Here is a 142,818-nt window from a genome sequence, read left to right on the forward strand (position 1 = left end):
CAGACTTGCGGATGCACTACCACAGTTCCTCTCTTGGTACTCTGTCATAGGCTTTCTCTAGGTCTACAAAGATACAGTGTAGCTCCTTCTGACCTTCTCTGTACTTTTCCACGAGCATCCTCAAGGCAAATACCTTTCTCCTAATCACGTCAATCCGGACAATGGACCAACCAGTTGATTTAGGGAGAAATTACTTTTGCACACAGGGCCGGGAAGCTTTGTATAGTATTTCTCCATCCATCCATTATCTGAGCCGCTCATCCTCACAAAGGTCGCGGAAGTGCTGGAACCTATCCCAGCTACCATCAGTCAGTAGACGGGGTAAACCTTGAAGTGGTTCCCAGCCGATCGCAGAAGTATTTTTCCATTTAATAAAGGGCATCATAACTTAGATTATTTTTCTCTGTTTTTATGCATTTGTTTGATGATTTTGAATATCAAAGTGGAGAAATTATACACACACAAAAAACAAACAACAACAAACGGGCAAATAGACTTTGATGGCACTGTACACTGCATAGTGTGTGTATGTGTGTGTGTGTGTGTGTGTGTGTGTGTGTGTGTGTGTGTGTGTGTGTGGTGTGTGTGTGTGTGTTTATATCCAGTGTACTTGTGTTCCTGTGTTGGTTCCAGCGAAGGGAAGGTCACGTAGACCTAATTTCTGACACAAGCTGCTTCTTCTTCTTGGCTCGTTCAACATACATAACAGTGACAGCTCGCCCCCCCCCCCCCCCCACTTCCCTACCCCCACCAACATGCACTTACACTGGGGAAAAGTTAAGGCAGTTTGCCAGCAAGCTGACGGAAATCAAGGATAAGTCAAAGGGAGGAAGAGGAAGACAACAAGCGTGACCATCATCATCATCATCATCCCTGATCTTGAACCTTTGTTGCTCCTTGTCCATGTTTTTGTCCTAATCTGTCTTGGTTTAGGACACTGTTTTGTTCTTATTCTTGCTCACTGTGGTCTTGTTCCTGTTTCAAGTTCTTGTCCTTTTCTTTGGCCTTGGACCTGCCCTGGTCCTGTTAACTATCCCGCTCCTTGTCTTTGTCAAAGACCTAGTAATTGTCCTAGTTTTTGATCTGGTCCTAGTCCTACTCCTTGTCCTGGTCCATGACACAGTTGAGGTCTGGTGTGGTCCCTTTTACAGTTCTTTGTCCTGTTTTGCGATCCTTGCCAAAATTAATATGCTGTTTCTGGTGCTCATCCTTGCATTGGTTCTAGTGCTTGACAATGTTCCTGGTCATATTCCATTTCCTTGTTCTTGGACTACACACCGTTTTGTTCCTTGTCCATGCTCCTTGTACCTTTATCCAGTATCCGTCTGATACCGCTAGGATACCAGTCATCAACTTTGTCCTTATTGTGTTCCCTCCTCCTTGTCCTGGTCCAGAGCACAGTTCTGCACTTTTTCCTCTTCACTGATTCAGATTTCGGTCTGTCTGACTGTTCCTGGTGCCTTTTCCGAGTCCTTTCCACAGTTCTGACTCTGTTCCTGGTACTCATCATTGCCTTGCTTCTCTTCCTTGTCATTGTTTCTGGTTATATTCTAATCTGCGGTTCTTGGCCCACTCTGGGTTCTATTCTTGGTCTTTGTCCTGCACCTTTTCCCGGTCTTGGTTGTGGTACTGCTCACCGTCCCTGGTGATAGTATTTTTTTCATCTTGTACCTACCCTAACTATTGCTTAACAGTTCTGGAAAACTGGGGGGAAAGTGTGCACATGCTAGTCGTGTGTATGTTTGTGTGTGTGTCACATTCAGAACTAACGTTCTGTTGAGTCCAATTACACAAGAAGGTCATAGATTGTCTTTGTTACAGATGCTCCACTCGCTCACAAAAGACTGTCCATTGTTTTGCTGCTTCTGTGTGAGTGCATGTGTGCTGTCAGTTTGATGTGGGGCGCTAAGGTCACATGTGCAGGAGTGTTTTTGGCGGTCACCGGTCCAGAGGGGCGGCGGCCTGAGACCATCTGCTCAACAGAGGCAACGTTTACCTGCCGCGCTCTTGGCCACTGGCCATACCTAAGCACGCACACATGCACACACACACGCACGCACACCGTCACGCCACCTCAAATGACAGGCTGAGAAAAGCAGATGTCCGTCAACACTCCTCGTCCGCTTAATTAAGCAGAATCAGTCCACACACAACCACACAGATGTGCACATTCGCATGCACTCGCAGACACATTAACAAAGATACTTGTGCACACATATACATTTAGTAATGCACAAACCCAACCACACACACAAACTAAAAAAAAAAATGTCTGTAAGAACCGGACCTCAAATAAGGTTTTAGTTCCACTTCTAAGGTCTAGTCTTCAAAAGTGGACCTCATAACAAGACATCAGATGCCAACTTCAAAATTGTTCCTCGGAGTTGGACCTGATGAAAGAACCTTTGAAGTGGTCCTCAGAACTGGATTTCCGAACAGCTCCTGGCACTTTCATCTCAGATTGTGAATCTAGAGCTGGATCCGGTCCAATCATAACTGGTTCTAAGAACAAATCCTCAGAAGGTAACTTAAGAGGTTGATTTCAGAAATGGACTTTAGATGTGCAAGTCAGTATTGGATGAAAAAAAAAGTTTCTCGGAAATGGACGTCAAAAGTGGATCTAATAACTTGATTTCATACTGTAAATGGACTCTTGAACAGAACTTGAATGGATGTTACAACTTGCTTAAAACCAAACTTCAGACCTCAGAAACATTTCTAAAATATTAGACATGCAATACTGGCACATTTCCTACTTGGCACGTATTGATGCAATTATCCATCCATCCATTTTACTTGCCACTTATCCTCACGAGGGTCGTGGGAGTGCTGGAGACTATCCCAGGTGTCAACGGGCAGGAGGCAGGGTACACACTGGACTGCTTGGCAGCCAATTGCAGGGCGTATCGAGACAAACAGCCGCACTCACAGTCACACTTAGGGGCGATTTAGAGTGTCCAATTAATGTTGCATGTTTTTTTTTGGGTGGGGGCGGAAACCGGAGTGCCCAAAGAAAACCCACGCAGGCACGGGGAGAACACCCAAACTCCATACAGGCGGGTCTGGGATTGAACCCGGAACCTCAGAACTGTGAGGCCAATGCTTTACCAGCTGATGTAATTAATAACTGAATAATGATCAAACATTGTACAAATTATAAAATAACACTGGTCTCCTCAGAGTGTAAAGTATTTCTGTATTTTACGCTGTTTTCTTGCTGGTTTAAATTACATTTTATCCTCGCTGTCTCAGAGTAGCTCAAAAATGGAGAAGTGAGGTCCTCTGCTGGTGATGAGACAGAAAACAGTTTCTCTGCTTGATTCCCCTCAATCACCCAACCAACCCCAAAGAATCATTCATCTATTTTGTTAAAAGATAAAACCAGTAAAACTCAGATGTTCAGATGAGTGTTTATCTCTTTGTTGCCTTGGTGGATGGCGTTAGAGTAATGACAAAAAGGAGAGTGCCTCTGCTAAACTTTATTGACAACAGTAGTGAACAAAATCATCCACTCATTGGCGCTAACTCCCTCTGAACTCATCAGATATGTTTGTCAGTTAGTCAGTCCAGACGGTGGCGTTCCAGCCTTCAGTGGTCACAGCCGAAGAGGTCAATGGACACTCGGTGCTGCTCCGGGATGGACCGGGCTCCCACAAACAGCTTGAGGGTATCGAAGTGGTAGAAGTGGTTTCCTACGATCACACGCACTCCATGAGGGTCGCACATGGCTGCGTCCACCTTTTTGATCAAAGACAATGGACGCTCGTTGGCGGCCACATGAGGGGAGGCCTTCAGATCCACGTCGTAGATGTGATCACCTGAAAAGACAAAACAACAAGCTTCAGGATGAAGGAGTGCCTGGATGGAGAACAGCACAGGGTCTGGGGCAAGAGACCAGAAGTAACTTAATGGGAAGAGAAGAAGAATCAAGTCTGCACGAGAAGAGAACCATGTAAGACCAGCAGTGGCCCTTCTCGATATCAGCAACTGAAGTAAAATCATCAGTGGGCCTTTCCAAGGCCACAATACCTCATCATTAAGCCTGTTCGAGACCAACAGTCCATAAGAATGAAACCAGAATCAGATTTAGACCTGTACAAGATGAGCAACTTAAGTAAAACAATAAGAGTGGATGAGACCCTCAACGGAAATAAAACCATCATTCGGCCTTTCAAAGACCAGAAAACATTGCCATTAGAACTTTCTGGGACCAGCAGCAGCTTTATCAGAGATGAGAATAATTGGGCCAGCGATTGAAGTAAAAACAGCAGTGGGCCTTTCAAAGACCAAAGTACAGTGTCAATAGGCCAGTAAAAAAGACCAGTCAGACCTAGGCCTCTACAAGACCAGTTGCAGCAAAACAAAACATGAGCTGTTCCAAGGTTCGGATCTTTGAGCCCATCATTGTTGCCCCATAGATCGGACAGCTATCGTTTCACCCAAATGGACACTCACTGAATGGCAGAATTTATGTGATCGCAGCCATTTCCTCAATTGGACTTTTGTTGTTAGACAGAACTCATTGGATCTCTATTGGTTCGCCCCATTGGACATTTACGTGATCATTAGTTTTTGCCCCATATGCCCCTTGTTGCTAGGCTTGCAACTGTAACATTGTAACGTTAACTGAAGTAGAACCGAAAGATCATAAGAGACCATATGAAGGGCTTTCCAAGACCAGAATACCTCGGAAGACTACCAGTTAGAAACTATCTTTGGGGCTGTATGGAGACCAGAATCAGGTCTTTATATCATGTAGTCAGGCTTCTACAAGGTAAGTTCAGTAGCTCAACTTAATAAAACATTTGCGCATTTCCAAGACCAGTGCTTACGCAGGAGTCTAGAAAAATAGGGTCTGTCCCACAGGGCGCTGTGACGGATCACCTTTGATGATGTGAGCAATGTGCTCATCTTGACAAACAAAGGCGGCGTCGATGGGACCCTCCAGACCCAGGACCTCCTTCACGGTTTTGGGGTAACCATCCAAAAGTGTGTGTGGCTCGCTGATCTTGTACAGATACAGGTCATTGTCCTGCACAATGAAGACCACCGCACCTTGGTTAACATCGTCAGTAAGACTAAAGACCAGAAACCGGACTGCCGATGGAAAAGGAGTCGGTCAGACCTTCAACATGTAGAGGTGGTCCTCGTAGGAGAAGACGGCATCCACCTCGCTGTGAAGTTCCTTGAAGGAGGCCTCAATGGCGTCGGCCTTCACCGTGTCGTTGTTGCCGTCTCTCTGCAGGAAATGATGACCTGAAGAAAGCAAAGAAGGAGAATTAGCCTGAGGGACAACGCTAAAGCTAAACAAGTGGACCACCGTGAACGGCGTGGTCTCACCCATCTCACCGGAATCATTTAGATTGCCAACTTTTGATGCATTGATAACACTTGCTCTCAGGCAGAATTTACAGGGACACGCACGTTTCCCTCATTGTCACAATTGTTCCTGTTCCGATAAGTGTTGTAATTACAATGGTGATGAAGCATTCACGGTAGTAACGTCAGTGAGTATACTAGTGAAGGGTTTTACGCTGACATTGTTATTGTTATGCATTTTCCCAGCAGCAGGAAGTAGAGCATGGCATCTCATCCCAAAGGTGGAAGTCTTGTGTGGATAGAATCCATTCAAAGAATCCGTATTGTTCCATGCATTACAAAAATCTTCAGTCTCACTGATTTTTGCTTCATAGAGTAAATGTTGCTCGACAGCATTCCTACGAGAGCTATCAATTTGCTTGATGCTAAGAAGTATTTCTTGAACCTCTCCCTCTTTGCCAATTCTTGCTAGGGAAAATTTAGTGTTCACCTCTGAAAGCATACAAGTTCCCGTCGTCGTCCGAGGTGATGGCATCCAGGTGAACGTGGCTGCATCTCTCACGCTCCACGATGTCAGTTTCCGCGCCTGCAACATAGCGTAGCCTCATGCTCATTGCTACATCGACGCTTGCGCCAAGAGTTCCGAGTTCAGACTCGTGACTGGTTTACAGCAATCTTCTCCAGGGAAGAGATGGACTTACTGTAGTTAGAGCACCTCATGAAGAAGTCACGGGCCTCCTTAGGGTATCTGCCGTGGACCTCACCGGTCTTGGGGTCAAACTTAGAGAACTGGTGGCCATGGAAGCAGTAGTAGTGCTCCATGTAGCGGAAGGCGGCCGTGCAGTTGGGCATGGTCTCGAAGTCCTTGTCTACCACGGTTCTGTTGTCCACATTGAAGTGGTAGATTTTGTGTTCTGATGGAAGCAGGAGTTCATTTGCATTTGTAGAGGAAGTAAAATGCGAAGCATGACGCATCTTTATGAGTGAGTCACAACCAACCCTTGAAGAAGATGACGTCGTTCGCGTCACAGTCTGGCTTGGGACACCCAATGGCGGCATCCAGGTGGTCTGGGATGCCCGGGAAAACTTCGGAAATGTTCTTTGGGAAACCTATTTCCAACCTGTGCTTGTAGAAGGAATACACCAGGTGGCCCTGGATGGAAAGACAACATTTGGATATTTATATTTTTCCCCAACGGACACGTGATGCTAGCTAGTTTTCTGAAGAGTTGCTCAGTTTTCTTTAGGATCCCATACTTGTTGGATGACAAATTCCATAAGGCTCACTAATTTGTGCCCAATGTAGTCCACATTTGCGAGACAGAATTAACAGTGCCTCTATTGTTCCAGGCCTGTGGCTACAAAATCAAGAGGAAGCGCGTACCACGAAGATAAAGATGTGGTCGTGGTCTGAGCTATTTTCGAAGTGCATCCGGAAAGCAGCATCGATGTGGTGCGGCTCATCGTGGTGGAACAACTCGGGGAAAGAACCGTTGAGCAGCTCCGCTTTGCCGTGGAAACCCTTGAACAGGTAGTGACCCTTGATGAAGAGAGGCACGTCCTCCTCGCTGACCGTCACGGCGTCCAGCTCCAGACCCAGACAGCGGTCTGGGATCGCTGCACAAAATGGTTGTCATGAGAAAAGGAGTGCCCACACAAGAGCCTTTTTTGGGGGGAAATCCCTATCGAGTATACAGTGAAATGACCATTTTGGAAAGAAAATCGTAAATTTACACCCACCCAAATAGTTTGCTATTGCCTTTTGATGCTACAAGATGGCGGCAAAAACTGTTTTCTATTACACAAGACTATTTGATGGCTGAATGAAACTTTGATTCCCGATTCTTAAACCTGTAATCCTCATCTTTTGGGTTTTAAAAACACAAATGTTTTTCAGAACTACTATATCCCCCATAGAAATCTCAGCGTATAAGGAGTAGAGAATGCATAAATCCCCAAGTCGGCCAAAATATTGAAGATGATGATGAGGGTTCAGTGTTGCTCACCTGGAAGGATGCCATGGCTGTCGGAGAAAAGAAAGATATGTTAGGCATGTTTTTTTTGTTTTTTTTTTAAAGACATACTAGAATGGAGGTGTCAAATTCAAAGCCAATCGTTAAAAATTAAAATTGCAATAATATTTCCTTGAGCTCTAGTGGAAGCAAGCCATAAAATATATAATACTCAAATCATTCTAAGCCACTGCTGTTGGTAGATGCGTACAAGTGGATTATTTGTCGTGAATAATTATTCTCAGATCAATTTCGTGAAATTGGATCATTTCAGTGGCACGGTGATCGGTAATGACTGGTCGACTGTAGTGAAAGTTAACCAAAGTACAAATCAAACGGCAATTTTAGGGATCCCATTACAGAGTCACACACTTTCACCATTGTAGTCAAACACCTGATTGAAATCTTACCCACCACGATGCCAATCGTGAAAACAGTATAAATCTGACACTGTCTTTTCTAGAAAGTGTTATCGAAAGACTCACTGGTCAGCCCACACTGAGGCCAGGCACAGGCACAGGACGGTAGCGAGCAGGATCTTCATGGTGGCCTGACGAGAGCGAGCAAGACCGGAGGTGGCGACTCAACAAGCCCTGATGCTTTTTATAAGGTCCACGGCAAGAGGGTGGGCGAGCCAGACCTGTTTGATCAAGAACTCCATGTCCCCAAGATTCACCTACATGGACCTGTGGGGAATCACGCAACCAGAACAAATCAATACACACAAGCGCACACATTCCCTGGCATCCTTGTAGAGATTGGCGCTTAGCCATCTAAATTTATCATATTGAGTATCCTGCACTTTAGTCGAAGGACCAATGTGGGCATGTGTTCAACCAAGTCCAGAAGGTTCCAGAAGGTCCACAGTGAGAGGTAACTAACCCAGAGTGCTAGCGGGTCACGCACTCAGCAGCCTGTTGTGCAACACATGTCTGGAGAGTGAACATTAACAGAATGTGTTTCATGGCACCGGGAAGGGGGGGGGGGTCAACATCCACCGCGGAGTAAAGCAAACCGAACCCAATTCTATCAGGCGGATGTACCAAGAGAAATTAATACAACTGCACAAATTCTTCTGCCTGTGGCTCGATACATTTGATTCAATTGAGTCATTTTTGAACTGTTGGAGTTGCCGGGCAGAATTCAGTGGGCCAAATTATTTTTGCCCCAAGGGCCACTTGTTGCTGCTTCGAGATCATTTGATTGTGCCCGGTGAGCTATTTGTTGCTTGGCAGCATTGATAGGGCTTGCACATTTTTGCACCAGTTTTACACTTGATTGCGGTTTCACGGAGATCACTGGTTGCCGCTTTAATGGCCAATGATGGCCGGGTAGAATTAAGTTTTCAACCTGTTAGTTGCTTCTTGCAATGAAGAATTCGTATAGCCTAGCCATAGCATTTTTTTTTTTTTTTTTTTTTTTGCCCCAGTCACCACTTTTTTTTTTCTTTTCTTTTTTCAAGGGGTTAACTTGTTTTTACCCCTGGGCCACTTTTAGATATGTGGAATTCTCAGGACCAACTCATTGTGCATCAGTGGCCACTCATTACCAACAAGAATTGTTACGGCTCAGTCATTTTTATGCCCCGGTGATCACTTGGTAAAAGGGTTAATAAATGTTTGCCAGTGCTGGGCAGAATTCATTGGACAAGCTAATGTTACTTGATATTTGGGGTTAAGTTAGGGCACTTGCTGTTAGGGAGCAAGACAGAATTAATTGGCAAACTAATTTGAGACTTATAGGCCACTTGTTGCAAGGGAGTTTTCATACAGATTGGTCACATTTCCTCCATGAATTGATATCACAACTGTTTGCCTCATAGATCAATTATTCTCAGACACGATTTATAGACCATAATCGTCTTTGCCTCATCGGTGACTCATTGTAAGGTCGAATTAAGCTGAATTCACAAGGCTGCCTCATTTTCGCCTTGTTGCCCACTTTGTGCCAGGTAGAATTCATAGGACAAAATAATTTTGTTGGGTAGACTATTTCCGCAATGCATCAAGATATTGTCTGACTTCAAAACCAATGTTATCGTTGACCTTGAACAAACTCACAAAAGGTCATGTTAGTGTTGACTCAGGATGCTCATGTAACAAAGGAAGTGATGCCAAGCTCAATCCAGACAACAACTAAAAACGAGGACGCCAAGAAGTGCCACTGAGCAATTAGTTTATCTGTCACAAGGAAGGTAGCCGAGTTAGCAGAGTGAGGGGCTCACCAACAGCTGGCAAACTTACAGTAGCTCCAAACAGACAACACAGGCCTAGTAATCAGGGCAAAAGTTGTTTCTCCATTGGCCGCTCTATTGTTAGGAAGCCTGTCTGACGGGCTAACTTTCCCAATGCAATTTCAGAATCGCTAATTACATTGAAGAAATGTATTTGAACACCCTGGTATATTGCAAGTTCTCCCACTTAGAGATCATGGAGGGGTCTGAAATTTTCAATTGTTAGGTGCATGTCCACTGTGAGAGAGATAATCTAAAAGGAAAAATCCAGAAATCACAATGTATGATTTTTTTAACGATTTATTTGTGTAATGCAGCTGCAAATAAGAAACCCAATGTTAATATTTGGTACAGTAGCTTTTGTTTGCAAATACAAAGTTCAAACATTTCCTGTAGTTTGCACACACTGCAGCAAGGATTTTGGCCCAGTCCTCCACACAGATCTTCTCTAGATCAGACAAGTTTCTGGGCTGTTGCTGAGAAACATGGAGTTTCAGCTCCCTCCAAAGATTTTCTACTGGGTTTAGGTCTGGAGACTGGCTAGGCCACACCAGAACCTTGATATGCTTCTGACGAAGCCACTCCTTGGTTTTCCTGGCCGCGTGCTTCGGGTCATTGTCATGTTGAAAGACCCAACCACGACCCATCTTCAATGCTCTGACTGAGGGAAAGACGTTGTTCCCCAAAATCTCACAATACATGGCCGCAGTCATCCTCTCCTTAATACAGTGTAGTCGTCATGTCCCATGTGCAGAAAAACACCCCCAAAGCATGATGCTACTACCCCTATGCTCCACAGTAGGAATGGTGATCTTGAGATAGAACTCATCATTCGTCTTTCTCCAAACACGGTTAGTGGAATTATGACCAAAAAGTTCCCTTTTGTCTCATCTGACCACAAAACTTTCTCCCATGACCCCTCTGTATCATTCAAATGGTCATTGGCAAACTTAAGATGGGTCTTGATGTGGTGGTTTAAGCAGGGGAACCTTCCGTGCCACGCATGATTTCAAACCATGACGTCTGAGTGTATTACCAACAGTCACCTTAGAAACGGTGGTCCCAGTTCTTTTCAGATCATTGGCCAAGTCCTGTCGTGTAGTCCTGGGCTGATCCCTCACCTTTCTAAGGATCATTGAGACCCCACGAGGTGATATCTTTCATGCGGCTCCACTCTGATTGAGATTGACCATGTTTAGCTTTTTCTATTTTCTCATGATTGCTCCAACAGTGGATCTTTTTTCACCAAGCTCCTTGGCAATTCCTCCGTAGCCCTTTCCAGCCGTGTGGAGTTGTACAATTTTGTCTCTGGTACCTTTGGACAACTCTTTGGTCTTGGCCATGTTACAAGTTTGGGTCTTACTGATTGTATGAAATGGACAGTTGACTTTATGCATCTGATTTAGGATAATACATGGAGTGGAGGTGGTGTTTTCAAGGCAGACTAACAGGTCTTTGAGGGTCAGAATTCGAGCCGATGGACAGGTGTTCAAACACTTATTTCCAGCTGTATCACACAAATAAATCATTGAAAAATCATACAATGTAATTTCTGTATTTTTCTTTTCAGATTATCTCTCTCACATGGACATTCACCGACAATGAAAATATTAGACCCCTCCATGATTTCTAAGTGGGAGAACTTGCAATATAGCAGGGTGTTCAAATACTTATTTTCTTCACTGTATCGTCTCAAGGGAGGCTTGATGGTAGCCAGAAATTTTAGGGATAACTCATTGTTGACCCATGATTTCTCGGGTAACTTGTTTTTGTTTGGCCAGAATTTAGTCACCGTTTCGCTAAAGGCCACTCAAAACAAAATATTTTTAACACATGGAATCACACATGAAGGATACTCACGAGGCACATATAATGAAAATAAATACATCTTTATTATTATTTTTCGTATTTCTAAGGAGTGAGCCCACCCTGCATTTACACTTGTACAAAACAAACACACACACACACCACACACACACACACACACACCACACACACACACACTCGCTAAAAGCAAATTCCAAAACACCAGTGTGTGATTAGACAGATTGACAATTATGTAAACAAAAAAAAGACTGGTGGTGGAAAAATGAACAATATCCAAGTCATTTCAACCAACTTATGTCATCCGTACGCCGCACAAGCTAAAAAATAGTCAACTTTAAACATGAAAATACAGTTTGTATCGTTCACAAAATAAGATGTGTGGTGAATTCAAATGTTAGCCAGAAATTTCAAACATTAAAATTCAGGATGCAAAATTGATAAGCCTAAGCGCTAGCCTCCGTTCAACCATCGACATCAGCGTCATCCACATACGCACACCCGCTGCAAACAATCCTTTTTGCCACTTCTAAACTTCAATATTGCCATCAATAATGTAAACGTAGCTCTGTTGACATTTTTAGCCACAGCTAGCCCTCATATGCTAGGCCTTTGCATAGGTCACTTGCGTATGTTGTGGAATTATGAAGTCACAATAAAATACTACCAATGGTGAAATAGCTCAGAAATTTGCTGCAAAACAGATTATGTTAACAGATTAGCTAGCTATCATCCAATTTGTCTCCACTGTATTTTCTGACTGACAATAAAGACCTCCAAAAAAACCAGTGTGTAACCCGTGTAAAACAAACGGGCTCGTTAGCTCCTGAGTTAGCATGCAATCTAGCTGTATTTTCCCAGCCTTGACATGTCACCAGCGTGCTAATTCAGATGAAAAGATGAAATCAATCTTGCTTGAACGATGCCCTCTCAGCTCTGGTTGCTAACAGCTAATGTGACTTTCATGTATAAATTTCAATGTGCTGATTAGCCTTGCGCAGTGGTCTTCATTGTTTTTTCAGCCCCAGACTGGTTCTTGTTAGTACGTTTCGTGGACCGGCACCTGCTTATCGATGGGGAGGGTGGGTGCTTGACGGACCTTCCCTTTTGGGATAACTAGCCTAGCAACATGGCTGGGAACTTTTTTTTTTTTTTCCTGATCTTATGTCAGCCTTCTTAGTTATATTAACATTAGTTGCAGTACATTACAGTATTACAGTAACTTGCAAGCAAGTGTGATTTTACAGTAGCTCCCAAGCTGCTAATAGATTGCTTGCGTGTTAGTACGCATGTTAACAACCCCCCCCCCCCCCAAAAAAAAAAAACAACAACAAAAAAACTCCATTGGGTCGAGTTTGAACATCTACAGTACAACTAAGGTCCCTAACAGACGAGCATAATGTTAGCACTCACACGCATGACGACGACAATGATGATAGAGCGAATTCATGTAAACCATTTAAGTGTGTGTGCACTTGTGTGACACTGGTGAGTTGTGGTTTGGGGAAAAAAAAAAGTACTGGAGGACTGGTTGATGTGCTTGGTAAGATTTTAAAGGTCTGACCGATCATGGTCCTGTTTTCGGGTCCAAGTCCTATTTACTGACCATGTTTGCTAGTCCCAATTCTGGTTTATGTATGTGATCCACTTCATGTCATTTTAAGTGTTTTTGTTCAATTTGATAGCACAGGCCCTGATGATCTGGCCTGTTTGCTGCTACCAGTCTTGCAGACTTGTTCTGTTCTTACTTTTTTATTGACAGGTCCTGGTCCTGACAACTGATCGCACTCGTACAGCTCCAAGACCAGAGTTGTTTTTCTGGTGCTAAAGATCAGTCCTTTTTACTAGTACTAGTGTTTCTGACAGGTTCCAATCTTGCTTGCTTTCCCAGTTGAGTGATTGTGGTTGATGGCTCATGTCCAAGTTGTAGTCCCGCTGAGTGGTCTCAGTAACAGGTGCGGCAACGTGGTCGTGTTTGGGTTTTTTGGTCTTTGTGTTAGTGTTGGAAGTGTTTTGTTTTTAAAGGGGCAACAGTTAACACCAGCAAAAACGACAAACTCAAAAAGTGGAAGCGTTTCCCTCAGACATGGGTGCTTGTTGGTTGCTGGTTCTTGTCTGGTTATGGTTGGCAAGGTGTTTGACGGCTGGCGTGGCATCTCCCAACTCAGTGTAAAAGACATTCAGTGATGCTCTCCGACAGTGTTCCAAACATGCAGTACGGGTCAGGGGTCTGCTGGCCGGGTTAGGAGGCAAGATGCCCCGGTGGCCACCATGAGCTCATTGAAGATCTCCTGCCGCACTTCCTGTGTTACGCTCTCACGTGTCTAAAGAACAAGGAAAGAGAAACTATGATTGACTGATTGTATGAGAGATTTCAGCTCAGTTAAAGGTTTTTAATCAAATATATAAAACCTTTGCTTTGAATTAATATATATAAATCTAAGAATGCTCATGATTCTCTCAGTTTTTTCAAAAATATATTTTGTGTTAAATTATGTGCATTTTCTTTAAAGGCACATTTTACCAAACCACCTTTTTTGTAAAGTTTGTGATGTAATGTGTCTTTGGTGCCTCAGTAAACGTGAGATACTGTATACACAAATTCCTGAGTTTCAGAACTAGAAAAATGTACCTGTTGGTGCCTTATCTGGAGATTTCAGCAGTTTGCAGTGCATTCACTAAGGCAAAAAGCTCCCATCTTAGCCACTTAGTAGTCCATTTACTGTAGTGTAGTACTCACCTCTGTGATGATGTGGTGCAGGTTGTCCTCGCAGAGTCTTTCTGCTCCCGCTTCCTCCAGTGCTTCATCTTTTTCGCCCGCTCCCAGCTCCTCTTCCTCTCGCTGGTATTGCAACCTGTCGGTGCGAGGTGGTGGCACTGGGGTGATGTTGATGAATGCCCGGTACACGGCGGGTTTCTGGGGGTCACCGCTCACACCCGGTGTTGGGGTGCGAGGGCGGAAGGAAGACACTGAGGAGGGTGCTGAGGAGGCAGCGTGATCGTCATAGTTCAGCTCCGATTGGAGTAGGAACTGCTCCCTTAGGAGGTCTGACACCTGTATACACACACACGCAAGCAGGTTAGCACTGATAGATTTGGTTCACAATGTGTGTGTTTAGCGTGTGTGTGTGTGTGAGAGAGAGTGAACGTGCCTAAAAGAGGTTGAACCAGTTACTCAATCGATGCAATGACTTTGCTTATGCGCGGTGACAGATATACTGTAATTCCCAGCCTACAGAGCGCACCTGGTTAGAAGCCTCACCCAGTACATTTGTAAAGGAAATACCATATGGTACATACATTGGCTGCAGCTGTGTAAAAGCTGCAAGTGCCCCTATCGAAACCAACATAGAAACGCAAGCTATTTCCAAAGAAAGACGGTACACAGAGTTTAATGCTAGCGCCGCTCCGCTAACAGGGCCAGTTAAAAAAAATATATACTGGTAAAAATCACAAACACGACAGTAACACGCTAGCGCAGCGCTAACAGAGCTGGAACGGTAAAAGTCACTTCCTCAGCACATATATTCAGTCTCACTCTTACCTGTTCCACTTGAGTCCCCCCTTGCGGCCGTTAAAAAAAAAATGCACAAATTAGCCGCATCACCGCATAAACCACAGGGTTAAAAGCGTGTGAAAAAAGTTGCGGTTTATAGGCCGGAAATTAAGGTAGCTTGTAGTCAAGTAATCCGCAGTCATGTGTTTTGGACAAGGATTGGTCGCTGGAAAGGGTAACGCTAACTATTTGCTGAGCTGAAAATTCTTACCACCACACGCCATCACAATGTACTATCGTATTTTTGTAACATAATGACACAGAGAAGAGTCATGGTCCATTAATAAACACTTTACTGTCAAGATGAATCCTCCCATCTTAACCAACTCTCAGGTTTCGTATCAGTCTTTGTTGCTCACTTCTATAGTTAGGATCCTCCCGATACATTCAGGGGCTGTCAAGGAAAGTCAGTTTATAAAGTTCACGCAACAACATTCCCTGTAACACAACTAAAGGCTTTCTGAAATATATTGCTGAAAACCCTTGCCTCCTCGTGCGTTGTACTTTAAACTTCATATTATTCTTATGCTGTAGCATGGCCTGATCCTGTTGTTACAATTCTGCCAGGTGGTTCCCATAATTCACTGGGACATCCCAACAATGATCTTTGTTGTTAATGTGTGTATGGCGACAATATTTTGTTGAATGTGTGTTAGCCCCAAGTGTCAATGTTTTTAAATCCAGGTTGAAAACTCTTCTTTTTTTCCCTCATATCCACTTTTTGATCATATTACTTGCATTGTATGTGGTTTTAACTGTCTTTTTCTTTTTTGGTATACATTTTGTTTGTCATTTTTATTGGTTTAATTCCCGTTTTAAATGTTTTATCTCTTTGTTTTCAAATGCCTTTAATCATGTAAAGCACATTGTTACCTTGAGTTACCTTGTGTATGAAATGCGCTATACAAATGAATTTTTTCTTTTGTTTTCTTTATTTAATCATCACATTTATGGTTGATTTATGGTCCACTACGGCATTATCAAACCATGACTTCTTAAGGTTATGTGTAACAGTGAAGTTACCAAAGCTCCATAAAGTCTTCCTATTTAATAACAACTATATTTTTGTTCCAAAATAGGGTACGTACATGTATTCATGCCTGCTGCGGTTTACGCTGACATCAAAACATCTTGTTAGTGATTTTATTTCAGTGACAAAACATGAAATTTCAACAATTGCAGCAACAACATTCATAACAAAAAATGGCAAAAAAAATGTAGTAATAGTGGATTAAATTGATAAGATAGTCTAGGGTAGTGAGTTATATGAATCCTGAGTCTTGTCCAAAAGAGGAGGAGAGGGGACTCGCGCAGCCAACTTGACTAACTCAATAAATTCACTCAAATGTTTGTTCTCTAAACGAAAATCAAATATTGGATGCTGTAGGCATGTGTGTGGGCATGTGTGGGCATTTGTGTGTATGCGTCCAAGTGTGTGCATGTATGCTCGTGCTTCAGGATATATTACAAAGGTTGTTTGCATATGAGCTAAGCACTCTAAGATCATGATGGCAAGACAATTACACAAGAACTTGAAGATACGTCAAATTATAGGATGATCAACGAAAAGAATCCCGTCCTCTTATTTTATAATTATCTATCCATCCATCCATCCATCCATTTTCTTTGCCGCTTATCCTCACAAGGGTTACTGGAGTGCTGGATCCTATCCCAGCTGTCTTCGGGCAGGAGGCAGGATACGTGGTGAACTGGTTGCCAGCCAATCGCAGGGCACAGAGACAGACAACAGTCACACTCACATTCACACCTCGGGGCAATTAAGAGTCAGTTTTGTTTTTGGGATGTGGGAGCCCGATTATTATATATGTAGTTATTAAAAATGAATGAAATAAAAAAATCATTTGCAAAATCCAAAAAAAAAGTGTAATAAAAACTGAAACGCATTGTTTTGAAAACTAAAATTAAATACAGTGGACAGCTTTGAGGTACACTTTGAGTGACCTGCTTCAAGAGTTTTTTGAGATGAGCTGTCGATCACAGGATTCCTTTGACTAGCTCAAAGCTGAGATATGATTGCTCCACGGTGGCATTGAACTCAACTCAACATACTCTACAATAAGCAGAAGTTTGGCAAACACTGTAGCGAACAATTCATAAAGGTCCAGCTGTTTAATGTTGCACCCAGTTGACATTTACAGTCAAACTAAACCTGAAACAAAAAGAGCATCTTGTATATTTAAAACAACCAAACTATCTAAAAAAGGCTCTAAAACATAATACTAATGCTAATTACATCTATGTTGCAGGTTTTTTTTTAATTCTTAAGGCTACAGTCTGAACAGAAATTGTTCAACAACGGGATGTAGACAGACAATTTAAAAGTGGTAAGCCATATATTTATCCTTTGTGTAGAATGACTAATATTGCCATTTTGATGACCTGAAAGAGGAGATGGGATTTTATTTTGAATTCCACTTGGATTTTAGGAAGGAAACACCCCACTGCAGTATTATTGGCTCCTGTATCCAGACAAGAACTGCCTAGAACCCAAATCCCATTCATAATCATGACTTGATGAATAAAATATCTATATTATACTGCCTCTAGGAGGCACACCAGAAGGAGCAGCATTGAATTGATGCAATATGACATTGAAATATTTGTCATTCCTGTATATGCTGATAAGCACAATATGATGTGACTTTTTAAAATACATTATAATACAAAAGGTTTTGTTTTTTTTTTTTGGGGGGGGGGCAGCTGGAACAGTTAAATGGGATTTCCATTCATTTTAATACAGACGGATGAATTGTGATGAGTGTTTTCAGTTAGGAGCATGGTCACGGAAATAAGACGGAATCTCAAGGCACCGCTGTATAAAAAAGCAGCTAAATGAAGAAGAAATTGATTCATTCCTGATATGATCACATTTGAATTTGATCAGGTGTAGTATCAACATCAATTTTTAGATCAAGTTATTATACACTGCTACTGTAAGTGAAGTCACTTAATGGTTTTGTGCATTTGATTAGTGGATTGTTGGTAATCCCCACACCTGACAAATACCCTGTATTACAAATTTAATGCTAATAGTAATCAACTAAAAATATGCATTTTCAAAAATAAAAAGTGTCTGCCTCACAGGTCCAAGGACCCGGGTTCAAATGCAGCCTAGCCTGTGTGGAGTTTGTATCTTCTCCCTGTGCCTGCATGGATTTTCTTCGGGTACTGCAGCTGCCTCACACATCCCAAAAACATGCAGGGTAGGTTCAATGAATACTAAGTAAAATGTGTATTTGGATGTGCCCTGGGATGGCCGTAAGCCGCCTCTCGCCCACACTCAGCTGGGACAAGCACCAGCACAACTGTGACTGGTGAAAATAAACATGGAAAATGGATGAATGGATGGATGGATGGATGGAAAGAAATAAAAACTAGAAAACCCACTGTAACTCCAAGTGAGTTTGAAGAGCAAAAGTCAAAACATGAACTGAAAAGTCACTCAAATAACAAATCTGAAACCATTACAATTTCGTTGCATACTGACCGGCTCCATGGCTCTCAGTGTAGAGTTGGTAGACACGTTGTCCGTGCTGACGCCCTTTTGAGGAGGAACAAAGATGAAGACGTTAGTACTTAATTGATTCACTTGTGTTTGCGTGTGACCTTGTCTGAGCCATCATGTAGGTCTATGACTGTGTGGATGTTTGTTTCCACGTGCATGTATATTTGCTTGTTTGGATGCCGGTGTCCTTGAGTGACTGTTTGTGTTTACCTTGCCTGGCGCTGCATGTTGCGTCAGGTCCATCAATTTATCCTCCAACTGTTGTTCCAACTCCAGCAGCTCTTCTCTGACGGCTGACCGCAGAGATATAAGATGCTCCATCTCCAACCTATATGCATGTACTCATGTAAGCATGCACACACACAAGCACATGCATGCATGAATAGACATCCACGCACACACACAGACACATGACAGGCAGGCACAGACTCCCCCACAGACACACGTACACAAGAACAGATCCAAGTATGCACCCACAGGAATAAACACACACACACACACACACACACACACACACACACACACACACACACCACACACACACACATAACCATGCAGAGATACAAAAAAAAAAAAAAAACACCAGATTGTGTAAGCCACATGCTAATGGAACACAGCCAGCACGCGGTACTGAGTGGCAACGTACCTGTCAGCGGGGCTCAGGTGTTTGTAGACAAGGGCCTGCTGGCGGACAATGGACAGCTCCAGGTCCATCATCTGTGCCCGAAACAGGCCCAGACTCCGCCTCTTCTGCTGGAGCGTTTCCAGAGCCTCGAGGGAGGGCAGCAAAGGGGAAATGTCAAAAAGGAAGCGGGAAAGGGCTGTGGCAAACCAGTGGAGGCTCGGGCTTACCTGTTGGCAGGAGGCTTCAAGAAATATTTCAGAGGTTTCCACGCGCTGCTATGAAAAGATAAATACTTTTACAAAGCTAACCAAAAAAAAAAAAAAGAACAAGAAATATTCTATGGGAAATAACAGGAATTTATGGGAAGAAACCATGTCAGGAAGCGTGGTTCTTAAAAGGAACTTAATTACAGTAGATCATATACTGCTAAACATATTGGAAACATGGGATGAACTAAATGGAATGGTTCAGGTCCTACTTAGAGGAAAGGAGTTACTTTGTAACCATTGGAAGTGCTCAACGTCAACAAATGGCAATGACCTATGGGGTCCCTCAAGGGTCGGTTCTTGGAGCCCTCCTGTTCAGCCTGTATATTCTACCCTTGGGTCAAATTGTTCAGAACTTTAATTTTGACTATCATAGCTATGCAGATGATAGTTATATTTAGCAGTGTATCCAGATGGCTACAGTTGCATTGAGATAATGTGTCACTGTCTAAAGCAGATACCTGGATGAGTCAAAAAAATTTTCAGCTAAACCACAACAAAACAGAGAATTGTTTTTGGCACTAAAGAAAAGAGGATTGATGTTACTAAGTACCTAGACTAACAATCTTTTAAAAGCAAAGGCCAAGTCCGAAACCTTGGTGTTCTGATAGACTCAGACCTTACTTCCAACAGTGATACCAAATAAATTACTAAAACTGCCTTTTACCATCTGGTGAACATATCCAGAGTGAAGGGTTAGATGTGTCAAGCAGACCAGGAATAGTTCATGCTTTCATCTTAAATTTTTTTTCTCATGCGTTTTGGAGTATTTCTAGTTTTCAATATTTCTTGCACTGTATGCTGTTTTAATTGTAGTTTTTTCTTTTTTCCCCTCGTTTTTAACATTTCTTTGTATTTAAATGCTTTTAATCATGTCAAGCACATTGCGCTACCTTGTGTATGACATGCATTATACAAATAAATTTGCTTTGCTAAATAGTGTATAATATAAAAAGTCCACAGTTTTTATTGTTGAGAAATGAGACTAAGGTAGTTTCTTCACTTTTTTCCACTAATGGCCCCTACTACTCCACTGAAAACAAAATGAAATCTTTTACAGAGACAATAAAAAAATAAAATAAATAATTAAGAGAGATGGTTTTAGAAGTACCCACGCTTACAACTAAGGATGCGGCTGTGTTCAAAACTAATCAATCAAAGCCAAGCCAAATGGAGGTTGGCACACACCTTCCCCCTTTTAAAGTGCCTCTGACTAACCTCAATTAAAGCGCTGATGCTCTAGTAGGCTTTTATTAACATTTCCTGGTGTACATTCAATGTTGCTGTTAGTTTCTCGCCAGCCTCTGATCGTTTTCTCCTTTGTGTTTTAATTCATTTAGGAGGGATGTCCAGATCACAGTAATATTTTCTCCATTTGATAACTGTTTTCACTTGGTTTCACAGTTAACTTACTTGATGCTTTGGAAATTAGCCCCTCCACCCTGACCCCAACCCCCATTTCCTAATTCATAGCTTTATACAACAAGACCCTTCCGATGTGGAAGTTGCCTGCAGACCATGGCTTGCTTGCGATGTAAAATGTGACCACATAAATGACAGGAAAAGGCTACAAGAACAGCTAAATGTATTTGGGGTTACTCAGAGCCACTTAACATTATCATATGTTTACTCCACTCTAAAATATTTTTTCAATTGATTGTTACACGTGAGAGGCCACATTAACAGTGTAAAATGTTTTAAAATATGTATATATTTTTTTTACATGCGCAAACTGAGCATTTAAATGGAGGTGTGCAGACTATATTTTATCATTTTAGCATAATCCTGACTACAACTAAAACACTTCTGAAATAGTTGAATATTTCTGAAATGTCAAATGTAGAAATGTTGGATACAGTACAACCTTAACTTGTTACTTATTTGAGTTAACAGTAATCATTTGTTCAATGTTTTTGTTTGATTTCTAAGTGCCCTTAAAATATGCAGTCGTCGAGTGAAGTGACGTTAATGCACTTGGCATGGTGGCAAGGAAAGCTAACTATTTTGCATGGAAGTCTGCTTTCAACAACATTAAAAAAAAAGATTATAATTCTCTCATACATTTCCATTAATTAATCCTCATTTTCCAGTTAATTCCAAGAAACTCATGTACTGCAATTCCCCTGGAAGGGTTCCAATTTGGAATATTTACAAAATCTCTTGAACCCCAATGGGATTTCACCAGTTAACTGACTGTTAAATTACTAGTTTACTGGAAATTCTTCACTCTTTGCAACCCCTAATCTGACCAATTATGTCTGAGGTCTACGGACACAGGACCCACCTGGTTCAGACTATGAACGGTCCCTCTGATTTCGTGTAGAACCCTCCTCAGTTGCATCTCCGTACCAGACAACACCTGACAGGAACCCGGACTCAAGCCCAAATGAGGATTATGACTAGAAACCAGGCTGTGACTGGGTTGGGGGTTGGGCAAAAGCCCGAAACCCGGGTGAGGGTTGTGAGGCAGGTTATGACCCGTGTAGGTGCTCTGATGCGGGTTGACACCTAGGTAGGGGCTGTGACCAAGACTATGACCCAGGTGAGGGCTATTGCCAACACCATTGTAGGAGGTGTGACCCTGGCTGACAACTGGGTGGAGGCCCAGACTGTGACCTGGGTGGGAGCTATTACCAAATCTTGGGTGGGGGCTCTGACCAAGATTGTGACCCAGGTGAGAGCTATTTGCGAGACCACGGTGGGGAGTGTGACCCTGGCCAAGATCCGGGTGCAAACCCGGCCCAGGAGGGGCACCACCCCGATGTATGATGTGGTCTGGGGCCAACGGGGGCAAGGGGCTGAGTTCGTAACCACTGTAACCCAGATAGGGCGGGCTGTGGGGAATGGAATGATATGCCATGTGGTAGTTGCCAGCGGGGTAGTGGGGCATGGGAGGAATTCCCAAAGGTAGGTTCCACAGGCTACTGTAGTGGGGAGGCGTACCCATCGGGGGCTGGTGGAATGGGAAGTGGTTAGAATGATGGTGGTGGAGGTTGGGGAGACTGGCATAGGGATGAAGAAAGCTGGGGTACAGCAGGGATGGGTTCACAGGGGGGGTGGACATAGGACTCTCTGGTCTGGGGCTAGGACTAGGGGAGAGGAAGATATCTGGTCCCGGATTTGGGGTCCCACCCTGCTGATCGTGTCCAAATTGCTCCCGTTTGGAAGAAAGATTGGGGACACTCTGGGTGATCCAGGGCCAATTAGTAGGAGGGCTGGCAGATCTCAGCGAATGTGATGACCGTATGAGTGGACGGGGGGTTGCTTTCGGCAGGGCAGCATATTTGTGGTCGGACTCTGAAGTGCTCTCAATGACCAGCGTGGAGATACAGGAGGGCACATCGGCAGTCTCCAGGTTGGCGTTAGGGTCCTGGATGTAACGGAAGGCATAGCAGGGCTGGCTGCAAAATGCTCGGCCTCCTCCTAACTGGACCTTAACTGAGGACACCACCCTGGTGGGGGACAGCAGAGAAGACGGGAGCGAGGACGATCTCTGCAAGGGAAGACCGCTTCGATGATGCCTTCTGCTTGGGCGTGGACCTGCGTCACCCAAACGTTGTTTGACGCGACTCAGAGCACTCAGGACGGGAGAGTCTGGAGTGGGTAGATTGAAAGGATGATCCGGGGGTGACGGCGCTTGGACACTGAGGGGATGGTGTGAGGGTGGTGGATCCAAAGACGGCGAATGTGAGGGCAGATTTGAGGAAAGAGGGTCTGAGGATTGTGGATCTAAGGGCAGGCAATTCAAAGGAGGTGGATCCAAGGACGGCAGATCCAAGCACGGCGGATTACAAGACAACTGATTCAAAGGTGGCGGATCCGAAGATAGCAGCTCCCTTTGGTCATCATCTTGCAAAGGTTGTGTCTGTTCCTGTTCGTGATTTTCCTGAGATTCAGGGCCACTGCCACCCTGCCTAACATCTTTCAACGGAATGTTCTTGGGAAGCTGGTGTGCTTTGTACTGCGGCACCAGCTCTGAATTCCCATCACATTTTTCATTCTTTTCCTGTTCCTGGGAACTCCTATTAGATACGGCTGCAGCCGTGGCCCCAGAAGTGGGTTCCGACTTCTCAACCCTGGTATCTGGCAAGTCGAACGCCGGTTGGTCCAGAGCGACGGGTGTCGCTACGTCATGCGAAGGGTGTGATGTCACTGTGGTTTCGCTGTCACAACTGTCACTGCTCTCCTGAACCTGAACACATCCATACATTAGCATATTACTAAGGTCATTAAGATATATGGTAACATTCTAATGTCGTCATATGATTAACCAAAATAAAGGCGGAGGTTCCTTAAGGGCTGTTACATGCATCGGATGTGTATTTACTGTAAAATAAAGAATTTTACAGAACATACATTTAACATGTTATATAATTACTAAATATACCGCTACAAAAATTGGAACTAAAATACAAATCATTTTTTCTTCATTAAAAGGGTTATATTTTATATCGTAAAAAATATTAAATGTTTGTAATACAATAATTGGTTATATAATCTCTTATTTAAAAAAAGCACAATCAAGAACAGATGTAATTAATTATTATTAAAAGTGTTTCCTTGAAATTTTAGTCTTGCTTGATTCCCCACCACACAGTTATGACTTGAGACTTGCATATACAGTAAGTGACTTACTCCTCGCTCTGGAAATGGTTATAATCCAATAATTATAGATAACTATAGGTAGAGTTTTAGCATTAAAACAATTTCAGGCCTATAATTGTTTTTTTTTCTTTATTAAATAATCATATCTTGTTTTAAATACTAAAATTAAACATTTTACATTTTTGTATTTTCTTAAGGTAATACTTGGTAAATTAACTATTGATAAGTAGCCTAAACAATTTCATTATTGTATCACAATAATTTTAGAAATACATTAAACTGTAAATTCACTGCAATGATAGTAAAATTAAATATTGACATATACTCCTATCATTTCTACTTTTCTTACTACTTAAACAGTTGCTTAATAATGAAAATGTTACGATTAATTTAATTGATATATTTCTGTTTTTAGTTTGAGCATATTATTTTACATATACATTTCATTTTTAATAAAATAATTTGTTAACCTCTATGAAAAATTGATGAAGTATTTGTTATTTTATTGGTTTCTTTTGAAAAGAAAAACCTGAAAATATATTTTGGCCTTGTGGTATTTATTTTATAAAATAAGAAATTGGTTATAAATAATAACCATTTGAGGCTAGATACCTTGAGGTTGCTGGCATCCACGGACAACATCTCCTCAGCAAAGCCGCTGCTGTCCGACTGCTGGCTCACGGCCCGCAGCAAATCTGAAAGCAATAGACGAAAATACTGGATTGGCGTAGTGCTAAGTTTGTCCAGAGAAGGCCACACTTGTATAAACATCAGAGTGGATCCCTGGGATCCATCAAACACTTGTTTAAAGGTAGACTTATGTAAGAGATTCATGACATGGAAATTTTCTTTGGAGCCAGAAAGTGAAATCAAACAGTCATGCTGGTCAGAGGTGTCAAGCTTGTCAAGAATGCAGCGCCTCCCGCTCCCCTGCTCCAATGTGACTTCTCACCTGAACTTCTAGACGTTCTGGACAGCAGAGCTTCATCTTCGTTGCTCTGAATCTGAGGAGACAAGGCTTATTTTTAGAATGGAAAAATTAAGAATAAGACGAAATGAGTGTGTGTGTCTTAATGTGTGTGTCTAAACATCTGATTTCAAATTTATGTTAAAAAAAATGTGAAAAAAATAGAAAAGGCAAAAAAATGTGGAATGTTAAAAATAGTAAGTAAAGAAGTCAAGTACAAAAATACAAAAGTGGAACAAAAAAATGAGGAAAAAAGGAAAAGGGGGGTGAACACGAGAAAGGGTTGTAAATGTGTTCAGAAAAAGTTATCAGCAAGGTTAAAAAAAACTCAAAAGTACCATATATAAGACATTTATGAAAAAGGTTAACCAAAGAAAAAGCCAGGTTGGAAGTGAAAAGGGTAGAGAAAGACGAGAAAAAGTATCAAAAAGTATGGAAAAAGTCATACACATCAAGACAAAGTGACAGTAAATTTTGAAAGATAACAGTCAAGAAAAAGTTATGAAGAACCCTAAATTAAATTCAAAAGTCATGAAAATGTAAAAAAAATAAAATGAAAAAAAATCTACATTCACATTTTGTGGTTGGCGGGATGGCCAATTTTGTGAAAACTTATTTTTTTTATTATTTTTTTTTTTAAAGGGGGTCACACGAAACGAATTGTGTACCTCCTCCATGTCGAAGGAGTCTGCGTTCTCTGTCCGCAACTGAGCTAGCAGGGGGGATGACAGAGGTGCCACCCCTTGAGTAGGGGGCGCCTTGTTGGGCAAGGCTTTGTCAGGATTTGAGGTTATGCTTTTCTCCTCGGCTCCGCTGGCTTGTGGCTCATTTGTGCTCTGATTTGTTGATCCAGTGTCAGTGAAGTCGGGCTCACCACCAGGTCCATTTTGTCTGTGGGGGGTAGACATTCCGATATATCAGCTGACCAATATGATATAAGGTAGGACTGAAACGCATCAAGTGAAGGTGGTTTGTTTGAATCACTGAATTCATATAACATGGCTTCATTATTGTGTACAGTCTAGATCAGGGGTGACCAGACTTTTTAACCCCAAGATCTGCTTTTCTCGCGATCAACAGGGTGGGCGCATCTCCGCCACAGCCATGGAGAAAGCAAGAGATAGACAGTAAATAGGAGGCCAGCTTGCTAGAACGCACCTTTAGGTGCATGCAATTGACGTATCTGCCACACCTGAATCAAGCGACGAGATGGATGAGGTTAATGCCTTTTTTTTGTTTTTTGTTTTTTTTTTTGGGCACAGCAACATGCGATTGACCAAAACTGCCTCGCGATCAACACATTGAGCACCGCTGGTCTAGATGCACAGTGTTAGTGCGTTATGATAGTCTGTGTTTTTAATCCCTCTTGTGGCATCTACATCAACACATTTTTGGGGTGTTTTTCCTACCCGGTGTGTGTGTGCTGCTCCACCTCAACGTCACCACTCCCACTGGTTTCCTCGGTGACAGTGGCCAATGAGCAGCTGTCCTTCTTGCGGATGTGCTTCTCGGCCGTCTGCTCGTCGCCATCTTGTTCAGAATGCCCGTCATGGAGTTGCCGGCTGTGGCCGTTGGCAAGAGTGGGTGGTGTCTTATCGTCAGGTCGGCTCGGCGGACTATGTGACGCCATTAGCAGATTGTGCTTGCTCAGGCTCTTCTTCAGACGGTCGGCCACATTCTGAGCAGATGTTCTTCGCTGAAAAATGGATGGCGGCGACTGGTCTTTGGTGACCTCTCCTCCTCCTGAGGTCATGTATTTAAAAGTTAACACTTTGCTGATATTGTAAAACAAAATAAAACTGAAATATCCAGTTTGGGGGAGAGAAATACACAACTTTTTTTCTGATTTTAGAACTTGACCCCCCAAATAATAGCTGACTTGGGATTTGCAGTATAATACTTGTTTATTCAGAAATACAGATTGATACACAAACACACGCACACATACATACATACATACATACATATGAGAGAGAGAGAGAGAGAGAGAGGAGAGAGAGAGAGAGGAGAGAGAGAGAGAGGGAGAGAGAGAGAGCGAGAGAGAGAAATTTCTTTTAGGGGATGAATATCCAAGTTTTTTTCAACTAATGCCACACCATATTTAAAGTCTTAAGTGCAATGAGCTTTCAGTTGAATTTTAAGAGCGATGGCAGTAGCGACATTCACCTCTTTAATCAATGAATGTATGTAATAAATTTATACTTTTTTAAAGTGGATTAACCGCAGTGTTCCACTCAAACAAGACGTGACAACATAATATTATTGTTGGTGGTCACCACAGTTACCTTGATCTCTGCTGCCACTGAAGCTGCAGACGCTCTGGACAGGCTGACCAGACACGTGGCCGTAAAGCTGGATGAACTGATTGGCCACTGTGGTCAAGACCTCAATCTGACGGAAGCGACCTGACAAACACAAAAAACAGTGACGACAACGCACAATTATAAACAATGTGGACATTATATAGCTATGCATAGATACAAAAAAATGGCAGTTACAGTCCATGCAACAAAAGCATTGCAATAAGTTTTACTTTGAATATCCAAACCATTTCTAAAGCATTTTGGACACCTTCAACTCAACTTCAATCGCTAGGTGTCAAGGCACATAAACAACAAACATGGGGTGAAAGAAAAAAAAAGACAGAAAAAGCTATAGACTTTTTAAGTCACAAAAGTTATAAAAAGCAAGAGAAACTTATAAAAATGTAGAAAAAAAAAAGTCAACAAAAAGTCACTCAAGCAAAATAAAGTGAAAAAGTCATTTGCCAAAAAAAACTCAAACTAAAGGAAAAGGTCACAATATGAAGAAAATGACAATAAAAGTATCGGGAAAAATGTTCAAGAACAGGTATGCAAACACAAAAGGCATAAAAAAGGTGACCAAAAAAAAAAAAAACATTGTAGGGAGGTCTGGAGTGGGGTGGGGGAATCCCCTGGGCCCCAGCAGACATTTTTAACATAAATTAAACAATCTGGAAAACTGAAGAGTATTAAGGGTAAAAGAAACATTTATTTACAGCAGTTAAGTGCATGTTGAGGTACAAATTTAAGATTAAAATGAAATTTGTCTCATTTTTCTGCTTTTTTGTTTTTGACTCCAAGTTGAGCTGGGCGCATCTCCACGTGCACTTTTATCCCTGCTTCAAGCTGTGCCACACGAGTAGCACCCTCCTCTTTAAGGACAGTCATTCCAAGAAAGAATTAACTTAAATCATTGTCTGTTTGCCTTTGTTTTTCTCTGCAGCTATTTTGAGTCCAAAACAGTGAATTTCACCAAAAGGAACCTGTTTTGCATGTACTGTAAGTATCAAGTCAACAAAAACAACACCAAATCGGTATGGAAATTTATATGTCATGAAAAAGTTGGAAGAACACCATTGTGAAAAACTAAAGTAAATGTACAACTTATGCAAAATTAAAAAATACTAATAAATCATTTTAACATTTTAAGAACAAAATGAATGTTAAGAAAGTCCTGGAAAGGATAAAACACCAAGAAAAAGTCATTTTAAAAAGTCATGGGAAAAGCAAAAAAAAAAACAAAAAACAAAAATGGTAAAACAAAAAAATGAAAAGTCTCAAAAGTCTAAAGTAAGTCAGGGTAATGTTAAGAAACTACAAATATTTCATCAACGATGTGAAAAAATGTTAAGGTAAAAAAAAAAAAAAAGTCACTGCAAAGACGCCGCACAAGAGGAAGTGAAATTTAAGGGAAAGTGTTCTTTTACTGGCCTCAGTCCTGCCTGGTTACTCCACTATGTCTAGATCGGCACCAATAATAGAAAGAATAGAATGTACTTGCCCTGCAAAGAGCATCAGGAGACTTTTTTCATCCGTAGCGGGAGCCGGACTGAGTGGGTCACAAGAACCTGGCGTCTATTTAATTCTATTGGAATTTTTTTGCCCATTTAACATTAGTTCATTGAATGAAGGGTCGTTGAGTATGATACCAGTAATCTATTAAAACAGCCGTATGCTGTTAAACACACAAGCGCTCTTAAGGAAGCACCGATAGCATATCTGAATGCCACACGCTTCCTCCCTCCAGGAGTACAATAAACACTCCCAATTGATGCTTTTGGAGTACAGGGCTATACTGATGTATAAATTATTATAGTTACTATTGTAAATGATAAAAGTTAGATTACGTGGAACCCGGTCCTTTCGTTGTCCACCACGGTGGTCTGAACACTTGGCAGTAATCAATTCCAAAACACTGTGGGTGCGCTGACGTGATTCCTTCCCTGACTTTGCATAAAACCCAAACTGGTCAACGTGACATGTGACTTTCTGCTGACTGAACAAAATAAAAATAAGAAACAGGAAGTGAGGGGGTGGGGGGGGGGATTTCTCAGGCTGGGTTGGGAATCATTTACTCATTTTCCTTTCCATGTATAGGGATTTTTATGTCATCGACCTACATCCTTAAAAATTCCACACAAAAAAATAAATCCCTTTGTAGCGATTAGGGAATGAGGGATTTCCTTCTCCAAAGCACTTCAAAGGGATTTTTAGATAGCGGAACACAGCAGAACCTTGATTTATAAGTGCTGCTAAGTACAAGTTTTTCCAGTTAGAAGCAGATTTCATGCTTAGCATTAGAGGCTAAATTTTTACATAAAAGTGAGCTTGAGGCACTCGTCCTTTAGATGGTGGCAGTGAACTTCACAGTCTGAAAGTCCATTGGACATTTTGATATTAGCAGTTTGGCATTCACAAATTTACTTTCTATTATTACTTTCTATTTATTTTCTTTTTTTGGCTGAACATCATTAATGGGGCCCAACTTTGATATCACAATCATTTTTTCCCCACTAAATAACAATAGTCAATATAACTCGATATTTATTGTATTTAAATTTCTAAATGTATAAAACCGGATGAGATCAAATTGATTTGTATTATAAAGCAGTAGGTTTCTTTAACAATTAGAAACATGACAAATAAATAAAATGAGTTCATCTTGAAAGGTATTTGAAAATGTTATGATCTCGAAATTAGTGATTCATCAAAATGAAAAATCAGAATACACAAAAATGAGACCAAAAGACCACGGAAAAACAGAAATTTGGCCAATGATTAGTTCAAATTATATTCATGGCTCTGACTGCAGAGCTCCCAACCTAGAGAAATTCACTTCCAGAACAATTTATCTGAATTTCCACATTTTCTAAATTATGTCATGAACATTACTGCAGGACAGTTATTGCATGATCTAATAGGATAGAAATAATTGTGCATGTTGTGGAATTGCGCAACATAGTCATTACTCTCTAATTCTAATTGTTAATAAATGATCGTGAGACGCTTACTGCTTGAAAAATACAACATGGGCAAAAAAGTGTAGGCACCCCTGTTTTAAATTGATCCGAGGCTGTAGTGCACTTATTAGAAGGAGCAGTACAAAATCCGTTGAATTGCAGCATGAAATCATCATGAAAAAATGTTTAATTATTGACATTCTACCTTATTTTGGAATCAATGTGTTATTTATGGGGTCAAATATTGCAGAATGCTATTTCTCCTATTAAGAAACCTTTTTGGATCGTTTTACTTGAAGCAGATTCATGGCATCATTTCAATGGTGAAAATTGATTTGTGTTCCGAGTGTGGTAGAACGAGTAATTAAACTTGCAACTCAAAGTAGCAATAGAATTGTGGCCAGGCAGCGATTCCTAACACAGCCTCAGTGTTGTTAATGTTACATAAGCATTGGATCCCGGGAACGGACAGAGTGCAGAGAGAATGTTCTGGAAGACGACTTCCAGACGGGCCTTTATAAAAAGAGCACTTTTTCACCTCCATGTTTAATGGTGGAGACATTCAAGTCTAAATAAAGACGGCCATCTTGGAAACATCACAGTGCACAGGGAAGGGGGATGAGGGGGAGTCAGCAGGTTGAGGTCCTGGGAGATCGAAAAAAAAAAAAAAGTGTTGCGACTTTCACCATTTTAAAAAGGATTTCTTCGTGTTATGTTTGTGTGCGTCTGTATGTGAGCGAGTCGTGAGTATGTGGATGTTAGTATGTGTGTGGGGGGGGCACAAAAAGCTGTGAGCGAGTGCATGTCAGAGTGCATGTGAGTGTATATATGTATTTAGCTACAGGTTTATTGGCATAAATGCTGAAACGCAGGCAGACAAGCAGGGAGTGAGGGAAGGAAGGAAAGAAGGTGAGAGGCAGAGGGCCACAGCACTAACGAAGCCTTAACACGTACTGAAGAGGCATTAAAGAACATTATGCAAGTAAAGAAAAGACACTGACTTGTCAGAGCGTAGTTTGGGTTCTCCACCTCCATACGCTGAAGCTGAGCTCCCAGGTACACCTACACGCATAGGGAGTGCCCTCACATCAAAGACAACAACAACTAGATAGATGAAGATACAATGCTAACCAAAGTCATTTGTCAAGGCTTTCAGGGCGCCCACTGCAACTATGAAATTTGGACCTAAAAAAATTATAACTTTAAACTATCAAGAGTATTAACACTGTACCTTTAAAACATTTTGCACCTGTCAAAATAAAATATACCGTATTTTCTAGACGACAGAACGCACCGGATTACAACATGCTCCCACTCTGCGTAGTGTTTCTTTCAATAACGGCCCCGCCTGTCTGGAGTTTAAATTGCAGACTCTAAATTACCCCTAGGTATGATTGTGAGTGCGACTGTTGTCTATCTCCATGTATCCTGCGATTGGCTGGCAACCAGTTAAGGGTGTATCCTGCCTCCTGCCCAATGACAGCTGGGATAGGCTCCAGTACTCCCGCAATCCTCGTGGGGATAAATTTGTAAAAATGAAATGTAGGAAACTGGACTGTGCGAAGAAAACCCACAGAGGCACAGGAAAAAACATGCAATCTCCACTGAAACGGGGCCAGGATTTGAACCCATGTCCTCAGAACAGTGTCTAACCTGTCATCCACCATTCTTCTCTTAGACAGGCATTAACATTTTGTCTCAATTCTCTCGTTTAAACACTGTCAAAGTTCAAACCTTCATAGATTTAAAAAAATGCGATTGGATTGGTGATCATTTATCTATTTTTTCAACTCGTTGATAGTTGATAGGCCCCAAAAATTCTGACGATGTAAATCATAATAAAAAGTAGAGTAAGAAAAATCTGCAATATCACAGGACAATGAATCAAAAACCATGATATAGCATAATATTACTATATCTGTATTCCGTGATGATAAACTGCAGCAACTCATCGTTCCAAGCCTGGGACTCATTGCTTCCATAGGTGCATTCTGAGACTCACACAATTTCAAGTATCTTCTTTTCCTTTCGGCTTGTCCCGTTAGGGGTCGCCACAGCGTGTCATCTTTTGACACACAATTTCAAGTATAAAACATCTAATTATTTGTTTGTATGTTATGTAAAATTTGCTCCTTATCTGTGCAGAGCACAGCTGTGGTTGTCTTTAAAATGCTTTATGAATAAATTTTAGTTGAGAATTTTTTCACCTTCCACAGTAATGTGCCTCACATCATCCTCATCTCAGAAAATTTTATGATGGCCAACAACTCCCAATATTTTGCATGTCGCAAAAATCACTACAGACCAAAACATTTCACCTTCCAAAAATTCTTAGGTTCCAAAATGTTGTGCCTCCCAAAGATTTTTGCACCTATCCAAATTTAGGACCTCCCAATATTGCACTCCAGGGAAAATTTTACACATCCTAAAATTTTGCAAATTTCTCCCCTCTTAATATGTTTCTCCTCCCAAAATTGCAATTCTCACAAACTTGATCTGAGCCTATTGAGGGCAAACCTCCACCAAGGACAAACGGGCCAACAAAAATGTAGACTGGCCAATCACAGTGCAGCATTGTAAACAGAGTAGTATTTTTTTTGCATGATTTCACCAAAGAAGAATACCTGGTCCAGAATGTGATGATAAGCCACAAATCAGGTAGTGGAAGCACACTATGGTATTGTTAGTTAGCTAATGCTATGCTACTACCATAAAACCTAATTGCTAAACAAATTATACGCTGCAGATGATTTCTTATTGTTTTACAAGGATTCTAGTTTGACAGTATGCTATGATATCTCAGCACTGTATTTGTTTCCCATTATCATCAAGTAGATCTGGTCAGTGTAAATGTTTTTCCTACCTTGATGTCGATGCCGCGTGCTGCCGATGAGCTGTTGAAGAATCTGGACGGGATCTTAGAGGACATGTCGGGCTCATCCCTCCCAAAACCCAGATTCAGCAGGATCTCCTCTGGGTCCTCTTCATACAGGTCCAGCAGCTCAGATACACTGAAAATCGAAACATATTCCCATATACACGATGCTAATAAAGAGCTAAAGTGCTGGTGCAAAGTGTGTTTTGCTTTATTGTTGGCTTTTTTTTGTGATTCTACCTTAGGGTACCTAAATGTGTGGCTTACATGCTGTCGAGTTCACACATTCCCTATTAAGTTTTTTTTGGTTGTGTGTTGGCTTTATATCTGCTGCTACTCCTGAAGCGCATTGCTGAAGGCAAAGAGGAAAACTGTGACGGAAACTAAAAAGTATCTATCATGTTATCCATGTGACATGTTATTTTAGTAGTTTCATTTCAGTGAAAAAAAAAAAAAAAAAAAAGTATTTCACTCTGAAACTAAAAATGCACTTCAAAGGTATTTTCAGCCGAAAAATTTCACCTGCTGAAATGTTTTGGTACATCACTAATAATAATAATAATAGGATTCTCCACTTCCAGGTTGAGATGCTACATAGCTCATGAGTAACAATGATGCAAACAAAATGCTGGATTGTTTACCCTTCACTGAAATGACAAGGGAACTACAGTCTAAAGAGGAACAGGAATTATCGTATCTTTGCTGAAACTTTGCACTTGAACACAGAAAGACGACAGCTGACATTGAACTCCACAGCGTTCGGTGTCGAGTAGTCACTGTTACTAACCTGGACACAGTGCTGCTCTTTCCAGACCCGGTGGAGTTCATACTTCGTCCTTTTTCTTTGTACTGACTCCTCTTTTGATCGGCAGCCAGACTGCCACTGTGGGGGGAAACAGGAAGTGAGATAGGCCGATGTTGTGAAGCTAGCCAACAGATAAAGAAGATGATGAAAAAGACAAAGATGACTCACCAGGATCCAGTTGTCTTGCTGCTGGACTGAAGATGGTCAGCTGCAATCACAACGTAAAAATTCATCAACAATTAAGTAGTCATAATAATCATAATATGATACATTAGGGGGAAAAAATACTATAATGCTGTACAAATCACTAAAGTTACAATGCAATATCTATCATTCATTTCAATTACATTCATGCCAATAACAATGCAGTTTACACATCACAATACCGTATGATTCAACCCATTTTCAATGCGATACAAGTCAGTCCACTTACAATGTGCTTCACTCCATTTGATGCCATCAGATTCCCTTTCAGTTAAGATGCGATATGATACCATATTATTCGACTCACTTTCAAGGAGAATACATTCACTAAAACGATACAATAGCATTTGATTCACTACAGTTGTGATGCGATACGATTCAGTCCTGATGAAGTACCATAAGATGCACTCCACTTACAATATGACGTGATGCAATTCAGTTACAACAGCATGATTTTTGGCAGTCATCCTGTGTTAGGATACTAATCAGTCATTCCAATGTCAATACCATATGATCCAGGTCAGTTGTGATACAGAATACCTTTAGTCCCAGAAGGGCGTTATAGTTGTACAACCAATCCCTCCAAGGTACAATAATAAAAATAAGCGAGAAAACTTAACGAGAAATTATCAGGTTGTGTGTCACTCATCTCGCCTTGCATGTTGAATATTTTTTCCAAGTTTACGAAATAACATAGTAACAACAAGGCAATTTATGGCTTTTGGGGGGCATTAAAACATGACCGTGCATGCTGATGCATAGTTGTCTTCATTGGCATATCGTAATTCAAGATTGAAAATGGGGTGGGGGGAATATATGTGCATGTGTGTGTGTATCGATGTGTATGTATAGATGTTATATATACACTGTGTGTGTACAGATACAGTATATACACACAGTATATATGACAATGATGAATGAATTTGCTTTTCCCCTTTGTTTTGGAACGAAGCAATAATAGTACATCAAGAATACATTTATCATCATCATCATTATTGGTATCTCATTCATTCCTTCATCTCCTGTTCTGCTTATCCTTTCCCATCATAGTGTCGTGGGTGAGGTGGAGCCTATCCCAGCTGATTCTGGGTGAACTAGTCGCCAGCAAATTGCAGGGCACATATACGTACACAAACAAACAACTAAAACAGTTAAAAGTAAATGTAGGGCCCTGGATGAAGCCACACTGCAAAACAGAAAGCATGCCATCTTTTATTTGATGGGTTTTTTGTCAGATTATGAGTAGTAATATATTTTCTACAGTCAACTGTCTTACCAAAATGATAATGTTACTAAAAATAACTGACTGCTTTATTTAACCCGTCGCACCCGCTCGGTCTGACAACATGACAAAACAATTAACTTAATTGGCCTCTGACGTTTCCGTTGCGTAACTTTGAAAGAAACCATTCTGGTATACTGGAGGTCAGTCACACTTAAAAGAGATGTGAACGGGTAATACTACTACTGACCTTCAGCTCCCAGAGAAAGGTCATCTTCGAAGCTGCAGCCGTTCCTTGGTGCCCCTGTTGTCGTTTGACAAACTCTGGCTGCCGTCAATCACTTCTCACACACACGCACGCACGCACGCACACAAAAGGTTGTTCTGTACAAGAAGTACTTACCTTTGCCCAGAGGTATGCTCTGATCATCTAGTGAAACAGCCAGCGGCGTCCTAAGACACAAACGTTTAAAACAAATAATACAATGTTAATTACATTTATACACACAAACTATAATCCCTACACATTTATATAGCCGCACACACACCAAAACCTCTGTATATTTAAACACACACACACGGCAAATTTATCTCACTTAAACAGGCCAGGCTAACTATTTTTAGGTAGGTCCAAGTAAAGGATCTGTCAATCATGCTAACTGCTAGTCCAAGTGAGGTGCTGATGCCAACAGTCTTGCCAGCTACAATGCTAAATGTGGCTAAATTCCCACCATGCTAAGGGGCTAACACAGTGACGCTAACTGCCAGAAAGATTGAGGCATGCTACATGTTGTCACGCATACTGAGCACCTGAAACAGTGTAGGTCCTGGATGTTAGCTCACACATTCTTACCCGCCTGTCAGGGTACGTGGTTAAGGGGCTGTCAGCTGTGTTGGGTCATCTGTTGAATAGGGCCAACAAAACCCAGACTAGACTCGACCGACTGGACTGGACCAACTCGCTGAGAGCTCCTTAGCAACTGAGCTAGAGGCAGCAGGTCACTCTTACGCAAGATATCGTTCTTATCAATGGGACAAACTTCAAGCTGTCCCCTTCCCTGAGACACACACACACGAGCGTAGTTTCAATTTTTAGAAATACCCCCCCCCCCCCCACACACACACACACACACTTTGCGTAACCTACTGCAGCCGCCATGTTCACGCACCCTCCAACATGCCACAGGCAGCCATGTTGGGCCCTGTGATAAGTGCCCTGGAAAAGCACAATTGCTTCATTTAGCACACACTGCAACACTGTGCGTGCATGGGTGAGCTAGCGTCCTAGCAAGTGTGTGATAAGAGTATTGACTCAGCAGATCAAGTAGCTCCTCCTTTGTTGACTCTCTCTTTACTGTCACGACATTTTTTGACAATATCTAGTTGGGCGTGTACGCGTGTGTGTGTATAGGCAAACACTGTTCTACGTCAGTAGGCTGATAATGCACTAAACACACCTTGAGGTGTCAAGACGGGAAAAAAAAAAAACTAATTCCAGTTTGTAGGTCAGTTCCTTTATTAGCATTAGCACGAGCATAGCGTAGCAACTCCGAACCCATGCTACAGTTGGGGGCTTAGACTCTCCTTTCACTGTGTGGATTTTGCAACTAGGAAATAGCCTGTTGAGAGTTGTCAACTGGTCTGATTGAACCAATACAGGTTTATTTACTAATCATTATACGTTGTTCAGTAGCAAGCAAAAATTTGAATGTCTCAGATTTTACACCTAAAAACCAAAGTATTTTACATGCATTCTATAATGTTGGTTTTTTTTTTTTAGAATTACCCAACTGCTTTTTCTGGCAAAAATACTCAAAAACCATTATGACGAGGTTAATTGCCCAACTGAAAATCCTATTTTTTTTCCTCAGCATAAATCACCTCAACCCTTTATAAAAGGAACTAGGTAATGATGAGAACGTTGCCACTTGTTCCATAGTTCTGCATTTTAAAAATAATGTCTCCAGAAGAAATGACGCCAAAACAGACTCAGTAGGTCAAGACTCATTTTCTGATCAAATATTTTAGTGACAGAAGAGTCTCTGCTAGGATGAAGGGAAAGTTTATAAAACAGTGGTAAGGCCGGCCATGATGTACGGTTTAGAGATGGTGACACTGAAGAAACAACAGGAAGGAGAACTGTAGGTGGCAGAAATGAAGATGTTGAGGTTCTCGCCAGAAGTGAGCAGGTCGGATAGGATTAGAAATGAGCTCATTAGAGGCATAGCCAAAGTTGGATATTTTGGAGACAAGGTTCGAGAGCAGACTTCGATGCTTTGGACATCTTCAGAGGCGAGAGGGTGAGTATGTTTGTTGAAAGGTGCTGAGGATGGGGCTGCCAGGCAAAAGAGCGAGAGGAAGACCGAAGAAAAGGTTAATGGATGTTGTGAGGGAAGACATAAGGACAGTGGGTGTTAGAGAGGAAGATGCACAGGATAGGCTTAGATGGAAAAAGATGACATGCTGTGGCGACCCCTAACGAGACAAGCCGAAAGGAAAAAAAATAGAATGTAGCCCGCCATCATTTTGGACATGTCAGCCTGATGATGATGGCAGAAGACATGGACATTTTCTAAACGAACGTCTATGTATTACGCAGCGTAATACATAGATGGACATTTTCTCAATGAACGTCTATGTATTATGCAGTGTAATTGTTGCCAATATTGAAAGTCTCAATTTTAATACAGAAAAAAATGAAAATAATGACTGAAATGTTGGATGGTTGGAAAAAAATGTTTGAAAAAAATTAACGACTGAAATGCCTCCTTGAAGAAACAAGGTAGGCATGTCATCCCAAATGAAGTAATTGTTGCAGCTTCATGTTCGCCTGTCATCCTAATTTTGTCTCACGATTTATGCCCACATACACCTATATATAATATCAGATTGGGCCGGTATTTATGATTTCATCATCCTTCAAGGAAGTGTTATGCAGATTCATTTCACACATTACTTATTATTATTATTATTACATTACTTTCATCAAGTAAATTTTGTATTGATTACACTACAAATGCCTCTAAAATGTCCTAATACCGAGATCACAAAAACATTTCTATAGATGACGACCTGTCCTGCCCCAAGTGAAGTCCAAGTATATCGGGGTTTTGTTCCTCAGCGAGAGAATAATGCAACAGGAGCTCGACAGGAAGATCTAAGCCGCGTCAGCATTGCTGCCCACTCTGTGTTGATCGGGTCATGGTAAAGAAGGAACTGAGCAGAAAGATAAAAAGCTCTTGATTTACCGGTCGAGCCACGGTCCTTATCAGCGCCTATAGTTATGAGCTTTGGGTCCTAGCGGAAAGAACAAGATCACGGATACGAGCGGCCAGGTTCAGTTTCATCCACAGGGTGTCCAGGCTCTCTTTTAGAGATAAACTGAGAAATTTGGTCATCCAGGAGGGGCTCAACGTTGAGCCACTGCTCCTTCACATAGAGAGGAGCCCGATTGGTCATTCATTTTGACAAAGTTAGGACGCACTTTGAAATTTCTCCAGAGAGATGTGAAAGAAGCATCTCCAATCATCACAAATGCTTTACTTTAGTTTTTGCTGCCAAGAGTGGAACAGCGTGTTATTTGGTTCTGGGGGCAATTACTTTATCACAGATGGTCAGAAAGGGTTCAATTTTTTTGTGCTTTAATAAATTGAATTGTCATTTGAAAACTGCATTTTATATTTCCTTAGGTTGTCTGAGTGATATTAAAATTGGTTTGAGAATTTGAAACCTGTGTGTGTGATAGACAAAAAAAAACAAAATCAGGAGAGAGCCCCTATTTAAAAATGTATTTTCACAAAAATCAGTGGGGAAACACAAATGATTAAAATATATCAAGAATGACTCGAGCAAAAAAAAGCAAGAAAGAGTTTTCTGGTATTCCTCCTTTCACCTCCGGACATTGTGTACCATGAACCTTCCAGGAATACCCTGAGTCTTAAGACCTTTTTGCAGTGCACTTGCTCATTATGAAAGAACGCGTCAAAGCACAACAATGATGGCAACAGACTTGTGGCCTTTCCATCTTTGGAAGTGATAATGCAACCGCCAAGAAGAACGTTGGGAGGCTTTCCCTGCTGAGTGTATCACAACATGGCAAGATGCAGTTATCATTGCTGGAAAAGAAAGCCCTAACTTTTCTTATCTAAGAGGAGCAGGGGACGCTACAGCAAAAATAAATAAATAGATAGATATACATTTCTGAGTTTAAAGTCATTCTTGACCTCTCCAATTCCAGGAAGAGTGCGTCAAGGTGTATTTCGGGCTGAGCAGGGAGCTTAAAAAAGGAGTTTGAAAGAGCCATCTCAGTATATTATTTTTCTATTGTCCCAGACTTCAGGATAGTAGTAGGTTACTGCAAATATTTTACCTTCCTCCATTCCCTCCTTGCCATTTACAGTAGTCTTCCAAAATAGCACTCAGAAATCACTCCACCAGCACTGCTCCCATTAAAGATTTTTTTGACTTCAGTACATCAATGCTCCAGAATACTACATTATATCTGATGACGCGACGCTGACATTCAGATGCCGTCTGGATTGACGCGACGCTCGGCGTTACGTCAAAATGCACTGATGCCCCCCCCAGCACACGTAACAAATTGTGGTAATCATATGCCTTGCAAAGTGCAGCATGAAAAAGCCTCTACTCAATACTGTCAGCGTTATCATAATATTGCAATAATTATTATAAGGCTTTATTAGTACCGTGATAAAAGTGAAAAGTGAGATACAAATAGTTTCATCCCTATCCTACAAGCATATTTGCTGAGGCTGTCAATCAGTTGTCATTCAAAACTTACCTGCATTGGTCGAGCCAGCTGGTGATCTTGTTGGGACTAAGTCCTATGAGAGCAACAAGAAGAGAGAAGAGAGAGCGATGCTCTGTTAGACCACAGCATGGCATCCAAACTGGTTACCAAAAAAAAAAAAAAAAAACGTTAAGCCCCAGAAGCTTCCGGCTTGGCAGCTACTGGTTTTTTTTTTCAATTTTTTTTTTTTTTTTTTTTTTGATTGTTTTAGTGAGTGGGGCTGACAAACACAGGGAGGCGAGAAACAAAAAACTCTATGCGTGGCGTGTTTAAACAAGAGCACAAGACAAAACATTCCCAAACTGTAACTCAGGACTGTGCCGCCAGGGAAATATCTGACTGACATAGTTGGCTGTACTTAGCATAACAGCTAACAGCATGCTAAAATGTGCAAACAGTCACGAGACAAAAATCATCTGGGATGATGGCACTGCAAACGTTTTCGTACGAGATTATCCGATCAGAACATTTGTCACTGCAAGTGTAGCGCGTCACAATGCAGACAACAATTACAATCAATGGCCATTTTCAAAAATGGATTTATTGAACACCAAGCACAAATCCACAATAAAGATGTTCTATGTTCTTGAAGACAAAGTGATAGAACCATATCACTAAACCATGACTAAAAGAGGCAGCTCTACCAACAACAACAAAGAACGATTTAATTGAGCCCTATTTACCAGATGTACTAAAAAGCTCTAAGGACCAGATCTATGATGAAGTTCCATTCACTAGATCTACCACATGATCTATCAAAAACAATCCTCCTGTGTTAGCTCTATCACAATGATCTATGAATTAGATGTAACACGTCCAAGAACCAGCTCTAAAGCAAAATCAAAGAAACAGATCTTCCAAAAAAAATCTAACAACAATGTTTTTCTAACCTACATTCTACATCACTAAGATCCATGACCTAACTCTATCATCAACAACAAAGAACCAGATCATTACCAAAATCCATGAACTAGATCTATCCCTCACACCACAGAATCAGATCTTTCACAATTGCCATGAACCAGATCTATAAATAAGTCAAAGAAGCAGATCAATCTTCAGCTAACGAACACGAACAAACGTAGCAAAGCTGAGATGGTGAGGTTCACCGGGTTCTTCAGAAGTCTTCTTAGGCTCTCCATTGGACTCAGTACAGTCTGGCGGAGGTTCCTGTGGGGGTCGAGAGGTCAGTGTTTTTTGTGTCTCCTGCCAGGTAGACTCTCTGCTCTTGGCCCAAGCCCGCCGCCGTAGGGATGCTAGGCTGCAATCAGCCACGGCACTGCCATCTAAAGGTTTCATAGGGGAAATCACAACCACAAGTTGGTAAGGATCATAAGACCTGATTGTCAATCAAACCTGAAACGAGGGCAAGGTGAGAACCTGGAGACAGGACCGCGTCCAGGACGATGGCAGGACTCTCCATGGTTGCAAATGGAACATCAACAGCTGCTAGAACACCTGTAAGGACACAACGAGGGACAGGGAATAATTAAAACCAGTGGAAACACTGGGAGCCATTAGAACTAATGGATCCACTGGCATCAACGGAACAAGATCAAACTACTGGAACAACTAGAACCACGAGAACCATCAGAACCGTTGGAAACACTGGAACCATTGAGTCCACTGGAATTATAGACACCAATGTAACCATAGGGACAAGTGGGACCAATGGCACCTCTGAGAACCACTGGGACCATTAGAACCACAGACTCCAGGAACCATTGAGGCCATGGGGATGACTGGGACCTCTGGAATCATTGAGACAACTGGTACCACTGAAACCATTGAGACCACTGGAACAACTGGAACTGCACAATGGATGCTACAGTCACTACAGATGCATCACACCATACAAAGGAAAACCATGGCCAAAAATGGACAAGCCGGGATGGGGATGTGTGAAACAGGAAACAAGTGTTTATGGCCCCCAGCACAACAACTTCCTGTCTGGAGTTTGTTTGTGTGTGCGTGTGTGTGTTTGTGCTAGTGGGATTTTCATACATTCAAAGCATCAACACAGGAGCACACGCATGCAAACAAACACAAACTTTCAATACACTTAAAGTGTAAACAAGAAGAATAATTCTTCTAACACCAAGAACGTTGCCAAAGGAAATAATGGAAATTGTCCTTTCTGGGATGAAACTCTGGGCATCATAACAAATTTAGCAACCATCCAGACAATGTTTTAAATCGTATTTCAAGCACTTAAAAGAAATTAAAATTAAGTAAAACTGCTCAGATTACAATGAACACTTTTGAATTGCTTGACAAAATCTAATTCATGCAGGTATTTTTTGTTTATTATTGCACAAGTGCAAAAATAACCTCACCGTAAAACACGGGAGCAATGTATTTTCATTCCATCTGTGATCGTTTTTAAAAAATGCCACAAAGCAAAACAACCACACACACAGACGCACGCACACGCACACAATGAAAATAAAAGTACTTTTGACTTTGAGTGCATTAGAATATACAATTTTAAGTTAACCTATGTACCTAAGCAGTGTTTTATGACATAACTAATATATATATATATATATATATATATATATATATATATATATATATATATATACATAAAGGCCCTAACGTGTTTGTAAAGACATGAAACCTTTCAGTAAATGTTCGTGTCATTAGAGATCATGTCTAATGAAATTGTTTATCATGGCAGTTAACATTTAATTCATTCACTGCTGTGAGTGTTTGTCTTCAACTGGAATCCAAACGTTTACTGCTGGGGTCACCAACATCTTGCCCACAGGCCACAGGTAGCACCCAAGGAACACATGAGTATCACACACTCCTGATCTACAAATAGCTCACTAGGGATGGAACTTTGTGAGTTGCTAGGAATGTTCTAGCTTATTAACTAGCAGTCCAGTTGAGTTGACAGCTCACACTTGTCATTGAAAATGAATAAGCATCAGGCTAGTGTCATTACTGTACAGGTACGTGGTGGCCACTGGTTAGACAACGGTATACTGGCCCATCTGCAATGCGCATATGTGGTGCGCATGTACACGACGGTGCTGTGGAAAATAGCATGTGCCCCTAACTGTAAAAAGCTGTTAATTATGTTGCAGTAGGAAGCCAATCATATTGCAGCGGGTTGCATTTAACTAGACAGAAAACTTATCTTTTTGATCGGGACGGGACAATAATTAGCATTGTATGCTAATCGATTTTAATGTCATAATTCACATATAGGCTCAATGACATTATTGTCCGGCTCTAGACATTTACTTCGCGTCGCCATTGTGTACAATATATTTGAATCCAAAACCTAGTTTATTTTTAGCCTTGCCATGTGCCCTTGTGAGAATAAGCGGCTCAGAAAATAGATGGATGGACGTGTAAATACTAAATCTGGTCACATTTGAGTTGACAAGATAAAGCCCAAAGATCGTTAAAAAAAAAAAAAAAAAAAAAAATGGGATGTGGCGGTATCAGAATATAAGATTTTATTGCAGTAGTCTGACAGTGCAAAGAGCAAATCCGGGCATTATGTGTTGTCTGTACAACTGGATTTTTTTTTCCAAATAACATTATTAGCTGTCATATAATATAAAGACACGAAAAAAAAAAATATCCATCCATTATCCGAGCTGCTTATCCTCACGAGGGCATGCCAGTGCTGGCACTTTTCCCAGCTATCATGGGGCAGCAGGAAGGCTACACCCTGAACTGGTCACCAGCCAATCGCAGGGCACATAGAGAGAGACAACAGTCACACTCACAATAACATCTATGGGTAATTTAGAGTCTCCAATTAATCCATGTTTTTGGGATGTGGGAGGAAACTGGAGGTCCCAGAGAAAACCCACGCAGGCACGGGGACAACATGGAAACTCCTCAAAGTCCTCAGAACTGTGAGGTAGATGCTCTCACCAGTCGGTCTTCGTGCCACCTATATACATTATTGGCTCATATAATCATGTCTAAACTTGAATATCTTAAATTCCTTTTGAAAAAAATGTGCCATTCATTTTAAAAATGATGACATTTTGATAAAGTCTTTATAATTACTTTCTAATTAGGCCTTGAAATTCTCATATTCATAAGAAAAAAGATCAAAATTGTATTCAGCATGGTCAATTACCTTAGGGTGTGAATTTTTGTTGAGACAAGTTAATAAAAGTTCTCTTACTCTAATTTGAAACCAGCTTTCTTTTTTAGCTGAGATTTTATTCAGGCTGAAGTGTCCATTCCAAACAGTATTTTTATAGATTGCCATTTTGTGGAAATCATTTTGTGATGCTATTATTATGTTTCTTCCAATAAAATGCTAATTTTCTCAGTGTTTGTTCAGAAACATTTGGGGTCTTTTCTGGGGGGGACACAAACTATGTTCAACTGGTGAATACTAAGTAACAAAATGAGATCGAAACAAACTTTTTTTCTGGACAAAGAAGAGTTGACCATTGCTCTTGGTGTTTAAATTATCATGACAAACATTTTTTTCAATAGCCTATGACTTTTTAAAGATGTTTTTTTAAAAAAAAAAAAAAACAAGAAACTATTTATCTTAGCATTAAACATTAAGCAACTGTACAAACTAGGTAATAGCATTTTACAAACGATTAATGTCGTGCAAAAAAAAAATTATGGAGGGTATTGAAGAGTTGCAATCACTAACATTTAGTTAGACTTTTGAAACATTCCACGTCTGTTCAAACTCGCTAGTGACACCTGAAAAACGTTTAATTATGTCATAAAAAAGGAGTGTGTGACAACTGTCACACTAATAATATATATATATATATATATATATATATACACTTACGAATCTTAAATCATTAATGCATCATGCATCTTCACGAGAATATAGTCTTAAATGCCACTGACAAAACTTTCCCGAGTGTCGGTGTACATTTTTGACATGTTTTACGCGTCACCGTGCAGCTCGTGTACTTATGACATAAGTTAGTTAGCGTCACCTAATGTCTTCAACGCGTGAGTCCACGATTCGTTCAGGAGTTAAGAGACTCGCTGACGAGTTTATCTCGTGGTTAAAATGTGTTTCGGTAGCTTGTCGGGGTAAAACGTCACTAATGAGGAGTTTGCCCCCCCCCTCCCCCTCCAAAAAAAAAAAAAAAAAAAAAACGAGTTACGCACGTCTATGGGTGATAGTTGAGCGACGAGGGCGGACTGCGAGCTAAGACTTTTGTTAAGTGTTTGTAAAAGTCAACAGCTGAAAGGCGGCGGGGACTTGTGCTGCTCACCTTCTTCATGTTGTCCCCTGCGTCGCGTCTGTCGACAGCAAGTGGGAAAAGTGTCAAGTGTTGCGTCGTGGTGTGAAGATTCGTCAAGAGTTGTCCTCCGCCGTCTCCGCTCACGTCCAACATTCCTGCTTCCGCTTCCTTCTCATGGCCTCGCAGAAAAAGAAGGGGGAAACAGCACCCCCTAGCGAACCATGGCCACGTTACACCTTCAAGTATTACGTGACTTCGATTTCTTTCATTGTATTCATTTCATGCTAACTTTATTTTTTTTAATTGTGCTATATTTTAATTTCAAAAAGCATAACAATTTTATGGCAAATAATTCAAGAAAATAATACCAAAAATTAATTAAATCAAAACCTTTAAATTGTTTTCATGTTGTGAGAACTTGAAAAGCATCAGTGGTTATCCAACTTTTTACACAGCACCTAAAAAGTTCTTTTCTCTCCAAGTACAACTGTGATGACCAGCACTAAAGTCGGGCAGCAGAGTAGACCCAAGTTTTCATCAAATAAGAGACAGTGGTTGTATTCCTAAAATGTTTGTTTGATTATATTGTCAGCCACTGTAACCCAGACACGTTGAAATTTACCACTGGGCCGAAATAAATAGGAAGGGGGGTGGGGGGTGGCCTATGTGTGGGAAGTGGACTGTACTTAAATAATGACTCCACTTAAATGTTTCGCACAAGTAAATGCATTGTTTAAAAAGAGTTGTAAAAGATTACGTACAAATGTATTGAGCTTTACTTTGCTTAAAAGTGAAATACAACTGAACTGTACTTGGCAAATGTACTGTACTGATTACAAGAAGCCACATATTCAGTGTTTTTTTTTCACTTACCGCTAGAGGGAGCCCGCACACCACTCATGGTCCCCATAACCCTGTGACCCAATGATAATTGTTTCTATTTTATCATTGAGATTGGAGATATTTCGATTGATGTAATGAATTGTTGTCAAATAAATCGAGAAATTTATACATTTTGTGCTTTTAATTATTGTGAGTGAAAATTGTTGTTTGTATGTGCCCCGCATTGAGCTGGACTACTTTGGAATGTACCCATCTCTCTTGCCCAGAGTCAGGTGGGATGGTTGCGAGCACACCTGTAACCCTTGTGAGGATAAGCAGTAAGGAAATTTGATGGATTGATTGTGTTTTTTTTTTCATAAGATGGCGTAACAAAAATATAATTTGATGATAACCGTAGAATAGGAAAGTTGTTTTACTTTGTCACTTGTAATGTACAGTAGTGTACATAATGTGTGTTCGCAGAATTAGGTTTATTTTTGTCAATGTGTGTGGGTGTGGGTGTGTGTGTTTAATGGTAAATAAATATTGCTGTTACACAAGTGACGTGCAGAGTTGGCAAGTGATGCAAAGCAACACTGCCCTTTAGTGGTATTTTCTTTCCACTGCTTGTGAATAGGAAACACAACCTGATGATTAAAATGAAATCATTCAATTCTAGTTCTATGGTCTGTGCTTTACATTGTCTGTTTCGATCCAATGATTTCATCATTAAAATAGTTGAATTTTCACTTTCCCTGTTGACCGTCTAATATATTTAATGAACGTGTGTGACATTAAGTTTGGCTTATGACCCAAAAAAGCTACTAAAAGTCCACATCAGGGGCTGATATGTACTTTGGCACCACCAGCATGTGGCAGTATTGAGTTTTAGAGAGTTCGAGACGCCACGGGACCCAGCCCCGTGCATCAAGAGATTGGTGGGCGGGACTACGAATTTGACATGACATTAAATATTCTTTCGTTAGCTATACAGTAGTCTAGAAAAAGTGTGAAAAATTTGGTTAGTTTTGTTTTATCATTTAATTCAAAGGCCTTGTTTAATAAAAGGCTCAGATGTTAAAGCGTTGGCTTCACAGTTCTAAGGTCCCGGGTTCAATCCCAGACCCGCCTGTGTGGAGTTTGCATGTTCTCCCCGTGCCTATGTGGGTTTCCTCCAGGCACTCCGGTTTCCTCCCACATTCCAAAAACATGCAACATTAATTGGACACTCTAAACTGCCCCGAGGTGTGATCGTGAGAGCCTCCTGCCCGTTGACAGCTGAAATAGGGTCTGGCACTCCCTGTGACCCTCGTGAGGATAAGCGGTGAAGAAAATGGATGGATGTTTCGTAAAAAGTAAAACTGGCGTTGTAAAACGTAGATAGTGCAGTCAGTGAAACTAAAGCGCATCCCGTGTCATTTGAGTTGACTTTATTCACATTCATGTTGTCGTGGCGACGCCTCTGCTGCCTTTAAGGAGACAAAAGCAACATGAAAACATTTTTAACAATGTTTTAGTCACTTTTATGACTGTTTGCACAATGAAATCTCTCGAAGGTTGAGTATATTGTGAACAAAAAAAAATAAATTTTACTCAATAACTCTGATTAGAATCTTGTTATGTAATATTAAAACGATTTTTTTTAACCTCACTACCTAGTGATATTTAATGGTGTGTGTTTGCATAAGTGTGTGTGGACGTGAGGAGGGGCGGGGGGTATAGGGGTGAGATTGACTCCGCGTTAAAGATTAGCCACCAGACGACCAACGCTCTCCAAAGTTTCCCTGTAACTACATAGCAACCACTGTATCACCATCATCATCATCATTGTTACCATGGTAACCAGCTCACCTGGAGAGGTCAAAGTTATTGGCCTCTATACTTATTATAATTACAGGTATACGATCAAGTTAAAGACCACAAACGTCCACTTTTAATGGACGCTGGCTTTTAAAAGAGGGCAATGGCGCATGACTTTTGAGTATAATTTTGGCCCCTCACTGTTAATAATAATTGTCAATACGTTAGCCAAGTGGCTAATCTTATTGGGCACTAGCAGCCATCTTGGAGAAACACTGACGACACCCTGCAGCCATCTTGTAAAAATATGAATTGGGGCCTCAAATAAGAGAACTTTGTGGAAGGTTTGCTGAAGGGGAGTGTGACGTGCATGAAATTGGACCGCGCCGCAAACTTTCTGTGCAACATTGGCCACAACGGATTTGCGTGATCAATGCCCAGTTATGGAAACATGGGACCCAAATCCAGCCTGACCTGGAGTGATGCGCTGAGTGCAGGGGGTCCTTGTGATTCTGGATGAAGTTCTTTGTTGGAGTGATTGCCACATAAATCTACAGAAAGTATTTATGAAAGCCGACAGGTGTCTTGACGCATACCAGAAAGTGTTAATCAAGCAGGTGTTGAGAGAAAAATGTTCAGATGATGAATCGCTTCTGTCGGTGACTTTTGAATATTTGATTAAAGCTGTTCAGGTCCAAATCCCATTCATAATTTTTATGAAATACTATGCCTACTGTCTGAATTCAATGCCGAAAATGCAGCACGTTATTTGATCATAACGAAAATAACGGGAATAACCTGATAATCACTTTTTGACCAACAAGACTCCACGTGACCATTTGGTAATGAAACAGTCAGCACACCAATATTATTTTCTATGATGACGTTAATTCAATATTGCAAATATTTACTTTGGGGTATGGGTTTGCAGGTTAAAAGAATTTGGAACAAAATCCGAATTTGAAGATAAGTTTGTCCTCATTGAGTTGTCGTCCATCAGATTAGGTGAAATAAGCGTTTTGGCCAATTTGCTACATTTGTGGCACCTTCTTGGCGTTGTGTGCAGGAGGCGGCAGATGGGCTTTTTTTTTTTTTTTGTCACGTGATCCCCGGGGCCGTTTGGATAACGTAGGCGCCATATGGCGAGAGGGCGTGGCGTGGATATGCTAATTGACACACACGCGCGCACACGTATCGCCAACAGGAGCACGAGCACGTCCTGTATAAAAGTGCGTCTCGTCCGCGCGCACGCCGCTGACTTCCAAGTTGCCGACACGCGCACACACGCACGCACTCGGGATGCGCGACATCTGAAAGGCGGCAAATCAACAATAACAGGTAGGTGTATTTCTTATTATGAATCATCAATTAATACTCATTATGATAAATATTGTCATAGCTACAGGCACACCAATCATCAATTTATCGATGACTCAAATGGAGTGATTTTACATTTAATCAACACAACAAAGAAGTTGACTTCATCAAAACGCTTCGTACTATTTAACATGATATATGATCATCATTTAAAACAATTATATCATTTGTATAGTATTCTTTTGAAGAAAATATATATTTTTACTTGGATCTAACAATAATAATATAAATGGAAAAAAACGTTTGTTCTAATTATCACGAATAATGTTATTATGTTGAAGTTTGACCTATTTTAGGGGCCTTTTAAACAATTTTTTTGCACCTTTGAAAAGGTACAAAGTTGACTGACATTGTTATGTTTTGCTGTACAAATATGAATAATCTGATGTGCAGATTTTAGCGGGAGATATGTGCATTACGAATCAACATTTTGTTCATAAAGATTTCTCTTTGGTGTTCAGTTTAACAATAAACTACATTCCATACTTACAAAAGTATTTTTTTGAGAGAAATTGATTTCTCGGAAATGAAAGTATTCATATATATATATATATATATATATATATATATATATATATATATATAAATAATATTATATTATTTACATTATATATTCATTATATATATATATAATGAATTCACAATAAACTGTTTTGGTTCATATTCATATATATATATATATATATATATATATCCATTTTAGCACTATATATGAAATTATGAATACAGAATTAAGCATTTTTCAAACCAGTCACTGCAATCTTTGAACAAAACCAAAAATCATTTGAAATCATCACGTCATTCCCCCAATCATAATAATAATCTCAATTAATAATGTATTGTTTCCATTAATTAAAAAAAAACTTGTACCTGGTGAAAATTGCTTTTAACTGATGATGTAATGTCTGTTTTCATCGTTTACTTATTTAAATAATAATAAACATTTGCTATGATGCTTAGAACATCTTAATATGATGACTAACGACTTTCTTTTTAAACTGTGTGGATAAGTTGAATGAAAATTTGATCTCTTTTGGTGTTTTCATAAAAATGGCTCTATTATTTTAGAACACTTTTGTCTCACACTGAAAAAAACAATATCATCATAAAAATGTTCTGTTCAAGAATAATGTAAAACCTAGTCTAAAAACATTTGTGGAAAAACAATCTCATTACAAAAATTTTAAGTATTGAATGTTAAATTTTGCAGGTGTTTAATAATTACAATTCACATTTGGGGATGAATAATCTTTGAAATAGATTACTGCAATCTTTGATAAGAAGGTAATCATAATACAAAATTAATATTGAGCAGCCACAAAAGTCAGTTTTCTGCATCATGGATAGTATTAATTTTTTTCTTATAATTTTCAAAATAAAATAATTGTTGCCAATAACCTCATAATGTGTTAACATGATGATTAGGTTTTTTCAATGTCGACATGGTGAATGAAAATCCCGTTTTGTATTAATAATGAAAAACTGCAGCACCAGGATCTTCATCATCATCATCATCATCATCATCATGACAAGATCAGAGCAGAATTTCGGTGAGTCTGAGGTTCAGCAGGAGGAGGCGGGCAGCCCCACAGGAGCAGGAACTGGAGCTGGTGCAGGAACGGGAGGGGAGGAGGAAGAGGAAGACGAGCGCTGCTTGATGGACGAGGACGAGGAAGAGGAGGAAGACCAGGAGGAAGAGCCAGACCAGGACGACGGCGAGAACAAACCCAAAAGACGAGGACCTAAGAAAAAGAAGATGACCAAGGCGCGCATGCAGAGGTGATGCAATCGTCGATTGGTAGGATAATGAATACCGCAGTACTTTTTGACTTAACAGTACAAATTGAGACCCCTCGCAAGGTGCTGGAGTTGACCACAACTCACATCCAGATGCTGACGCAGACCCAAAACTCCAATCCCTGACACTCGACAACACCCCTCAAATGCACACATTCAACAAAATGTGTTGTGCTCTTTGAGGGATCGGATGAGATAAATGTCTTTTTCATTGACTTCAATCAGATAAATGCCGTTTAAATTAATTTCAGTGGGAAAAATTAGTTGATTATATTTTTCTTACAATTTACTTTACTGATTTTCGTTTCTACTCAATCAAGTTGGAATTCAATTGAAACGAACAGTGCTCTACATTGGTGATGCTACATTAGCATTAAGGCTAACGATGCATATAATGTGATAAGTAACAATTGGATTAAATGAAATGACATTCAAATATTGGCGATTAACATTAGTTAACAAGGTGATGCTTCATGATTATGATGATCATGATTATCATCATGAGTTGGAAAAAGTCACCCAAATGGTTCTTGAACAGGCGCAAAAGATGCAGCAACACAATCCCAGTAAAACAAAAGTGACAAAAAATATTGGCAACTTGGCTAACCTGGCACTGTGACTTTAATATTGCGGTTACACCTTAGCATCTACCAAGTCGTTGTTTAATAGAAACACACAATGGGGTGACAATACTGGATGAAATGGAAGATAAATCAGATTAGAAAATTAGAGACTTGGCTCACGTGGCGCATTCACAGCGCTTTAGTTTTACCACATTTTGTTTTGTTACAGTCTTAATCCAAAATGGATACATTATTGCCTCAAAATGGTATTGGTCTCTAAAAGGGAAATATTATCAATTCACTAAAGTATTCACAATGTTACTTTTTCCACCTTTTGATTCAGTAGTACTCAGTAGGTTCATGAGTAAATTGGCCTAGCGGTGGCACTAAGATCAGAATCAGAATCAAACTTAAACGCAAAGCGTTAGCGGGGTAGCTAACACGTTCTCATTTCCCAGGTTCAAAGTTCGGCGTATGAAAGCCAACGCTCGCGAACGCAACCGCATGCACGGCCTGAACGACGCTCTGGAGAGTCTGCGTAAAGTGGTACCGTGTTACTCCAAGACCCAAAAACTGTCCAAGATCGAGACTCTACGCCTGGCCAAGAATTACATCTGGACCCTCAGCGAGATCCTGCGATCTGGGAAAGCCCCAGACCTCATCACCTTTGTACAGGCGCTCTGTAAAGGTACACACGCTTAAAGTACACGCTACGTATGTATAATATCTCCTAAAATGTGTATAGAATATATACTGTGCAGTACATGTAGTCAGTATGAATAGAATACAAGACTTAACCATGGAAAATAAAGTATATTTAACATGCAGTAAAATGTATTGTAGTTAACATGTAACTAATGTGCAATTTATTTACTTAACATGAAGTTCATATGAACTGTAGTAAAATGAATCTATGTAACGTTGGTAAATTAATGTAGTCGTCAATTTTACCAATAGTAATGTTAGTAGTAATTCATATGCAAGACAACCAACGTCAATGAATGTTTGTTTACATGCAATGAATTTCTGTCTGACATCAATGAATAAACAATAATTCCCATGTAATAAACAAAATTAACAGGTAATGAAGAGGAATCAACTTTAACTAAAATATATTGAAGATAATAACGATAATTTACATTCCTTTAAGATAATCAATAAGTAATTAATATATAACAAATATTTGTGAGTACTCAGAAACAAGAAAAAAAGCCAAATAATCATTAAGTAAAATTAAATAACAAGGAGAGAATTAATTATTGTCGTCGTCCTCAGGTCTTTCCCAACCAACCACCAACCTGGTGGCGGGCTGCCTCCAACTGAACCCTCGCACCTTCCTACCCGACCAGTCACCCGAGCTCCAGGCCCACCTCCCTCCTCCGGGTGGCACTCCCTACGTAGGCCACTTCTCTTACCAGAGCCCGGGCCTGACGCCAGGCCTGCCCAGCCCGCCCTACGGTACCATGGACCCGTCGCATATCTTCCACCAGGTGAAAGGTCCGGCGTACGGCGCCCCGGAAGCGTACTTCGAAGGCGTCCTGGTGACGGACAGCCCCGCTTTCGACCCGCCCCTCAGCCCCCCCCTCAGCATCAACGGAAACTTCTCGTCCTTCAAACACGAGGCGGCGGACTACGACAAGACCTACTCCTTCAGTGTGCACTACGGCGGCGGGGGAGGCACTCACGGAGGGGGGGGTGGCACTCACGGTGGCGTCTACACGCAGGTGGACAACCTGATGGGCTTCGATGGACACTCGCATCACGAGCGGGTGATGAACGCCCAGCTCAATGCCATCTTCCACGAGTCCTGAGCGCTGCTCTGGACCGGCAGCCATCCTGTTTTTCTGTGTCCGGGGCAGCGGCCAGTCAAACAGCAATGAGACAAACTATGCAATTTGATCCAAAACCACACAAAATTTATTTTTGAGCATCCTCCTTGTTGCTTTGTTGAACATGTCCTACTAGAGTTTCATATCCTCACGTTCTACGTTTGTACAGACTGTTATTAAAGGGGATATGTTCTGAAAATGTGATTTTAATGTATCCAACTCAGCGCCATTCATGCCCACTCATTAAGTGTGACGTTAACAAAACAAGTCATTTTCGGGGTGCGAATAATTAAGATAATCTTGCCCACACACCAATTTCTTCCATTAAAGACTTGCTCAGTTGAGCTGGCCAAAGTTCCAGAGCCAAAGCCACTTTGGTTGATAATGTCAAAGCCAAAGAAAGGGTAAGCAGAGCTGCAATGTTAGCTAAAATTAGCATTAGCACCATTAGATCTAAACGAAAGGACCTAATAAAGTTGTCTACATGGGAATAAGTATTGTTTATGGTTGGCCATGTTGTGTGCACACTGTTAAACGAATTGACAAGCTTATTGCGGCGACTTGATGATGTAATACTGCATGTGATAAAGCAATTCAATCTTTATGAGTGGAAAAAAGGAGAGCTGGTGTTCAGCCATGTGCCCATTGGCCACCAAAAAAAATGAAAATTTTGACGTCTTGGGCACTCTCCTGTTTTGCACATTCTGGGCTCTGTTTATGTTGGAGGAAACAAGCAGCTAGGTGTTGTCAACAATTTCTAAATTTTCACTTAAATTGTAATGTAAATGCATACTATATTCCCTTTTAAACATAATGTACTTGCCGGATAGTATTATAGTATTATTCTTCAAGACACAAAAAAAACAAAGTGACCTACGGTAGTACATATCCCCCACCCCCACCCCAAAATCTGGTCTTGATTGAAGGTTCTGCTCCATTAAAATATATACCGTATATATATATATATATATATATATATATATATATATACACACAATACATTACATAGGCAGGCGTGCACATAATGTGTGTGCAAACAAGATTATTTTCAGAAATTAAAATCTTGCCTCCAGAATGAACCACTGTACTCATCTATCTCATTCATGCACGCATCACAAACACATTTAGCCTCTGTCACATTTAGCTAGCCTGTGGCGCCATAATATTATTTTGAGCTGTCAGCGTGACAATGTGCGTATTTAAATTTTAGCTAACCCAGTGACTAATTAGGATTTGGCAAACATAGCTTAGTGATTGATGACTGCCGTGATAATTTCTGAGCTAATAGTAGTTATGGATGTAGTTCATTTATAGCAGGGGCGGCGGTGGAGCTGATAAGTGCCGTTAGCATTTAGCAAAGTTAGCAGATGAGTATAGTATTTAACTTCAGCAACGTTAGCAGTAGGGTGGAGGAGGGTAGGTAGCTTTTAGCATAGTTAGCTGTGGGTCTGATTACCGTAGTTGTAATTTAGCCATGTTAGTTGCAGGTACTGTAGTGTGGCGTGTTCGCCTTGGACACTATGTGAGAATTTCTAACAACGAGTGTGATTAGTATTCAGCCAAACTGGTCGTGGAGGTTGGGGAAGGTATGAGTTTTTGAAAGCCTTTCATAAAGTCAGCAACAGTGTTTGTATTTCTGCTGTCACAACACAGCTTAGTTTAGCTTAGCCGAGACCGCCATCTGCCACACACACACACAAAGTGCGGTACCCATACAACAGCACAATTACCGTACTAGGTCGTGTGATCTTAGACAACATGGCCTCCGAAGTATACTAAACTATCCAATAACACAACACGACAAGTTTGTAGTATTACTTCATGGTTATGGTGAGATCTAAAAATTTAATTAGAAGTGAGCAGAAACAAGCATGTTGGCCCGCACGGTTGGCTATGCGCGCTCCCGCGAACAACAGCACGCTCGTTCCTTTCTCTGCCACGTGCACGAGAGCAGCGTCGTCTCTATGACGACCAGACCCCGGAAGTGCCTGGATCAGCTTAACCTGCGCGTGCAGCGGGACCCGAGCACACGTCGAATTTGTCTTTGTTGTTGTTTTTCGCCTCTTTTGTTTGTGTGTTAAATTGTGAACATGTCGACGCGGAAGGAGGAGAAAGACAATAAAGAGAAGAAGACGGAGGAGAAACTCAGCGGGAGAAAGACGAAAAAGGACAAACCTGAGGAGGAGCACAAGCCGGAAGTGGATCGCAGGTGAGTGGGCGACACAGACGAAGGGTGGTGACGTCAAAGCCCGCCAAATTCACTTCACCAAATAAAATTTTAGTACACGAGCTGGGGACTGCAATGTTTTTGTGACGTTAAATAATACATGATAACAGACACTTTTTCCTTTCTAGAAAAGTTATGCTCAGTAAAGTACAGAAGTAGACGGAAACATTCATATGCAGTCTACCTATATTTAAACACATTGTAATCTTGTGCAAAAGTAGGATTGAGCAATAGTCCAGACAGACATGAAGTTAAAATCCATCCATCCATCCATTTCCTTAGCCGCTTATCCTCACAAGGGTCGCAGGAGAGCTGGAGCCTAACGCAGCTGTCAACGGGCAGGAGGCGGGGTACACCACTTGTGCCAGCCAATCGCAGTGCACATGAAGATAAACAGTCACACTCACAATCACACCTAGGGGCAATTTGGAGTGTCTAATTAATGTTGCATATTTTTGGGCTGTGGGAGGAAACGGGAGTGCCTGTAGAAAACCCACACAGGCACAAGGAGAACATGCAAACTCCACACAGACTTGTTTGGGATTGAACCTGGGACCTCAGAACTGTGAGGCCAACGCTTTCCAGCTGCACCACCATGCCACCCTGAAGTTAAAATGACACGTTTATTTGATAAACATTGTATTCATGCAAGAATATGCTCAAAGGGCTTCACCAGCCAACAGTTTGCAATGATAGATGACATCCTCGAATCTAAATAGCCCAAACGGTCAAATTGATTGATCAGTGCAGAAGCCAATCAGCAATTACCCCAGATTTGGTTAACATCACCTATCCCTCTCTCCGACCAGGAGACAAGGGGAGTACAGATAAGATCAAGCGTAAGTAAACCAGCCATGTATGTAATTTAAAGGGGAGATAAGAAGGATAGGCTGAAGGGCTGAAATATACATCTGTCATGAACAAAAAATGTGCTCTATTTTGATATATAAATTACCATAGTCATGAAATTGAATTACATTGAAATAGTTAAATGTTTGTCACGTTTTTGCTTTCAAATCTGCCACCCTTAAAGGGCCACTGTCATGAAATGCATGATTTTCCGTATGTTATTAATGTAAAAACAGCAACCGACATGGACCCATGCATTTTTTCACCACAAAACATGATTTTGACGTATACAGCTTTTTGTATTTCTTGCCATGAAAATCCTCTCAAGGGATTTGTTTTCGAGAAGAAGCAGGTAGTGACGTACATGGTAGGACCACCCTCAAGTGGACTCGTTTGTTTCAATTAGTTTTACCTTCCAGGAAGGTAGCTCGTTGTTCCTTCGTGTTAGCCAAAATGCCGGCTCGTTGCATTGCTGGACATTGCTTGAAGACTCGGGAGGATGGATTTACCCTTCATAAGTTTGCAAGAGACCCAGTTTGTTGTGAAAAAAGGATTGCACGGGTGCAGAGGACGAGAGCTTCGTGGGTTACAAATGACAGGTAGGTCGTGAATACTGCTACTAAAAAAAAAAAAAATAGTTTGGGGCGGACCACGTAATCGCTCTCTCATAACGTAACAAAAGATCCGCCTGCGAAATGTGTCTGTGCGCGTCGGACGGTGTCGGGCTGCTGGGTCGCTTCACCAGTGAAGGCTACGCGTCAGGGTCGCGGACGGCGGCGTCTCTGAAGAACGCTGCCACAATGCCGCACTCAGCCGCATGCGACAACAACGCCGTGAAGCGCCCCGGCTCAACGGTGTTGTTCATCGCGTACTGCGGCGGCTATGAACAACGCCCTAAAGCAGCACGGCTCGGCTCCATTATAAGCCACACGGTGCCAAAAATGAGCCACACCGGCTGAGGCGGCGCGTTCGCTGGGGACGGCTTCAGCGAAGGTTGCACGTCGGGCTTGCAGACGGCAGCGGCTCTGAAGAACGTAGCCGACAATGCCTCACTCAGCCACGTGCGACAACAACGCACTCAAGCGCCCCGGCTCGACAATGTTGTTCATCGTGTACTGCGGCGGCTATGAACAACCCCTAAAGCAGCACGGCTCGGCTCCATAAAAAGCGACCTCGGCGCCAAAATTGAGCCAAACTGGCCGCGATGGCTCGTCTCCGCCGCGGAAGTGGATCGGATGGGGAGGCGGTTTGGCCGTGATCATCTGAATATGGCTCGAAACAATTGTGTAATATGCCCCGGTAACTTCACCCGGTTGTGTGGTGTTTTCCTTTTTGAAAAGAGCTTCAGTGTCAGAAGGGCCGTGTTCGTCTCCCATAGTAGAGTCCACCGCGTGTTTTCATTGGCGAATGTCTGGGTGACGTCACGGACAGAGGATGCAGCCAATATGGCGACCACTTGGACGTTGTAGAATGACACTTCTGTAACTTTACGCATGTATGACGCGCTCTCCGCTCACATTTATTTTTTTTATATAGACATTGAAGTGAACAATGTTATATGTATTTTTCATTACTATATCTATTTTACAATGTTTATAGGGATGACACTTGACCTTTAACGACGACGTTGCCCCTTCTGGTTTTATTTGTGACATCAGCACATGACAGGAAGTTGTTTTGTTTACTAGCTCGTGCAGTTTGTCGTCCTTTTCAAAAGTCCTGCTTCAGAATTTTGTAATAACTACAGGCTTTTAATGCTAGACATTGGAAGACCAGAAAGCAACATGGTGCGTCGTTGAAGTAAGATGTTACAAATGTGTGGACTATGACCTCTGCATCACCAGCAGATAGGAGGGGTGGTAACTTAGTGATTGGTCACGATATTCTAAGTGAAAACTCTAAATTGCCAGTACAGTGAAGAAAATAAGAATTTAAACACCCTGCTATATTGCAAGTGCTCCCACTTAGAAATCATGGAGGGGTCTGAAATATTCATTGTAGGTGCATGTCCACTGTGAAAGAGATAATCTAAAAAGAAAAATCCAGAAATCACAATGTATGATTTTTTTAACGATTTATTTGTGTAATGCAGCTGCAAATAAGTATTTGAAAACCTGAGAAAACCAATGTTAATATTTGGTACAGTGGCCTTTGTTTACAATTATGGAGGTCAAACGTTTCCTGTAGTTGTTCACCAGGTTTGCACATACTGCAGGAGGGATATTGGCCAACTCCTCCAAACAGATCTTCTCTAGATCAGACAGGTCGCTGTCGCTGAGAAACACAGAGTTTCAGCTCTTTCCAAAGATTTTCTATTGGGTTTAGGTCTGGAGATGGGCTAGGTCACGCCGGAACCTTGATATGCTTGTTATGGAGCCACTCGTGGGTTTTCCTGGCTTTGTGCTTCGGGTCATTGTCATGTTGAAAGACCCAGCCACGACCCATCTTCAATGCTCTGACTGAGGGAAAGACGTTGTTCCCCAAAATCTCACAATACATGGCCGCAGTCATCCTCTCCTTAATACAGTGTAGTCGTCATGTCCCATGTGCAGAAAAACACCCCCAAAGCATGATGCTACTACCCCTATGCTCCACAGTAGGAATGGTGATCTTGAGATAGAACTCATCATTCGTCTTTCTCCAAACACGGTTAGTGGAATTATGACCAAAAAGTTCCCTTTTGGTCTCATCTGACCACAAAACTTTCTCCCATGACCCCTCTGTATCATTCAAATGGTCATTGGCAAACTTAAGACGGGTCTTGATGTGGTGGTTTAAGCAGGGGAACCTTCCGTGCCACGCATGATTTCAAACCATGACGTCTTCGTGTATTACCAGAAGTCACCTTGTAAACAGTGGTCCTAGGTCTTTTCAGGTTATTGACCAGGTCCTGTTGTGTCATCCTGGGCTGATTCCTCACCTTTCTAAGGATCATTGAGACTCCGCGAGGTGATATCTTGCATGGGGCTCCACTCCGATTGAGATTGATCGTTATGCTTAGCTTCTTCCATTTTCTAATGATTGCTCCAACAGTGGACATTTTCTCACCAAGCTGCTCGGCAATTTCTCCATTGCTCTTTCCAGTCGTGTGGAGTTGTACAATTTTGTCTCTGGTGTCTTTGAACAGCTCTTTGGTCTTGGCCATGTTACAAGTTTGAGTCTTATTGATTTCATGGGGTAGACAGGTGTCTTTATGCAGCTAACGACCTCACACAGGTGCATTGTGAAATCTGGATTTTTCTTTTTAGATTATCTTTTTCACAGTGAACATGCACCTACGATGAACATTTCAGACCCCTCCATGATTTCTAAGTGGGAGAACTTGCAATTTAGCAGCGTGTTCAAATACTTATTTTCTTCACTGTAGGTGTGACTGTGAATGCGAATGGTTATTTATCTGTGCCCCGTGATTGGCTTGTGAGCAGTTCAGGATGCACAAAATATTTGGGATAGGCGCCAGCATGCCCGCGACCCTAGGGAGGATGAGCAGTACAGAAAATGGGTGGATGGATAGCTCACCAAGAGGCAGCATAAAAATACTGAAGAAAAGAGGGTCAAGTAGCGATCCCTGTGGGACTCCACAAGTAACATAATACTAAAAGGTCACATTACCGTAAATTGTTTGTGTATCTTCGGTCTATGTTGCCCAGACCGTTTTGCTAACTGAACATCGGTGATGGGCTTTGAATATGGAGACTGTCATTGTAAACGTTGGTTGACAGGCTGCGTAAGTAATAATGGGAATTGTACCATTAGAGGAAGCAGCCATTCACCTCTCACTCATTGAATTACATTAGGTTATGTTATACTTTTCATTTGTGGTTAGATTTTTATTTTTTGTGCTTAACGTGGAATGTCTGTGCGCAGAGACAACATCAGCAGTGCTATGTAAATGATTTTTGTTTTCCATTTTTTTATGTCTATGTCAGTGAGTGTGTGTTGCTGCGTGGGATCTTCAAAGTGGGCAAGAAGAGCCACGACGTCCTCCTGACCAGCACTCGACTAACCTGGGTCCCCGTCCTGCCCGAAAGCCCCACAGGTCACTTACCATGGCGACGCACCACACCGACATCTGTGCGGAATGTGACGGCAGATGTTGCTGTAACCGAGACCATCACACGCGCTGAACGTATCTGTCAGAATGAGACAACACCAGCGCCTCTTCCCCTGTCCCCCCCTTGAAATGTTTATTGAAAACAAAAACTGAAATATCACACAGCCATTAGTATTCAGATCCTTTGTGACACGTATTTCTAAGTCGGGTGCGCTCCAATCTCTTCTGATCATCGTCGAGATGGTTCTATGCCTTCTTTGGACTCCAATTGTGTTTGATTATACTGATTGGAGTTTATTAGGAAAGCCACACACCAGTCTATCTAAGACCTTACAGCTCACAGTGCATGACAGAGAAAATGAGAATCGTGAGGTGAAAGGAACTGTCTGAAGAGCTCAGAGACAGAGGCACAGATCTGGCCAAGGTTAGACAAAAAATGATGCTCTACTTTATGCCACAGTGGCCCAAGGGAAGCCTCTCGACTGTGCAAAACTCATGAAAGCCTCGATGGACTTTCCTTAAAAAAACTCTCGAAGGACTCCATGATCTTGAGAAATACGATTCCCTGGTCTGATGGGACCAAGATAGATGTTTCTGGCCTTAATGGACCTTTCCGACCTGTCAATCACTTGTACAATAGTAGCCAATCAGATAGCTGCATTGTCTTAACACCTGGCTTGAGACGCCCCTCTCGCCATATTGTCCCACAAGCAATGCTGGTTGTTAGTAGCGTGTGCTTGGAAAAGTTAATGTTACGAAGAAAATGGTCCTTAGATACGCTTGGGGAACGTGCAATTCTGATGAAAGATATCCGGCTGGCTTACAAGGGGCCCGGTTGATTCATTTTCCAAAGCCTAAAACACAGTTGACATCATGTCTATGATGGATTAAGGCTTGTGGAAGAGTGCACGTACAACTAAATGTGAACAATATCAACAAACATAAGGCTGTATGTTTGAATGTAAGGGAGGGAGAACTATCTTCTCTGAGTTTGATTGAATTATTATCAGTGCTTTATACATTGCAGGAGAACAACTTTCACTTTGTTAGTGTATCACTGACCTGCTGAATGAAGTGTGTCATGTTTTTTGCCGAAGAGTTGCGTTCGTGATATGTAAATGCGTGATGTCATGCAAGAGAAATGTCTATTTGTCTGTTTGTATCACATTGGACTTTTAAGACATAGCACTGGGTTCGATTACAGCCAAGTCAAACTTTTTCATCTGGTGACTACGGTACTGACTACTATCACTATTGTTTAAATGTGCTTGGAGGAAATCGAACCTAACTCACTTATAAAAACTACAATGATATTACTCGTTATCTTTCCTATTAAAAAGTACCCACCCTGCTTTACATGTGCAGGACGATTCCACTATTTTATCCGGTTGGATTTCAAGATGAAGTTTGTGAGGCGTCAAACTTTTTTTGCATCGATCGGTAACGTTTCGCTGTAACGCTGACATTGCGTCCTGCTCCGTCCAAAATCTTAATTCCGTGTACATGTCCTTGCGTGAAATAGTTGAGACCTCTCTGTAGAACTCTCTTGGACAAGTCTGATGCATTTGGCTAAAAACATACCGTAATATTATCAGGAATATGCAGTAGAGAATCGACTTCAAACCTGTTCTGTTCAGTCGCCATTTTGAGAGCTTATGGAACATGGCAAATGTAGCTAAGGGGGGCGGAGCTTAAGATCACCAGTCGGAAAGGTCCATTGTAAGCGTCCTACCAGTGAAGCATCATTCTATAGGGGTGCTTTTTGAGCTGGGGGGACAGGACGAGTGGTTGCAATCGAAGAAACGTTGAATCAGCCCATATACAGAGTTATCCTGGATCAAAACCTTTTCCAGAGTGCTCATGACCTTAGACTGGGCCAAAGGTTTACCTTCCAACAAGACGATGACCTTAGGATCACAGTGAAAATAAAGGAGTGGCTGCAGAACAACTCTGTTACTGTTCTTGAATATCCAAGCCAGAGCCTCGACTTAAACCCAATTGAGCATCTCTGCTGAGACCTGAAATCGGCTGTCCACCAACATTCACCATCCAACGTGGTAGAACTGGAGAGGATCTGCAAGTAGAAATGCCCCAGGTGTGGAAAAACCTTCTCAAAAAGATTTGTGGCTGTATTACCTCATAGGGTGCTTCCACAAAATACTGACCAAAGAGTCTGAATACTTCTGGATGTGTGATGTTTCTGTTTTTCTTTTTCAATAAATCAACAAAAATGTCAGCAATTCATTTTTTGTGGGGTGGTGTGTATACATTAATGAGGAAAAAATAACTTAGCCAATGCTGCAATGTGAAACATTTAAAGGGGCCTGAATACTTCCCGTAACCACTAAATGTTTCACGGCAGCACAGTGGACGACTGGTGAGCACATCTGCCTCACAGTTCTGAGGACCTGGGTTCAAATCTGGCCTCTACACAAATGTGAAATCCGTTGAGAAGATCTTCTTTATGGTTACGTTATTCTCAAATTCCTATAATAAAATACACATTGGCACGTTGACCTATTGAGAGAGAACTGTAGCGTGTTCGTTTCCCAATACTTTGACAAAAGTGGCAAGTCCTTTCAAGTCAACGGATTTCAACGCTAGTGAAGTCACGAGTCGTTGCTATTCAAGCCCAGTTGCAAGTCTTGTTCCATTTTGTCAAATCAAGTCTAAAGACATCAAATTCATGACTCGAATGTGACTTGAGTCCCCAACTCTGCTTCGTAGTAACTGATAGAAAAGGCGAGTAGATGCAATACAGTGGAAAATATTAAACTGATGCTTTTGTTTTGATTCCATGTTGTTGTTTTGACACAACTAAATGAGTAAATACACGTATGTGCATGTGTGTGACAGTCTGTTTTGCAGTACTCCATCCAAGGCTAATGTCATTAAGTGTGTGTTGGAAGTATTGGCAGTAGTAGTGAGCAGTTGGTGAGGCCCGTGGGGGGTTATTAGATTCTCTCAGTGTGAGGAGATTAACACACGGACACACAAACTCACGTACGCACACGCACCCACACACACTCTGCCAGCATGCGTATAGAAATGGATCAGCTGTTGTTTATGAGAAGTTCTTCCTGTCAATATGCTCAAGGATGCGCGACATGTTGTTTACCTGCAGGGAAGCTGGAATAGTTTTTCTTTTAAGCATTTATCAAAGTTAGCAAGCTGATTGATGAGTGTACTTAGCATATAACATGGCTAGCACAGACGCCGGTGTTTTTTTAATTAGCTTTTTATCCGGGCTAGTGGTGCCGGAGTTAGCATTTAGTAAAAGTTCTCTGTGTGATTGAAGAGTACAGTAAGCGTTTAGAAAAGTTACCAGCAAGGTAATTGAGAAGTATAGTTTGCTTTTAGGTAAACAAGCATCACCATCGTTAGCATGTAACGTGAGTAGTGTGTGGGTAGCAAGTGTAGTTTGGCTAGCACAGATTTGAATGGGTGTGATTATTTTATACGTAACCTAGGGGCGTTGTAGCATTTAACTTCATTTTTAATATGATAAATGAGAGTAGTTAGCATTTAGCTAATGTAGCACTGTACTCAGTGAGTATAGTCAGCTCAGCTTTGCGCAACTATGGCTTAGTGTAGGTATCATAAGTTATGACCTTGCCATTTATTGAGGCAGTCAATATATATGTACACACATACTCATTGACAACTTCATTTGGTACGCTGTCCAATACAAACAACAACAACAACAGCCTTTCCCAAAATAACAAGGCTATCGGTCAAACATTGTTCATTACTGTATACTCCGTCATACTGACATTTGCTCCTATTTTCCATTTGTGCATGTGTGTTGGCACAGTGTGTCAGTGAGGACATGACAGGAGATTCACATCCATCTGGACGCAGTGTCATGCTACAGGCGTGCGAGTGACTGTGTGTGTGTGTGTGTGTGTGTGTGTGTGTGTGTGTGTGTGTGTGTGTGTGTGTGTGTGTGTGTGTGTGTGTGTGTGTGTGTGCGCGCGCGCGCGTCTGCGTGCTGTCACTTCGGATCTCATTCATGTTGGACAATCTGCGTCTCAGTGTGATCATTTTTATTTCACTTCACTGGACGCTAGATGACATTTTTGTATATATTATAGCTATATGTATTCATATACTTAAATTAAAAAACAAAAGTATTTGTATACTTAAGTTGCATAATAGTTATTTATACTGAAATTTCCGGCCTACAGAGCGCACCTGCTTATAAGCCTCACCTGGTACATTTGTAAAGGAAATACCATTTGGTATATACATAAGCCGCACCTGTGTAAAAGCCGCAAGTGCCCACATTGAAACCCACATTGAAACACGAGATATTCACAAAGAAAGACGGCACACAGAAGTAGAATACTGTAGCTTAGCTTAACATAGCAGCAACACGGTAGCACGAACAAGGCTGTTAAAAAATAACATACCGGTAAAAAATAAATAAATAAATAAACACCGTGGCAGCTACACAGTAGTAACACGGTAGCACAGCGCTACCACGGCTGGTTAAAAAAAAAAAAAAAAACATACCTAAATCACTGAGACATGGCAGTAACACAGCAGCAACATGCTAACGCTAGCGCGGTGCTAATGCTAGCGCAGCTCAGATACTAACGCGGAGCTAACAGGTCCAGTTATAAAAAAAAAAACATACCGGTAAAAATCATTGAGACACAGCAGTAACACAGCAGAAAGACGATAGCGTGGCGCTAACAGGGCTGGTTAAAAAAACATACCAGTAAAATTCACTGAGACACATGCTAGCACAGCGCAATCGCTAGCGCAGCGTTAAGAGGACCGGGTAAAAAAAAAACATACCGGTAAAAGTCACTTCCTCGCCACATTGATTCCACCGTCTTACCTTTTCCACTCGAGCGCCCCCTTACGGCTGTTAGAAAAAAATGCACAAATTAGCCGCATCACCGCATAAGCCGCAGGGGTTGAAAGCATGTGAAAAAAGTTACGGTTTATAAACCGGAAATTACGGTAATACATACTGCACAAGTTTTTTTTTAGAATGGGAAAGGAGGATGTAGGCTTTAATATGGGGAATATACTAAATATGAAATACCTCTCATCTATAAGCAAAAAAAAAGCCAAATAACTCAATGTTAGGTGTGTTTGCTGACAATAAACTCATTAATTTGATTGACAGGTGTCTGTAATCTATTGTGATTAGCTTTTAAAGCAGCTCATCGTGTTACATAATATAAGCAAATATAGTTGGAAGGAAAAGTATGTGAAGCACTTGGAACAACCTGAATTTCTGCATAGATTTTAGGGGACATTCAGAAATAAATCTGACACGCTCACTCTAATCTGAGAGTGCAAGTGTTCAGAGAGGCAGAGCATCCTCACTTTCTTTATATTTACAAATAATGTTGTTAAAATCCGCCATCAGCCCACAACCGATTGTGCATTGCATTTTACTACATTAACCACTTTTAATGTTATTTTGCGTGTGCAGGTGAAGTGACCACACCACTGCCCGGAGTGTTGATGGTACGTGACGTCCTGTCAGTTAAGGTGAAGCGGCGTCGGGCAGCAGGGCAGCGCTCCGGTGGGCCCGTGCTGGGCGTCACTTTGTTCTACTGCAAGCGAAGCGGCCGCCGACTGGAGGAGGACACGCTGCACCTCCACAACGCATCCTCGGAACATACGCATGCCTGGTACAACACCTTGAGGGATGTCCTAACAGGTAACAGAGTACAGTACTGTGTTTTTATATCAGACATTGGTGCCTTGAGATACAAAGTGAACTTACGTGCATGTTCTTTGACTTTCCTTTTATTTTTTATTTTATTTTATTTTTTTACTTGTCAGATGAAAATAGTGCTAGGAAGCTCAAGTTACTTCACAACAAACAGTAGTTTGGCAGATATGATTTGTAAATATTCTTCCCAAAAAATCTTCTGTTTATTGCCACTGTCAGCTGAAGGTTATTGTCAAACTAAACATGGAAGTAAATTGCTTACTGTGTATTTGAAACAACCACATAGCTTTTGCTAGCATAAAATGGGAAACTATAGGTGCCCAAGCGAACATTTGGGATCTACAGTATCATTTAAGCAACGGCTATTTGCCGACAAACCTTTCAGGAACACTTATATATAACAATACTCACAGGCATATAGTCTTTATCTTCTGTGAAGAACCATTTATAAACCTATTGTACTGAGAAGCTGAGAAGATCTGAGCCTCCAGTACAATACAGTAGTGGTGTGAAAAGTATTCCCCACCTTTTTACATAGTTTCTTCTCTTTAATATATATTAAAAACATTGTTTTGATGGATGGAGTTGCTACACTTAATGCCGATCTGGACGGCTTGCTAGGTATCGGGCAATAATTGACATTTTAGGCTGATAGGCTAATCGGCTTTAATGACATAATTCGTCAATCTGATCAATGATGTAATTTCTTGGCTTTGCAAAAGAAATTTACTCCATGTCGCCATCATATACAGTATATTTGAATCAAAGTTAGCTACTTTATTTTAGCCTTGTTCCGTGTCCTTTGACGAAGCACTGTAAATAATGGAGCACCAATAGACTGTTGAATGGGTTTACTCTATCTCTACTCTATCGCTTTTGCATACAGACCAGAGTTACACAAATGTTTGTATGACTGTTAAAAGTAATGCACGATGGCTAAAAAGACTTTGGAAAGTTATCGGGGCTCATTATGTGTTGTTTCAAGAAACCGTTACGACAAGAAGTGTGCTTTGATCGACAATATCGACCCATATGCCTTGGAGAAACGCAAATGGAGCACACAAATGTGGGCGTCGGTAACCTATCCAGACATCGTCAACTAACTCCTCTTCTCGACAAGCGGTTCCACTGTGGAACAACTAAAGAATTACAAAGGTCTGGAGGCCTACAACCAAATCATCAATGGCTGGGTTTGTGATGGGGCAGTCGGTATCCATTGTAGCAATCTGTGTCTCCACACTGCTAAGGTTATTGTACTGCACAATGCAATTTAAATATGTACCGTGTGATTACTGTCAGCGTTGTGTTAAATTATGATGATTATACTAACGAAAGAGGGGTAGATTATTATGTTCGGTTTTGTTACTGAGAGAGAGAGGTTCGACCGGGATGAGTCCCAAGTGGAGCCCGCACCTTTTTCTCCACTTCCACTCAACTCACAAAACAGCTATCGTTGCGGTAACTCGTTTTTGCAAACTTATTATGACAAAACAGAAAATACAGATTTTGAAGACATGCATTGCATTCATACACAATTATTATGTAGGCCCTTGGCCCTAAAGAATACTTCTCCTTCACAGAACTTAGTTATTGCTAAGTAGGTGTGAAATTCTAAAAGGTATCCAATACTTACCAAGAACAAAATGCACTGCGCAAACTCTGACATAAGGGAATGACTTGGCTGCTAGATCGGCTCTGCTGATACGAGACAGCCACAGTGGTCGCCGTTTGGTTGCTAACTGCTCTGTTTTCTCGCACTGGTTCTTGATCACAACTGGCAGTCAAAAGAAAGACGCTTTACAAACGCCCACTTTCGTTTGAGCAACCGATAACATAGCAGTGCGCCCCCCATTCATACACTTTTCTGAAATGATTCCTGCTTAGTTACGGTTTGTTCACTCAAATTCACCCCACCAAAATGGCGATCGCTTTCTAAACCGAGGTGTTTGACGTCAGTCGAAAAGTCAATAAAGTATTTGTATTATAGTATCGTTCAATTGAATACATGTCCTTATCCCAAGCATCGGTGACAACCAGCACACATTTTTCCTCATTTTGTTCATTTATTCTACTCATATACATTGCATATACATCCATTATTGACTTTGTCACCATGATAACGAGTTTAACTGGTCTTGTCATCGGTCCAATTTTATGGCAGTCATCTGACATGGTGCAATGGTGAAAGCGCTTTTGAATTTAGTATTCTGATCCCTTCACAAGTCCAGCAATCATAATTTTATCCCAGAATTTTCTGTCCAATCGATACCAAGACTTCTGTATGGCACCTGTGAGCGTTACAGTCGTAGTTAGCCGAGATGCACAATGTGATATCATTTCAGAAGTCCAATGAGTCACAATGCCGTCATCACACAGACTAGCTAATCAGCTAATCCTACTCAAGGCATCCGTAACTCGTAGGCACGCACATGCACACCCATACTCACACACACACACACACCATGTTGAATCATGTCTGAGAGTGAGATTATCTTAAATGGCCTCTACAGCCGCACACGTGTGTAAATGTGTCTCATAAGTCCATTTTCCGCCACCTTTCTGAGGTGGGAAGTGTCCATCTTTTTTTCCGGGATGCTGTTCTGTGTCAAAGGTACCGACATGGAAACTGGAATTGAAATTGAAGGGTGGGCCGAGGTGATTTGAGATAGTATCTGAGCGGTAGCAGAAGTAGGCCTGTGTAAAATGTGAAAATCACCTGTGAAAATTCATAATTTGTCTTCAAAACACAGTTAGTTCAGGAAAAGACCATATTAGATCTTAAAAATATTTCAGATTGGCTATAATTGAATTAGAATTGCTCATAAAGAAACGGATATTTGAACATAGACAAGACTTTGCGAGTTAAGCTAACGCTAGCATCAGTCATCACATCAAGAAAAAGAAAGCGAGTATAGATGTGAGTGTTGTGAATTGTGAGTCGTGTCGTGTTGAGCTCCGTCCACTGCGGACCCGCTGCATGGAAAGTAGTTCGGCCTTTTGTTCCACTGACCACCATTCAGAGGCCTCGTCCCGCAGCTGCTTTAGCCACGCTATCGGCGGGACACAACTGCGCCAGAAAAAAAAAAAAACCTTTTGAGGCTGAAAAATTGGCTTAAGGCATGTTAAGCGTAACGTACGTTTACCTTGACGGCTGCCACAATGCCCGCCGCCTCTTGACGTCCACTGTGACCACACGAGCTGACACACGACCTGCTGCCATTCGTGGGGTTTAAGCAGCTATGATGGATAGACAGCTGACACGCAGACAGACTAATGTGCTATTCAGATACAGTGGAGTGTTGTTATCGGAGGGAACACATTACAGACCCACTGGCAATAGCTGAAACTCCACAACTATACACAAAAATTAAAAAAATTGTTTCACCACTAGTACAGACATTAACACGCAGTACTCCATTACTGTTCGGACTCTCTTGCTCAATCAGCTCTCCGCATAAGAGACAAGAGGTTTATTTGTCACTCTCAGTTTACTGTAAGGGATAAGGAAAATAATCATTCACAATATGGGCTATAGCACGATAACAATATACAATACACCCAACCCTAAACTGGTTGGCAGCCAGCAGGGGCACGTAGAGACAAACAGCCGCACTCACAATCACACCTAGGGGCAATTTAGAGTGTCCAATTAATGTTGCATGTTTTGGGGATGTGGGAGGAAACCAGAGTGTCCGGAGAAAACCCACACATGCGCGGAGAGGACATGCAAACTCCACACAGGCGGGGCCGGGATTGAACCGAAGTCCTCAGAACTGTGAGGCCAACGCTTTACCAACTGACCCACTGTGCCGCCCAATTTATTTTCAATTTATGTAGTTTGTTTTCTTTTTGGTAGAAAATTGATGAGCACACCGACCTCACATTTGTGAGGGCCTGGGTTCAAATCCGGCCTCGGCTGTGTGGAGTTGACATGTTCTCCTTGTCCCAGTGTAGGTTTTCCCCAGATACTTACCCACATTCCAAAAACATGCAAGGTAGGTGAATTGATGAGTCAAAATTAAGTGAGTGTGAATGATTGTTTGTGTCTGTGTCTTGCGATTGGCTGCTGACCAACTCACGGTGTGTCACTTGTAAAGATAAGCAGTATAAAAAATGGATGGATGGAAGTTTTCTTTTTATTTTTTCTTCTTTTGGGGGTACCCAACTGTAAAATACTTACTGTTCTGTACTTACATGGTCTCTTTTTATATATTATCAGCAGTTTTTTTTCCTTAAATTTACATTGCACAATGTGTGTAGTCCCAAACTTTAACCAGTTCCAGTGAGGCGATTTAAAACACAAATAAAAAGGAATGAAACAAATACATTTTATTTAAAAACAATCTTTGGAACAACTTCTCTTCAGCAGTTTGCATTTTAGCATGCAACATAATAATACAGTGAGTTCATGCCTGTGTATTTATGATAAAAGAGAAATTACACAATAGACATTTTTAGATCACCCCCACAACACATACCGTCTTGTTGTCCAGAACTTTAACTACATCTTACTGTAAAAGACAATGAAACATAGTTTTTTTTAAACATCGGAATATTCAACCAACCCATAATAAAAGTCAGTTTGTTTAACATTATTTTCAATGTGGAATACTGTAAATGGTCTCACGTGAACTAGCGTGAATGTTATGATAATTGTATACCTTCAAAAACCGCTACTTATACACAGACAGGTAGCAGCAAAACACACAGATCATACAACACACCTCACGGGCACATCTTTTTTCGGTTGTGTGTGCACGAATACTGTAGTATTATATGAACGTTTTCTTCTTCTCTCTTTTGCTGTCAATTGACCCCTCCGTGGATATTGCGCAATCCGCGTCACTGACCAATCAGAGGCCAGAGATCTGCATAAACCAAAGCCCGTTTTTGCTCCCGCCATTTTCTCAGACAACATTGCATGGTCCAGTACAGGTTTAGTTAGCGTTTTATCGCGTATTTGGGTTATTTAACAAAAAATATGGTTAAGAGGTGTAGTCACCGACTTTGTAATAGTGACGACAGGTATCCTGAAAGGCTAGTTGGTGGAGTTTGATTCGTACCCTTTCCAAAACCGAAGACCCAGTACAAAAAATGCCTTCGATGGATCAAACTTTGTGGAAGACCGCATCAACAACTAAATCCATCTAATATCAACCGGAACACATATGTTTGCACGAAGGTATGCCCTATATTTCATTTTCAATACATGTCTCGTATAAATGAATTCGAAGTTCTTCGCTAGCATAACACTGCTGCGTGTGAACGATTGACACACTTATTCTTTGTTGAGCGATATTTAGCGATGATCGGACTGCACAAACGTATTGATTTCTTGCTGGCTCGCGGCCGAAGCTTAACCAGACTGTGTTTGCACGAAGATATGCCCTAAATTTGATTTTTAATACACGTCTCGTATAAATGAATGAGACGTTCTCCGCTAGCATAACACCGCTACGTGTGAAGGATTGACACACTTATTCTTTGTTGAGCGATATTTAGCGATGATCGGACTGCACAAACATATTGATTTTGTGCTGGCTCGCGACCGAAGCTTAACCAGACTGTGTTTGCACGAAGATATGCCCTAAATTTGATTTTTAATACACGTCTCGTATAAATGAATTTGAAGTTCTTCACTAGCATAACACTGCTGCGTGTGAACGATTGACACACTTATTCTTTGTTGAGCGATGTTTAGCGATGATCGGACTGCACAAACGTATTGATTTCTTGCTGGCTCGCGGCCGAAGCTTAACCAGACTGTGTTTGCACGAAGATATGCCCTAAATTTGATTTTTAATACATGTCTCGTATAAATGAATTCAAAGTTCTTCGCTAGCATAACACCGCTGCGTGTGAACGATTGACACACTTTTTTTTGTTGAGCGATATTTAGCGATGATCGGACTGCACAAACGTGTCGCTTTCTTGCCGGCTCGCGGCCGAAGCTTAATCAGACTGGGTTTGCAGGAAGATATGCCATATATTTGATTTTTAATACACGTCTCGTATAAATGAATGAGACGTTCTTCGCTAGCATAACATTGCTACGTGTGAATGATTGAATGAAATCAGAAGCATGGCGTCTCTCTCAGTTAAGAATGTATTGTATTTAGAATCTATAATATATCGTTGATTTGAATGAAATCAGAAGGATGGAGTCTGTCTCAGTTCAGAATGTATTGTATTGTATTTACCATTTTTACTGTTTGTCTCAGCGCACGTGGCGTGACGTCACTTCAGGAGGCGTGATTAAGTGCCCTGTACGGAGGGGTCAATTATTTTGCATCCCTTTCACTAGAGCTCAGTGCTGCCCACCATGTTGTGGCACAACACGGTACTACACTGAAGACTCAAAATTCAGACTTGCCCGTATATCATACATCCCTCTCAGTATTCATGTTACTGTAGACTAGTGAGACCACGTAGATCAAACAGTTTTCCTAAAACCATGGTTCTGTGTGTACTGTACCCATTTACCAGTTCCCATTTCCCTTGGAGGTCACATGTGAGGCCATCTTGACTTGACCTCACATGCGTGAAATCAAAGTTGTTTACATGACGGGCAGCTCAGTGTACTCGCAGCCTGGGATTGTTTACCATGGCAACTCTGCATCACCATGGTAACCCGCCGCCTGCCATGCCACGTGCGGGAAACCTGATGCTCGTGTGTCCGTGTGTGTGCATGTGAGTCCTTCACTTTCTTGCCATCTTCATCAGCATCCTCTGACACAAGATGGCTGCCACAGCAAAATCTCCAAAATGGCCACCGTTTTTGGCTCGGGCTGTTTTGAATGTGAATGTCGGGGGTTGCACGGTGGGGGCGGAGCTATGCATGTCTGTAACCTTCACAACTCCACAATGGCAGAACGTGACGTGGACTGGTCATTAATGATGTGTTTTTGGCACGTGGAGTTGGCGAAGACGCTTTCAACACATTTTATTTTGAAGGCCCGACTTTACTGGCTACAGGATATTTACACCAATGAGTTTAGTCCTGTCGTCTACTGAAAAAATGTTGATGACTCCACCAGTGAATAGTTGACGCTGAATTGACTTTCATCACATTAGTGTTGACTTCGGCTATTGTGCAACCTTTGAAGTGTGTGTGTGTGCCCATGTGTAAGGTCATTAACAGGGCGGGGTCATGGCCCTTTGGGAGAAGATTATAACTATGAGATGGATATTATAATAGAGTTTTGTGTGTGTGTGTGTGTGTGTGTGTGTGTGTGGTGTGTGTGTGTGTTGTGTGTGTGTGTGTGTGTGTGTGTGCATGCTTGCGTGTGCTTGTATTGATCAGCGCTACTCTACTGGGATCTATAATGCGGTCTCTAAATCTGCCTCATGAGCCACCACGCACAGTTGTATCCACACACGCACAACCTAACCTTTGCTCAAAGCACAAACCTGAGGTGAGGGCACAATTTTAAATACTTTTGATCGTCATCTATACTTACTGTACATACTTATCTGTTTTGATTCATTATCAATCCATCCATCCATTGTCGTGCTTATCCAAATGAATCCTTGCAAATGAACTGGAGCAAATCCCAGCTGATCTTTGGAAACACCCTGGACTGGTCGCCAGAAATTTGCAGGGCACATATAGACGAACATGCATTCACAGCTAGGGACAATTTAGTTAATAATGAAGCTAACATGAATGTTTTAGGAATGTGGAAGGAAGCCAGAAGAAGGCCACAGCCTAAAATAATGATTATAAAGTCTTCATTGTTTAGTTATGGGAAAGAGTAGTGGAGTCTAGACTCAGGACAGAAGTAAGTGTCTGCGAGCAACTGTATGGTTTCATGTCGAGAAAGAGTACCACAGATGCACTATTGGCCCTGAGGATGCTCGTGGAAAAATACAGAGAAGATCAGAAGGAGCTACACTGTGTCTTTGTAGACCTAGAGAAAGCCTATGACAGAGTACCAACAGAGGAACTGTGATACTGCATGCGCAAGTCTGGCGTGGCGGAGAAATGTGTTGGAATAGTACAGGACATATATGAGGGCAGCACAACAGCGGTAACATGTGCCGTTGGTGTGTCAGAAGAATTTAAAGGAGAGGTGGGACTGCATCAGGGTTCCGCGCTGAGTCCCTTCCTGTATGCGGTATTAATGGATAGGCTGACAGACGAGGTTAGACTGGAATCCCCTTGGACTATGATGTTCGCAGATGATATTGTGATCTGCAGTGAAAGCAGGGAGCAGGCGGAGGAACAATTAGAAAGATGGAGGCATGCACTGGAAAGGAGAGGAATGAATATTAGCCGAAGTAAAACAGAATATATGTGCATGAATCTGAGGGGCGGAGGAGGAAGAGTGAGGCTACAGGGAGAAAAGATAGCGAGGGTGAATGTCTTCAAATACTTGGGGTCAACAGTACAGAGCAATGGAGAGTGTGGTAAGGAAGTGAAGAAACGGGTCCAAGCGGGGTGGATCAGTTGGCGGAAGGTGTCTGGTGTTCTATGTGACAGAAGAGTCTCTGCCAGGATGAAGAGCAAAGTTTAGAAAACAGCAGTGAGGCCGGCCATGATGTGCAGATGAGAGGAGAGACGGTGGCTCTGAAGAGACAACACGAAGCAGAACTGGAGGTAACAGAAATGAAGATGTTGAGGTTCTCGCTCGGAGTGAGCAGGTCGGATAGGATTAGAAATGAGCTCATTAGAGGGAAAGCCCAAGTTGGATGCTTTGGAGACAAGGTTTGAGAAAGCAGACTTCGATGGTTTGGACATGTTCAGAGGCGAGAGAGTGAGTATATTGCTGAGGAAGGAGGTGCCAGGCAAAAGAGCGAGAGGAAGACCAAGGAAAAGTTTGACTGATATTGTGAGAGAGGACATGAGGACAGTGCGTGTTAGAGAGGAGGGTGCACGAGATAGGCTTAGATGGAAAAAGATGACACGCTGTGGCGACCCCTAACAGGACAAGCCGAAACAAAAAGAAGAAATCTTCATTATTAATTCACCTTAAATGAAAATCAAGAAAGTTGGTTTGAGCTACTTTGTATTTACGCTCTGCTCACCTGTCCCAATATGGCGCCCACTCATTTGCACTCTAACAGTCGCAGTGTAGAGTTTCAAAGGAATTAACGATATCATCACTTACATGTATGATATTTGGAGGGGGAAAAGCTTTGTGTTTCAATGACAACATGCACTTGCTATTATTCACGTGTGCGGGTGTAGGTTTGAGCGGGCGTCCCAGGTGTATGAAGGTGTTCATCAACCCCAGCAGTCACAAGAAGGAGGCAGTTCATGTCTACAGAGAGCACGTGGCCCCCCTCTTCAAGATGGCCAACGTCCGGACCGACATCACTGGTCAGTGTGTGTGTGTGTGTGTGTGTGTTTGTGTGCAGGTCCATAGGTCAGAGTTAATGGCAGTCTCTGGTTGCTAGGTAACCTGATACAGGGGGTTGGGCATCTTGTCCATCTGTTGTAGTCGACTTTTCTTTAATATTCCTTCTATCATCATCTTTCATTTTATCTCCTTGCATTCTTTTATTGATGCACTTATCCTCTTCCCTCCATCATCTTTCTTCCCGATTCTGAGCTCCTCCCGTCATTCCTTTTCTGATTTAGACTACTATCTATTGTACTTTCTTTGTCTTTTCATCTTTTCTTTCCTTCTCTCCTTCATACTTCCTCTTTTCCTCTCATAAATCCTTTCCTCATCCATTCTCCTCATATCCTCCATCCTTTTCTTCTTCTCATTTATCCTCTCCTCCATACGGTGGTTCCTAGAGTACAAATGAGCATACTTTTTTTTTCTAGATCCCAGCAGCTCTTCAGACATTTTGTTTTGCTTTGTCTCAAGAGCGCATAATTGAGATACGAGCGCAGCAAAATCAACTCACTTCACAATAAGTGAGTGACCCATTGTTCAAAGTAGAGGCTTCAAGCCATTTATTGTTACAACCAATTGAAAATCAGAAAAATTAAGTGAAGATATATTTAAAACAACCAAATAATTGGCTTGAGAATGCCAATCCGCTTAGATAGTCGTCGTGTTTTAACCCTTAAGCAAAGCAACGCGAATGTATTTGTATAGCGCATACATGAGGTAACTCAATGTGCCAACATGATTAAAGGCATTTGAAAACAAAGAGACAAAACATTTAAAATGGGATTAAAAAAAACAATAAAAATGACAAACAAAATATTTAAAAAAAGACCGCATACAGTGCAAGTAATATTATCAAAAAGTGCCATTTTCAACCTGGATTTAAAAACATTCACATTTGGGGCTGACCTCACCTCTGTTTGGTAACTTATTCCATTTCTGTGCAGCAACACAGCAAATAGTTGACTACATATATCGTAGAAAAAATACAAAAATAATCACAGAGGTATATTTTGTTATCACCTGTGAAAAGCAACCAATATTATTGCAGCTGACTAAAGTCACAAAGGTTATGATGAGACTTCTTGATTTGTGTCTGTAGGTTGTTCTGCTCCGCGATGGCCAAAGCGTGCACGCCAGAAGGAGGAGCAAAATGAATTGAATTCAAATATTAAATCATGAGCCTTGTTTATTTTTACCCTTACCTTATTAAAAAGAGGGGAGGGGGGTCAGTACAATTCATTTCAATACGGAAAGATGATTTGAGATACAAATATTTTGCGTTACCGGCGTGGTCATGGAACAAATTAAACTTGTATCTTGAAGCAGTCCCATTTCCTTTTCCTCTTCTCCAACGTTTAACTTCCTTCACCTTCTTTCTTTCTCTATTCTTTCTCCTCAGGCCATCGTCGACTCTTCCCAATTTTCTTCTTTTCTTTTTCTCATCCCCATTCTCTCCTTTCCTTTACTCCTTTGCTTTCTCAACTCCTCTGTCCTCTCTTCTCTCATTAAATCATTTCATTCCCTCTTCTCCATCTGTTGCTTTCTTCCACCACTCCATCCTTCCTGTGCCAACTTCCTTTTTCTCTTCCCTCCATCATTTCCCTTTTCCTCTCGTCTATCACATTCCGTTTACCCGTCGCCATCTTTTCCCGGCCTTCTCTCTTCTCCTCTATCCTCCGCTCACATCTTGTCTTGGACTTCCTGTCCTCCTCTTTCCCTCTGCCTCTCCTCTTTTTCTCTTCCTCCTCTTTTTCAACAGATGGCATTGTATCTGTTGTCACATTTTTGTTGGAACGCTGTTCACTTTCTAGTTCTTTCCATCTGTCTCTGTCTCACCCTGTGTGACCTACCTGTCTGCCCGTCTGTCCACCTGTCTGTCTGTCCTTTTTTTGCATGTGTGTGTGTGTGTGTGTGTGTGTGTGTGTGTGTGTGCAGTGACAGAGAGGAGGGGACACGCCCTGTCAGTGATGAAGGAGCTCAAACTGGAGGACTTTGATGGGTCAGTTTTTTAATTTGATCTGATTTGATGTTTCAGGGTATTCCTCTTCACTTTCTATGACATCACCACTTCACAAAACCTTTCAATCAATAGTTTCAGATGAAGAAGAGGTGGCCCTAACGTGCAGTCGGGAAGTGTGTGTGTGTTTGCGCACAGGCACGCGTGTGTGTAATCTGCTTCCCAAGGCTTATGGTGCCCAGAGTAGATTATTTTAGCCTTGCCAAATAGCTGATTAGCTTGTGTGCATGTGAATGTGTATGTGAGAGGCTTTAGTGGAACCTGACTTTGACCAATTAGGAGTGCCAAACGTGATGCAGGAAATCCCATAGACAGGGGGAGGAAGGGCCAGCCTGAGGAATTTGCAGTGGTAAACATGCTAACATGCTAACAGTTGGTACGCTGCGGTGACATGAAACACAACAGTCAGTTGTTTACGGAAAATGCAAATGTCTTGAGTGAACCAAATAGTTTGAAGGTGGAATGGATTGAATCAGTTGAGAAATGTGGAAGCAGGAAGTATCCATCCATCCATTTTCTTAGCCGCTTGTCCTCACAAGGGTCACGGGAGTCCTGGAGCCAATCCCAGCTGTCATCGGGAAGGAGGCAGGGTACAGCCTGAAATGGTTGCCAGACAATCGCAGGCCACATGAAGACAGACAACAGTTGCAACTCGGGGCAATTTAGAGTGTCCACTTAAATGTTGCATGTTTTTTGGGATGTGGGAGGGAACCGGAGTGCCCGGAGAAAACCCACCCAGGCACGGGGAGGACATGCAAACTTCACACAGGCGGGGCCGGCATTGAACCCGGGACCTCAGAACTGTGAGGCCAACACTTTACAGCTGCTCCACCGTGCCACGAAGGAGGAAATAAATGTGTAAAATAGGTGTAGTTGTACAGTATGTCCATTTTGTCATTGAAAATGCAGATTATGGAATTTTGTGAATGTGAAAAATAGTTGCGCAGCTCTCGTGAGTAATCCGAACAGTTTGAAGTTGGAATTGTGTGAATCATCTGAGAAATGTAGAAAGATGAGGCAAATGTTTTAAATTGATTGTCATTGATTTGGGAAGGATGTCATCAGAAAATGTGAAATACTGGAAAACATTTTTCAGAAAGTGAAAAATGATTCTCAGTTTTTTCCTGAATATGATAAAGAGTTGGAAGTTGGAGTGGTTTTGAACGGTTGAATAGGTTTTGAAATATCCAAATTTGTTTTATCCAATCAAGTCAAATTGTTGAATCAAATTGTTACAATATATACTGCATATGTGTTTTTGCGTGTGTCTCAGGGTGGTCTGCGTGGGTGGCGACGGTTCCGTGGCAGAACTTTGCCACGCTCTGGTTCTGCGAGCCCAACTGGACACCAACTCTCCCAGCATTCCCGTGAGACCGTCGCTTCCTCTGGGAATCATCCCGGCAGGTGGGCCCCCTCCCCTCCTAGATCCGCATTATACCAGACATTATTACGCTACTCCCTTTTAACATATATATATATATATATACGTACATATTTTTTTATTTCTTTTCTTGAAAGGTTCTACGGATGTGGTTTCGTGTTCTGTTCATGGAGTCAGAGATCCAGTCACTGCTGCAATACACATCATTCTTGGTACATTCTACTCACTTTACTCATTCTATTTGTTCTATTCGTTGAATTGGTTGCACTTTTCCTACTGGTTTGACTGGTTCAGGGTTGTCAGCCCTGTTACTTCTTTTTGGGTCTCGTGCTTCTATTGGCGCTATTGGTTCTGATGGTTGTAGGTATTTTTGGTTCTGTTCAGTCTGCTATATCTAAGTTGTTGGTAAGGTTGGTTTTTGTTCCATTTAATTTCCAAGCAGCTTATCCTCATAAGGCCCGTGGGTGCACTGGCGCCTCTCCCAGCTAACTTTGGGCGAAAGGTAGACTACACCCACCCTGAACTGGTGGCCAGTCAGTTGTTGTTTATAGTAGTTCTACAGTGTCATCGGTTTTATTACCTCTAGTAGCTAGGTTAACTCTTTGTTTTGGGACCACTGATTCTGTTAATTTTAGTTCGGCATTTCGGGCTTCTGATGTACTGGTACTAGATTGCTGGATCTTCTTATTGTATTCCATCTTTTGGTTCTAAATACTTTGTTTTATTGGCGCTTTGTTGGTTGTATGTTCGCTAGGTTCCAGTTCTTTGGGTTTATTGTTCCCAAGTATTTTGTACTACTGGGTCTAGTTCATTGGCCCGTTTGGTCATTTAATTTTTATGACTACTTGTATTGGTTCGAGGTTGTTTATTCGATATGTTGCAGGTAGTTAGTTTTATTGGTTCTGCTGGTACAATGGATCTATTGGATTCTCTGGTGTTAGCTGGGTTGTGCTATTCGGACGATGTCATTGTTTCAATTGGTGGTCATTAGAGTTCATTTTTTAATGGGGGGGGGGGTCTAGATTGTTGGTTCTACTAGTTCTAATTGATTGATTCCATTTGGTCTGGGTTATCATTTCTATTTCGTTAGTTCAACTGATTCTCTTGGTTCAAGTAGGGTGGAGGTCGTTGGTCCAACTCTACTTTTCTATTGGTTCTAAGTCAGTTGCTATATTGATTTTAAGTTGGGAATAATTTTTGATCGCAAACTAGCCAATGAGTTTGTTGTGTTTTGATGACGCCTCGACACGATTGGCTGCAATCAGAGTGAAGCTGACAAGGTGGGTGGTGCTGGGGGGATGGTCGCGCAGATGTCTCATAGCAGGATCACTTTCACCTCAAATCACAGCTTTGCTGACGCGCTGTGCCGGGCCCCTGCCTCCCCAACGGCCAATCGGGACGGGTTGATGTGTTTGAATGGTGGGACGTGACAGATGGCGGTAATGATACTAATTAGGACACAATGGAGAACAGGAAGTGATGACTACAGGTGTGTACATACCTCAGGCTGTTGCCATGGTTGGTATTGATTATTATAGGTTGGGGCCGGACAAAATTTCATGCGCCAGGGATGCATTTGATTTTTAAAATGGACGGATGGGCCAACTCATTCATAGATGAGGGGAAAATGTGTATGTAAAATGGTTGATTTTGAAATAATTCATTCTCAAGTTGAAATGGTGCTGTTTATATCTAACTGAGCTGTGGTTAATTAAGCAATCACTGGATAAAATGATGAAAAACATTAACTGTATGGTTGAGTTATTTTACTAATTATATTATTCAAACTAACCATTTATTTAATCAGATTGATTGAAAAAAAATTGTCACTGCTTGTAAATTTGATTATTTTAGCCATTTGTTTCTTGTCTACTGTAGATAAACAACTTGATTTTCTTTATTAATTGTTTTATTCTGGAATAGGAATATTTAGTCTGAAAAAGTCAGACTATATTCCTGAATAAATAATTTTATTGTTGTGATAGTACGCCTTTTGTTCTTAATTGGGATGATACGTGACAATCAGAGATTTGAATTGACTCAAAGGTCACGTAGGAAAGACTAAATTGTTTTATAATATTTGTTTTAAAACCGCACCAGTCACCATTTTTTGGGAAGCATGCTTTGAAATGGTACCACATAAAAATTGCAAATGATTTTATGGATTCCCAAATTACTTCTCATAGACCTCTGGGGGTCCAGGGACTCCTTTTTGAGAAGCACGATTACAGAAAAGCAGCAGTATTTTTTGCGTACTTTTAGGCTCACTGGACAATATTTCCAAACTTTTCATTGATTGCAATTGGTTGATTGAGCGTCGCCAACTTCGACGGCCTCCTCTGATTGGTCGCACTGTCGTCTCAGGTCACGTGCAGCACGTAGACATGTGCAGTTTCTGGTCGCTCCGTCAGCTGCTACGCTTCGGTTTTTCCGCCATGTTCGGCTTTGGCGGGCGCAGCCTCGCTCGGGCCGAGAAAAAGCGGTGGATGCCGTCGTCACGGCGACGCAAGTACGCTTTGGTCAAGACCCTGGCCAGGTTGAGGTAAAACACACACGAGTTATCAAATAACAGAGAGCACCCCCTAAGTCTGTGTTTAACTGTGAGTGTTTGTGTATCGTTAATGCAGACCAGAAGACTGTCAGCTGTCTTTTCGCACAAGCCACAAAACCGACCTGTGAGATACACACACACTTGTTCACACATGGATACACGCCTTGTGTCTAAAGTGGTGAATGTCTTTGTCAGGGACCAGGATGATGAACAAGATGGTGACTCAGGTGATCACTCAAAACAAATTCTGCTGTTTGTGCCGTAAAGAATTGGATTCATGTCTCGCATGTTATCAAAATGCTGTTAAATACATCAAAATGATCCAAGGATATTTGAAAAGTCTTGCATTTGATTAAAATCGAGACAACATCTTGAATGGGATTAAATGGTCTAAAAAATTTTACATTAGATTGTAAATGCAATAAAATTGATTGGGGGGGGGGGGATATGGTGCAGCAGCAGGTAAAGTGTTGGCCTTACAGTTCCGAGGACCCCGGGTTCGATCCCGGCCCCGCCTGTGTGCAGTTTGCATGTTCTCCCCGTGCCTGTGTGGGTTTTCTCCAGGCACTCCGGTTTCCTCCCACATCACAAAAACATGCAACATTAATTGGACATCGTAAATTGCCCCTAGGTGTGAATGTGAGTGCCCTGTGTCTCCATGTCCCCTGCGGTTGGGCGGCAACCAGTTCAGGGTGTACCCCGCCTCCTCCCCGTTGACAGATGGCATAGGCTCCAGCACTCCCCCTGACCTTTGTGAGGATAACCAGCTAAGAAAATGGATGGATGGATGGATAGATGATGAGAGGGGCCCTTGAAAGGGTTCACGATCTTAAAGTCTAAAATTGGATCAAAGTGGTCTTAAATTGATCAAAGTGTCTCGAAAAGTGTCAAATGAATCAAAGTAGTATTAAAAAGCCTTCTGTTTACGAAACATACAAGTTGCTTTCTGTTTGTGGTGATGTCGAGTTCATTTGTGCGCGTGAATGTTTTATTTTGTGTGTGTGCAGAAGGGGTGGAGTCGTGGACCACCAACGAGGGCCTGTATTTGAGCATCAGTGTCATGGCCATCCCCTGTCTTAGTCCGCACGCTCCCCGAGGACTAGCCCCCAACACCAAGTATGAATGAAATGCAGACACTCACAGGGGAAGGGAACACGTTGACCGTTCGGTCACAGCTACATTTTACAGGTACTGTTTACTACTAGTTTTACAGATATAGGTACAAATCGTAACTGTGTTGCAACAGTTACAACTGTACGTAACTACAAATAAACTCACAGGTGCAGTACAATCAAGGACAGGAACAGGTACAATGTATGGATAATATAAGTAAGTTTTGTACATTCTCATTGACACCTGAAGAGATTGTAAAAGTTATACAAAACTCGAAGCGTGCCAGTAATGGTGGGAAGTACTGTATGTGTCGTATACGAATACACAGTAGCAGGTGCAGTTACATATTGTTGTGCGAAACAGTTACAGTTTCTGGTTAAAAGAAAACCAATGAACAGGTACAAGTCCTGTCAAGGACTTGTATGTACAGGGTTGGTAGTATACCAGGGCACAGTTGCAATTACCGTAATTTCTGGCCTATAAGGCGCAACTTTTTTCACACCCTTTCGACCCTGTGGCTTATGCTATGATGCGGCTAATTTGTGCATTTTTTTTTTTCTAACGGCCGCAAGGGGGCACTCGAGCAGAAAAGGTAAGAGTGAGACCGGTGGATTATATGTGCCGAGGAAGTAACTTTTACCGGTCCGGCCCTGTTGGCGCTGTGCTAGCGTTACCGTTAGCGTGGCGGCGCTAGCATTAGTGCGGCGGCACTAGCGCTAAACTGTCTGTGTACTGTCTTTCTTTGTAAGTATCTCGTGTTTCAATGCCGGTTTTACTGTGGGCACTTGCAGTTTTTACACAGCTGTGGCCTATGTCTGTACCAAATGGTATTTCCTTTCCAAATGTACTGGGTGAGGCTTCTAACCGGGTGCGCTCTGTAGGCCGGGAATTACGGTAGTTGCAGTTGCAGGTACAGTTAGTTTCATATAGATAGAAAGATTCTTGATGCAGGCGCAGTCCAAATGCAGATGTGGTTCAAACAGTCAAAGTAAAACAAAAAAGTACAGGTACCATGTTGAGAGGACGTTGCTCCAGACGCCCTCACCGGTGTGTTCATGTTCAACTTTCTTCACTTTTGTGATTGCTGACCGTGTTCTCCTACTTCCTGTTCTGGGTCGAGATTGACCAATGGAAGCGCAGCATTGATTGCCGTGGGGAACACGTCCAGATCCGAGTTTGTCAAACACCTGAAGAGGTACAGCTCCTCCACTGGACAGGTGAGTGTCACTTCTTGAATAAGACGTGCCACTGTTGACCTGTTCTTCTTTAAAGCTTCCACTAACGAGCCCGTCAGGGAGCAGATTAGCCTGCTTCTGCACACTAACCCACTTTCTAAATATACTGGCTAAATATACTGCTTGTGTGCTTTTGACCACACTGTTTACTCACTGACCCACTTACTGCTTCCTGGCGTGTCAACAACAACATGGGGGTAACCTGGTTCACAAATTGCAACAGGACTAATTGAAAAAATGCGTCATAAATTCCACTTTGGAACTTAAAGGTTCATCGTCTTTAGGGTTTTATGAAATTTTGATGGTAGTTAACGATTAGCCTTCTCATCTCCAGTTCTCACAAAATGCTGCCAAAATGTTAAAGATTTGTCTTGCTTGCCGTGTGGCAATCCTCAAGGCTCCTGCGTGGGCCCCTTGTTGATGGTTGAATATTTTCCAATGACACATGATTCCTCTGTCGATCATATGCTGTAATTTCCAGAAGAAAGGCTTCTCGGGAATGCAGAACACCCTTAACATGTTCATTTCTTTTTCAAACTCTTACATGTGATGAAAGTGGTCTTAAACGTATTAAACAGCTTTAAAAACATCTTGGATTTAATTTTGAAATATATTAATTTTAACGTCATTAATTTTTCTCAAATATGGTCGAAGTGTTCCTAAGTGTATTAAAATGGCCACAAAAAGTCTTGAATTTGGTCAAAGACTCTTAAATGTGATCTAAGAATCAAGAATCAGAATCGGGTTTATGGCCAATAATGCTGATTCTGATTCTTCAAGCGGCTTATATTGTGTCAAGTGGTCTTAAAAAGTCAAAAATGTAATTAAAGTTGTCTTAAATAGATCACAGTGACCTTTTTAGTAGTAAATGTGAGCAAAGTGGAAATAAAGTCTTACATTTGATCAAAATGGCCTAAAGGGTGTTAGATTTGATTTAAATGTAAATTTAGTCTAATATATGATTTTAAAAGTACATTTTCAGAGCAAAACAGTATTAAAAGTTTTACTATTGAACAAAACGGTTTGTATTTGAAGGATAAATATCTTATTATAGTTTGCGTGTCCCCTTTATTGAGTCTTGGTCACTGCTTCCCCCTGTTGGTGTTTGACGTAACTACAGGTGGGATGTGGCTGCTGCACATTTACGAGTCTGTCGTGACTGCTGCTGTAAAAATAGATATAACAAAACATACAATTTTTAGTACACAAAGAAAATCCGATAGCTTGATTAAGTCACAAATAGAACAATAAATGACCTATGAATCTATTTTGTGCTAAAAAATGCTGACTTTCAGCTTTTATACATTAGTGTTGGGCGGCACAATGGGTGACTGGTTAGTGTGTGCGCCTCCCAGTTCTGAGGACCAGGGTTCAAATCCCAGCCTCTGTGGAGTTTGCATGTTCTCCCCGTCCCTGTGTGGGTTTTCTCCAGGCACTCCGGTTCCCTCCCACATCCCAAAAACATCTACTCATTCGAGACTCAAAATTGAGTGCGACCAGTTATTTGTTTCCACGTGTCCTGTAATTGGCTGGCAACCAGTTCAGGGTGCACCCCACCTCTTGTCCAAAGATAGCTGGGATTGGCTCCAGCACTCCCACGACCCTTGTAAAGATAAGCAGGATGGACGTTGGTGTAGTCTGGGGATGCTAGTTTGACACCTGTGTATATATACAAACACACACACACACACACACACACTGGCTTTGGTTTGTGTCCAGTTGGACTTCTCCTTCGTGGAGACGCACGCCGTGACAGCTGTGAGGATCCGCCCTCGCGGACTGACTGGATGCTCAGAAGACGAGAGCGAAGACGACTCCAAGGCCACACCCATCATCCAATCAGACACTGTCGTCAGCTTCCCGTGGAATATCGACGGAGAGCTGGTGGAGATCCCCAACGAAGTGCTCATCAGGTTTAAAATTCTAAAGTTATTTAATAGTAATTAATTTGAAGTAATGTAGTATAGAAAAAAATCTAATAAAATATACAACTGCTGAATTTTTTGGGGTGTCACTTTGACCTTATTTTTAAAATATTTTATTCAATGAGGATAAAATTAACATAATCAAAGGTTGGTGGCGCCTGGTCTAGATATTGTAAACTTGCTGCGATTGTCAGTCAACCAGTTCAGGGTGTACCCCGCCTCCTGCCTGATGACAGCTGGGATTGGCTCCAGCACTCCTGCGACCCATGTGAGGATAAGCGGCTCAGAAAATGGATAGATGGATATTGCAAACACAGCAATGATTACAAAACGATGATATGATGACAAAACTGTTCTTTTCTTTACAAATAAGGACATTTCAAAGTGACCCCCAACCTTTTGTATTGTATATTTGTTTTCAGGGAAAATGTGAAAATATCTTAAAAAAAAGTATCAAGTATTTGTGATGTATTCAGGGTCCACCCGGAACTCATCAGTTTGTACGGTGAGGAAGTGGACGAGGCGGAGTCCCAAGGATCCTGTGGCTGCATCTGAGGATGGACGTCTGTACCTTACTGGCTTTGTTTCTGAACACACCCAAGTACTTCCTGTTGACCCGACGTCAGCATTTTATTAAAAATTCAAGCTTATATTCCTGCATCACCTTTATTCAACTTTACCTATTTAATAGGTATTTGTGGCTTTTTCTTTTTAATTTGAATGCCGTCTGACAAGCACTTTTAGCTTAAAAGGGGATTTATTCTGTTTTCAAAAAGTGACTTTTTGTCGGATTTTTTAAATCACTCTGTCATTGGTTGATGAAAAATTTTAAAAATCTGCCATCTCTGGCCTCGTATAGTGCATTTAATTACATACCCAAGAAACTACTGCGCTCAAGGAAAAATAAATCAGTGACTTCAGGCGTGACTCGCGAGGGTGTCAGTCATTGGTCACGCACTCGCACGCATGCTCATCGAGCTCCTGCTGGCCTGTTGAAACATTATTGAGGCAAAAGAGACCAGTTTTTAAAAAATTATAATTACCGTGTTTACATTGCGTGAACAACTACAACAGAACTTTTGTGTTTATGATTGAAAACTCAATGTATCCTTTTCAATTTTGTCTGTCGTCGTCACAGTCCGGTTAATCAACATAAAAAAAAAAAAAACACCTCCCTGCCATCATTCTCTAAGCAGGACAAGCCAAATGAAACATATAGTGTATATTAATATCTTGTGAAGAATTTTATAAATGTGGATCATTTTTACAAACACATACTACTGACATGTTGTTACGACACATGGGAACTCTTAAATTGGTAGGGAAAAGAGGCACTTTTAAATAGAAAATACTTTATTAAAAACATGACCAAGACTCTCCAGTGCACAAGTTGGCAGGAACAAAATATGACTTATCAACAGAAAATAAGTCTTGGCTTTTTGGTGTTTTTTTTTTTTTTTTTTACCTTTTTTAAAATGTTTGATGTAAATTGCAAATGACAGGAAGCAGCCTCAATGCATCACAAGATAGTTCTCACATTTAAATTAAAAAAAAAAAAACATTGTAGGCAGCAGGTAGTTATGGTTTTCAGGGGGGAAAAAATATCAAAATAAAGCCAAGAAACAAGATGGGAGAAAATGTTGACAGTGCTTTTAACTGACTTATTCTCGGAAAACTAGGCAAGATGCGTTGCAGCAAGCGTTGAACAGAAATGACTAGGTAGTACGACGCACCCCTTTGGAGCTGCGTGCTTATGGCTACGCTAAGCTAGAGAGGTCAAAGTTGTTAGCACGTTCCATGTGTGTGGATGTGAAGAAAATCAAAAGAGCAAAGATGCCAGGACAATGTGGCGCAAACCACTCATAACAAGGGAATTGATGGGAACGTCGACCTTGCAAACATGGCCGCCGCATAGTCGTGTCGGTTGGCTGCCCTGGCAAAAATCTTCATATTCTGATTGCCAAGAAGGAAGTGATGAGCTTGAAGGAAGCGTAGCAGGATTTTTTTTTTTTTTTTTGCCAAGCAGAATGTTTTTCCACACCAGAGAGGAAGTGTTGTACACCAAGCAGTATATTTAGCAGGAATCAGTGTAATTGCAGCAGGAAGTGGTGGACTCTATCCAGGAAGTGTCACTCAGCAGGAAGTCTCACACGCCAAACAAGAAAGCGTCTCTCAGCAGTTGACCTGAAAACTTGAAAGTCACATGACTGAAGACATCAAAAGCCTTGTTTCTTGGTCCATCTCTCTCCTTCGTTTCGCAAGACGTCCCATCTGCACTGGCCTCAGGCGTCAGCATTTCCTGTCGCGCTGGACCAATTGGCCCTCAGCATGCTTGTCAAATGAATGTCTGCCAAGGATGCGGCGTTGTTAGGATGTGCTCTCCCTGTTGTTACGCTTGGGTACGTAGTCCCAGCTGTCACGGTTAAACTCCTCTTCCGCTTTCTTCTTCTGCAAGTCCCTCTTGAAGAAACCCGCCTGCACCACACAGTGAATTACAAGTATTATACAATGTTTTATAATATTGATATAAAAAAAAATTAAGGTTTACCTTCCACAAGCACCAGATGAGTGCCGCCAGGATCATCAGACCCAGAACCAAACTGACCACGATGATGAACACTTTGATTGGCGTGGAAGGTTTTTGGGTGAAGTGAGCTTCCGCCAGGACCTACGCAGACACACACACACACACACACACGTGATGATGTCTACCATCTTGCTAATTAAGCAGGATTGGTGAACTACCTGTGCGGTGGGTTGCCCTCGGTCCAGGATGGTGTGATGGTCGTTCTTTGGCGATGACATCACCACCCCGCTTTCCAGCTTCACCACACTATGGCGACCCTGAAACAAAGACCTGGTCTACACAACTGTGTTTGACACATGCTCCACATGTGTTCTTTGACACCTGGTCAATGTCCACGTTTTTTGACACTTGGTCTACTATACACACATGCTCTTAGACACATGGTCTACACGTATACTGTGACGCCTTTTTGACACTTGGTCTACCCACTTGTTCTCTGAATCCTGATACTTACCGTATAGAATCTTTGACACCAGGTGCAAACATACTACGCATTGGTGTATTTACTGTCACGTGCCATCAGTGCGGGGGAGGACCCAAATGCAGGACTCCGACACAAAGGCATAATGTCCAGTGGTTATTAATGCAGAAGTAGCGTCCACAGTGCAAACTCAACTGGCAAATTCCGGTGATGTAAACGCCAACATAAATACATGGACAATTAACATGCCGAATGCGCAACAGCTGTAACGAGTGCCAGAGGTGGCACCGCCCAGAGCTGTGACCAGGGCACGCTCCTCCTGGCAGTGCTCCAGCCCCGCTCATGACACTTACGTGTTCTTTGTCACCTTTTCCACAGCTCTATGTAGGAAACGTGATCCACAGGTGTTCTTTGATATCTGGTCTACATAAATGCTCTTTGACACCTGGTTCAAACGTATTTGACACATGGTCAACACATAGGTACTTTGATACCAAAAAACATGCTTTATGACACTTAGTCAACCATGTTTTTTGAGAAGTGTTTACATCCACATTTTTTTTAAAGCTAGTCTAACCTGGTGGGGTTTGTCACCGGATCCTCATACGTGTTCTTTGACATGCTGCATCTGTTTGTCAACCACATACATTTGACTTCCTCTGATACTTCCATCCATCCATTTTCTTAGCTGCCTATCCTCACAAGGCTTGCGGAGAGTGCTGATGCCTATCCCAGCTGTCAACGGGCAGGAGGTGGGGATACACCCTGAACTGGTTGCCAGTCAATCGCAAGGCACATAAAGAAAAACAGCCACACTCACTATCACACCTCGAGGCAATTTACAGTGTCCAAATAATGTTGCATGTTTTTGGGATGTGGGAGGAAAACGGAGTGCCCGGAGGAAACCCACGCAGGCATGGGGAGAACCTGCAAACTCCACACAGGGAGAGCTGGGGTTGAACCCGGGTCCTCAGAACTATGAGCCCAATGCTTTCCAGCTGATCCACCGTGCCACCCCTCTGATACTTTCATTGTGTAAATTCTTCACAGTTCACAAGTGTCATTTCACCGTCACAAGCGAAACTTACGGGCGCTTGCAGCAGAACGTCGGGGTTTAGTCGGACTTCCAGCTGTATGGTGGCATCTCGACCGGCCTCTACGTTGCCCAGGTGGCATAGCAGACGCTCGCACAGCTGGTCACCGCGCCCACAGAACTAAAAATTCACACGCAGCTTTATTAGCCACGCAAGTATCAAAGAAAACTATCAATGAAAGCAAAAATACACTCATGTATTTCATTCCTTCACTGGCATGGATGTTTCTATTCATCAAGTGGAATCAACCGTTGACTGCGACCAAAAAATATATTCTGCAACTACGTTTTTCAACAGGTAGACTTGAAAGACTTGTCCAGCTTGTAAATTAAATTCAGCCTTTTACCTAAATGTAATGACAAACAGATGCCAGTTGATGGCAGTGTTGTATCACTTTGGATTTAACATTGAAAACCTTTCAGTAGAGTTCAGTGTACTGTATTTTAAGCTTGTTATGGAGATAAAAGGGAGACAAATGCTAATACACTGTAAGGTGGACATGTTTAGGCATCCGATACTAATCATGTATGTATGTGTATTGTTTAAACAGAGTGTGTGTCACAGGAGGTAGTTGGACGTTCGTGTCGTGACCATGGAAAAAAAAAAAAAAAGCATCGCTCACGTTGCATTGAATAAATGAATCATTGTTGTACTTGATGTGTTTCTTTTCAAAAAAAAAAAATGCTTTTCCCTACTTTTTGGTAAAAAAAAAAACAAAAACACTGTTTATGGTGAAAACGACCCATGTTGTACCGCTGAATACTAAAGAAAAAAAGAACGTGTACTATTTTTCTCTGCTTAGCTTTGGTGCAACTGCATTGTCACAAAACAGCATTGCGCGGGTCTTGAAAGATGAATCAAAATGTTCTAAAACAGCTGGCAATATGGAGAACTGCAAGTACGGAGATATATTCATACTGGAGAATACAGGTGGAAGGATGAAGTATGAAGAGGTTTAGTGGACTAATACTAGTTGAAAGAGGATTCTGTAGGTTGAAGAGTGATGCAAAGGTCAAATTCTGGAGCTAAACTTATCGGTCTAGGAGGAGAGACAAGTGTCGCAGGCGGGTCCTTACCATGGTGCGCGTGGAGGTGGAGGAGAAGAAGAAGACCATTTGTTTGATGAAGGAAGCCCGTGGGACATCGCAGTCGTCGATGACGGGAGCAGTATTGTTTCTGATCACACAGGCGCCTTGTGACGACTGCAACCGAACCACAACAACCAACCACGTCATTCTACCTGCGCTCATGGCAACTTCAAGCCTTTAGCTGATGCCAGCTGGCTCGCTAACAGTGCTACACGTTAACTTCAGGTAGCTTTCCACCAACCTGCCAGTCCACGACCTGCAGCAACCTGTGAGGAAACGGAGTCAACAGCTTCGGTAATGTAATTTCCACCACCGTATCCACTGACCTGCTAGGACCTGAATTCAACACCTACACACAATGGATGGATGAATGAATCATTGATAGATGATGATGGCCACATAGATAGATAACGAGATGAATGGAAGAGGAGGTGGAGTTAGAGATGACAAAATGCATTGAATTAATGAAAGGGTGGATAGACAGATGAGAGGGGAAGGATGGATGAGTGGATGAACAGATGAATACATGACAGAATGGATAAACAAATTGAAGGATAGACTTAAACAGATTGACACAAAGGTTGCTTGGTTGTGGGACAAATGGATGGACGAATGATAAAAGGGTGAACAGATGGCAGCAGCAATGAAAAAAAGGGTAAATGTTACCTTGTAGATGTAATCAATAAATCAACTACTGGATGCTAAATTTGGATCAACTAATGATGAAGGGTTAAGCGAGTGGCTGAATGATTACTTTGTAAGTGGCGTAAAGAGAGATAACTGGGTAAACGAATGAACTGATGGACAGATTGTAGCCAAGATGAACGAACAAATGATTACCTTGTAGGTGTAGTTCAAGGTTTGTGAATAACATTGGACCTGTGTCGTGTCTTCATCTCCAAACATAAATGAAGTCGGTGTCACAAAACTATTAAAACAAACACATAAATAACGTTTCATTCATTCATCAGGTTTTAGTATGTATTGGATTAACTGTTACGAGTATAGCAACTGTTGATTAATTCATAAATGAATGACTTGTCACCCATGGATGTGGACGTCGACGCCATATTTGAGAGGAAGTAACAAGGCGACGGCGTTGTCGTGGAGATATTCGGAGCTTTCCAGGTTGTTACTGAGGATGGAGTACATATTCATGTCATATTTAATTTGGTTAACCTAGTACAACATTCAATAGAGTAAATGGATTGAAATATTTTTCAACCTGTTCGTGTTAGCGTGAATGATGAGGTCACCAGGTGTGGCGTTCTGGTTGACATCCAACAGGAAGCTAATGTTCACCTGTAATAATCAGTCAAAATACTCGATTTGACTCAAACGTTTTTTTTTTCTGCTCAATCATCTCTTTTGGATTTCATAATGGACTTTTGGAAAATGGGGAAATAAGACAAATCGGTGCTGACTGGACCAAAAAAAGTGCAGACGTGTGTTTGATGACGTGACGTATTTTACAACATGGTGGATTTTTCAATATGTGTGAGGCATTCAATGACATGAAAACGTGTTAAATGACACGATGTACAATGTATTTACTGACACTGTATTGTAATGGCGTGATGTTATTAAATGCTCAGCATTTCCATAACTTGACGCATTTCATGACACGAAGTATTGAATTTTAACAAGTTACCAGGGAGTGAGATGCCAGGATGAGTTGGGAAAAGCCGCAGCTCACTTCGACCGCTGTGCCGTTCACTTCCTGTGTGACATCGCAACTCACAACCTTGTCCTCCTGCGCACGTGCACACGCAGAGACACACCGTCGTCATGTCAGTGTCATGGTGAAATTTGGGATTTGCTTCGGGGGGATTGATTGACTGTCGCCATTGGAGGGGGTCGTTATCGTCACTCACATTGTTGAGTACTTTGATATAGTGGATGTTTTGGTGGAAACGAAGCGTCAGACGTGGCAGGAAGGCATCGTCTCCAGCCACCAACAGAGACGTGTTCAACATCAGGCTGGGACCAGCGCCCAGTGCCAAGTACTGACCGTTCCTACACACAAGTAAGTTTATCAGAGTTTTATTTACTGCAAATATGAAGAGTTTTGTTCCTTACTGCGGAAGTATGAGCGTGGCACTGAGTTGCAGGTCTGTAGAACAGTTGGGCAGAAAGCACGAGCGAGCGAACAGCGTCTGACACAAAAACAAACCCATCACGAATATATTATGTCATGTAGAAAACCAGTAGAATGATCAGCAGTATGCCAGAATGAAGGACTGGTCACCAATTAATACCAGGGCACAGACAGGGAAGACAAAAGACAACAAAAGTTCAGTCTTCACTGAAGCTAACGTGTTTTTGGAATGTGGCAGGAAAGCCCACACAAGCACGAGGACAACATGCTAACGACACAATGAAGGATTCAAACCCAGAACACCTCAGACTAATGAGACAAATATGCCCAAGACTAATTTACATTTGTCACGTCATGTCATTATCCAAGCCACTTATCCTCACAAGGGTTGCGAGAAAGTAGGAGCCTATCCCAGCTAGCTTCAGGCAAAAGGCGGACTACACCCTGAACTGGTCGCCAGTCAGTCACGGCAGATATCGACACCTTCACTTAGCTGGAATCGATCCCATGCTGCCTGCACCAAGGCGCGTGGACCACTACACCATCAGTGACTTACTAATTGACACTTCTGTCCCCTTTTTTCATTGGTAAAAATGCATTGTTTTCAATGACGTCACATTTTTTGCTGAATTACCCACACACCACGGTGCGCCACCATTTAACGTCTCTACCTAACGCGTACCCAGTGTGGAAGTCTGCGGAATGCTCTGGTTACTGTTTGTGTTTTTGGGTTTCACGGGTGTCTCAGGACTCAAGTACACAAGAGAGGACTTGCTGACTATCAGAGAGCCTTCTTTTGATTTTTTTTTTTTTTTCAACAACTCTCACCAATTCACTGAAGCTTTTTCCAGAGTTACTCGTCAGCTCACTCTTCAAAGCCTCGCGATCCGGTACACAAGTATGCGGGGACATCGTCTAACGCTTCCCACGAAAGACTTTGGACGTTCAGTGGCTCTGTGCTTCACGGAGACTTGGCTTTGTGGACGATTGCCCGATGCTGCTATCCCGCTGCCCGGTCTCTGGTCTCAACCTCCAGCTGATGTGTGGCTGAGCTAACAAGCTTAATCGATACACTTTTCAGAAGGCCAACATTACAGTTAAGATCCTTTTTTTTGTGAGTCATTTTGTGAAATACTGCATTTGTTTATTCTTTTCTTTCTGCCACGGTCATCAGATTTTAAACAAATACTAAACATTTTGCTTTGCTTGTGGTGAACTAATATACAAGTTTTACTTTTTGAAAAAAAAAATGGAATAAATGGAGTTTGCCTCGATATTAAAAAAAATAATATTCCACTGGCTTTCGTTTTCCGTGTTAGCATACAGGTAAGTGCTCCTCCTCCGTGATTTCTGTCACATCGAGTAAAAAAATCAAGAGCACAATACTGCGCCTTTGTTACGCAGTCCTGAGTCCCATGATGTGTCTATGCCAGGTCGCCTAATAGTCAGTCTGGGCTTGATGTGCTGTCAGTCGCATCTTCAATAAATGCAGTTAAAAACATAATGCCGTCCACCTTGCCTATGTATGAGTAACGAAGCTCAGGGATCGAAAATGGCCGCCGTTCAATGGAGCCCAAAGGGTGACGTCACGTGAAAACAAGCCATAGGATGTACTGAAGGTTCACCCTGTGTCTGTGTATACTCCCCCATCTCAAAAACATCCATGATCTTCTCATTCTAAATGTCTTGTATGTGGGAATGGCTCTTTTGTCTAAATGTGCCCTGGGATTGACGAGCGACCAGTTCAGGGTGTACACTGCCTCTTGCCCAGAATCAGCTGGATTAGGCTCCAGCACGCCCGTGACCTTGGTGAGCATAAGGGGTACAGAAAATGAACACATGGATGTATAGTTCTTCACGTTAGCAGTTGCCAGGGACTATTTTGATCTTAGCATTAGCATTATTTCCCCCTACCTCGTTGCTGACAGTATTGCGGCTCCCAGCCGCCCTCTGCAGGACAGGCCTCAGTGGTGGGAAGTGTTTGCCAGCGTGTTTGTGAGCGTTTGTCTCTCGTAGGCTGTAGGATACTTCAAAACGGACCGGCGTGAAAATGTCCCGAACGTCCTTCTGCACGTAGCAGCAAAGAGTTAGCAGGGTTAGCATCATAAAAACATCAAACACAACATATGGTAACACAGACATGCACAGGCTCAAATCCAACACTCAAACATACACGCACACAAACATTCCGCCATGCTCACATATCTGCGTGCATCCACACAAACACCCACAGACCTAATGACAACTACAAAAATAACTCACACTTGCACACACACAAATTCACGAAAACCATACACACAAAGCAGCTAGCCCCATTAGCACAATGCTAACAACAGTTTGGCGAGGGGGTTATTCCAATAAGTAGGTTCAACTGCCTCTTAATCTAGTCCTGAGTTTCGATTGGACTTCCTTGACCTCGAAAATTCTAATCAGTAAGGTCCAGTTTCGAATTAGTGTCATGATCCTGCCGCTCCAGCACGAGCTGTGAGGGTGCCCGCGTGGGTGCCGGCGGGGGTGCGCTGATTGGGAGGCGCACACCTGCGTCTCATGCGGGCTGATTAGTCTGTGTATTTATATCACCCCGATGACGACTGGTGCGTGCCAGTTCGTAGATCTTCATGTCCCATTCGTGTGCTCCGGTATCCCGGATCGAACCTGTGTGTACCGACCTTCGCCCGTTCTCCGACCACCCTTGTAAGCCTGACTCCTTTGATACTTCTGCCTGCCTTGATCGTTCTCCCGTGTACCGACTCCTGCCTGCCCGCTCACCTGCTCTCTTCGCCCGACGTCCCAACTACCGCTGCTGCACCGGACTGCCTGCTCGACCCCCGACCTCGGCATATAATAAACGTTTCTCCTTGTACTACCTTGCATCGTCCGAGTCCTGCATTTGGGTCCTACTCTCGTTCCGATGGGACGTGACAATTAGGCTCGTGCTCGGCTACAACCAAATGAATGACATTCTCAATGGAACCCCAATATGGGGAATCACCATGGAAATCCATACAAACATACATACTTCTCCCTTTTGGAATTTGAGGTGCTAATGTGGGTGGTTCAGTGATATAAAAATATAATATAATAATTTTCATATTTGTGTCATTTGATGTGTAGACCAAAATGTTACAGAACAGTCTATGAATGTAGAATAAATGCAAAAAATAATCATATTAACAGTGATTCTTTTCTTTTCCACCGGCGGACACCTCATTGCACAATACTTGCACGGACGTGAGGGCTAGTCCACGTTGTTGTGTAAGATTAGAGACGCTATATAAAGCCATAGAATGTTTTTAAGATGTGCTATTACTACAAGTAATGGTACTTCCGTCTCAGTATCGATAAGAGTCATGGAGCCATTTGGTTCAGCTGGGTGGAAACTGGTAGAAAGTCAGGATTTAGCGTACCTAATCTGCTAGGGAGCAGGTTCGGTCAACTGAGTCTGTCACCGCGGTAATTCCTCATACCTGACTCTTTTGAAACAAACAGAACACTCTTTCCCTCTTCTCAGGATTAACTTCCTTCAAGCTTTCGCATAACCTGCTTGCTGAAATACGCCCGTGGTCAGATAGGTCAGCGTGAGATTTACATAGTGGCGTTTACCCTCTGGTACGCGACGTGATTGGTGCAGCTGAGTTGGCCGAGCCGCATCTTCACCCGAGCTTTCGTGCTATTGGATGAGCCGTTGCCGTGGAAATAGAAGCGATGTGGGAAGGATGGCTGGTGGAGGAGGTCGGATGTCAGGTTGTACTGAAGATCTGATGGCGAAAATCGTTATTTTAGCATCAGTGAAGGGATATGATTTGAAGTTATGCAAAGATAATGTACCTATAACTCCTTTGTACTGTCTGGAGGTGACTCTGAAGCAGACACTGACGTTGATGCTCGCCGCCTGCTGCTGTATCTTCTCGGGCAGGGTGAGCAAGACCGCCACCCGCAGAACAGGACGAGACCTGCACCGCGCCCAAAGCGAAACCTCACTTCTCGTTGTTTCACGTGTACCAAATGCTAATCTCCTATCTGACAGTTTTTGGTTACCTGAGAACAATGGCAGCATCCGAGAGGAACGCACCCACGGCAACGTCTGCAACACGTCCACAAAGTCAACAGGTTACACATATAAGGATCCATAAACATACACAAAATTATTGTATTGAAATTGTACTTTTCCATCCCGAAAACCTATTGGTGATGGAAGGGGTGCTGTTAAAAAAATGAACAGCAAAACAAAACAAAACAAACAAAAATTGCACACCGCACCTGGATACAATCGGACAGACAAACGCGACCCCATAAGAACAGCCACAACGAAATGCCGGTTACCTTGGTAACCATTGTCGTCAACATCCACACCCGAGCTCAGTGACTGGCCGAACATCAAGAGGTCACGACCCAGCACCGCCCCACTGATCCTCTGCGAACACGATGTGATTGATAGCATTACCACATGAACAATGCTAAGCTAACAATCTAATATAAGCCTGACTGTGGATGATCTACCGTATACCTTTAGCCACAGTCGTGCTCGCTTTTAGACTTTTCTGTAATTGGACAATGTGGGTTCAGGGGGTGTGGCTTAGTGGATGGACGATGAAACACTGTGTGCGTGCATATGCATATTCATCTCTGTCAATAGTTTGTTTTGTATTAGTTTTAATTTTGTGTGTTGTGTTTGTATTCATGATTGTGAGTGTGTGCGTGTCTCTTTGTACATTAGTGTGTATCTGAGTGTTTCTTTTTATATGTCTGCACGCACTGGAGGCTTGTGCATGTGTTTGTGCGCAAGTGTGTCCTCGTGTTCATTTGTGCGTGTGTGTATATATTGTAGTGGTACAGTATATAGATGGCAGTACCTGTGATGGCGTTTGAGTGATGCCATGTTTCCTGCCGTTGTAGATGTAAACGGCCCCTTTTAGATCGTCTTCCTGTGGGGCACCCACTGCCACCTCTACACACACAAACGGTTCTTTTTGTTTCCTCGTAAATATTAGCACTTGCCACTAACTACTAGCTATTTTATATGTTCAATTTGAGCACATACTGATCAGTTCTTAATGTTAGCTTTAGTTTGTAATTAAAGGGGAGTTCCGGTGGTTTGCATTAACAATGCATCCAATAGGTCATGTAATATGTTCTCTATCTTGACAACGTGACGTTAAGTCCTCTCTCATTTAAAAGTTTTTGGAGAAGATTCTTATCGACAATTAAGAATTTTCAGGGGCGCTCGCTGCCATTTTTGCGAGTCACATGATCTACGTGGGTGTATGTGACGTGTTACGAGCCGTTCTAAACGCTCGATTACAGCGCTGATTTCTCGCATTTATCCTCATTTGATGAAGAAATAGCAGTAACAGTTGCTTGGGAATCAGGTTCAAATCTCTATCTAAGTATTCCTCCGTCTTCCCGATGCAATCAGCGCTGGCCATAAATGGTGTCCCATGTACTCGAGCGTTTGGAACGCCACATAACATGTCACATCCGCGCACGTAGGTCATGTGACTCGCGAAAATGTCAGCGCACCTGAAAATTCGCAATTGTTGATAAAAATCTTCCCAAAACATTATTGAATGAGAGCGGATTTAACATCACATTGTCAAGAAAGAGTTCATATTACAAGACCTAATGGATGCATTGTTAATGCAAACCCCCGGAATTCCCCTTTAAGGATGATTCCACTAACTTGTAACGGTTGACATTATCAGTAGCTACAAACAATTGATGTTGGCAACAGCATTTGATGTTAGCGTTAACAAATGATAGGGGTAGCTATTAACATTTAATGGTGGCCCTAGCAAATAGCTTTAGCTCATTAATGGGTAGTAAAGTAGTATCACATTCCTTTAGCCATGGAACTAGCTATAAAAGGCTGTAGTGCAGTAGCCCTTTGAATTTGGGTGAACATAGCTCTACCAGGGTAGCCGTCGTCATCCAGGTCTCCCAAGTCTGAGATGGTCTCCCCAAAACGTGCGGCATGGGCATTGCCCCCACTCAGCTGAAACTCCGTCTCCACTAGCTTAGCCTGAGACAGTCAGTTAGCAAGATGTCGTCAGTATGAGCCATTTATTCTCAAAGTGGCTTCTTTGCCAGCTCACCTGTCCCTGATTGAGGTAGACGTGGACACGGCCTTCCTCTCTACTTGCGCCTGTTGCCATTGGAGCACCCACTAAGAGATCTGATAAACCATCACCGTTCAGGTCTACTGTGCGGATGCTAGAGCCAAAGTATGAGCCCAGCTACATATGCACACACACAATGACACAATCAGCATAAATGTCAGTCGATATTTGGTAATGCCAGAACAATTTGTTAGCATTAGCTGGAGCACTAGCATCAGTTGGTAGGAATCTGTCACAAGCAACGACAAGGGGTAGGGACTCCAAGGCAACAAGTAGCTAAGAGGGATGTATACTCCAGGAAGAGGTCGGTACAGAGATGGGCAGTCAAAAAGACAACAGTACAATACATAACGCGAAGCAAACGGCAAGGTCCAAGAAACAAAGCAAGGGTTTGATTACCATGAGACAAGATGTGGAATAAGGAATGTGGGAAAGTGACAACCATGTACAATGAACTAGCGACGAACAACATGACACACGAGGCTGATATGCATTACAGGATTATCAATGAGGCGCAGGTCAGGTGCTGCTGCCAGGAGCAGCCGGGTGCAAGGCATTGGCATGACCCTGCCCTGACAGAATCATGAACTGTAAGAATTGTAATTTTAGTTAGCATTAGCCAGTAGTTAGCATGATCAATACTAACAGCATTTGTTAATAATATTTAGCAGCGTTTGTGCCGTTTGGCTGGCAATCGTAGTAGGTCTAGACTTTTCTTGCCGTGCTATTTTAGTAACGCTAGTAATATTAATTAGCATGATATCTAGGATAGCACACCCACGTCCCCAGCAAGGATAAGCAGCCAGAAAATTACTTGTTGGATGGATGGATGGATAAAACCACACTTTTAGTTAACAGTAGCCGCCGTATAGCATGAGCAGTTTGATATCTATGCTGCGCCTTTTGTAATGCTAGAATTAGCGGTAAAAATGGTGTTCATGATCACCTCTGTCCCTGACACTTCCGCTTGCACACGTAGCATATTGCCATCCACCGAGAAGATAAACACCTGGAAGTCAAAATATTATTATTAATAAAATAATTGTGTCCATTTTTTGAATAATACTTGTATTACTTTTCCCCTCTGGTTGTACTGTGGGGCACCTCCCACCACCTCCATGCTAGTAGCATCCAGGAAATGACCTGCATCCACTGAGTAGCCTGAGACACAAAATTATCATTCAAAGTTAATTAATGGCATCCTTTAGCTAGTTACTTGCATCTTTTAGGTAATTACACGTATTCTTCAGGTAATTAGTAGCATACCAAGGCTAACAAGAATATAGATGCCAATTACAAGCATTCTCAAGATAATTACTAGTCTTCTTAAACTAATTACTACATCTTCAAGTTAATTTCGAGCATGCATCAGCGAATTACTAGCATCCTGAAGCAAGTTACCAGAAATGTTAGGATAATGTTTAAAATCTTTAATCAAATTACTGGGCTATTCAAGTTTATTTGTATAGCTCTTAATCACATCCCTAAATCAATTATTAGCATTCTTGAGATAATTATTTAACATTCTTTTGCTAATAACGACCATCCTTAGAGTAATTACTAACCTGATTAAGATAATTGCTATCATGGAACTAGTTACCTTAATCCCCAAGATAATTATTAGCAATCTGAGGCTAAAAATAAGCATTAAGAGGCTAGAAATAAGCATTTTTAAGTTGATTACGAGCATCCTTAAGGTAACTACGAGAATTCTGAAACTAAAAACGAGTACCCTGCAGCTAATTACTAGCACCATGGGATTAAACACTAATGTTGAGATCATAGGGTGGTGTGTTGTCTTAGAAATAATATATCTTGTTAGCAATAGCATCTGCAGTATATTGAACACTGCATTGTAGTTAAATATCATCAGACGAAAATTTCAGACTGGAGGTTTAGAGCCCTTCCCCCCCTCAAGTGTTAACTAAAGCACTAATGTTTAACTTCATGTCAACACGTGAGATGTCCTTGAGTGCGTCTGTTAGCATCTGTTAGCGCACCACTAAAGCACTGACTGTGAGCTTTGAAAACTCATGTGACATGTCAGGGCCAGTTAGCGGAGCCTAAGATTAGTGACAATGCTAGAGGCCAGTTCCATCCTCTATTAGCACTCCAACGAAGTCACAAAGATCCTTTTGATTTGAGCGATTGCCATTGGGGAAAAATTGGCCTGTGTCTTGATGTTGACGTAGAAGTTGTTGTAGCAACGTCCTAACATGCTTAAGTGGCTCACCCAGGTAGCTTCCAAAGCCTACCGACCCGTCGTCGTCCAGGTAGACGGACATCACACTGCTGGATGTGTTGAAGACCAGGACGGAACCGGTCCAGTACGATGTCCCGGGAGCACCCATGATGATCAGGTCCTGGCCACAACATCAGAAGAGAACATCAGTACAGCATGAGTTGTCCAGATGTTGTCCAGATGTGTCAAGCGTTGTCGCACCTGAGTGAGTTGGTTTGACATTCCAGCCTGACAGGAGCCGTACTCCTCACCAAACTTCCTCTGGTGGTCTGGAACACAACAGGGACATTCAGGAACTCTTTCACACACACACACACACACACACACACACACACACACACACACACACACACACACACACACACACACACACACATCCTTTCCCAAACACATCTTTTTACGCAAAAGTCTATAGTATAATGGAAAATCCTATTTCGTGATGATTCTGTTGAGTGTACGAATTTCAAAGCAATATTTCTCTAAAAGAAATTAAATCCAATTAAGTTGATATCAAATTGTACTGTACTCAGACTGTAATTTGTAGAAAATAACTAAAGATTTACATTTAAAACAGTGTGATAAACAAATGTGACTAATGAAGTGGATAAATTAATATATAACATCACGTTCACCTTTATGACGACTTTTGATGCCATATACAGCGAGTAGAGGACAAAATATTATTTCTTGAATTTTTTTCAAATGGCCGACGCTTGACTTTTTGCTGCATTGTGTACAAAAGGCTTTTCGCAACTCAAGGCAAGAACTAGACTCCCAGTCTGGAAGGCAAGATAATGTCCAGTCAAAAATCAGGCCTTCAAACTAAAAGCATGCCAGCATCTTAAGAAAGAAAGCGTAGTCAAACTTATTATACTGCATTATTTTGTTTTGAATGTCCAACTTTGATCAGCAGATGTTGCCCTAACACGTCACGATCCTTTGACATCCGTTGAACGCATAATTTACAACTTATGAAATGCTTGGGAAGACCATTCATTAATTCCAGGAAACGATTGGCTGAGTCACGTGCTCTTTTCATTTGAAAACCGAGTGGATTTACAAAAATGGGACCAAGGTTTAATTCAAAATCTAACAATAAGAACAGAATCATGTGAAAACTACGACATACAAAAACCGAGTTTCCACTTTATTTTCACACAGACATCCATTCACATTGTGTGTGTGTGTGCGCGTGTGTGTGTGTGTGTGTGTGTGTGTGTGTGTGTGTGTGTGTGTGTGTGAGTGCACGTACCTCTGTAGCAGGGTATGATGGCCTGTGCGTGTGTGAGGTTGTTGTCATATCGATAACAAACTCCGTGGGGCAGTTTGTTATTCTGACCATCATTCCAAGAGTAGAACACATTCTTCCAGCGGTGTGCACATGCCTACACACAAACAACAACATACACAAAGACACAATTACAACAACACAACACAATACGAACGCAGGTACACATCACCCCAAACGCTCTCACGTGTGTTTGTATTCTTTAACTTCTCAATATCACGATTGTCTTCAGGCAAAAGGCAGACTACACCGTGAACTGGTCGCCAATCAGTTGCAGGGCACATATTGACACTGAAACCAGTCGCAACCACAGTCATGCCGTCACTGAGTGGGAACTGAACCCACCCTACCCAGACCAAAGCCATGCAAGTGTACCAGTACACCATCAGTGACCTATATAGTACATATTAGTAGGTATAAGCACTAAACATTTTCTTTTTTTCAAATCAATAGATAGTCTTGTGTACCAACCAGGATGTGTCCCTCTGCGCCTCCGTGGTGCTTCCCGGGTTGTCGGGACAGACTGACCCCCAACCACTGGTGGTCGCTCTCAGCCTTGCATGTCTTCCCACAATGCGACACATCTACAAACACACACACAAGGCTGTTTTGCATATGCCAGGCCTCTAGATGGCAATGATGGGGGCTACATGAAGTTAAAAAAATGTCACATTTTTTTATTTAAATTTGTAAGTACAAATAAGATTAAAAAAAAAGAAAATAACATACACAAACCCACATCTCCAGTCAAAACCATACACATTAATTCAAGCACAACAAAAAAAAACAGACAAAACCACACATCAAGCACACAGCCGACAGCACGCACACAAAAACACTCTACAAATGCAAAACTAACCATATCTGCACAAATCCTTACACATACATGCCAGACCTACATTCAGATTCCAGCGATAGCCAAATTGAAATTTGTAGTTAATAGTTTTCCATTCATCCATCCATTTCTTTTTTTAAATACATGAATATATCAACTAAATAAACATTCATGAAAACACGCATGCGCACAAAAACACATGATTTCATACACAAGGGTGTTATGTGCATGCCAGGCTTCTAGATGGCAGATCTTACACAAGGCTCAAATATTTGCTAAAGACGACATAGTTTGTCAAAACAACTTTTTCTAGTATTTGGGATGTTATATTGCCTCTCCTTTCCCTGAGTAAACATGGTAAATACAAATGAAAATCTTACGCACATTCCTGAGCTGTGCCAAGGGCATTCGAATTTCTCGAGCTTATGTACGTCACTAGCATAGAGCTCCACCTAGATCTCGTGTGTCAATGTAACAAACACGTGAATGCACAAAAGTGGGTTTTCTAAATGGAAGCAACTAAGTATGGACAAAGTGGATACAAAACTGGGTCAAACAGAAGTAGCTGTCAGAGGGGCCTTTTCTGGGCACTCATCTGACAAAACCAAGATATTTTTTTAATCGAAATTGACACGTTTTGTATTAAGTCCATGTTATAGAATCACTCTATCAAGGTCTACATAGCTCTAAATACAGGACCGTAAAAATGTAAATAAATTAATACAAATAAAATATAAACAAAATTAATTCAATGAATGAACATACAAGAACGAACACATCCAGGCCTTTTGATGGTCTTGATGGAGGAGCTAATGTAAAGTTTCATTTTAGTTAATAGTTTGAACATCTAGAATCGATCAAAAGAAACAAAATAAAGTTCAAATCATCAGCATAAATACAAATATAAATCATAACATAAACATTGTAGGTTCATGTTATCCAAAATTACCCGCCGGCATCAGCTGACACTTTCGCTCATCTTTTGTGATGGCGCAACGGTAAATCCCGCCAGCTGACAATGAAGAAGAAGAAGAAGAAGTGTTGTCCACTGGAGCTCCCACCACCAACCTAACACACACACACACACACACACACACACACACACACACACACACACACAGTGAGTTTTTTTAGGCTAATCAGCACAAGTGTCAGCATGCTAATTAGCCACAGAAGACGCCCACCAGCTGTGCGCCCCGTGTCGGTGCAGCAGCACGGAGTATCCGAACATGGACGCGGGAACGCCGGTGAACTGCAGCGCGTGATCCACGTCCAACGTGTACCCAGAAACCAGGACCAGGCTCAGAACCCGAACCAGGAGTGGTAGTAGGTCCGGCCCGACGGCTGAGGGGCGCGTCATCTCAGTGGAACAACTACAGGACGCAAGGCACAACAGCCCGATTGATTTTGAATGGTGTCATTTTGGGACACCAATAGGCTTCCTGATTATTACATACTCAAAAGATTCAAGTTAGGAAAGTCACCATGTTGATACAAAATGAATTACATCAGTGGTAAAAATGACAAAACATTGAAGGCCCAATTTAGAGTCCGTTGTACTAAAATGTGTCATGTGTACATCTTGAAATACTATCAAAAGTTAAATACTAATACAGTATCTAATACTCCATGCTATTTGCATAATACATCTATCTAAAGTTACATTTATAGTACATAATTTATTGGATTACATTAACACTACGTACATCTATAGTATACTTCCTAAAGACAGAGAAATAGACTTATGGCTCCTGAAATACTATCTAAAGCGATATGGTCTCTTCTAAATCTAAATCTAAATCTAAATCTACTCAGTGCATCTATTAAAGTACTTTCTAAGGTTACCTGAATACCCAAATGTCCTGAAATACTTTTGAAAGTTAAATAAATACTTCTGAACCAATGGAAATAGGCCATATAACTCCAATTAATACTCAGTACATGGATTTAAATGTTGCCTAAACTTACCTGATTATTCTGAGACTTCCTGAAACACAATTCAAAGTTACGTAAAAACTCGTGAACGTAATGAAATACTCGACACTAGCTGAAGAAATACTACACACGCAACAAAAGTTACATAACCTAATGAGGATAACGGGTACAGAAAATGGATGTATGGATGGATGTTTTGCATGATGTCATTCCGAAGCGTGTACCGGCTGTCTTCCAAGATGGAATTAAAGTACTGAAAGTTATGAAAACTGCACATTTGCTCAAAAGTAGTGACATAAATAAATAAATTTGATTGTTTAACTTTGCCGTGAGTAAGAACTGTCTCACGTGTTACCCCCACCCCCCAAAAAATTCCCATTTAGTGACAGACGTGCCTTAAGAATGTGATAAAAATCAACTCTTGTTGCAATTGGCCCCAATAACTGAACATCAATGACACACGCATAAATTTGTGTAACAAAGGCAGACAAAGTAGTTGTAATAAGTCAGTTATGCGTTCATGGGAAAAGTATTCCGTCCGCATGTGAGCCTTCGGAATGTGATGAAAAAGAAATAGATCAGAAAAAAAAAAAAAACTCGTGATCATCTCAGCGGACATCCTGCAGTACATACATTAAGCAGCAACTCTATAATAGTGACCCCCCAAAAAAGTATTTTAAAATTGATTTCATTCCCAGAAAAAAAGTAGATTATGTACATTGGTTTCACAAGATTCAAATGTTTAAAACTAACTTATTATTTGATATTTTTGAGGAAAGCGTGTAAATAGCGTCATTATTTTAATTATGTGGAAGCTTTTTTTCAGTGTTGACGTCACACACCTGTCACACGTGTCGCGAAGATGGTCTGAAGTGAACATTATGACACAAATAATACATGAAATGGTCCAATCTAGCCAGACAAAGTTGGATGAATTCAGAATAAAAACGTGTCACATGTTACACACAGCAAGAAAAGAAGTCCCCTCCGCTGGCTCACGAGTGATCAAAAATAGAACTTTTTTTCATTCCAATTTTTAATCGCGCGCGCGTGTTACGTTACCGCTCGGTTTTCGTGACGTTCCGGTTCCCTTTGGTTCGTCTCTCGTGGTTTCCCCCTCGCCGACCAAGTTCTGGCGGACTTGACGCCTCAGATAGTGAGCGGGCGCGTGTGCGTGGAAATGCAATGAGCGGGGAAGGGAAGGCGGGAGGGGGGCCCCTCCCTCCCATCATCTGCGCGTGCCCGTGCCTAACGGTGTTTCCTCTCCTCCCTTGGAGGCGCGGGCACGCGCGCGTGTCGGGGGGGGGGGGGGTGTTTCCTCTTCGCTTCTTCACACGGCCGTGTCAATGTCATTTGATTACGTGCCAGGATCTTTACCCGCTACTACTTCAAAGTACTTCAAAACACACAATACGCATCGTCATGGCTGGAATTTGTGCTCACATACTCCACAGAGTTAACTGAAATACTCCTAAATACTTTTTAGTTTTAAATGCTTTTACATCTGCTGCCATAAACCATGAAACGGACATAAATAATCCTCCGTCGCCTCTACCTTCAGTCACCTAACTGAAATACTCCATAAAACCGAAATCAGTATTTGGAAATCTACTATAAAACTATATCATTACATACTCTCCTACATTCTGTTGAAATGTTCCGTGAAGTTGAATACATCTACGTCTAAATGAATTTGATTTCTTCATTAAATGTATATGCTCTGAAAAACAATATACACAAACACTTCCGGTAGTTCCATCCATCCATTTTCTTAGCCGCTTATCCTCACAAGGTTCACGGGAGTGCTGGAGCCGATCCCAGCTGTCAACGGGCAGGAGGCGGGGTACACCCCGAACTGGTTGCCAGCCAATCGCAGGGCACATAGAGAGAAACGAAATCACTCTCACAATCAGACCTAGGGGCAATTTAGAGTGTCCAATTAATGTCGCATGTTTTGGGGATGTGGGAGGAAACCGAAGTGCCCGGAAAAAACCCACTCACATAGAACTACACACTTGCTAATGGCAAAAATTCTTCTTTTGTTTGCACCAAAGTACATCACAGTATCTTAGCATAATTCATACTCAAATGCTTATATAAAAGATCCTCTCCTCAATGGCAAATCGTTTGAAACAACAGTTTTCCCAGTGCAAAGGGCTCTGGTGCATTAAAATTAACATTCGCAAATTGTCTTATATATATATATTTATATATGTATATGTATAGAATGATATAATTATATTTGTCATCTAGTGGTGGACTGTGTAACTACAACTTACCACTGATCGTGTATGGTAAAGGAATCATTTTGATAATGTTCCAAAATGAATCAAGGGGCCACTCCAAGTGTGGGCGTGGGTCACATGCACCCCATGGGTCACCGGATTCCCATCCCAACTCTAAATTTACCCAAATATTGTTTAATATATATTCCATAAAAGTTAACTGAATACCTACAAATGTACTTAAATAGTCCCAAAAGATACCTATATACATCCATCCATCCATTCATTTTCTTAGCCGCTTATCCTCACAAGGGAGTGCTGGAGCCAATCCCAGCTGTCAATGGGCAGGAGGCTGGGTAAACCCTGAACTGGTTGCCAGCCAATCGCAGGGCACATGGAGACAGGCAACACCCGCACTCACAATCACACCTAGGGGCAATTTGGAGTCCCCAATTGATGTTGCATGTTTTTGGGATGTAGGAGAAGACCCACACAGGCACGGGGAGAACATGCAAACTCCACACAGGCGAGTCCGGGATCGAACCCAGGACCTCAGAACTGTGAGGCCAACGCTTTCCAGCTGGCCCACCATGCCGCCCCCTAAATAAATCATGGATGTAAAATACTAGTACTCAGGAAAACTTCGTAAACTTACCTTCAAACTATTATATCGCCTGAAATACAGCAATGTCTCAACTAAAGGAACTTGGAGACCCTCAAAAGTTTCCCATTTTATTTCTAGATACGTAAAAGATCCTGTATTTCAGCTATCTCGACCTCCAAAGAGTGACTGTCTAACATGGAAGGTGGTATAAAAGTCTAAATTTAATAATAATAATAAAAAAAACACCTTGGTTTTGTTATTTAAGTGTCCAGAAAAGGCCCCTTCTGACAGCTACTTCTGTTTGACCCAGTTTTGTATCCACTTTGTCCATATTTGGCTGTTTCCGTGTAGAAGACTCTTTTGTGAGGACCCACGCATTTGTTACAGTACGTTAACAGCAGGGGTGTTCCAGGATAATTGCTGAAAATACACAAAGATTGAGAACAATGTCGTACTGAACCTTGGTGTCGTTTCCTAACCGGGCTAATCTTGACGCATCATTCCTTCTTTACTTGCACAAAAAAAAAAAGGGGACACAAAAGTAATCCAGAACGCAGGTGGTTTGTTCGAGAAAACAATTTCAATTCAAACAAATTCAAACAATTCAAACAGCAAAACTAAAATACATAAAATTGTTTCCACGTCGAATGGGCACAGCGAATCCAGGTCAGTGAACAAAACTACAAAGAAAATGATGAGGATGGATGTTGATGTTAATGATGATGAAAGTCAAAAAACTATTTCACCCAACCGTCCATATTTCCACTGTCCGTCTTTGTCCGTCTAACCTTCCTTCTTCTCAAATCTTCATTTTAAATATCACAGAATGCAATATAATCATCATCCGCAGGGTGTATATACTATACAATTTGTGAATACACAATATCACAAAATTCGAAACTTGGCTGAAATTATTTTACTAATTATTCTGACCGAAAATATTTAAAGAGTAGAAATTATATGCAGGCTCTTACAATCGGTGACAAATTTTTTGAGTGACATCAGTGGCTTTAAATACCAAGTGAATTGTCTGATGTACTCCCTAACAAAAACACAAATAGAGCACCAGCTAACTACTTGATAACTAATGCTGTGGGTACCAAAATCAATAACGACTTTAATGTATTGAAATATTCCCTACTAATGTAAATCTGGGCGGCATGGTGCCTCAGCTGGTAAACCGTTGGCCTCACAGTTCTGAGGTCCCGGGTTCGATCCCGGCCCCGCCTGTGTGGAGTTTGCATGTTCTCCCCGTGCCTGCGTGGGTTTTCTCCGGGCACTCCACTTTCCTCCCACATCCCAAAAACATGAAACATCAATTGGGGGACTCTAAATTGCCCCTGCCAGACCCACCTGTGTGGAGTTTGCATGTTCTCCCCGTGGCTGCGTGGGTTTCCTCCCAAATCCCAAAAACATGCAACATTAATTGGACACTCTAAATTGCCCCAAGGTGTGATTGTGAGTAGGACTGTTTTCTGTCTCCATGTGCCCTGCTATTGGGTGGCGACCAGTTCAGGGTGTACCCCGCCTGCTGTCTGTTGACAGCTGGGATAGGCTCTAGCATTCACCGCGACCCTCGTGAGGATAAGCGGCAAAGAAAATGGATGGATGGATGACTGAATGGATAATGTAAATCTCTAAATACTGATGGATTATTAATTGATACAGTGCTTTGAAGAGTGATGCAGTATATGAACTGAGATACTTTTATTCCTGGCTCAAATGTTCCATGACACTATTGCTAGTATTTGATTATAATGAAAGAAATGAGAAGATACTTCAGATCGTGGTTCTGGCGCTGGTTCTGGTCCAGGTTCTGTTGTGTTGTCAGCATGGACTGGATGAGTATGATTATGAAGAGAAGTCTGGTTGAATGCAAAACAGGAGAAGAGGAAGTCAAGAGTTGTAAACAAAGACATCCACATTCCCAAAATAAAACTACATGAAATAAATTGTGTGAGTGTGTGTGTGTGTGTGTGTGTGTGTGTGTGTGTGTGTGTGTGTGTGTGTGTGTGCACGTGCATTAGACAGGAAGTCAAAACCTAATTGTTTGTTGGCATTTCCTGTGTAGGACGAGCCAATGTGATCTATTCAACATGTATAGAAAAAGATGAAAGCTGAGTTTACCCACAATGCAACGTGGTGCAATTGAAATAAGAAGGCAATGATAGAGAAGTAGGGAAATAGCTCACTTCCTGTTTACTTCCTGTTCACTTCCTGGTCCAATTCAAGTGTGAAAACCGTTTCAATACCAGATGAAAATTTGCAACACAAGTAAAACAAACCCTAGTTTATAAGAATTGGGTAAGGACTAACACCTTCGTGCCACTTTTTAATCGCCCCAAATTGACTTGTCCAGAAATCAAAATAAATCATTAGGTTTATGACCTTTGAATTTATGATTCGCCACGCGTGCTCACGTGCAGGCAGTGGTGCCCACCAATCTGCCTCATTTGGTCCGTGAGCCGCATGAACCTGGCTCCAGAAAACTGTGGGACTTACGACAACGTTAACTGTTAATTACCTTTGCTAGCTAACGACCTTGAAAGCTAACTGGTTAGCGAGGCAGTGGGGTCGTCTCATACGTCAACGCTCCGGCTTGGTGTTGTCTCGATGTGTGGGTCCACATAAAGAAACATTTTACATAAAGTGATTAAAATGAGTGGCATACGTTATTCTGAATCTTGCGTACATGCAGTATGAGCAACTATATTTGATTGACAGGTGAACGTTAGTGTGGCGGGGGTGTTCTTCAGTGCATTCAGCGGATGTGCTTGCAGCGCCCCACGCTTTGAAGTGCGCTCTGTTTTTCATGCTTTTTGGAGGCTGGAGTACAATATAAATTGTTATTATTATTATATTTTTGTATTTATTCAATCATTAATAACACTCACCTGTGTGTTGTGTCAAATTCAAGAGACATTTTTATTTTCTCTTGAAATCACAACATGGTTCTGTTAACTGCTAAAGTGTCACTGCGGACAAGTGAGTTGTCACAGTGAGCTCACATGATGATGTCACAACATACACAAACACAGATGCACACGCGCACGCACGCACACACACACACACACACACAGGAAGTGAAGTGTGTGTCTGGCCTTTGTTTAGTCACCAAAAATCTCCACTGAACCCAGGAGGAGGTCACCACCTCAAAGATGCTTTACATCTTGGTCTGTTTAAAAAATACATGATGACACACATGCACAAACACACACACACACACACACCACACACACACACACACACACACACACACAGAGTCCTGATGTTAACAATTAGCAGACGTTATCATGGCCTGGAGACGTCACAAGCTCTTTCACAACCCCCATTAACTCTCACACACACACAATTATGTCCCTCTCCCTCTCTCATGGTGCATGTGACTCCATCATATATCCACTGATAAAATATTTACTCTTTTTATGAATGACCTAGTCTCTACACTATATGCGGCGGCGAAAACAAGTATTGAACATGTTTTATGTTGGGTCAAATGTTGGGGACAACCTAAGTATGTAATCTATTTTCACAGAGAAGATAGAACAAATAAGCTCAGATATAAAGATGTGTGTAAAAATGGGAAAAATGAGACAGAGAAAAAGTTTTGAAGACAAATAAAGGGATGTGCAAAAAAGGCATGAAAATCCAAGAGAAGACATGAAATCGATCAATAATCAAACAGCAATCCAGCCCCTTGTAAGTACAAAAAAATATCAGATGGTTCACTCGGAACTGATGGCCTACAAAAAGGTCTCATTGCCAAGATGTAGGCCAAGTCACATCTCACGATGGTTGAGAGCAAAATGCTCTCTCGAGATTATTGCAAAATAAATGTTGCGAAATATAATGAAGGCACTTGTTACAGGTGCACATTTAAGCTTCTGAACATTCAAGTCAGCACAATTGAGGCCATAATATGTAAGTGGAAGGCCACTCATATCACAATCAGGTGCTCCTCGCAAGATTTCTGACAGAGGAGTGCAAAGAATAATCAGAACAATTGTCCAAGAGCTAAGAAATGGTGCTGGTCAAGTTTGCATTATTGAAGGAATGACGAATGAGCACATGTACCGAGCCATTCTTGACAAAATTCTATACGAGAATGCTGAAAATGAAACAAGGGTGGACATTTCAGCTGGGTAATGATACAAAACATTCTGCCAAGGAAACTCAATTGGTTTCAAAGAAAAAAAAAAATCTGTTAGAATCGTGCACCCAATCACCTGACTTGAATCCAATCTAAAATCTATGGGAAGAACTGAAACTCAAAGTCTATAAAAGAAGTCCACTGTGCCTTCGAGACTTAAAGACGACTTGACTAATTTCTCCATAAGGGAGGTGTCTTGAACCTGTCATTACAAACAAAAGCTTTTGTACACATCTTAAATAAATACCACTTGTTGTGTGAAGTGAATCATTACACATTATTACACACAACTTAAGTTTGGAACGTATTTGTTCTACTTTCTTTGTGTGTAAATATAATACTTGGGTTGTTCCCAACATCTGGTAAAATTTTCAGGTCAATAGCACCATTGCAAATTTATTTAATGAGAAAAAAATTGTGTCATCTTACATACTTATTTCAACCGCGTTGTGTGTGTGAGAGAGAGAAAGAGAGGGAGAGAAAGAGAGAGAGACAGCGAGAGAGCAAGAGAGAGAGATAGAGAGAGCACAGGGAGAGACCTCAGGAACATGGCCATATATGGTCGCACACCTTTCTTTGTGTTTAGATTGTACCGATGTCTGTGCTACATGACACAGTACCTATGGAAACCATGGCAACAACACCATGTTAGCTCATCGGAAAGCAGAAGTATATCACACGTGGAAAAGGAACAATAGCTGTAGTCTGCCTTTTGCCCAAAGTTAGCTGGGATAGGCTCCAGGACTCCCGACACCCCTGTGAGGATAAGCGGCTTGGAAAACGTATGGATGGACAATCATAAATAGCCGGTGGTGGGGAAAAAAATCACATGCTGTAAGGGACGACAAGAGCAGATCTCAAAAAGAGACTCAAGAGCCAAGGTCCAAAAAACTAACGTTTTAATTTTAATTCAAGGGGGGAGGTATAGTACGCACTAAACAAAAAGGAACTCACCACTGAAGAACCTCAAAAAAATGGATAACATAGGGTGACACAACAAAACCCCCATATGATAAACAATATCTCTTTAAAGTTTCTAAGTTCAGGCGGAAGACAAGGGTCGGTGGTGAGCACGGGCCAAAGACTGGTGAATATTGCGACGCTCGGACACTGTCCTCATGTTCTGGTGATGCTCGTTGTTAGCTTAACAGGAAAAACAAGGCCATGACACGTACACACAAAGACAATCATGTGTGCAAACACAAGAATACACACACGTAACGCGTAACTGTACATGCACAGGCACACAAAAACACACCTACACAAACACCTTCACAAACACACACTTGGGCAAACACAGCCGGACACATTCCCACGTGTATGAAACAACAACATGACAACTAGCTTGCTCAGGCTAACAGCTAGCACCATAAGTGGTTCTTAGCCAATCTAAAGTGTCAGTCATTGCAGGCAGACAAAAACCAACAAACAGTAGCTTAGCATAGTCGTCGGCTGTTTCTCAAGACATTTGATTGGAATGCTTTGAAATGGGACCACCCAGCGAAAGTTTTCCGACTTCCTGGCATCTGGAATGTAGCGGCATCTTTAGCATTCCTCCATTAGTGTCATCCCTGAGCTAACTGCTAATCAGCTAGCTTTTACGTACAAAACATTTGGCAGCCGATTAGTAAGCTATGAATGCGCGTGAAATGGCCTTGTCAAGAGCAGCATTTGCAGAGCAAGTGCTAGCAAGCATTCACTTTAGCATGATTAGTCTAACAACTAGCATCACCAGAACATGAGGACTATATCTCTGTGTGTCTGTGTCTGTTTGTGCGCGGTTGTTATCTGTGGAATGCTAATAGCTAATAGGTGGTGTGTCCCTGCTGTTTTCACGTCTATTTACTACGGAGAAGTCTGATCAGACCCAGACCAATGATAAGCGTGTGTGTGTCTGCGTTTGTGTTTGTGCGTGCACACGTCCATATGTTGGATCTGTAACGACTTAAATGCCTGCAGCAGTGACAGTGTACGTGCGTGTGCACGTGCGTGTGTGTATCCATGTGTGTCTGTTGTCCCACAGGCAACACAAGCTGTTACTGAGGGTAATACACACACATAAACACACAGGTAGACGTTTGTGTTTATTCATAGACATTATTGTTCATGTCGCATGTTGCAAGTTCTACATGCTCGTAAGGTTTGGTTATGCCAGTTGCTCAGCTGAGGATGGAACTCTGTTCACGTGTGCATGTTTCATACAATATGCAAAGTATGCGCTCTGGTTAGCGTCCAGTTAGTGACTGTTTTGACATGTTGTTATCTGAACGAAAGAGAAGTCATGTTGACTTCTTTCTTTTGAGGTGTGTGATTGCGTGTGTGTGTGCGTGTTGGGGGGCGTTTCACATCCACAACTAAGCAGAGAAGATTTATACTCGTGTATAATGATGGTGTGCTGGAGACGACACTCACTTGGTCAGCAGTGCGTGTGACAATGAAGACACCATTTAATTGAGTTCTTTAATACAGTACTTTAAACATTGTTTTATGATTGTCAAAGTTTGACCCTGGAACAGACCACCTGAGCTACGTGGAAACTTGCCGTTTGCCAAGCTGATAAGTGTTTATTTGGTAAACTTGACGACAGTATTTTTAAATATGTTGTTTGTTTTTCAGAAATATATTTTTCCCTCAAAATGAAGACTCTTTTCAAATTTTTTTTTAAACAACTTTTAAAAATCCCTTGTGAGGATAAGGAGCTTGGAAAATGGATGAATGGGAAATACATGAGGAAAAACATCCATTATATTGCCTTTTTGGGGAAATATGGGACTTGTTTTCCGAAATATATCTAAGACTTTTCAGGGGAAAATAGTTTTGGAAAATTGTTTTTTACAATATTTAAGAATAAAAATACAGTACACACCCCTCATTTTCATGTGGACAGTATGGCATTGATTCCCACTCAGTGACAGTATCAATTATGTACCCTGTGACTGTCTGGTGACTAGTTCGGCGTGTAGTCCGCCTTTCATCTGAAGTTAGCTGAGATAGGCTCCTGTGACGCTTGTGAGGATAAGGAGCTTAGAAAATGTTTATTATTTTTCAGACAGAACACTAACATTGAAAATTTATGACAATTTTGGAAGTTTACTTTTTGGTCAAAACAGATATTTTTTGTAATATTTTATTTTTAATAAATATGCATTTTTTTTACAGATACATTTTCTTATTCATAACTTTTTGGGGTTATTTTTTTTCAAATATACAACAAAAAATTAAACCTTTTTTTTCAGAAATATATTCTCATTTATTTCTGACTTTTTAACATGGACGGTACTAGACTGTACAGGGTTTTAACTTTTGTGTTTTTATATCCTTCAGGGGGCGGCACGGTGAATCAGCTGGAAAGCATTGGCCTCACAGTTCTGAGGTCCGGGTTCGATCCCAGGCCCACCTGTGTGGAGTTTGTATGTTCTCCCTGCGCCTGTGCGGGTTTTCTCCGGGCACTCGGGTTTCCTCCCACATCCCAAAAACATGCAATATTATTTGGACACTCTAAATTGCCCCGTGGTGTGTTTGTGGCTGTTTGTCTCAATCAGTGATGAAAGTCCTCCGGAATTCCGGATTTTTAAATTTTCATGAAAATAGCTCCGGAAAATTGAGGAAAAATTGCCTAAAATTAATCCGTTAACATTGAACGAACACGCGTTTGAGTTAGTTGTTTTGCTTTCACGAGCGTAGCCATGTTGAGGCACTAACACTAGTAAGAGTAACGCCCCTCCCTTCGCATTCTCTCAAAACGTCGCTTATTTTTTTGTGGTCTTGATATTAATTTACATGTTTATTTCATAAATGTTGTTAACCAAACAATCTTGCTGCGACCGGTATTCATCCGGAAACAGGAAATGCAAGTTAACCGTACTGAGCATGTACGAAAGCGCATGTTCAGAACTGCTTCACGTAATGCGAGCGCATTTACGTCGAAAGTCATTTACACCATGAGGCATGTCAAAGGAAATTCAGTTACACCAGGGGTGCTCATTGCGTTGAGTAACGGCGTAAAAAAAAAAAAAAAAAAAAAACATTAGACTATCATCCACCTCGTCGCTTGAGTCAGGTGTGGCCAATGTCTCGAGCACATGCACATCAAGGCGCGTTCTAGCAAGCCGGCCTCCTATTTACGGTGCGTGCCCCCCACAACAATACGTCACGATTGCCGACAGGAATCTTTGTTTACAATGTATCGCTAGCTTGTTGCAACGAACGCCGATTATGTTGAAGTAAACTTTCAGCATTTTCAAAACATTGCAGGTATAGACCGTTCATGTTTATTTCTTGACAGGCCAGTGCATTTAACTTTTCTTCAGATAAACTTTGTCAAATTTTTTGATGAAAAATTTTAAATACCGTTTTAGATCATGTTCTACTAATATTAGTTGAAATTGGAAATTATCATTTTCTATTTTAGTTATGTATTTGTTTATTTAATTTTAAATTTACAGTTATGTTGTATTAATCCAGTAAGTTATTTTAAGGCCATCCCTAATCACACCCGCAACTTTATCTGCGAGCATGACTGACCACACCCGTACATTTTTCAAATGTGAGTGACTGTGTTTAAGTAAGTTTCTTTCGGCTTGTCCCGTGAGGGGTCACCACAGCATGTCATCTCAGATGAAACGCTCATATTTGTTTGGCACAGTTTTTACCCCGGATGCCCTTCCTCTATATATATCTCAAAATATTAAAGACAACTGATTATACTATTAGTATTACTAGCTCTATATCTAAGATAGTGAGCAATGTGGTCGAGTGTATCAGTACAACGCGACGTAAGAAGTTTGACACTTAAACGTTAACAGTAATTATTTCAGATCAACTTCTTTAACATGTTTTGCTGTATGGTATAGAAATTTTAAGATATATTTTTGTGTAGATTCTATATCTATACTATAATATGTATAATGTGGGGAAAAGGACAATTTTAGATGTCTTTCCACAGAATAGTTCACTTAATTCATTTGTCATGAGATAAGATGGTATATTTTAAGCATATTTTAATGACAAATGTGATTTTGTGCTATCCAGTGATAGGGGGATGGGGGGGGCAGAAAAATCTGGGCTTGGCCCTTGGGGAACTTCTGCCCAATTTTTTTTTTTTTTTGGTCAGGACTTGGAAATTTTACTTTCAATTTTTGTCTGAATTTTGTTCACAGATATCGCCAGTATGCACCACAGCCATCCATTTATTCAAAAGTTTCCTGGGGGGCATGCCCCCAGATCCCGCTAGTGCTCGCATTTGTATTTTCAGGAATTTTCACCAAAGTCCACTTTCATCTCTACTCAATGTAGCCTGCGATTGGCTGGAAACCAGTTCAGGTTGTACCCTGTACCCTCCTGCCCGTTGACAGCTGGGAAAGGCTCCAGCATTCCCCACGACTTGCTCACCCAGACAACATCGTGAACGCTGGTTGACCCACATTTTCCTCTTCTTGTTCCAAAGTCATTGATAGCGAAGGATATCACTTCCTGTCTGGAACAAGCGCCATTGTGCCAGGCAGGAAGTGAATCTTCCGCCGCAGTCCCGCGCTACCCTGGCGACGTCGCAACCATGCGGTGATATTTGTGCTAATTCACAGACATTACATTGTAATCAAGTATTTCAAATTGGCCTTTTAAAGATATTATGCTCTTGGTTTTTTGCCTGTGGACTTTTGTTATTGTCACGAGAATTCTCAGGATGCTCGTGGCTGTGGTAGTGAAGGGTGTTGATTGAGGATGCGAGATATTAGCCTGAGGATGCTGGCTGTTAGAATCAGAATCAGTTTTATTGGCCAAGTGTGTTACCACACACTTGGAGTTAGCTCAAGGATATTAGTTGTTTGAGTCACAGTGTTACTTTTGACTTTTAGCCTGACGATGCTGGTTGTTAGCTCAAGGATATTAGTTGCTAGAGTCAGAGTATTACTTTTTAACCTGAGAATGGTAGTTGTAAACCTGGGAATGCTAGTCGCCAGCTTGATGATGGTAGCTGTTAGATCAGAATCAGAATGAGAAGCCTGAGGTAGCTACTTGTAAGATGAAGGATTGTAGGACTAGTGACATTTGAGGGTGCTCCTTTTTGCTCTGGGGATGCTGGTATTCACCATGAAGTTTCCAGTTGTAATCCTGGTGATGCTACTTGTTAGCTTGATGATGCTAGTTGTTTGAGAATGCTGATTGTTAGCCTGACAATGCTAGTTTTTTGCCCGAGGATGCTACATTTTACCTGGAGGATACGAGTTGTAATGGCTAGCTTTTGGATGGTAGTTGCTTGAGGGCGTTTGGTTTTGCTTCACGATGCTGCTTGCTAGCATGAGGATGTCAGTTCTGATTCTAAGCATGCTATTCTTTACTCTAAGGTTTGCCAGTTGTTAGCCTGGTGACATTAGAGGCTAGCCTGTAGACAGTAGTTTTTGGAGAATACTAGTTTTTGGCTGGCGGCACGGTGGATCAGCTGGTAAAGCGTTGGCCTCACAGTTCTGAGGTCCCAGGTTCAATCTCGGACCCTCCCACGTTACAAAAACTTGCAACATTCACTGGACACTCTAAATTGCCCCGAGATGTGATTGTAAGTGTGGATGTTTGTCTCAATCTGCCCAGCGATTGGCTGGCAGCCAGTTCAGGGTGTACCCTGCCTCCTGCCCGTTGACAGCTGGGATAGGCTCCAGCACTCCCAGCGATCCTTGTGAGGAAGAAAATGGATGAATGGACGAAAAGTTTTTAGCTGGAGGGCGTTATCTGTAAGCCTGATGATGCTCGTTGTTAGTATTTTGAGGATAGTTTTTATTTTATGTAAAATCCAAGTGGCTAGCCTGATGGTTGTTGTTTGAGGATGCCAGTCATTAGTCTGGTGATGCGAGTTATTAGCTTGAGGACAATACTTTTCCACTTGGATGAAGGCGGTTCCCCTCATGATAGTTTTTTGAGGATGCTACCCTAGTTGTGATTTTTATGTGTCTCACTAGAGATGCACATCCAGATATCCTTATAAACATCTAATTGCATTATACTTAGTCGCACCGACACAACAAACACACAACCGGAACCATCGGTAAACTCATAGCGCTGGTAAAGTGTGTGCCACTTGGTATGAGTAAAACTGACACATTCAATTTGGCGGATGTACTGATGCATCCCTAGCAACAGCAAACACGTTCATTGGTAAAGTTAGAGAACGTGGAACACGCTTTCTCTCTGGGTGCCATGGTATCGTGATACACTGGAAGTATCGGAATGAATTTCCGAACAGACCCTAACCCACGAGGTTGGAGTTAGAATTAGTCGCCGACTGCACCACATCACGACAGGAAGCAGTTTGGGCCACAAAACAAGCAGAAGAACGTCTGTGGTCTCTTCAACCACTGATGCTGGTCTGAGCCACGTGGGGGAAAGTTCAGTGCCGCACCGTTACCAACCTTATTGTTTGACTTTGTATTTTCAAATCAATTGTTAAAATTTTCATCTGGCCTAAGCGTTGAAGCACACCTCGACCAGAATAAAAGAACCGGGGAATAGAGGTTCTGTACGGCTGGCAGGTTATACCCAGGCCAAGACTGTCATGCTCCTGGCTTCCTGCCCTGGCTGCGCGTGGCCCGCCAATTAGTCAGAGCACACCTGCACCTTGTTCCAGCTTATGCCTCCCAGTATATATAGGACTTGGGGGACGACTTGTCCTTCGCTAGATCGTCGTCTTTGGTGCTTCGTTCCCGCACTCCCGTTCGTCTGACTACTGCTCTCCGTGTACTGACCTCCGCCTGTTCCTTGACCCCGCTATTAAGCCTGCCGCACGAATACTTCTGCCTGGTTTGGACTGCCGACACTGACCTTGGACTGAATAAAGGTTTCCTCTGCACCGTCTGTGTGTCTCTGAAGTCGTGCATTTGGGTCCGCCCTTGTGCCCCGTTCGTGACAAAGACCTTTCTTTGTTCTTCTTTCGTTAACCTCTAACATTAGCCAAATGATCGTTGGTAATTGAGAATATAAATTAGATGATGATAAGACACACACACAGCACATAAGGATGCATGTGAAGTGGATTATTAGCCAATAAGATAACACATACATAATTAAAGTTAATTTTTCTGACATTATTTAATACAAAACACATTACATAGAAGACTATTGAGTTGTTGTTGATTTTTTTTTTTTTTTTAATGAAACAAGTTTCTCAAGCTGCTTGATTTGTTTTGCAAGTCATAATGTCCTCTTTTTTTTTGTCACGATCATGTGTTTGAGTCCCACACGTCCTCGGACAGGAAAGAGGGCATGTGCTCCACTATCTGTGCAAAATGTCCTTTCTGGGTGTGGGTGCTTTTCAACTCACGCAACATCAGCACTTTTTAACACATTGTTTGTAACTGTGTGACAGTGGTGAATATAAGTTACGTATGCAACATCATCATCATTGAGGAATTAATGGCTTATTTTTCCCAAACATTCCTCTGTCAATGTCCTGGCTCCTTGATGGATTTTCTGGAGGGAGGAGGTTGGAACTCGGACTTAGGAAGTTCCACTGTGAGTGTTTTCCTATTTGGCCATGTAACAAATTAAACTCACATCTTAAGGCGCCACTGGATAAGACAAAAACACAAAATTCACAAAACCCAAAGAAACAGGTGATACTCTAAACTTTCACTGATTGTTCCCGATCAGAAGACATGTCAAACATAAACTAAACCAAAAGGAAACTGAAAATAAACTCAATTTAAATGGCTGTTATAACAAGTGTGTGTGTGTGTTTATGTAGTGAGAGATAACCAAGTTGCCACCACAGGGAGATAAAATTCAGGATGAATACCCCCTCCCACTCCAAACACACAAACCCCAACCTTCCTTTCACGCGCACTCATGTCAACTTTGAGGTGAAGCACTGCCCCCTGTTGTTTTGAAGTAGAGCACACTTTTCCCCAATTGACAGAATTAGCTCCTCAGCGTTTTACTTGAGTTGTCCCATATGTACTTGAGTGTATGTTTGCGTGTGAAGCACGCAACACGTTCCCATGACAATAAAACTGGTCAAGGACACGGGAGGGAAACGGGACAGGATGTCAGGGATTGCTACTTCCTGCTCGGAGACAAGCGCCAGATTGCTGACATCCAATCAGACCCTGGCCTGTATTTATACTTCCTGTCAGTTGTGGGACGCACGTATACACATACACATTTACACTCTTTATGCAAATGAGTGTTTTGAAGGCCCGATGTTGTTTGTGATGTAAAAACAGCTGGCGTGACCAGAGGGGTTGACACGGCGACACAGAACCAGAAGGCCTGGAAACCAGAAGCATCTGTCATGTCCGTGGGGCTAACGGGACACACTGACGGCTTCCTTGCTTCGAGTTTCGTTTATTCATTATCAAGAATTTTGTTTTTTATTTTGTTTATCGATGAATTAGCATGATGGGTTGGAGGCCACGCCTGTGGAATGTTTCACACAATTCATCATATGCAACACATAATTCATTCTTCCATCTATTCATTCATCTTTCATCTGTGCTCTTCCGCATTGAGAGGAACCAGACGAGATGGCTCGGGCGTCTGATCAGGATGGCTTCTGGACCCCTCCCTAGTGAGCACGTCCCACCGGGGACGTCTACGTCTCCCGGCTGGCCGGGGAGCGCCTCAGGACACCCCCCGGAAGAGCTGGACGAAGTGGCTGGGGAGAGGGAAGTCCGGGTGCGCTTGCTAAAGCTACTGCCCCACCACACACAGCTACACCCCCAAGCAGAAAAAAAATGGACGGTCACTTGTCATGTTCCAAATTTAACCTTGGACACCGCCTTGTGGTGAAATCTATTAATTTGTCTGAGATTTTGAACATTTTAGTTGCACTCATTGTTACAATTTTGAACACAAAAGAGCATTGAAAGTTTTTTTTTTATTACTTTTGTTTGTAGAGCATTCTCATATCTGGGATGTCATGTGAAGCAGTATTGTGTAAATCGTGCACATTTTTCATAAGAGCAACATGGTGTAGAGAGCTCGTTTACGTGACGTCACAATTTTCACGGTGCCATATTGCCGGTAAAAAAAAGAGCTGCTCACAGTGTAGGGGACATTGAACCAGAGCAAAGTATACACAATGCCCGAGACCTGTTGAGTTGTTGGTTGTTACAACAGACGAGACAGATATTCAAAGAGATCATTCTATGGAATACCAGCTGGAAAGACCAGAAAAGATCAATGGATTTCGGCAATTAAACGTGATGGAGGGTGCCCAAATAGATACGCACGACTGTGTAGCGACCACTTAACTTCAGGTAGGAATTATTCTTAGCAATCTCAAATTCCCAAGAAGTATTAGGAATGCCGAGTTGGCTCATTTGAGAACAATGCTTATTTAATTAAAAAAAAAAAAAAAAAAAAAAACAGGGAGTCATCTCCAACATACATGGAAGCGTGTTGCGGCCAACCTCTCCCCAACAGTCATCTCCAACGTACACAAAGCGTGTTCCGGCCACATGTTAAACTTCGGTAAATCTCTTCCCGACAGATGGTTTTTTTTTTTTATATATACGCATTGTTCTCAAATGAGTCCAATGCGTTTTTAATAAAAGAAAATAAACCGTCGGTCACAGTTTTACATAGGTTAACGTGTGGCCGCAACACGCTTCGTATATGGAGGAGTCCAGTCTTATTTTTTTTTTTTGACACATTGTTCTCAGGTGAGCCAACTTGGTGTTATAAGTACCTCTTGGGAAACACTACAGAGGAGTCAACTCGCTTGTCCTCTTTTTTTTTCTTCCAATCATAGTTAATGAATGCGAGTTTGTGTAAAACCAGGGGTCATTTATTTCAATATTGGTATTTGTATTGAATACCAGCTGAAAAGATCGCTGGATTCGGCAAAGGTTAACATTGCCGAACACGCTTCCGTGTTCACAAATTGTCAAAATTGTCACTATGTGGGATTTATCCCTGATGAGAACAGATCCAGCAACAAAGTATTTGTATGCGTCCAGACTTTTATACGCTTTCAAACTTTTCTTTGTAAATCTCGACGACTTCTTCACCAGATCCATGTGTAGATCCAGTTGTCCAAGACAAGCGGAAGCGAATTAACGATCCAATATCTTATCGGCGAAAACATTGATTTCGGCATTAAATACGGGTCCTCTATACCGAGTTTATCTATTTTTTCCATGTACCATCGTTTATTTTCACCTTCTAAATGCCTGACGGTATCGGACAAGAGTCTTGGCGTCGTGCTCCAAGACATATTTCCGTGTTGTCTCCAACCGTCTTAGCATTGAGCAATGCTTAGCTTGACCGACAATGTGGCGAGGTAAACAAAAGTCAACGTGAGTTTATGACATAGGTGCACGAGCTCTATACAAAATGCACCTGATGCATTCTAATTACATGTTTAAATTTCACGGTTTTTTTTCAACAAATTGTTTGCGTCAAGAACAAATACGTGGATGATTCTATAATAATTAAATTTTATCCACTTTTTTTTTTTAAAAAAAGAGGAAAGTCCTGTTGCCTTAATTCAAAATTAAGACAAATTTTAAAATTACATCACCACATAAAGTTACACTACATTTTCAACGGAGTAACTTGTAACTGTAACCAACTACATTTGCAAAGTAATATTCCCCAAATTCAGTATAATACAGTCAAGTGCAAAATGTCCTCTATTTTTGTTGTTAGAATGGATTAATTGTATTTTTATTCATTTGAATGAGTAAAGGTGATTTGGGATACAGTCAATCAATGACCGCGGTATATGCGTAACGTCACATGACTAACTTGAACACGGCATAGCGATGAATGCGGAGGAAGTTTGCGCTCATTCCGAATTAAATTCATCTGTCAAGACCCAATATTGGAAGACATAATATAGGATAACACAAATGTAAAGAATGTAAACACCTTCAATATCTAAATGATAAAAAAAAAAACACATTTGACAGACATATAAAAGTCAACACACAGTAACAAGTGCTAAAACCTGAAAACATTAAATATATAAAATATACAGAACAAAAAGTTTGAAACGTAAGTATCGCAAATGGAAAAAGTCAATTCTATAAAACAATGAAAAAACAAAATGCATCCAATAGACAAAATAATTTTCCCAACCCTTTTGCGCAATATTTGTTTTCATTAGCGATGGAAAAAGTTACTCTGGTTAAGATGAGGTCAGCGAACTCTTCGTGAAACATCAGCTAAATGCGTACTTCCTGTCCATGTTCCCACAGCAACTGACTGTGGGAGTGACACCCGTAAATGTAGTACGAGAGCACGAGCAGACACTAGTTTGTAGGTGCACGAGTGAGATTAATTAGCATTTAGTGACTAGCACACACAGCTAACGGCCAACGAGGAAATGTATGAGTTAAATTAGCAGCTATGCTGTTAATCAATATTTGCATGTAAACCCTTGTGTGGTTGCCTGCTTATTGGTTAAAGTGACTATTTGTGGGTGGGACATCCTGTGTGACACATGCAGGCCAACAGCACCCTCTAGAAAAACACTCCAGGTGACATCAAGTGATGTACAAACAAACTTTATTGTAACATTACAAAATACAGACTATAAAAGCAGCACACACACACACACGATCCTCATCCAATCAACAGCAGGTGCCTGGTGATGCCGTCACCATCCAAACATGTACTCCATGGCCTTGGAGACAAAGCTGTCGTCCTTCCTGGGTGTGTGACTGTCTGTCACCACCTACACAAATACACACACATGGTCATTGCTGTTGAGTTCAGGTGTGTTGTTGTGTGTTTGTCAGCCTACCTGGTATTCACTGGCAGAGTTCCTGTAGGTGGCGCTAAGTGGTCTGATGGCCGAGCGCGGCGTGCACGGGAGGGAGGAGCTAGCCAGAGGGGAGGTGGCCACCTCGCTGCTGTCCATCACGCTCTGGTGTGTAAAACGCAACATTGAAAGGTCATGTGACCACACCCGCCCATCACAAGTCAGACATATAGTTGTTAAAGGTCAAGTGTCATGAAATGGATGATTTTTAGTATCTTATCAATGAAAAAAAAAAATGCTAAATGTGTCGATGTGCGTGTCAGACAGCCGCGGAAGGCTGGCCTCCCCACGGCCTTGTGGATCGCCGCTGGCCTTGTTGACGAGCCGGCCTTGTGGAACGCCGCAAGGCCGGCCCTGCTTTAGGCCCGACGTGGAGGTGAATCGGGTGGGGAGGTGATTTGGCTGGGCTCTCCCCCCACCGGCCACCGGTGTCTGGGCACCCTGCTTCGCGCGTCGGCTCGCTTGCTTGCCAGCGACGGTTTCCGCGTTGGCCCCGACGCGGAGGTGGTTTGGCCGCTTGCGGGAGGAGAAAGGAGTTCTCCCCCCCGCCTCGCATGGGTCCTTCTGAGTACGCAACATACTGTCGCGCAGTCTGTCGTTCGTTAGAAATGATGCACGTATCATCAAAATATGGCTCAAAATGATAGGGTAATATTGCCCAGGTCATTTCACTCGATTGTGAGAAAAAAGAGCTTCCGTGTTCCATAGCAAATTGCCACTACGCATTTTCAATGGCGAATGTGTAACATCTGCAGATGACGTTGCAGGCAATATGGCGCCACTTGGATGTCGAATGACTTTCCGCATGGATGACGCGCTCCCCGCTCATGTTTATTTTTTTGTATAGACATTGAAGTGAATAATGTTGTATGCATTTTTCATTACAATATCTATTTTACAATGTTTATAAGCATGACACTTGAGCTTTAAGCATCAGTCACATACAGCCAGAGAGAGACACAAATACACACCAGAAAAAGATACTACTTGTACTTGTGAAATCATCAGCATCATAGTAAACTAAATTGACACTAGGCATAACTGACAGAAGACCTCTCTGTGGGCCACACTGGGTGTCCTCAGTGCAGAGCAATGTTTGTGATCCAATGATTATATGCCTCATATCTCAGTCTGAAATATTCCTACACCTTTGCCATTTGCCATTTTTTCATCTTTGCCATGTTCAACCAGATAGCTTCAGCTTCCATCTGCTATTTCCTTGCCTAGGTGACGTAAGCGCAAGTTAATGCCTGCGCATCCACCCCAGGAAACCTTTTTAGGAACATCTCTGCGGTTCACTTATCGGAAAAATCTGTGATCTGTAGTTTTGCTTTTCAATGAGGCGCAGAATGCTAATTTGGACTTGCTCCTTTCAAGCCTGGTACGCAGACATTTTACACAAACTCCCAGTCACACACACGGTCAGTCACCTTGTCTATGCAGGGTTTGACGCCCACCATGATGGCATCTCCGAAGATTTTTCCGTCTTTGGACAAAGCTTTACGAGCTTGAAGTTTGGACTGATACTGGAGATGCATCCAGTTGCCAGGAGACGCCATCTGCACACACACACACACGCAATCATTATTAATCTTAATGACATCAGGAGGTTTTACTGTAGTATTCGTGTGCGTGTGAAGGTTCACGTCTTACACTGTGTTTGAGGATGTTTCCATACTGAGCAAACTGCAGCAGGATGTAGGACGCAGAGGCTAAAGGGAAGCTAACATACCAAAATAAACACACACACCTCAATAGCAAAACTACTATTATGAAAACTGTATGACTATGCATATGTTTATTACCCAAAAACAGTAACCCAGGTCTGGTCCAGCTGGTCTTCGGAGGACAGAGCTTCTCCCTGACTGTAGAAAGGGTCCATCTGTGCTGGGGACAGGCAAAGCTGCTGCATCCCTATAACCAAACGTGTGACATCACCAGCCATGTGACCTCAAAGCCTCACGATGATGATGATGATTGTCGGTATATGGCATGTACCTGAAGTGGATGCCTGGCGTGCTGACATTGGAGAGTGCATGCTAGGAAAAGACTACACACAAAGGCAAGCACATACAGACAAATACACGCGGAGAGTAAACAAACAACAATTCTGATTTGATTGAACCAAGTTCTCCTTTCCTGCCAACCTGTCTTTGCGCACTGAGGGGCGTTCCCACGGTAACCAGGCCATCGTGGATGCTGCGTATGGGGGGAGCGCCGCTTTTATCCTTTGTGGTGGGGACTACGGGCTGCGGGGCTGAGCCTCCTGTACCAACTTAGGACAGACATTAACACAGGATCTTTAAAATTGCACACACACACACGCGCACGGACGCACAGACCTTTGAGGATGGTGCTTTCTAGAAGGGGCGTGGTCATGCTGAAGGGGCGTGGCTGAGGGCTGGCTGGTGCGGGCAGGTCACCCATCAGGAAGCCCGGCAGGAATTGAGCACTGTGGGTGAGCTTGGGGGAGGTCGGGGAGCCCAGAGTCATGGGTTCCGATGCCACTGTGAGGATGCAGACAATTTCCACCAACTTTCAAAAACATACCCACAGCAGATTTCTGGCCACGGTGAAACTGGCTCATTTTTAGGAGCGGGATCTGAGTCACGTTGTGCGGCAATTCCAACAAACCGACCAAGTACATAAAAAGACGAAATGAAAGACATTACCAAAATTAAAGTCCTTGTACCGTGAAATTAATTAATAGAGACTTATGTTGTTAACAACCCTGCCAAATTTGAATGATAGCAATAAAAAGATAAATACAAATTGACAAGTACATAAAATCCATCCATCCATTTTCTTAGCCGCTTATCCTCGCGAGGTTCGCAGGGATTGCAGTAACATAATCTAGCTGTCAACAGGCAGGAGGCAGGATACACCCTGAACTGGTTGCCAGCCAATCCCAGGGCACATCGAGACAAACAGATGCACTCAAAATCACACCTAGGAGCAATTTAGAGTGTCCAATTAATGTTGCATGTTTTTGGGATCTGGGAGGAAACCGGAGTGCCCGGAAGAAACCCACACAGGCACGGGAAGAACATGCAAACTCCACACAGGCCGGTCCGGGATTGAACCCGGGACCTCAGAACTGTGAGGCCAGCTGATCCACCGTGCCTTCCAGTACATACAATTACTTTTAAAATGGTGAGTTTCTCTGAATACAATTAAACTCACACCCTGCTCAAATGTTAACCAAATAGAACTACTTTGACAACAAAAAAACAGGGGCTATGTCATCTAGAATCTTTCTTATGCTGACATAACTGTATGATGGAGACGCAAAAACATATCTGCCTAAAGCCTCCAGACAGCCTGGACTATAGCTCACCGGGTTGTTGTGGGCTTTCCCACACCGAGACAACAAGGCGCTCTAACAAGGCCACATTAGTGCTAAGCCCGTCCACGAGACAGCGGTTACGTCGGATTTAAAAAATAAAGCGCCCGGTTTTATTTCTTTCTCAAAGTGATGGGCACGGACACATTGCTACAACAAGGCGCTCAAGCAGCACTATCTGATGGGAAGATGCATTTTTTGGGGTGTTGCTGAACTAGCTCGTACAGGTACACTAGATTTAAATTTTCAAAGTTGTAGGAGGATGTAGAACTTGAAGTGTGTCAAGAAAAAAAAAAAAAACAACCAACAAAATTCAGGGAAACTGAAATGGTGAAAATCTTTTTTCACACGCTTTCAACCCTGTGGTTTATGCAGTGATGCGGCACTCGAGCGGAAAAGGTAAGAGTGAGACCTGTGGAATATATGTGTCGAGGAAGTGACTTTTACTGGTCCAGCCCTGTTAGCGCTGCGCTAGCATGTTACTGCCGTGTCTTACTAATATTTACTGGTATGTTTTTTTTTAACCTGCCCTATTAGCGCGGCGCTAGCATTAAACTCTCTGTGTACCGTCCTTTGTAAATATCTCATGTTTCAACATGGGCACTTTTACACGGCTTTTACACCAGTGCAGCTTATGTATGTACCAAATAGTATTTCCTTTACAAATGTACTGAGTGAGGCTTATAACCAGGTCCGCTGTGTAGGCCGGGAATTACGGTCATCCTATTTCGCCACAATGGAGCACTGGAAAAATTCCCAGCCTTTAGGTTTTCACCAATTATCTTCAAATGTGTAGAATGTATTCCTTCAACAAATCTTACCATTCCCCCCAAAGGGTTTTAAATCTGTTTATTTTCAAGAAGCCATGTACAACAGTCAATGTGATTTGCGGGCACGTATGCAGTACTTCATCACCAAACCACTGGATTACACTTGTCAATCAATATCATGGCAAATGCCATGGCCAAACATTTTAAGTAAAAATATTATACATGTACAGCACTGTCAAAAGCTAATGTTTCTTGGACTTAGCTGCACCTCTGCACAACTCCAGCTCTGCTTACCTTGTGGCTTTGAGGTGACAGTACTTCTGTGCTGTAAAAACATGTCTGCAATTCTTGATCCTTGAGGTACTTTGACCATAGTGTCCCACAGAGATGTTATTAAGATCCCTGGGAACTCTTTTAAATTGTGAAAAAACTGCATAATGTCTCCTTGAAGCTATGCAACTCTGAGTAAGAAATACAACTACGTATAAAGATCAGTGTGCAGTAGCTTTGTTTTTTTTTTTTTTAATGATAAAAGTGGACTTACCTTGGAACTCCATCACGGTTGGGTTAACTTTGGTTTGTTTTTGGCCGCCGATTTCAAATGCTGGAAGTGACGCCTGGCTAACGCCGAGCTAAGGCGGCTTAGCGACGCCCTAAAACGTTTCAAAGCACCGGACGTGACGAAGTTCTGGAGACGAAATGATGTCACCGAGGTGTTTCATACAAAGCAGGTTCAAATCCACAGGTTAATGAACAAATATGAGTTGCGGGTCGGAAGGGTGCGACGAGCGCGGCGTGGAAAAAATAATCGCCGTGTCCTCGCGTGTGCCAGCACATACCCGGAAGTAAATGCAGTTTGTGTAGATGCGTTCAGGGAACCAACGCGCTCCAAAGTTTCCAACTTGTCCATAACAATCATTCAACACTTTGAATAAATCAGGTTTTCAACCTTTTGTATAGTATTTTTTTCTAATGTACAATATATCCGAAAAATATACAATAAATGGTGACAATCACGTTTCGTTTTGCCATATTAGTGAAATATTCGATTTTTTTTTTGTCCCTTGGAGGTATCAAACTTCTTAGGAAGCTCACCAGAATAATGTCGACTCTCCTCTAATATCGGAGTCATCGGAATATTTCAACAGAAGTAACCGTTGAAAATTTGTATTCTGCACCCAAAATATATATTTTTTTCTGATCGAAAATTTCTATCAAATGGAATATGACACGCAGTTAGTTGGAACGCTATTTATTTTCGCTTAAGGAAAACGCCTGACATTTATTTTGGAACGTGATGGGCGGAATTAAAGCGCGTGACGACTACCTTGATACCGGCGAGATCCGGATGTGGAGGAGGATATTCTGCTTTAGCTTTTCTATTTCTACTACGCTGCTTGAGATTTATGATTTCTACTTTTTGAGGTCAACGCTGATCAACGTCCAAGTTAAATGTGCCTGTATGTTCTGTAAAATGTTACTATAAACTTTTTTGATGGATTATCTGAAAGATTAACTTCACGACTAAACCGAGAAGCGAATAAGTTAGCTCAATTTTGGTACATTCCCTTGTTAGCATACCTTCGGAAATATTTGCTATAAACAGTATATAGCGATTAATAAATTGTAGTCAATTGTATTTTCTCACTTCCGACTCTTGTTATTATCATTAAGATTTGTAAAGTGTTATTTTTAACAATTAACCTGTGTTGTAAATCATGCGCGACTACTCAACTCAGTCTTCAAACGTTGTAACGCCATTTTTAGTACTGCATATGCCATTGAAATATGTAGACACCAAATCCAAATACTAGTTCCCAGAGGTTACTTTCAATGTATACGTAACTATATAGCTTCAAATTACACTATACATTCTGCAATACTACCCTAACCCTTCCCTATCGTAATAGTTTAAACCCTAATTATAGTTGAAACTATGTTCCCCAAACATTTGGTTATCATTTAAAACTCACCATGAACATTATCGTATTAAAGAGGCCATATAGGTGTATATATAAAAAAAAAAGTATTTTCAGAACAATTATGCTTCTGAACAATATATTTATATTTCTGAAAGGTTAGGTTGCATAGGCTCCAGCACTCCCACGCCCTTTGTGAGGATAAGCGGCTTGGAAAATGGATGGATGGAAATGTTATTTTATTTTTAGTAAAATATGTTCTTTTTCTCCCAAAAGGTAGTTTTTTTCAAGTTGTGTGTGTGAGTTTTTTTGGTATATAAATATTTTTTAAGGTTTTTATTTAATGACATGTTAGATAAACATGTTTTCATAAATTGCAAAATTAAAACGTAAAGCAGCAGAGGAAAAATAAATCTGTCTGGGGAAAAAAGTATATTTCAGAAAAAGTGATGAACTACCCCTAAATGTGACGTATTTTTGAAAACAAAGTACATTTTTAAACAAAACTTGTATGTTTCCCAGGAAAATCATGTTTTTCCCAAAAATTTACATTACTGAAAAAAGATGATAGATTGAAGATATATTTAAAAAAAGTTTTTAGATTTCCCCCCCAAATGGTACATTTAAAGTATTTGTATCATATCTTCAAGTAAAACCTTTTTTTTTTGTTTGTTTAAAAAACAAAGTAAATATTAAGAGTTGTATTTAAAATAAAATGTATGTGCTAGGAAAAGGGGCGGCACGGTGGATCAACTGGAAAAGCGTTGGTCTCACACTCCTGAGGTCCCGGGTTCAATCCCGGACCTGCTTGTGTGGAGTTTGCATGTCCTCCTCGTGCCTGCGTGGGTTTTCTCTGGGCACTCCTGTTTCCTTCCACATCCCAAAAACATGCAACATTAATTGGACACTCTAAATTGCCCCTAGGTGTGATTGCGAGCGTGATTTGTCTGTCTCTATGTGCCCTGGGAAGGGCTGGCAACCAATTCAGGGTGTACCCTGCCTCCTGCCCGTTGACAGCTGGGATAGGCTCCAGCACTTCCCGCAACCCTCGTGAGGATAAGTGGCTAAGAAAATTGATGGATGGATGTTATGCAAAGGTAATACTGTATATTTCCTGAAAATAATCCTGAAATTTTTAAAATATTTTTTTCTCCAAAGGGAGCACATTTTCAAGGGAAAATAATACAAGTAGGATTATTCTAAACTTGGCCTTACTGAAATCAAATCAAATCAAAATATCAACTCTCATCAACCACTACTAATTTCCCATTGTCTTGTTTTTCTGTCCTACTTCTTCAACTCCACCGTCTGCAATTGTAAGTCTGGAGATGTGGTCCAGGTCAGCATCACGGATTGTCAGACCTCGTCCCATCCGTACAGTTCTACTGCTGCTGCTCTTCTGCGCTGTGCTGCTGCCCCATTCTGTCCTCACCGCTGGCCGAGACTATTATGAGCTTCTTGGGGTGGGCAGGGAGGCCAGCACCCGGGAGATCCGACAAGCCTTCAAGAAGCTGGCGCTTACCATGCACCCTGACAAGAATCCTGTGAGAGGCAATTTTTTATTTTTTATTTTTTGGACTATTTTGATTGAATAGAAGCACGATTCAACATAGAATCTAAACAAGTAGATACTACCATCTGGTGCAAAAGTAATACTTTTATTGCTTTGGTCGAAACACAAAAACAATAAATGAGCAAATAATGGAGGATATGTTCCCCCTGAAAACCTCTTGACCGGTGAATCTGGCAATGGAAAGAGTTGACGGTAAAAGCAGCTTTTTAAGACTAAAAGGCATAATTTTTTTTAGAATAAAGTATAATACTTTTAAAATTCACATGTTCAAATATCTCCTTTGTTTTTGTATCAGAATATTATGACATCTCGGAAAAATACATTGTTCCAGCTAAATACATATTTGCCGCAACAAATCAGACTGTTCTACTCACATTGAATCCGTGCATCCATCAATTTTCTGAGCCGCTTATCCTCACGAAGGTCATGTGTGGGTCACGGGAGCGCTGCAACCGATCCCAGCTTTCATTGGGCAGGAGGTAACGGACACCCTGAACCGGTTGCCAGCCAATCGCGGGCCACACGGAGACTCACAATTACATATAGGGGCAGTTTAGAGTCTCCAAACACATTAAATCATTTTCTAAATGTGTGTGTGTTGAGATACCTGTAGCAGTTATGTTTAATTGGTTTTGGAATTATGTGGGGGTCCTCGGAAATATTTGGTTTAAAATCCCTCATACTCCAAAATGTTTCCAGGGTGACTCGTTGGCCCACGAAAAGTTCCTGGAAGTGAACCGAGCTTATGAAGTCCTGAAGGACGAGGATCTGCGCAAGAAGTATGACAAGTATGGTGAGAAAGGGCTGGATGAGAAACAAGGGGGACGATACGAGAGCTGGAACTACTACCGCTACGACTTTGGTGAGTTCACACGCCATGCTCTACTTTGTTAAAAAAAAAAAATAAAAAAATAATCATCAGTGTGTTTGAAATATTTTGTCAAGGCATCTACGACGACGACTCGGAGATCATCACCCTGGACACTGGAGACTTTGGTAAGAAACCTCATAGACATACGGGATTGAGGTGCAACAAGTCATGGATTTAATTGACACCCAATCGGTTCTCAAATCCTTCAATTACTATTCTGATAATCGATGAATCATTTTGGCATTGTCTTAACTTAAAATTGTCCAAATCCTTGAAATTTCAGCCTCTCAACAGTAAATATTGTCAGATTTATGTAGTCCTCTATGAAGCAGTATTTGGTTTCAATCAATTCAAAACAAGACATTACCAAGCATCAACTTTTACTTAAAATAATGATCAAGGTTTTTGCTCTTTCTCTGTCAAGGTGTGGAAACGAAACAAGTAAATGAATTATAATTAATTTCCACTTTCACATTTTCTGCACTGTCCCCTTGAACTAATGTTTTTGACTTAAGGGTTGGACATGAAAGATAAAAAAAATCAGACTAATTGAAAAATGGATTGACACAATCACTTGTTAAAATAATTGATAGTTGCAGCACTAATAGAGGACATCTGTAAAGTATTCTATGTATTATGTTTTGTGCAGAGTTTTTAGGAGATGATTTTCTCCCATTTTGGAATAAGGCTGAAACATAACAAAATGTGCACAAAGTGAATCTTTTCTTGATGTAGTGTTTCACCTTGTGAGACTTTTAGAATTTTGCCGCATTTTGGAATAAGGCTAGAACATAACATTAGGAGGAAAAAAATAAAGTGCTGTGAATACTTTCTAGATGCACTGTATCACTTTGAGACTTTTGAGTTTTTTTTCAATTTTATTTATTTTTAAATAAAGCTAATAACTAACAAAATGAGGAAAAACTGATATGTTGTGAATAGTTTAAGATCCACTGTATTATAATTCTTTTACGCATTTGAGTTTGTAGTTGTCCTGAGAATAGCTGTTCCTCTCTTTTTGAGACTTTTAGAATTTTTAGTAGAAAATCAATTTAATCTATTTTGAAATAAGGCTGACACCGAACGAAATGAAGAAAAAGTAAAGCACAGTGAATACTTTTCAGAGGGACATAAATCATTCTTTACAAAACTTCACTAGATTTTGTGTGGACGGCCCATTACAAGTTTGCATTACCGTCAGGATCAGGACCTGAGGTGCGGCGTAGTGACAAAGTGAGCAGGCCTTGCTGACTTCACGACTATTTAAAAATAATTAGCCACCGTTCCAAACCCTGTAAAAGGGCTGGACAAAATGGTTTTCACTTTTTTGTTGTTGTTGTCTTAAACAAAAATCAACATAAAAAGCTGAATGCATCCAAGAAACACCGTCTTTCAGTTCAGAAATATTTGTTTGGCTTTTGACGTGTAGTTTACGGAAAGGGGCTTTGGGGATAGTTTTACAGGTACAATGTATAAGAAATGTATGCGTATGGTAATATTGTGTGTGGTGATGATTGCATTGGTATTCAGTATGCGGTTTAAGGAATACTGTGCGTGCGTGTGACAATAGTTTATTTTGTGTGTGTTTCAGAGGCGGCAGTGAATTCTGGAGAGATCTGGTTCATCAACTTTTATTCCCCACGCTGTTCACATTGTCACCAGCTCGCTCCCACAGTAATGTCAACACACTGCAAACACATACATGCATGCGCACACACAAAACACAAAGTGATGACATATGTATTTGTGTGTGTGTGTGTGTCAGTGGCGGGAGTTCGCCAAGGAGATGGACGGTGCCATCCGTATTGGGGCAGTCAACTGTGGTGACAACAACCACTTGTGCCGCAGGAAAGGCATCAGCAGCTACCCCAGCCTCTACATATTTAGAGCAGGACATGTAAGATTTTTAAGTTTCATTTGTAGTCATCGTCATCTTTCTCATGTCTTTAGTTTGTACAAATTCTTCACATCACTTTCCCACTCCTCATGTCGTTATCCTGATCTCGTATTTCTCTTATTTTCACATTCCTCTACTATTTCTACATAACAATTCAGCCTTTGTCCATTTTTCTGACGTTCTTCACATTCCTTAAGTTTCTCACATTTATGACAGCATGTTCTTCGCGTTGCTTATTTTTTAGTCATTTTTTTCATATCCAAAATGTTTTCACGTTGTTTTTTTTACATTCTTCACATTGCTCATATTGTTTTCATTTTTGTTTCTCATGTTTTTAACAATACTCATGGTCATCATAGTCTTTATAGCCTCATGTTGTCCGCATGCTTGTGTTGCTAATATTCATCATTTGTCATGTTTTTGGTATTCCCTGTTATTTTTGATTTCATGTTATGATCATTTGTCATGTTCACATCCGTCTTGTTACTCATGTTCACTTCTTTATATTCTTCACATGATATTCCTCTGTCATATTCTTCACACCACTCATTTTCCATAGTCCTCATTTTTGGTATTTTTCACAATACTGATTTTTCATAACTTTAATGTCCGCATTTTGTTCATTTGTCACATTCCTCATATTTCTGATCGTCTTCAGTTCGTCATATTCTTGACAATTTTCATGTTGTTGACGTTCTTCATGTTTGTTGTATTCTCCATGACCTCATGTTCTTCAGATTTACCCACACTTCGTTCCTCATATTCTTTATACTCCAAATCTTATTAACATTCTCATGCTATTCTTCTGTCCTAGCATGCTCATACTTTAGCTTTCATGTTCCTGACATTCTTCTTTTTTCCTTGTCATTCTTCAGTTTTTCTTGTTTATACATCTTTGAGTCCTCATGTCTATTTTTCACATTCTTCTTGGTTCTCATATTCGTTGTCATATTTTCCACATTCCCTGCGCTACTAATTCTTAATGTCTCGTGTTATTCACGTATTCTTCACATGGGTCTTTCGTTTTCATGATCTTAATCTGTTTTTCACGTTCCTTATGATTTTTCTATTAGTCATATCTTGAGGTTCTTGACAGTTCATGTTTTTCGTCATTTAAATGTTCATTTTTGTAAACATTCCTCATGATTCTCATTCTTTACATCCCTCATTGGTCTTCACATTTCTCATGTTTGTCATATTCTTCACACTTCCCCAGTTTTCAGTTTCAACTCTTTCAAGTTCCTGATGTCCTCATCTTTATCACCTCTGTTAGAAACCTGAGAAGTTCCATGGCGAGCGTGTCAAAGACCATCTGGTAACCTTCAGCATGCAGTTCATCAAGACGAGCGTCATACAGCTGTGGCAGGGTGAGCTAATCGACAATTGCGGCACAAACCAGTGAATACTTGATAAATTGATAGCTGTCACGAATGATATTCTTACTTTTATGCTGGTTGTTCCTAGGCAATGTGTTCAAAGAGATGGAGAGCGCGTTTGCATCAGGGCTAGGCTGGCTCATCACCTTCTGTGCAGACAAAGGAGGTATCTTATATATGCTAACCTCTGTGGTATATGCAAATCTTAGCATGTGGTAAAAAGCCATCTCTGCTTTGTTGACAGATTGTCTGGAGCACAGGACTCAACAGAAGCTGGCGTCCATGCTTGTGAGGATGCGCTAGTCCCATTTATGTGCTAAATGTGAAGATAAATGGAAAAAACCAAATGTGTTTGTTTAGGACGGCCTGGTGCGGGTGGGATGGATGGACTGCAGCACACATCCACAGCTCTGTGAAAGTTTCCAGGTAAACGTACGTTGACCAGTCAGCCTCCATGGAATATATAAAAATGGAAATTTGATAAAAACACAAATATTGAGACAAAATGCAGAAATTAATATTTTAGGGGTGTTTGATCTTTGAGATCAATAATTGGTCCAATGTCAGCCAAACGAGGATTGGATTGGATTGGATCGGATCGGATTCCGTCTCAAATTACCACTCATATACAAACAGTCCATGTCATGCACTTCTATCCAGCAACGCCCAGATTGCATTCTGATCCCATGTGATCACAAATACAGGTTCCCAAGGTGCTACCATAGTAGCAAGGAGTGAGAGAAAATGTTGCTTGAAGTCGTTTGTTGGCATTCCACTTGAAGTTCATTGTAAAACTAAGATGACACAACAAAAGTATTACACTTATTGAATGGTCAAATATATCACAGCCTTCATTTGTTTCATCATATTTGTTCCCAAAAATTCCTAGCGCAGAGCTAACACAATAAATCAAAAACACTATTGACAAGCTAAGAAAAAATTTGCAAAGAAACGAAGATAAAATAATGCTGTGTAACCACATAGAAACAGGTAATTTAACAATACTGTCTGGCATATACTGTTTGAACTCTGTGAAGAATGAGTTAAAATGACAATATTTGAACAAGTCTTCTACATGACTTTTTATTGCTCGTGTTTATCTCATTGCGTGTATCACACTGCCTCTTTGAGTCCAAGATGTGCCCTACAGCAACAGCGATTGTTAAATTCAAAAGTACAGTCTAATGCCTCACATGGGAAGAAAGCAAATTTTCCTACCATACAGTGACAATAAGAAACATCACAAAACAGGATTCTACTGTGATTATTTTGCAATTTAAAGGTATAGTTAATGTTATTTTATTGAGTGATTTCCCACCCCCCCCAATGGTTTTCTAAAATCATATGTATTTTTATTTAATCTAGTTGGATGCAGAATATGCTTATGTTTTAAGTACAGGGGTGGTTATGTTGCAATTTAAATATATATTGGTTTTATGGAAGTTATTTTTCAACATTTTCCAATATAAATGTGAGTTATTTTATTGTTCTACATTCTGAAATTACTCTATGAAATGCATTGGTTTAATGATAAACAGGTGAGTTTCTCCTCGTAGCTACCGTTCCTGATTGTTCTCTGAGTAATATCACTTCTTCAAGCCATCAACCCATGAATAAATACAATATCAACTTTCGATGAAGATTTTTAGGGACAAAATGCACATTTTACATGAGAAATGACGGTAAGTGTACAAAAAAAATAAATCATGGTACTCGCTGTTGCCAGGTAACTACCGGAGCGACTGGCCTGTTCCCGCCAGGAAGTGCTCTAAATAAAGAAGGCAGTGTGTTGGTGAGTATTATATATGGTGTTAGCATTTTAGCATTAGCATAGCATATGACATTTGTGGTTTTCGCAGTGGCTCAGCACTCTGGACAGCAGGGAGATCTACACACAGGTCCTCCAGCACCTGCCCGACTTACCCCAGCTCACTGCAGACAACTTCCATGTAAATAATATCTACTTCTTGTCGTTCCAAAAATAAAAGTCCACACTCGTTCCCACAAAGTCACTTCCTGTCACCTCCTGTCCTCAGCTAAAACTGGCCCGGCATCGCTGGTTGGTCACGTTCACGTTTGGAGACCGCAGCCAAGCTTCCAATGAGTACAAGAAGCTGCAGGCTTTCCTCCGCGATGACCACATCCAGGTGGCACTCTGCTTCTGTCTTCATCTTTGTCACTGTTATTGTGTGAGTGTTGAGCTTTGTTTGTGTGTTTAGGTGGGCCGGGTGGACTGCCTAGTGGACTCCCAGCTCTGTCAGTCCATTTACATCCACAAAGCCTGCGTGGCCGTCTTTAAAGGCCTCGGAGTCCACGACTTTGAGATCCATCATGGTCAGTTTTGTTATGCAATATTCATCATCATTCCTCATCTTCCCATGAAATGTCATCACATTATTCTTCTTTCACATTCTTCATGTCATCATAGTTTTGGAGTTCTTGTTTGTCAAAGTCACCTCCTGTTTCCGTGTTTGTAATATCCTTTTCTCACATTTGTCATATAAGTCACATTCCTCACATTCTCATGTCATTTCTCATATTCCTCATTTCCATGTTTTTCATATCCATTTCACGCTTCTCATCTTCCTTATATTCTTACGTCTATTGTCATACTCGTTCATATTCTCATCATATATAATCTTTTTCTCTTCACATTTCTCCTGATTATGACCTGAGAAATGTGATCGGTATGTCCCTTCACATTTTTCATTATATACTTCACATTTATAATGTTGGTCTTATTCGTCACGTCCTCATGTTTGTCATATGCTTCACATTCCTCGACTGTTCAGATTTCTCATACGCTTCTAATTTTTCACATCACTCCTTTTTCATGTCCTTGTTGTAGCTATCCCTTTCACTTTCTTCACATTATCGTTCTAATATTCCTCATCTCCTCCAGTTTCACAAGTTAGAATCTTAAAATTCCTCATTGTCATCATATATTAACGTATTCCTGATATTATTTGCGGACTTCACATCCTTGTTTCCCATATTCTTCATCATTTTCACATTTTTCATTTCTTTCCACTTCCTCCTTTCCTTGTTTCTCATATATATTAAATTCATGCCTGTTACACGAATCATATTCCTCACATTCGTTTCTCATATTCTTCATTTCTCACATTTTATCTCGTTCTTTCATTTTCATATTTGTTCATATCTCCTTTCCTTTTCCCCTTCCTCATGTCAGTATCGTTCTCATATTATCCTCAAGATTCCTTATTCTTCACATTCCTCATTTCCATTTGACTCATGTTCTTAAGAGGATTTTTATTTTCTGTCTGTTCTTTACTTTGACAGGTACCTTTCACGTTTCTCATCTCAGTCGTGTGCTTGAAATATTTCCATTCCTCATGCTTCTCATGTTCGTCTTTACTTCATTCTGTCCATCAAATATGATCATTCTCCATTTTCTTTAAATACCTCAAATCGTCATGTTTCCCATGTCATTCCTATTTCATATTTCACGAGTCATATTCTTCATCTTATCTTCATAATTCCCATGTTTTTTTCTAGGGTCCTCATCAAATATTCTTCATGTTCCTCATGTTTTCATAACTATTTCATGGTCTTCATGTGTCTTTGAAGTTCCACATGTCATCTTTTACTCATTTATTTTCCCATGTTCCTGGTGATCTTCTCACATTTATTTACTCATGTTGTCACATCCTAATGTCCCCTTTCAAGTTTTTCATCATCTTTGTTTCCTATCAAATATCGTATTCTTCATGCGCTTCATATTCCTCATTCTTATGTTTCTAACAGTTTTATCTAATTTTTCTCAAATCCTCATGTTCTTCATGCTCCTTGTCTTTTTTATGTCCTGACATTTCTGTCTCATTTTCCATAACCTTATTATGGTTCCAGATGTTCGCTCGACGTTCCTAGTTTTTTGTATCCAATCACTGTGTTGGGTGGTGTTTTCATCTTTGACGTTCTTGGCAGGTAAGGACGCTGTGTACAACATCGTAGCTTTTGCCAGGGACAGCGTGCGGGCTCACGTCACCACACTGAGGCCTGACAACTTCCCCTCAGACAAGAAGGAGCCGTGGCTGGTGGACTTCTTCGCCCCTGTGAGTCCCAGTCATCTTCGTCGGATAGCGAGCGTCCATCTTGTTGTTGTATGCCATTGTGTTGTTGATGTTTTGTAACAGTGGTGTCCTCCATGTCGAGCTCTGCTTCCCGAATTGAGGAAAGCTTCCATCCAGCTGGCGGGACAGATGAAGTTTGGTACATTGGACTGCACCATCCACCAGGACCTTTGCTCCATGGTGAGTCTCCGCAATGGACCTGGCTGTACCTGACAGGGCCTGCCCAGGTCAAACATTTATATGATCAAGAATTTGGTAATTGTTGAAAGCAATCCTTCAGCTGTTTCGCCTAATATTAGTAAGTTAAGAAGTACCTGGTACTGTATTTACCATTTTCTCATTTAATAGAATCAATTATAAAATAAAAAATGTTGTAATATGAAATCATTTACATAAATGCTGATCTTTTTTTAGTTTGTTATAATTGATTGGTTAATGATTGTAAATAATAAACAAAAATACAGTAAAATAATTCATTCAATCATTGTATTTTCTGAATCATATTGATTAATTTATCTTAAATAAAAATGTGAAAACATTTAATAAAATAACGACTACACATGGAAATCGAGCAGCCAAAAGAGAATTTAAGATCAGTTTTATTTGTACTGTGAATTAATATAGAATTGTACTGTATAAAGAGAGATATTATGGCAACGGTATCTAGACACTGAGTGTAGTGGTAGAATGCTTCTGTGAGTGTGAGATGCTGGGATGCTGCGCTCCCATAACTATCTTACACAATACTGGGCTGCCACAACTATCTTACACACTTCGCTGTCAGTAAAATCATACCTAACGGGCATTTGGTGGACGTGGTCATAACTTGCCTACGTCCTAACTCGGATACTGTTTGTATAATTATTTTTTTCCGTAGTTACTTACATTTAAAAATTAGGATTATATGTATCTCGCTATTGATTGGACACTCTAAAATTGCCCCTAGGTGTGATTGTGAGTGCGGCTGTTTGTCTCTATTTGCCCTGCGATCAGGGGTGTGCTCCCACCCGTTGATAGCTGGGATATGCTCCAGCGCTCCCCGCGATGAAATTATGCAATTTTTTTTTTCATTTTTTTATTCACAAGTAATAAGCAAATCTTAAAATAAACAATTTTACAGGTATACATATTTGAATGTTGTCCTTTGGTGATTTATAATAGACATTTATTATAAATAAAATATTAATTAACTTAAAAGACACACATTTAAGATTTTTAGCAATTTTTAAGAATTGGTGATAATGATAAAGAAAACTTTTTGAAAATGTATTTTTAAATACAGCAATAATTACATTTATTATTAGTTCTAAAGTAATTAATTATTATTTCTACAATTTAAAAAGAGACTGAGATTTAAGCTTTAAAAAATATATATTTTTACCTCATCTGCAAATGACCTTGCTGATGTTTGTTTTGAAAATGTGTCCCACAATGTTGTCAGTACAACATTGAAGCCTATCCCACTACTGTCATCTTCAATGGCTCTTCCGTTCACGAGTATGAAGGACAACACTCTGCTGACGGAATCTTGGAGTTTATCCAGGTATGTCCTCATCATGTTTGTCATTCTTAACATGAGAAGATGATGTTCATCTTTGGGTGTTTGTTTATTTTGCCTGTAGGACCTGGTCAATCCATCT

At 41.5% G+C, this 142,818-nt stretch overlaps 7 protein-coding genes and 1 long non-coding RNA gene across 20 annotated transcripts in view; 3 read left to right on the forward strand and 5 right to left on the reverse strand.

The window, feature by feature from the left end:
- Positions 1-3,469: 3,469 nt before the first annotated feature.
- hpxa (hemopexin a) lies at positions 3,470-8,190 on the reverse strand. The gene is made up of 10 exons (XM_061841359.1): positions 7,972-8,190; positions 7,817-7,881; positions 7,326-7,342; positions 6,704-6,936; positions 6,319-6,472; positions 6,021-6,233; positions 5,810-5,905; positions 5,126-5,256; positions 4,885-5,032; positions 3,470-3,818 (listed from the first exon to the last, which is right to left on the reverse strand). Exons 1-10 carry the CDS (start codon positions 7,990-7,992, stop codon positions 3,589-3,591), a joined length of 1,308 nt encoding a protein of 435 aa, XP_061697343.1. The 5' UTR covers positions 7,993-8,190; the 3' UTR covers positions 3,470-3,588.
- A 3,369-nt stretch (positions 8,191-11,559) lies between these two features.
- On the reverse strand, positions 11,560-45,552 carry itprid2 (ITPR interacting domain containing 2). Of its 3 annotated transcripts, none has more exons than XM_061841261.1 (22): positions 45,344-45,552; positions 41,493-41,570; positions 41,222-41,398; positions 40,104-40,146; positions 35,706-35,755; positions 35,553-35,606; positions 34,045-34,084; positions 33,859-33,954; positions 33,060-33,207; positions 31,198-31,258; positions 27,219-27,338; positions 26,343-26,676; positions 25,602-25,824; positions 24,919-24,970; positions 24,579-24,661; positions 21,646-23,553; positions 19,323-19,367; positions 19,117-19,241; positions 18,681-18,798; positions 18,453-18,506; positions 14,129-14,443; positions 11,560-13,712 (listed from the first exon to the last, which is right to left on the reverse strand). In XM_061841261.1, exons 2-22 carry the CDS (start codon positions 41,533-41,535, stop codon positions 13,611-13,613), a joined length of 4,191 nt encoding a protein of 1,396 aa, XP_061697245.1. In that variant the 5' UTR covers positions 41,536-41,570; positions 45,344-45,552; the 3' UTR covers positions 11,560-13,610. The 3 variants fall into 3 exon arrangements, with proteins under 3 accessions (XP_061697245.1, XP_061697244.1, XP_061697246.1); XM_061841260.1 differs by having other exon boundaries at positions 19,323-19,370; positions 45,344-45,551; XM_061841262.1 differs by lacking the exon at positions 35,553-35,606 and having other exon boundaries at positions 19,323-19,370; positions 45,344-45,551.
- A 3,609-nt stretch (positions 45,553-49,161) lies between these two features.
- On the forward strand, positions 49,162-53,483 carry neurod1 (neuronal differentiation 1). 2 transcript variants are annotated; one of them, XM_061840922.1, is made up of 4 exons: positions 49,162-49,273; positions 50,801-51,091; positions 52,131-52,360; positions 52,948-53,483. In XM_061840922.1, exons 2-4 carry the CDS (start codon positions 50,838-50,840, stop codon positions 53,481-53,483), a joined length of 1,020 nt encoding a protein of 339 aa, XP_061696906.1. In that variant the 5' UTR covers positions 49,162-49,273; positions 50,801-50,837. The 2 variants fall into 2 exon arrangements, with proteins under 2 accessions (XP_061696906.1, XP_061696905.1); XM_061840921.1 differs by lacking the exon at positions 49,162-49,273 and having other exon boundaries at positions 50,163-51,091.
- Positions 50,923-55,965, reverse strand: LOC133511878 (uncharacterized). 2 transcript variants are annotated; one of them, XR_009798055.1, is made up of 3 exons: positions 55,677-55,965; positions 53,358-53,558; positions 50,923-51,054 (listed from the first exon to the last, which is right to left on the reverse strand). It is a non-coding gene; the product is annotated as an uncharacterized LOC133511878 (long non-coding RNA). The 2 variants fall into 2 exon arrangements; XR_009798056.1 differs by having other exon boundaries at positions 53,358-53,516; positions 55,677-55,744.
- cerkl (ceramide kinase-like) lies at positions 54,914-86,818 on the forward strand. Of its 6 annotated transcripts, none has more exons than XM_061840918.1 (14): positions 54,914-55,087; positions 55,607-55,710; positions 66,084-66,314; positions 75,520-75,651; positions 77,612-77,675; positions 78,967-79,097; positions 79,212-79,286; positions 81,439-81,616; positions 81,702-81,749; positions 81,821-81,852; positions 82,633-82,741; positions 83,859-83,955; positions 85,693-85,886; positions 86,357-86,818. In XM_061840918.1, exons 3-14 carry the CDS (start codon positions 66,116-66,118, stop codon positions 86,451-86,453), a joined length of 1,356 nt encoding a protein of 451 aa, XP_061696902.1. In that variant the 5' UTR covers positions 54,914-55,087; positions 55,607-55,710; positions 66,084-66,115; the 3' UTR covers positions 86,454-86,818. The 6 variants fall into 6 exon arrangements, with proteins under 6 accessions (XP_061696902.1, XP_061696898.1, XP_061696899.1 ...); XM_061840914.1 differs by lacking the exon at positions 54,914-55,087 and adding an exon at positions 55,358-55,517 and having other exon boundaries at positions 55,606-55,710; XM_061840915.1 differs by lacking the exon at positions 54,914-55,087 and adding an exon at positions 55,358-55,517 and having other exon boundaries at positions 55,606-55,710; positions 86,375-86,818.
- A 148-nt stretch (positions 86,819-86,966) lies between these two features.
- On the reverse strand, positions 86,967-110,280 carry itga4 (integrin alpha 4). 2 transcript variants are annotated; one of them, XM_061840912.1, is made up of 29 exons: positions 110,210-110,280; positions 104,852-105,040; positions 104,617-104,735; positions 103,304-103,416; positions 102,797-102,929; positions 101,746-101,813; positions 101,536-101,665; positions 100,378-100,463; positions 100,249-100,311; positions 99,279-99,419; positions 99,097-99,205; positions 98,040-98,134; positions 97,510-97,600; positions 97,225-97,270; positions 97,015-97,139; positions 96,790-96,944; positions 95,101-95,253; positions 93,168-93,244; positions 92,963-93,104; positions 92,740-92,841; positions 92,314-92,390; positions 92,134-92,223; positions 91,929-92,016; positions 91,330-91,437; positions 91,077-91,202; positions 89,995-90,120; positions 88,644-88,742; positions 88,447-88,566; positions 86,967-88,373 (listed from the first exon to the last, which is right to left on the reverse strand). In XM_061840912.1, the coding sequence occupies exons 1-29, from the start codon at positions 110,263-110,265 to the stop codon at positions 88,266-88,268; spliced, it is 3,135 nt and encodes a 1,044-aa protein (XP_061696896.1). In that variant the 5' UTR covers positions 110,266-110,280; the 3' UTR covers positions 86,967-88,265. The 2 variants fall into 2 exon arrangements, with proteins under 2 accessions (XP_061696896.1, XP_061696897.1); XM_061840913.1 differs by lacking the exon at positions 110,210-110,280 and adding an exon at positions 106,665-106,784.
- Positions 110,281-125,093: 14,813 nt separating this feature from the next.
- On the reverse strand, positions 125,094-130,314 carry nup35 (nucleoporin 35). Of its 3 annotated transcripts, none has more exons than XM_061841873.1 (10): positions 129,993-130,314; positions 129,743-129,909; positions 127,678-127,842; positions 127,483-127,601; positions 127,334-127,385; positions 127,141-127,249; positions 126,989-127,058; positions 126,766-126,894; positions 125,318-125,440; positions 125,094-125,248 (listed from the first exon to the last, which is right to left on the reverse strand). In XM_061841873.1, exons 2-10 carry the CDS (start codon positions 129,882-129,884, stop codon positions 125,171-125,173), a joined length of 987 nt encoding a protein of 328 aa, XP_061697857.1. In that variant the 5' UTR covers positions 129,885-129,909; positions 129,993-130,314; the 3' UTR covers positions 125,094-125,170. The 3 variants fall into 3 exon arrangements, with proteins under 3 accessions (XP_061697857.1, XP_061697856.1, XP_061697858.1); XM_061841872.1 differs by having other exon boundaries at positions 125,098-125,248; positions 127,483-127,610; positions 129,993-130,309; XM_061841874.1 differs by lacking the exon at positions 129,743-129,909 and having other exon boundaries at positions 125,098-125,248; positions 127,483-127,610; positions 129,993-130,309.
- A 435-nt stretch (positions 130,315-130,749) lies between these two features.
- The window catches only part of dnajc10 (DnaJ (Hsp40) homolog, subfamily C, member 10), a 16,653-nt gene continuing 4,584 nt past the window's right edge, over positions 130,750-142,818 (forward strand). The window contains exons 1-18 of the mRNA XM_061841871.1: positions 130,750-130,908; positions 132,689-132,911; positions 133,640-133,802; positions 133,886-133,936; positions 135,403-135,485; positions 135,577-135,708; positions 136,982-137,075; positions 137,173-137,250; positions 137,329-137,372; positions 137,445-137,510; positions 138,811-138,876; positions 138,944-139,033; positions 139,121-139,231; positions 139,304-139,418; positions 141,033-141,160; positions 141,242-141,358; positions 142,620-142,721; positions 142,801-142,818. The exon at positions 142,801-142,818 is cut by the window's right edge and continues 43 nt beyond it. Of these exons, the coding sequence (XP_061697855.1) occupies positions 130,901-130,908; positions 132,689-132,911; positions 133,640-133,802; positions 133,886-133,936; positions 135,403-135,485; positions 135,577-135,708; positions 136,982-137,075; positions 137,173-137,250; positions 137,329-137,372; positions 137,445-137,510; positions 138,811-138,876; positions 138,944-139,033; positions 139,121-139,231; positions 139,304-139,418; positions 141,033-141,160; positions 141,242-141,358; positions 142,620-142,721; positions 142,801-142,818 (1,689 nt within the window). The 5' untranslated portion in view covers positions 130,750-130,900. The remainder of the gene's footprint in view (positions 130,909-132,688; positions 132,912-133,639; positions 133,803-133,885; positions 133,937-135,402; positions 135,486-135,576; positions 135,709-136,981; positions 137,076-137,172; positions 137,251-137,328; positions 137,373-137,444; positions 137,511-138,810; positions 138,877-138,943; positions 139,034-139,120; positions 139,232-139,303; positions 139,419-141,032; positions 141,161-141,241; positions 141,359-142,619; positions 142,722-142,800) is intronic.

Source organism: Syngnathoides biaculeatus, chromosome 14, assembly GCF_019802595.1.
Source record: "Syngnathoides biaculeatus isolate LvHL_M chromosome 14, ASM1980259v1, whole genome shotgun sequence".
NCBI lineage: Eukaryota > Metazoa > Chordata > Actinopteri > Syngnathiformes > Syngnathidae > Syngnathoides > Syngnathoides biaculeatus.

Coding starts and splice junctions, on each gene's coding strand:
- itga4 (XM_061840912.1), bottom strand. CDS start 110,265: ATGCTGACAACACAACAGAACCTGGACCAGAACCAGCGCCAGAACCAC. Junction 100,312..100,377: donor AGTACAACCAGAGGGGAAAA/GTAATACAAGTA, acceptor TTTGACTTCCAG/GTGTTTATCTTCTCGGTGGA. Junction 98,135..99,096: donor GGATGACGACGGCTACCCTG/GTAGAGCTATGT, acceptor TTGTGTGTGTAG/AGGTGGCAGTGGGTGCCCCA.
- cerkl (XM_061840914.1), top strand. CDS start 55,373: ATGTTGGCCCGCACGGTTGGCTATGCGCGCTCCCGCGAACAACAGCAC. Junction 55,711..66,083: donor AAGCCGGAAGTGGATCGCAG/GTGAGTGGGCGA, acceptor TTGCGTGTGCAG/GTGAAGTGACCACACCACTG. Junction 83,956..85,692: donor ACAGCTCCTCCACTGGACAG/GTGAGTGTCACT, acceptor GTTTGTGTCCAG/TTGGACTTCTCCTTCGTGGA.
- neurod1 (XM_061840921.1), top strand. CDS start 50,787: ATGAAAAACTGCAGCACCAGGATCTTCATCATCATCATCATCATCATC. Junction 51,092..52,130: donor ACCAAGGCGCGCATGCAGAG/GTGATGCAATCG, acceptor CTCATTTCCCAG/GTTCAAAGTTCGGCGTATGA. Junction 52,361..52,947: donor TGTACAGGCGCTCTGTAAAG/GTACACACGCTT, acceptor CGTCGTCCTCAG/GTCTTTCCCAACCAACCACC.
- hpxa (XM_061841359.1), bottom strand. CDS start 7,992: ATGGAGTTCTTGATCAAACAG. Junction 7,882..7,971: donor TGGAGTTCTTGATCAAACAG/GTCTGGCTCGCC, acceptor CGCTCTCGTCAG/GCCACCATGAAGATCCTGCT. Junction 5,033..5,125: donor ACCACCTCTACATGTTGAAG/GTCTGACCGACT, acceptor TTCATTGTGCAG/GACAATGACCTGTATCTGTA.
- nup35 (XM_061841872.1), bottom strand. CDS start 129,884: ATGCAGTTTTTTCACAATTTAAAAGAGTTCCCAGGGATCTTAATAACA. Junction 125,441..126,765: donor TCAAACCCTGCATAGACAAG/GTGACTGACCGT, acceptor TTTACACACCAG/AGCGTGATGGACAGCAGCGA. Junction 125,249..125,317: donor ACTCTGCCAGTGAATACCAG/GTAGGCTGACAA, acceptor GTATTTGTGTAG/GTGGTGACAGACAGTCACAC.
- itprid2 (XM_061841260.1), bottom strand. CDS start 41,535: ATGGAGAGTCCTGCCATCGTCCTGGACGCGGTCCTGTCTCCAG. Junction 41,399..41,492: donor GGACGCGGTCCTGTCTCCAG/GTTCTCACCTTG, acceptor TGAAACCTTTAG/ATGGCAGTGCCGTGGCTGAT. Junction 35,756..40,103: donor AGCTGGCTCGACCAATGCAG/GTAAGTTTTGAA, acceptor TTTGTGTCTTAG/GACGCCGCTGGCTGTTTCAC.